The sequence below is a fragment of the Canis lupus genome, chromosome X, assembly GCF_011100685.1.
Source record: "Canis lupus familiaris isolate Mischka breed German Shepherd chromosome X, alternate assembly UU_Cfam_GSD_1.0, whole genome shotgun sequence".
In the NCBI taxonomy this organism is placed as follows: Eukaryota; Metazoa; Chordata; class Mammalia; order Carnivora; family Canidae; genus Canis; species Canis lupus.
This window is the reverse complement of record NC_049260.1, coordinates 26,100,553-26,244,731: the sequence shown is the minus strand read 5'-3', so window position 1 is coordinate 26,244,731 and position 144,179 is coordinate 26,100,553. Positions and strand designations below refer to the sequence as shown.

Genomic DNA, 144,179 nt, shown 5'->3' with positions numbered 1-144,179 from the left:
AATTTAAATTCAATACCCATTCCTACTTGATACATTTTATGTATAAGATTGTTCAGACAATATTTACACGGGCACAAATGGCTTCTAATATACTCTTCCATAACTTTTGGGAATATCTGTTAAGAATAACAAGTTATATGTCAGTTTAATTTAATTGACTACTCCTTAACCATTAACTGTCAGATATGAATGGGAACTCAATAGGGATCTTTGATTATTCGTTCTTAATAGGGCCCCCGCCTCAGCACCACTGTGAGAATTAGGGTCTGTTCAGATGGCCTCCCGATAGCTAAATCAATAATTTTAAGGGATCCCTGGGTGGCGCAGCGGTTTGGCGCCTGCCTTTGGCCCAGGGCGTGATCCTGGAAACCCGGGATCGAGTCCCACATCGGGCTCCCTGCATGGAGCCCGCTTCTCTCTCTGCCTGTGTCTCTGCCTCTCTCTCTCTGTGACTATCATGAATAAATAAATAAAATCTTTAAAAAAATAATAATAATAATAATAATAATAATTTTAAGTGGTGTAATATAGGTGTGCACTGTACAGCTCTTCCCTGGCTTTGTATCTTGACTATTTGTAAAACCCTCTTTTAGATAGCCTAGAATCACACCCTCTCACTTCAGGTCCCATTGTAGAACAGAAAGATTTGTATCTTTCATTACTGACTTGAACTTGTAGCAATATCAACAGACAATTAGTTGTAATCTAATTATGATCGGAAATACCTCTTAAGATAAATTACTATAGAATGCCATTATTTGGGATGAATGATCCCGTATTATGATTAAGATGGACTGCAAGTGATAGCTCAAAAAATATTAGCTTCAATGAAACTGAAGTTAGTTTCTGTCTCACAAACTGAGGTATAGGGTTTGTCTCCACACTCAGCACACGTCTTACGTTGGCTTCCAGCTTACTAACCACTTTCTTCCCCATCCTCCCCAATCAGCATGTCACCCATGCAGTGAATCAATGTGATACTCTGTGGCACTGTCTAGATCTCTTTGGATTATGTGGATAGAGAAAACAGTTTTTTTATTTAACAGAAGATACAGGCAAGTTAACCCGTGGTAAGACAGTAAGTGCATATGGGAAAGACAAGAACACATTTGCCAAACCAAGGGCTGCATATCATATACATGAGATCAGGTTAATCTGTTCTAACGTTGATATCATGTCAGGCGTAGTAACCGTCAATGAGCTTATCATGCAACAGTCCATGATCATTTCTCAGGATCCATCCAGTTTCTTTAGGGACCAGACCACCAAATTAAAGGATTCAGGAGATCTCTCTTTTTTTTTTTTTTTTAAATATTCTTTTTCCCCTTTTCAATCTTTTTCATTTATTCATGATAGTCACAGAGAGAGAGAGAGAGGCAGAGACACAGGCAGAGAGAAGCAGGCTCCATGCACCGGGAGCCCGACGCGGGAACCGATCCCGGGTCTCCAGGACCGCGCCCTAGGCCAAAGGCAGGCGCCAAACCGCTGCGCCACCCAGGGATCCCCAGGAGATCTTTTTATGTCCTTAAGTGTGGCAATAATCACCATCCCCTAAGATACAATATTGTTTTTTTTTTTTTTTTTATTCATGAGAGACACAGAGACAGAGAGGCAGAGAAACAGGGAGAAACAAGCTCCGTGTAGGAAGCCTGACATGGGACTTGATCCCCGGTCTCCAGGATCATGCCCTGGGCTGACCGCTGAGCCACCGGGGCTGCCCTACAATATTGTTTTTGAGTTTCTACCTTGGCTGCTGGGGTAAGGGTGAGGGAGTAAATGAAGGATTGCATTCTATCCATTTGGACTATGATGGCTCTGGTGCCACACACAGGGCAAGCACCAATATGGGGATTAAATCAATTGCCAAGTATGTCCATCTCAATTATGCATTCAAGGACTAGGAAAATTGCTAATGGGTGGGTCCATAAAAAAGTAGAGACATCATAAGATAGACTTTGGCCCTCATGCCTCCACTCTAACAAGAGACCTGATAATGCTCTGAGTCTCTGTATATCAGTGTCCACTTGGAGTCTATGTCCAATTACCCTCAAAATGTCTACATATTTCTCTTTCCTAACTGTAGGTGGGCAATAATAATTTTCCCTCTAGTATACTAGGTTGTTGGCTTATACCCTTCACCTTGCCATAAGCAACAGCTTCACAGGAGAAAAACAGAAGTCTAGTACATGGGAGCACCTGGCTGGCTCAGTCAGCTGAGTGTGTAACTCTTGATTTGGGGGTTGTGAGTTTGAGCCCCATATTGGGTATAGAGATTACTTAAAAATAAAATCTTTAAAAAAAATGTTTAATAACGTGTATACCTCTTGCACATATGGGAGAGACCCAGGAAAACGGAGTGATTCTCTAATATGGCCCAAACCACCCCCTTAAATACCATCTTCAGTCAAAGACAAAAGATGTTGAGTGGAAGGGGAAGGTCAGTTATGGGAGGTGACCAGGAAGGGCACAGTAATCAAGGGTGTGGTTGTTATGCAAATTTCAGTCGTTGCCTTCTCTGGTGATAAAGAGTTTCTAGAAATTTAGAGTCATTCTTTCCTTCCTGGTACAGGGAAGGAGACACCCTTACAAATGGAGATTTCCCCTTATAAGTGGACCAGCTCCTACAAAAAAATGGTAACTTCTACTCAGTTTTCAGAGCTTCTCCTGTGTCTGTAGTTTCTTAAAAATAAACAGCCCCGGGATGCCTGGGTGGCTCCAGTGTGGCTGAGTGTCTACCTTCGGCTCAGGGCGTGATCCTGGAGTCCCACTTTGGGCTCCCCGCAAGGAGTCTTCTCCCTCTGCCTGTGTCTGCCTTTCTCTGTGTGTCTCTCATAAATAAATAAAAATCTTAAAAAAAAGAAAAATAAAAATAACCATCTTCACAGTTCTCTCCTAGTTAAAGCCCATTGGTGGCTACTCCAGCCTGTCTGGTCATGATAATTGCACTCCCATAGCTTCTGGCAGTTAACCACTGCCATCTGGCCTCTATTGCTTTTGAGTCCCATTTTTTTTTAAGATTTTATTTATTTATTCATGAGAGAGAAAGAGAGAGAGAGGCAGAGATGCAGGCAGAGGGAGAAGCAGGCTCCATGCAGGGAGCCTGACGCGGCACTCGATCCCGGGTCTCCAGGATCAGCACCTGGGCCGAAGGTGGCGCTAAACCGCTGAGCCACCCAGGTTGCCCTTGAGTCCTATTTTATCATCTCCTTTACTATCAACAAGCCAAACTTTGTGACAGTCTCTGTCTTAAGCTTACAGTGGAAACCTCTGCTAAATGTCTCAGTAAGGCTGAGAGCTGGCTCCCCAGCACATTTCCGATGGTCTCAGTGAATGGTGTGTCCTCTGGATTTTTCCATAGGGCATAATCTACTGATGAGTCAGCCGACCTCATGTAATATATGCATTCCTGTCTACCCACCTCTCTCTTAATTCCTTGCTCTATTGTTTGTTGTGACAATTTGGGTATTTCAACTTTGCTCAGTTTGGGCTACCACTTTCTCCAGGCATCTAGAAATGTCCCTAACAGACCCATCTCCGGGGTCCTTGCCAGGATGTCCCAAGAGAGTGCCAGTCAGTCAATAAACTCTCCCTTAGCCAGTCCTAGTCTTCAGGCCTATTAATCAATCATCCATCAAAGCCCAGTCCAGTTTCTCCCACAGCTCTTGCTGGCACATGTTGACAGGTCTTGCAGCTCCACTGGGGTATCTTCCTTTTCCTCCTTCACCAGGCCCAGCCCTCCCCCAGCTGAGTTATGTTGTTGCAGGATTCTACTGATCGGTCTGGCAACCAAGAGATAAAGTTGGGCAGATCCTGAGCAGCGTGAGGGTATGGAGAGGGGCACCCTGTTGCCTCACAGCAGGGGGGGGGGGTGGACGACTCTATGATTTCTTTCTTTTTTTTTTTTTAAGATTTATTTATTCATGAGAGACACACAGAGAGAGGCAGAGACATACGCAGGGGGAGAAACAGGCCCCCCACGGGAATCCTGATGCAGGACTTGATACCAGGAACTCAGGATCATGACCTGAGCCAAAGGCAGATGCTCAACCACTGAGCCACCCAGGTGCCCCACTACACTTCCTTCTACACTGGAGGTGGGGAGCATTATAGCTCTTACTAGGGAGGGGTGGGTCACCTTTGAAGGCTTTGGGGTTCAAAGGAGCCTGGTGTTAAAGAACAAAATTCGGGCAGCCCGGGTGACTCAGCGGTTTAGTGCCCCCTTCAGCCCAGGGTGTGATTCTGGGGACCTGGGATCGAGTCCCATGTCGGGCTCCCTGCATGGAGCCTGCTTCTCCCTCTGCCTGTGTCTCTGCCTTTCTCTCTCTCTCTCTGCATCTCTCATGAATAAATAAATAAAATCTTAAAAAAAAATAAAAAGAACAAAATTCAACTGAGTGAATGTTGGAAATCTTACTGGCTTTATTGAGTGATTCAGGAGTTGGGCAGCATCCAATCCAGCCAAGAGAAAAGAGCCCCAAAGAGATGTAAATTTCAGAGGGTTTTATAGACCAATACAAGTGGTCTATATGCAGGGTGTCTGCTGATCAGTTGAAGCAGGGTTCGTCTCCAGATCTGGAGCAAAGGGAGGTCTTGGAGCCTGGTCAGCTAACTTGTGCTGAAGCAGGCAAGGGCTGCCTGGTAGACTTAGGCCTTCCTTTTCTGGGAAAACTGAGTAGAGAAATTTAGTACAGTTTTGGTGTGCAATCACGGGGCTTAGCACAAATGACTTCAACCTGTCCTTAATCTGGTTCCTTTAACACTGTCAAGCCAAAATCTTCAGGGCCATCTGCCCACATGTCCTCATCCCACATAGCAGAGTCCTGGCTTGCCCCAAACAGGGCTCTGACCTTGTCCTAATAGGATGCCTCAGTCAAGCATCCCATCAGCTTTTAGGGCCAATGAATATAACTATGCAATCTTGAGTTTTGGCTTCAGCTTTTTCTGCTCTTCCACTGCAGAAGAGCCTCTTTGTAAACTATAGAAGAGGACTTCAGGCCTTCACACCTGGTTTTCTTTCTTTTATTAATTCATTCATTTATTTATTTTTTAAAGATTTTATTTATTTATTCATGAGAGACACAGAGAGAGAGAGAGAGAGAGAGAGAGACTCGGGCAGAGTGAAAAGCAGGCTCCTTGCAGGGAGCCCGATGTGGGACTCCATCCTGGGACCCCAGGATCATGCCCTGAGCCAAAGGCAGATGCTCAATCACTGAGCCACCCAGGCGTCCCACACACCTGGTTTATTGGCTGGCCTTGGTTTTTCATTACCTCTCTGTAGGGTGTCCTAGAACTTCACAGCACACAATCAATCCCATTGTACTCTTATGCACTCTTCGCCCCCTGCTCTGGCTCCCCCAGCCTCCACCCCCCCTCTACCTCCAGACTTCTCAAATCCTTGCACCAGCCCAAGTGATCCCCCCAACGGGAGCCTTTCCCCACATCACAACCAACATAAGTTTTAGCCATTAGACCACCACGTTCTCCGTGTCCTACGTACTACTCAGGATGGAGTCTTCATTACCCGATAGGTGGTGAGGGACTGTCACTGGTGTCTTCCTTTTCTCCTGCTCCCTTGAGCCACTTCTAGTGTTGGCTGTGTGTCAGTTCAAATTCTCTGGGTGGAGACCCCTGGGTGGCTCAGCAGTTGGGTGCCTGCCTTCAGCCTAGGGCATGATCCTGGAGTCCCAGGATGGAGTCCCACATCGGGCTCCCTGCGTGGAGCCTGCTTCTCCCTCTGCCTGTGTCTCTGCCTCTCTGCCTCTCTCTCTCTCTGTCTCTCATGAATAAATAAAATCTTTAAAAAAAAATCCTCTGGGTGGCCAATGATGCAGCAGAGAGTAAAGAGCGGAAAATGTTCCTTGGATGAGTTTAACGCGTGGGAAAAATGAAGACAGAGGAAGCAGAAGCAGGAGAAAGCCTTCTGACTGCATTGCAGATCTGACACCAGGGAGAAAAAGGGAGAAGAAAAAATGGGGGGGGGGGGGTGCTGAGAGCCTCAGAGGGCAGTGGATCTGCAGGAGGCTGCCAGAGAGCCAGAGAGCTCTGGGCCAGAGGGCAGGCTCCTGGTTCCTGAACTCCGGTGTTCTGCAGGTGTGGCTGGGCCTCTAGAGGCAACCTGCGTCATTGCCCCCTGGAGAGCAAAGCCCCACAGCTCTGTGCAGAGGCACAGCCCAAAGACACAGCAGCCGGTCGCCAGCAGCTCACCGCACTCCCTTGCCACTGAGAGCAAGTTCTTTCTTGAAAGAATGTGCCAGTGGCCCATCTGGTTGGCCAGCGCAGGGAAACACAGCACGTGCCCCTCCTCGTTTCCAGCAGTAATATGAATATTACTGGACTAGATGAGGAAGTCATAGAGACGTTTGTCCTCGTAGTTCCTTTTGGGTTTTATTGTTTAATATTTTATTGATTTATTCATGAGAGACACAGAGAGTCAGAGACACACGCAGAGGGAGAGGCAGGCTCCCCACAGGGAGCCCGATGTGGGACTAGATCCCAGGACCCCGGGATCATGCCCTGAGTCAAAGGCAGGTGCTCAACCATGAAGCCACCCAAGCATCTCTTGTAGCTCCTTATGAAAGAGAACTGCCTCAGCTACCACTTCCACGGACAGAAGAGTCAACAGAAAGGTGAGTCACTACCATTTACTAAGCATCTGCTTCTGTAGACACTAAACGAGGGGTCTGGCACAAATTCCCATTAATCTTTACCCTACTTGTTGTTGAAGAGTAACCCTAATCCCCGGAGATAGGCCATCCCATACTACTGGCAAAACTGAATGGAACAAAAAAAAAAAAAACTGAATGGAACGAAAGGGGCCACCTGCCTTGACACAAGGTCCATACTCATTCTTGGCCCGTTTCTCCCACCGCTTTATTTTTGGAACTCCAAACTTGCGTGTACCTGCCGCTGACACATGTTCCTGGGTCTATCTGTGGGTTTCTTCAACTCTGACTACTTAGATTTGCTGTTCATTTTCACTTGATTTCCCTTCCAGGCTTTGGTCCATTTCCTGACCCATACCCTATTACCCTCTGGTCTCTATTCCAGTCATACTGGGTGTAAAAGACACCCAACTCTGGGGCACCTGGGTCGCTCAGTTGGATTTCAGCTCAGGTCATAATCTCAGGGTCGTGAGATCAAACCCCATGTGAGGCTCTGCGCTGGGCATGGAGCCTGCTTAAAATCATCTTTTTCTGTCTCTCCTTCTGCCCCTCCATCCTCTCTCTGTCTGTCTCCCTTCCTCTCTTAAAAAAAATAAATAAATAAAAGGCACTCAACTTCATCTTCAGCCTTGGGGGGTGGGCAGGGGCAGGGGGCGGGGTGTCATCCTTGCTTGGTCTCCAGTAACTGGGGAGTATGGAAAAAATTGAAATAATCAGGCAAGGTAGATATTATCATCCCAATTTTACAGATGAAGAAACTGAGTCCCAAACTTAATTTGGGTAATTGCTTAAAGCTAGTATATTGTGCAGCTAGGTGTCTCAGCTATTGTTAACACACATTATTTAAAACTTAAGAAACAAGGGATAAATTGACCTGTGTCAGGGACCAAGAGTTTCTGTTCCTTTCAAGGCTCCTTCTAGCTGGACTAAGAATCAAACTGGGGGCACCTGGGTGGCTCAGTTGATTAAGCATCTTACTTTGGCTCAGGTCATGATCCCAGGGTCCTGGGATTGAGCCCCACATCACCCCGAGTCACCCCAACTCGGGGTCCCTGCTCAGCGAGGAGTCTGCTTCTCCCTCTCCCTCTGCTCATGCTCTCTTGTCTCTCAAATAAATAAATGAATAAATCTTTAAAAAATTAAGAAGAATCAAACTGACATAAAACAGATTAACAGAAGAAAATAAAATTCAATAGTGTATGTACAAGGAATCCACACAGAAATGGAAATTCCAAAGACAGTCGGGCAAGATGAGGTCTATATGTCATCCAGAACTAAGGAAGAGTGGGTAGGGGTCTGGGACTTCAGAGGAAAGAAATATAATTCACAGGACAATAGGAAGAGCAGATGTTTGGTAATTAGAGGTTTGTCCTGCCATACTGATGGGCCCCTCAGAGTTTACCTCTGCTAATAATCCTTATTCTGGGAAAGACCCCCAATTTAGATTCTTCTATGTAGTTAAGAGAGAAGCAAAAGTTCCTCTTGAGCCCACAGGGTCTCAAATGCCTTCAACTCAGAATAATCTTCATGCCAAAGTGACCCATTTTGGGGTGGCCTTCCCCTGGCCCCTACAGTTGCATGTCCTTTCAAAGCCATCTTGGATGTTGACAGGATACCCAAGGATTATTTAATTTAGAGGATATATATCTGAGTGTGGCTGCCATTTATCATTAATTAAGGGCTCAGACTCTGAAGTTATATGGTAATTCTGTGCAGTAGAAAATATAGCCCCCAAATTATTTTCATTGCCCTTTGAACATTAATCAGTTTTGTCTCTAACTTTGTAAATTTATTTCAAACTGCCTTTCCTGGTGGACTATAAATATGCCAGTCCTCAAAATGCTCTTTGAACCAGCATTACCATCTTATTGATCCCCTCGCTAATGAGTTGAATAAAATCTCTGACATACATCCATTCCATATTTGTATGAGCACTATGTTTTTAACTTTTGAAAATCACACTTTGACACTATGATGTTCTACTTCAAAGTCCTTGGTCTTTCCCAGTGATACTTAATGACCTTTCAAGATGGGCATGCTGATATATATTGGAACAGGAATAATGTTGTCACCCCCTGAGGTTAATTTTCTCTAGACTTGAAATAAATAGCTTATACTACTTACCTCATGTCACAGATAGGCCTCCACCTTGGCCCAAGTGTTTGAGAAGAGCTTTCCTCTTGCAGAGACTTCTGATAAAGGGAACAGCTTGGGGACAGCCCAGGTGGCTCAGCGGTTTAGTGACCCCTTCAGCCCAGGATGTGATCCAGGAGACCCGGGATCGAGTCCCACATCAGGCTCCCTGCATGGAGCCTGCTTCTCCCTCTGCCTCTCTCTCTCTCTCTGTGTGTGTGTCTCTCATGAATAAATAAATAAAATCTTAAAAAAAAACAAAATAAAAATAAAGATAATAATAAAGGGGACAGCATGGGTACAATGACCATGAGATCTATCTAAAAAATTATTTCTGAAGTTTCTAAGATCTTCAAATACAGCCTATGTCATTGAAGCAGAGGCTTAAATTCCTCTTTGAGGTTTCTTTTGGATTTGGAAGCATCTGGGATACCTAAAAGTAAAGTCAAGATCCTATTCTGGAACGGACTTTGAAGAGTAGGGGGAGGAGCAGAGGGAGAGCGTCTTTAAGCGGACTCTCTGCTGAGTGTGGACCCCAACGCAGCTGGATAGAGCTCATGACCCATGTGACTACGACCTGAGCTGAAACCAAGAGTCAGATGCTAGCTGACTGAGCCACCCGTGTGTCCCTAAATTAAGTAAGGATAATAGCTGAAGAATAGTGGAATGTGCCCCCCCCAAATTTTCCTCTTTGGCAAAAGAACTATTTTGAGGTGGCATATTTTTGAGAAAAAGTAGACACCGGAGAAGCTCTTAAAGTAAAATATGCCCTTTTGTGAGAAAAATTTACATCTAGAAGATTAATCTCCATTTGCAAGCATGTCTCCCTCTCAGTACCAAGAAGGGAAGGATGACTCTTAATTGCAAGAAACTCATGAGAATGGGCAACCCAGGTGGCTCAGAGGTTTAGCGCAGCCTTCAGCCCAGGGCATGATCCTGGAGACCCGGGATAGAGACCCACGTTGGGCTCCCTGCATGGAGCCTGCTTCTCCCAGTGTCTCTATCTCATGAATAAATAAAATCTTAAAAAAAAAAAAAAAAACTCGTGAGAAGGCAAGGACTTAAATCTGTGTAACAATCTGGGTTTTTCTGTTAGTTTTCCATACCAAGCCTCCCCCAGCCACCACATCGTTCTTTTTGTCTTTAGCTGACTTTGCTATTTAAAGTGGTATCTTAGGCCATTTCAGAGAGTTTTACTCAGTTTTCCTGGTCTGTCCCATGTATACAGGAGTATGCATATTATTAAACTTTTGTTTTTCTCCTCTTAATGTCTTTCATTGCAGATGGTCTCGCCAAGAGCTCAGAAGGTAATCTGCCTTACATGGTGATTTGAAGTGGGTAGTTACTGAAAGGATGTATAAGGAGGCTTCTAGGATTCTGGAAATATTCTCTTTTTTGATCTGGATATTACCTACGTGTGCATGTACACTTGGTGAAATTTTGTAGAGCAATGCACTTGCAATTTGTACATTATATCTATGTTGTATTTTATTTTTTTCTATGTTGCATTTTAATTAAAAGTTTGCATTAACATGGAATGGGGATACATGTGATTTGGATTAAGGACTCTGCTTGTCATAATGAGCCCTGGGTGATGTATGGAATTATTAAATCACTATATTGTAAGCATGAAACTAATAGAACACTATGTCAACTACACTGAAATTAAAATTTTTTTAAATGTCTACATTGTGGGACGCCTGGGTGGCTCAGCAGTTTAGCGCCTGCCTTCGGCCCAGGGCATGATCCTGGAGTTCCAGGATCCAGTCCTACATTGGGCGCCCTGCATGGAGCCTGCTTTTCCCTCTGCCTGTGTCTCTGCCTCCCCCTCCCCCCCTCTGTGTATCTCATGAATAAAAAAATAAAATCTTAAAAAAAAAAGTTTACATTGTTATTCCACTTTCCTTTTGCACTAGGGATACTTCTCTTCAGTGAACTCAGGGTTTAGAAAAAATTCCAGGTTGGGAAGTGTCTTGTATATCACTTTTGCCCCGGCTGACCAATTTCTCCCAGTTGGCTTGGGACTTTCCTGGGTGGTTGCTTTTTTTTTTTTTTTTAAAGATTTTATTTATTTATTCATAGAGACAGAGAGAGAGAGGCAGAGGGAGAAGCAGGCATCATACAGAGAGCCTGACGTGGGACTTGATCCAGGGTCTCCAGGATCACCCCCTGGGCTGCAGGCGGTGCTAAACCGCTGCGCCACCTGGGCTGCCCCTCCTGGGTGGTTGTTGTTGTTGTTGTTGTTAAGTAGGTCACACCCAGCATGGAACCCAGTGTGGGGCTTGAACTCCTGACCCTGAGATTAGGATCAAGACCTGAGTGGAGGGATCCCTGGGTGGCGCAGCGGTTTGGCGCCTGCCTTTGGCCCAGGGCGCGATCCTGGAGACCCGGGATCGAATCCCACGTCGGGCTCCCGGTGCATGGAGCCCGCTTCTCCCTCTGCCTGTGTCTCTGCCTCTCTCTCTCTCTCTCTCTCTCTCTCTGTGACTATCATGAATAAATAAATAAAATCTTTAAAAAAAAAAAAAAAAAAAAAAAAAAAAAAAAAAAAAAAAAAAGACCTGAGTGGAGATAAAGAGTTGGACACTTAACTGACTGAGTTTCCCAGGCATCCCCTTTCCTGTTCTTTTTTTTTTTTAAAGATTTTATTTATTTATTCATAAGAGAGGCATTCAGAGAGAGAGAGGCAGAGACATAGGCAGAGAGAGAAACAGGCTCCCTGCGGAGAGCCTGATGTGGGACTTGATCCCAGGACCCTGAGATCACAACCTGAGCCAAAGGCAGATGCTAAACCACTGAGCCACCCAAATGCCCCTCCTGGTTTTTGTACTGAAAGTTCAGTGGGTCACCCTATTTCTGCCTATAAATAGAATATAATTTGGGGAAGGAATTATTAACTAAATTAACTAAAAAGAATTGACTAGGGATCCCTGGGTGGCGCAGCGGTTTGGCGCCTGCCTTTGGCCCAGGGCGCGATCCTGGAGACCCGGGATCGAATCCCACGTCGGGCTCTCGGTGCATGGAGCCTGCTTCTCCCTCTGCCTGTGTCTCTGCCTCTCTCTCTCTCTCTCTGTGTGACTATCATAAATAAATAAAAATTAAAAAAAAATAATAATAATAAAAATAAAAAAAAAAAAAAAAAGAATTGACTAACTTTCTGGATGGATACATTATAATCTTCACATATCATACAATGCTTATCATTTACTCTTCATCACCATCAACGAAAGATATCTGTTTGGAAAATCAAAGACACTATATCACTTTGCAAAGTCAGAAACTACATTAATCTAAAAGCTTGAGTCAGACATGAGCACGCACACAGAACCATCTGAACCTAGATCCAGAGGGAGCCATTCAGTTGGAAAGTTTACTTTTAAAAAGGTCAAGTTATTCTCCCTGAAGTTCCTGTAGACAAGTGATTTTAGAGATAGAGGCCCCTTGAGATCTAAAGGAAATGCTATTATAATATAAATCAACCTCACGCAACCCAGCCTGTGACATTTGATACCAGAGAGAATATGACCAAAAAATACACAGCACCACTCTGGCTTTTCTCAAACAGAAAGGGAACTGTCAGAGACAACTATAACTTGCAAAGACAAAACCCAAATCATGTTGATTTCCATTTATAGGACGAAGGCCGAAGATGCTGGGGGTCCAATGGTAGGGCTTGACTGCAGGATAGCTACCAAACAGAAATATTGAGTTCAATCTTGGCTGGACATTTCCAAAATGGGAAGCCAGAGAAGATCCAATTTAAATGAACTTTTGTCAATAAGTCCCTTAAACAAAATGTTGTTCCTTTAATGTCTTCTATTACATAGTGATTAAATGGGCCCTCATGCAGCTCTGATTAAAAACATTTAAATGTTCCCTCCAAATTGCTTTGGGAGAACAATCTCATGTCAAGGAAACGAATTCAAAAGGACATCCCTATAAGGGCTGAGGGAAATTTGCACATTCCATCCACAATTTGAAAAATATCAGGCTTTGGATTACTTTTGTAAGTTTACAAAATAAATTAAAGAAGCCCAATACTGAGTGAAGTGATATTTAGACAGTCCCCATACACATTTAGTCTTTAAAACTATCCTTTTTTTTAAAGATAATCTCTGCTCCCAATGTGTGGCTCGAACTCATGACCTTGAGATCAAGATTCATGTTCTACTGACTGAGCCAGCCAAGTGGCTCTAAAACTATCCTTTAAACATAGGTGATTACCAATACTCTTCAGTAGAATGTACTTGTTTACCAGAGTAAACTATTTGACTAGTGTGTTTTATAAGTATTAGCTTTTATAAAGTATCTCCTTTTCAAAGGCAGTGCTTTGACCTTTTGCCTTCATGACTCTTGGACACACTGTATTTAAACTCCGCACATGCACAGCTTAGTATTCAGCTACAGCCCTCAAAGGGACCCCTGTGCAGGTTTTCGGATCTCTTCGGATCTCAGGTTTTCAGTGAGTCCCCTCACCCTCGAGTACTTCACCCAGCATACACATCTCCCTTCAGGGGACAATCTTTCTGTACTTCATCAGTGAAAGGGAACAGAATTGGCCATCCCAAAATATGCCTCTTTGGCATATTGATTATTTTAGGCTGATTATTTTTAAGAATCTTCAGACACAAGAAGATCTCTAAAAACAGTTACCCTTTGGTTTTTTGTTTTATTTTTAAAGATTTTATTTTTGGGCACCCTGGGCGGCTCAGCGGTTTAGCGCAGCCTTCAGCCCAGGGCCTAATCCTGGAGACCCGGGATCAAGTCCCACATCAGGCTCCCTGCATGTAGCCTGCTTCTCCCTCTGCCTGTGTCTCTGCCTCTCTCTCTCTCTCTCTCTCTCTCTCATGAATAAATAAATAAAATCTTAAAAAAAAAAAAAGAAAGAAAGAAAAATAAAGATTTTATTTTTAAGGAAATCTCTACACCCAACATGAGGCCATCAAACTCATGACCCCGAGATCAAGAGTCACCCATTCCACCCACTGAGCCAGCCAGAGGCCCCCCCAGAAGTTGCCCTTTTGCAAGAGACATTTACATTTATAAGGGATATCTCTATCTATCAGGGTGTCTCCCTCTCTTGGCCAGGATGAAAAGAATGACTTTAGAAATCTCTAGAAATATATCAGTGGAGAAGACAAGGACTTAAAATCTGTAGAACAACCATAACCTTGTCTATTGTGCTTTCCTGGTAACCTCCTGTAACTAACTACATGCCCCAACATTTTCTCTTTTTTAGGTAAACTCTACCTGCAACGTGGGGCTTGAACTCATGACGCCAAGATCAAGAGTTGTGTGCTTTACTGACTGAGCCAGACAGGAGTCCCATATTCTTTTGTCTTCAGCTGGATATGGTATTTAAGGTGGTAGCCTGAGTCATTTGGGGGAGTTAACCAGTCTTCCTGGGTGCCTCCCATGTGTACAGGAGATATACATGTTACTAAACTTCTGTTTGGTTTTCTCTCATTAATCTGTCTTTTACTATGGGGGAGAGTCTCAGCCAAGAACATAGAATAGAGGTAAAAGTTATTTTTCATCATCTACATAGGCAATGATATGCAGTAGAACAGTTTGCTTGACCTTGTGTCCACTTGGGAAAGGACTCCTCAGCCTTTTCCACATGTGACTCTGAATTCTTTGCTCCAAATGAATTATCTAGCAAAAGCCATAGCTTAACACAATTGTGGGGAGCATACATGATCCAAGGGGAGCCACTCAACTAGAGTTGTGTGATGTCTAGGCCTCATCACTTGCTCTGGTTCTATTTCTGTTCATGTGTAATGAAGATTGGTCACTTGTTCACATTGCCCTTAAAGCCACAGTTTCTATGCTTTTTTTGATTGTTTACCCTATCAGTAATAAGATTTTCTATCACAATCTCCAATATATATACAGACTTTTACATGTATCAACACATGCACGCACACAAGAATTTTATTAAGTTTAAAATATAAATTATATATAGAACTTTTCTCTCTCTGCCCCTCCCCTTCTCTAAAATACATAAATCCTTTTAAAAAATGCATATAGGTTAAAAGTGAAAGCATGAGAAACTATATGCCATGCTAACACTAATCAAAATAAAGCTGGAGTGGTTGTATTAGATTTTGGAGCAAAAAATAATACCAGGGATAAACAGGGTCATTTCCTAATGATAAAGCAGTCAATTCATCAATAGTATGTAAGTCATAAATGTTTATGAACTTATTAACACAACTTTAAAATACCTGAAGCACAGGACACCTGGGTGGCTCAGTGGTTTGGCACCTGCCTTTGGCCCAGGGCATGATCCTGGAGTCCCAGGAACAAGTCCCACATCGGGCTCCCTGCATGGGGCCTGCTTCTCCCTCTGCCTGTGTCTCTGCTTCTCTCTCTGTGTATCTCTCATGAATAAATAAGTAAAATCTTTTAAAAATAAAAAATAGGGGGATCCCTGAGTGGCGCAGCGGTTTGGCACCTGCCTTTGGCCCAGGGCGCGATCCTGGAAGCCAGGGATCGAATCCCACGTCGGGCTCCCGGTGCATGGAGCCTGCTTCTCCCTCTGCCTGTGTCTCTGCCTCTCTCTCTCTCTGTGTGACTATCATAAATAAATAAAAATTTAAAAACAAATAAATAAAATAAAATAAAATGGGCAGCCCGGGTGGCTCAGCGGTTTAGTGCCGCCTTAAGCCCAGGGTGTGATCCTGGAGACCCGGAATTGAGTCCCCCCGTCGGGCTCCCTGTGTGGAGCCTGCTTCTCCCTCTGCCTGTGTCTCTGCCTCTCTCTCTCTCTCTGTCTCTCATGAATAAATAAATAAAATCTTTTAAAAAATAAAATAAAAAATAAAATAAAATAAAATAAAATAAAATAAAATAAAATAAAATAAAATAAAAAATACCTGAAGCAGGGGCACCAGCGTGGCTCAGTTGGTTTAGCGGCTGACTCTTGATTTCTACTCAGGTCATGATTTCAGGGTCCTGGAATGGAACTCTACACAGCTCCATGCTCAGCATGAATCTGATCGGGATTCTCTCTCTCTGCCCTTCCACCCATTCCTACCATCTCTCACTCTAAAATAAATAAATGAATAAATCTTTTTTAAAAATTTAAAAAATAGAATGCCTGAAGCAAAAATTGATAGAACTAAAAAGTCGAGTACTAATAATTACAGTCAGATATTTAAATATCCCCCTCCAATAATTAATCGAACAAATAAACAGAAAATCAGCAAGTATGTATGGAGAAGCACATAATCAATTCACATGCCCCAATTAACATTTATAAAATATTCTGTCCACCAAGAGTAGTATATGCAATCTTTTCAAATATACATGGAATATTTACCAAGATAAATCACAGCATGGGTCATAAAGCAAGTCTCAATAAATTAAAAAGGATTCAAATTATGCAAAATGTGTTATAGGACCACAATGGAATTAAATTAGATAGGAAACAGAGGGACGCCTGGGTGACTCAGCGGTTGGGCATCTGCCTTCAGCTCAGGGCATGATCGCGTGCCTGGATCGAGTCCCGAGTCCAGGCACTGCACCGGGCTCCCTGCATGGAGCCTGCTTCTCCCTCCGCCTGTGTCTCTGCCTCTCTCTGTGTCTCTCATGAAAAATAAATAAATAAATAAATAAATAAATAAATAAATAAATAAATAAATAAATAAATAAATCTTAAAAAAAAAAAAAAAGAAAGAAAGCAAACAGAAAGATCTCTAGAAGATTCTCAAATGGGATCCCTGGGTGGCACAGCGGTTTAGCGCCTGCCTTTGGCCCAGGGCGCGATCCTGGAGATCCGGGATTGAATCCCACGTCAGGCTCCCGGTGCATGGAGCCTGCTTCTCCCTCTGCCTGTGTCTCTGCCTCTCTCTCTCTCACTGTGTGCCTATCATAAATAAATAAAAAATTAAAAAAAAATAAAAATAAAAAATAAAAATAAAAGAAAATTCTCAAATGACACAACTCTAAATAATTCATCGACAAAAATAGAAATCTAGAAAAATTAGAAAGCAATTTTAGGGATGCCTGGGTGGCTCAGTGGTTGAGCATCTGCCTTGGGCTCAGGACATGATCCAGGAGTTCCGGGATCGAGTCCCACATCGGGTTCCTGCATGGAGCCTGCTTCTCCCTCTGCCAATGTCTCTGCCTCTCTCTGTTATCTCTCATCAGTAAATAAATAAAATCTTTAAAAAAAGAAAGTACTTTTAACTCTATGAAAGTGCAATATGACCTAGTAGAATTTGCAAGATGCACCTAAAACAGTACTTAGAGGGAAAGTTACAGCACTAAACACTACATTACAAAAGAAAACCCTGAATTCAATGAGCTGTTTCCAGAATTAGCTGGGAAATTAAAGGACTATAGGAGTCACGTACAGAGATTCTCTGGACATGGATGTTCTTTCCTTTAATTTTATTTTATTTTATTTTATCCTGAAGATTCTTATTCTTGGCCTCTTTTGGTAATTGGCAATGACAAATGGGCCACATCCCTTCTCTTTTTCACTGCTCCTCAGCTAGGAAGAGGCTCCCCATTCCCACTTCCATCACCTTAGAAGACTGAGCAGAAACCAGATTCAGGCTCAGGAAAAAGAACACACGAGAAAGGCCTTTCAGGCCAGTTTCTGATCTAGGCAAAACTAGAGCTCACTCCACACAAGTGATACCATCTGCCTCACCTGGGCCAAGATGTCCACACAGAGGTTTGGGGGCCAAAGTACTACAGAGTGTATATTAGACTGCTTGGGCTGCCATAAAAAAATGATAGGCTGGGTGACTCAAACAGCAGAAATTTATTTTCTCACAATTTTGGTGGGAAGTCTAAGATCAAGATGCTAGCCAATTCAGTTCCTGCTGAGAGCTCTCTTCTCAGATTGCAGATGACCAAATTCTGTCCTCACAGGGCCTTCCCTCAGAGCAAGTGCACAGAGACCAAAAGAGATGGTTCTCTTGCCCTAATAAAGCCACCAAGTCCATCAAGAGGGCCCTACTCCCAGGGCCTCATCTAACTCGGGCTCCTCTCACAAAGGTGCAGGTCTCTGAATACCATCACATGAGGACTTCAACATATAATGGGGGGAGGGCACCAATCGTCAAATAGTAATAGAGTTCCTACTAACTAGCTCTTCCAGACATCTGTAGTGGCTTGTGGAAAATTCTGGGACTTTGGTTCCAGTCATCATTACTTCCTTCAAAGACCCAGGAAATATGTTGTTTTGGACACTAGAAAAGATGCCCTTTATTAACTCAAGGCCCATAATAACATTTCAACATTAGCACAATGTCCTTAACAAGAAGGGGAAAAGGCTGCAAAAGGAGGTGAGGGGCAGAGAAGGAACTGCAGCACAGCTAAATGCTAATGGAACAAAAGCAGGATTTATCCAATGTGACCTTCTTATTCATCAAGGACCTTCAGGCCGGGGCTCTTCCAATCATCAGGTGTGGGACTTTGGACAGGTTAGATCTTGAAAGCTCAATTTCCACATTTGTAAAATGAGAAGAGTAATAGAAACCACTCTCATATTTGTTGTGAGACCGGAAGACTATATGAAGAATGCTTGGAAATATTAATTTCAGTGTTATGTTGCCAATCATGTGGGTCAGTGTCTTCTCAGTCATTATCTCCCAGAGACACACATCTAAAACACTGTTTCACATAATCGGGCTCCCACACTTTGTGCCCCTCCTCCTCTCTCCTGGTATGAATATTTAGAGACATCAAATTGAGGTGAAGTATCTTCTCACCCAGTCTGAATGCTTTCATGAATTTTAATGGTCTGAATTATATAATCCCACCATGCCTTCTCCTTGTAAGGAATCAAAAAGATCCACTCTATTCCAACTACATTGGTTAAGTATTTTCCAGTGTATTTTAGGATGATGAAAAAGAAAAATCCATTAATTTATTAACTCAATAAATATGTATTGAGCATCCACCAAGTGTTGCTCTAGGTACCAGCCATATAGCAGTGAACAAAATACATCAAAGTCCCTTATACGTCACACCAGTAGAAATAGTTATAACGATAGAAACTTCTATCTATGGGATGCCTGGGTGGCTCAGCAGTTGAGCGTCTGCCCTCGGCTCAGGGCGTGATCCCGGGATTCGGGATCGGGTCCCCCATCGGACTCCTTGCAGGGAGCCTGCTTCTCCCTCGGGCTGTGTCTCTGCCACTCTCTGTATCTAATGAATAAATAAATGAAAATCTTTTTTTTTTTAAATGATAGAAACTTCTCAAAGTCTCTTGACTTTGTTCCGGACATTCTATTTAGAATGATCACTGTCTCCATTCTCAAATAAAATTGGTATTTGATTTGTATTTTGACGGTGCAAACTAATGAAGCTTTTTTTTTCAGTGCTAGAGATGAAGGAATCTGGAGTAGATTTATTACATGAAATGAACATCAAGAAAATGACATATAAAGAAAATGAACATGCTGAGAAGAGAAAGAAAAATCTCTGTGACAATCATTCATTTTTCATCCTCTATAAAGGTTTATCTTACACTGTAAGAAGGGAGGAAACATCATGAAGTATTTAGAATATATTACAAGCTACAGATCCACATTCAGTGAATCTAAAAGAGAATAAAATAATTTCAGAAGTAACTTAAGCAACCTGACAATCATATTGAAAAATTCTAACAGTACATGGGTTTTCTCAACTTCAGTTTCTAAAGTCACTGCCTAGCTGTTCTACCAGACTTTCAAAGTCAAATTTTTGAGAGGGCCCAGAAAAATCAGCCTTACTGCTAGTTATAGTATCATCTTTGAGCATTCATATCAATCATACCCAAAACTAGCAAAAGTTTAGCTGCAACTTTGGGGGGGGTGGGGCGGTCTTGGTTTCCTTTTTCATAGTGAGTCCCATGACACTGTACGATATGGCAATCTGAGGAAGCCAGTTTTCTGTTTCGCTGGCCCCATGCCTCCTACAAGTTGCTGACTCACTTTATGGAGTGGAATTAAGAACCTGTCTGAATCAATAGGCATTTGTGGCAGAGAGTGCTAGTCGTACCAACAACCATCTTCTCTTTCTTCTAAGGAAATAGAAAATTCAGCTAGGCACAGCATTAACAAAGGTCAGCAAGATCTTGGAAAGTGCTCATAGGCCTCAGAAGAACAGCATTGGGGTAAATAAGAAATATGTATAATGTTGAACAGTGTCTGCTGCATCTTGCTACTTTTAGCAACACCCTACAGAGGGATGGACCCAGCCAGAGATAGTCTGAGGCGGGGAGGGGGTGGGGGTGCAAATCCTTACCACTAGTTGCACGCATTCCATGGAGCTAGGGCAGCTGCAGGAGGGCACCCAGGGGTGCAGGGCACGACAGAGTCTTGGGCAGTTGCACATCTCGGTCAAGTTCTCGGGGTCTGTGAACCCATTAACCCCCAGGCCCTGCTGCTTCCTGCCTCCTTCGCCCCAGGAGTTCGTGGCCAAGACAGACTCTTGCTGCCCTGAGGCTGACCCCCTGGAACTGGTTCTTCTAAATGAAATTGACAACCAGCAAACAGACCAGAAGCCTATTAAATATTAGAGAGGATCTGAAAGCCAAAGAAGCCAAAAAGCAGGTTTGCAAATGCCTGTGATGATTAGATCTTGCACAGGAAAGGAAAAATTACTTCCCCTTTATCTTTTTAGGTTCTTGGCTGAGACCCTCCCTCCCCCATAATAAAAACACAGATTAAAAGGAGAAAGACAAGTTTAATGACATACATACCTCCTGTAGACATGGCAGAGACCCAGGAAAAGTGAGTAACTCCCCAGAGTGGCTGCAGCCATCCCTTTAAATACCAGCTTCAGCAAAAGCCCAAATATGTTGGCGGGGGGGTGGGGAGTCGGTTACCGGAGGCCGTCAGGCAAAGCACGGTAAACAAGGGTGTAGTTGTCATGCAAATTTAAATCCCTGCCTTCTCTCTGGATGACAGTTTCTAGAGATTTGGAGTCAACCACCTCTTCCTGGTACACAGGAGGGAGCCACCCTTACAAATGCAGATTCCTTTTAGACATGTAAAGTCGCTCCCAAAAGTGTGAACTTCTACTCGGTTTTCAGAGCTTCTCCCAGGTCTGCAGTTTCTTAAAAATAATGGGGCCTCGAATAATCCTTAGGCCGAAGAGGCTGGCTTTGCAGTGGCAAATTCTGCTCCTCTCCACCTTCAAGCAAATGTTAGGGCCCCCAAACTGCTCAGCGCAGAACAGACCAATCCCCAAGAAAGGCCCACTGCGAATGTGGCCATCAATAATCAATGGCAGTGAACCTTCCGGAGGGCCACAGAGGACAATGGACAAGGGTTTTCTTTAAGGGAGCAGAGCTGAGGGCTATCAGATGAGCTAACTAAGGAATCTGATCCAGTGCTAGGACAAGGAGCTTTTGCTCTCCCAGCCAGTCGGACTCAGTAATCGCCAGGAACTGCCGACTGCCAGGCATTGTCACTCCTGTCTTTCCAGTAGCACTGTTTCTGTTGCCACCCTGCTCCTACTCTACCATGATGCCGTGGAGAGAGCACATCACTTGTCTTATTTTTTACAGATTGCAGGACCACAAGAAGATACGTTTGTACCTGACATAGGGGATCACACATCCCCCGGAGATCCTGAACTTTGAAATCTAAGTGGCATAGGGAAGGAAAAATAATTCTCTCTGTACTCTTCTCTCGGTTCTTGGCTGAGGACCCCCCCCCCCAATTATAAAAGAGATTAATAGGAGAAAAACAAACACACTGAATAACATGTGTACCCTCTGTACACAAGGGAGAGACCCAGGAAGACTGAGTAACTGACTGAAATGGCCAGAGCCACCCCCCTTAAATGCCTTCAGATAAAGACAAAAGAAAGACCTTGGGGGAGATGTGATGCCATTCATGGGAGGTGACCAGGAAAAGCACAGCGAACAAGGGTAAGGTTGTTATGCAGATTGAAATCTTTGCCTTCTCCATTGATAACAGTTTCTGGATTTTTTTTAAGATTATTTATTTACTTATTTGAGAGAGAGAGAGAGAGAGAGATCAAGAGAGGAGGGAGAGATGGAGGGAAAGAGAGAGAAGCAGACTCCCCATTGAGCAAGGAGCCAATATAGGGCTGGATCCCAGGAACCTGGGATCATGACCCGAGTCGAAGGCAGATGCTTAACTATCTGAGCCACTCAGGCACCCCTGAGTTTCTGCTTTTAGTCATCATCCTCTTCCTGGGAAAGAGAGACCCATGCTTATCAATAGAGATTTCCCTTATAAAGATAAATATCTCTCACAAAAGGGTAACCTCTACTAGGTTTTAGACCTTCTCCTGTATCTGCAGTTTTGTAAAAATAATTAGCTCTCAAGATGATCAATATGACCAAGAGGCATATTTTAGGGTGGCATAATCTGCTCCCCTTTGGTGGAAATGGGATCCTACGGGGGAGTTCTCTCCCTTAGCAATGGGTATGTTCTGTGTGTTGGAAGAAGCGTACACAGAAATGTTTGTGTCCAGAAAATCAGAACGGCAGAGGCTAATAGCTTGCCCCCCAAATCTGCTTGTCCCTCATATCATTATAGAATTTGGAGCTGAGTGGGATTCCTGGGTGGCTCAGCAGTTTAGCGCCGCCTTCAGCCCGGGGCGTGATCACGTCCCACATCAGGCTCCCTGCATGGAACCTGCTTCTCCCTGTGCCTGTGTCTCTGCCTCTCTCTCTGTGTGTCTCTCATGAATAAGTAAACAAAATCTTAAAAAAAAAAAAAAAAAAGAATTTTGAGCTGAGTATGTAGCACCTTAAAATAAGAACTTCATTTTCCGGTCTTCCTTGTAATCAGATGTGGTCATGAAACTAAGTTCTGGCCAATGGGATGTGAGATGGCATGCTGTGTGCAACTTTGAGGTGATACTCTGAAAGGGAAAGCACCGGACTTGCCCTCTCCTGCTTCCCATTACGTGGAATACGGAGGTGGGAGAGAGCCAACTGAGGTCAGGAGACTGGGATAGCATTCTAGAGATGGCGACCAAAGTACAAGGAGTCTGGTTTCCTGACACTGTAAAGCAACATACTAGCCTAGTCTTTTACAGAAGAGATTTTATTTATCTGTTATACACAAACTTATTAACTTATTAGTAGGCAATTATATATCATAATCTAGTTCTAGAAACCCAGAATGGAGTATTTTCCGGCTTTGTGTCAGAAAGGTAACTTTTGTAGCTTCAAGCAATATGAAATATGAAATGTGACAAAGAATTCATAACTCTACCATGTTAAGAAAGTCATTCAAGTTTATGACATCTCAACCCTGTAGTTAAAAGAATGAACAGTCGGCTAATAGCTGAGGAAATATATATGGTAAAGGAAAATCACTTGGAAAATGTTTACCCTATATAGATAACAAACAAGTGAAAATTAAACTGATCTACAGATTTCAGATTGCACTTCGTAAATTGTATTAGCTAGTATTTATTGAGAACTTCTTTCATGCTAGGCACTATGCTAAGTGTTTTATTTTATTTTTTTAAGATTTTATTTATTTATTAATGAGACACACAGAGAAAGAGAGAGGCAGAGACACAGGCAGAGGGAGAAACAGGCTCCATGCAGGGAGCCTGACGTGGGACTAGATCCCGAGTCTCCAGGATCACACCCTGGGCCAAAGGCAGCGCTAAACTGCTGAGCCACCCAGGCGTCCGGATGTCTGATTTTAGTCAGTACTTCAACTACTAAACAATATTGCCTCCCATGCCAAAAGAACATTTGTGATAATGACAACATACAATGCTAGAAAGACTAGTAAAGTAGTTGACTCATTCACTGCTGCTCAGTTGGCTCTCACTGCCTTCCTCCTGCTCTATTCTGTATCATAGGAAACCCAATTTCCCAGGTTCCTTTGTTCTCTGACTTCTGTGTAGTTTTACCCAGTGGACAGTAAATATTTGCAGAAGATTGGAAAGCAAGAACAAAGAGTTCAAAAAATTTTTTTTTAAATAAGAACAAGAACAAAGAGTTCAAAGTACTTTTCTCCCTCTTTCTGCTTCTTGTAGCATCTCTTTCATGGATCCAGCTTTGCTAGACCAAACCTCCCTAGATGGTTCAAGCTACTACTGGACAGTTCTGACCAGGCCTACCTAGCTGTGGTTCTAGTTCCCTTCAGATGGCTGGTTTCTGACCTTTGGTAATACTACCTCATCCAAAAAAAAAAAAAAAAAAAATACTGCCTCATCCAAATGTCCCTTCATCCCTCGGGGTGGCAGCATGTTTCTGCTATTGCCAATATTTGAGTTAATTCATCATTGACTTTTCAACTTCTCCATTTTTTTGTAAAATCAATTTCCTGTTTTATTTTCCCTCTGTCAAAGGTACTAGAGTGTTTTTTATGGGCTTTTGATGGAACCTGACTTAATTACAGACAATAGACCCCTTTGGGGAATGAGAGCAATCTTGATGATCATACTTGTTGACCCAGTTTTCTACCCTCAAAAATTAGTTTTCTACCCTAAAGAAATAATTTAATAGAAATGATAACAGGGACACCTGGGTGGCTCAGCGATTGAGCATCTGCCTTTGGCTCAGGGTGTGATCCTGGAGACCTGGGATGGAGTACCACATTGGGCTCCCTGCATGGAGCCTGCTTCTCCCTCTGCCTGTGTCTCTGCCTCTCTCTCTCTCTGTCTCTCATGAATAAAAGAATAAAATCTTAAAAAAAAAAAAGAAATGATAACAAAAATGTGCACACAGATGTCCATTTCAGCATTATTTATAATGGCCGAAAGTTGGAAACCCCCTAAATGTTCAATATTAGGATAACAGACTGGGACGCCTGGATGGCTCAGCAGTTGAGTGTCTGCCTTTGGCTCAGGGCGTGATCCTGGAGTCCAGGGATGGAGTGCCGGGTCGGGCTTCTTGCATGGAGCCTGCTTCTCCCTCTGCCTATGTCTCTGCCTCTGTCTCTCTGTGCTTCTCATAAAATCTTAAAAACAAACAAACAAACGGAAACAAACTAAAAAATTGGAATATATAACACAATGGAATAATTTGCAGCCATTATAATCATTGCATCAGTCAGCTTTTGCTAGATTATACCCCAGTAACAGATGATCCCCAAATCTCTGATTTATCACAGGTTTCTCATTCAGTTACCTATCCCTTGCAGGACAGCTGCAGCTCTGTTTCATTCCAGGTCACTAGCCTCATGTTGCTTTCAAGGTATTAGGGGAAAAAAAAGCAAGGACAGAATAATGTAATAGTTCTTAAAGCTTAAGCTCAGATGCGGGATATATCATTTCTGCATAAATTCCACTGGCAAAAGCAAGTCATATGACCAAACTTGGTATCAATGAGGCAGATACTGTTCCTATAGGGAGGCTCACAGGAACTGGCTTTGTAGAAAAAGTACCCTCAGGAAAGGGGCACCCAAATATTTTTGAACAATAATAAAATCTACTGCAATAATAAAGGCTATGAAGAAATATGGAAGGGCAGCCCCAGTGGCTCAGCAGTTTCGTGCCGCCTTCAGCCCAGGGCATGATCCTGGAGACCTGGGATCGAGTCCCACGTTGGGCTCCCTGCACGGAAACTGCTTCTCCCTCTGCCTGTGTCTCTGCCTCTCTCTCTCTCTCTCTGTGTGTGTGTGTGTGTCTCTCATGAATAAATAAATAAATAAATAAAATCTTAAGAAAAAAAAGCTCTAATCAATGACACTATCTACCTGGAAATAGCAGCAGATCCCACAGGTTATGGGCTCAATCAGCAGGACTACTCCTTCCACCCTTGACACACCAATCACAGGTCCAGGTTGTCATCTGTGATTCTCATCAGCCAGCTATAGATCAGAGGTTTCCATGACTCCCCTTCTCAGGTTCAATTAATTTGCTAGAACAGCTCACAGAATTTAGGAAAACAGTTTACTTAACTGGATTATAAAAGGCTATAACTCAGGAACAGTTGATAGAAGATATGTGTAGAGAGTGGTATGGAGGTAGAGCTTCTGTACCCTCTCTGGAATGCAACCCACATGGCACTTCCACATAATCACCAGCCCAGAAGCAATCTAAGCCCTATCCTTTTGTGTTTTTTGGAGAGTTCATTAAATAGACACGATTTTTATAAATAAATAAATAAATAAATAAATAAATAAATAAATAAATAAATAAATAAGTAAGTAAGTAAATAAGTAAATAAATAGACATGATTGATCCAATCATTGGCTTTTGGTGATTAATTCAACCTTTGGCCCCTCCCCTTCCCAGAGGTTTCCGGCTGGGGCTGAAAATTCCAAACCTTTAATTACAAGGTTGGTTCTCTTGGCAACCAACTCCCATCCTTAGGGGTTTTTCCAAAAGTTACCTTGTGGACATAAACTCAAGTGGTGGCTCAGCGGTTTAGCGCCTGCCTTTGGCCCAGGGGGTGATCCTGGAGACCCAGGATCCAGTCCCACGTTGGGTTCCCTGTATGGTGTCTGTTTGTGTCTCTGCCTCTCTCTCTCTGTGTCTATCATGAATAAACAAATAACATCTTAAAAAACAACAAAACAAAACTCAGGTGTGGTTGAGAGGAGCTTGTTATGAATAACAAAAGGCATGTTCACAGTTCTTTTGACCTGGGAATTCCAGGGCTTTTAGGATCTTTATGCCAGGAATGGGGAAAAAGACCAAATACGTATTTCTTATTATAAATTACAATATAAGGGTGCCTGAGTGGCTCAGTAGGTTGAGCATCTGCTTTTGGCTCAGGTCGTGATCTCAGGGTCCTGGGATGAAGCCCTACATCAGGGTCCCTGCTCAGCTTCTCCCTTTCTCTGTGTTCTCTCTCTCCCAAAAATCAATAAATAAAAGCTTTTTAAAAATCACAATATAACGAGGATCTATTCTCATGCACCCTGATTTATCATCTCGCAGCTATTCTCTCCCACATCTCTAGATTCACGACAGTGGGTTCAAAGCTTACAGAATGAGAAGTTTAAAAAGAATTCGTGTGACCTCATTGCTCTCTGATTGGGAGGATGAGATTTGAGAATAAACAAATGACCATTTTCGATACCAAAAAAGATGTTTTTTAAAACTATATATAATTTTTCTCTGGTAAAATTCAAATAATGATAAACTTTTATTTTGAATGTTTATTATTTATTTTTGTAATAACTGAACATATGTTCACTCATTTTCTTTTTTTTTTTTTTACAGTTTTTATTCACCTATTCATGAGAGACACAGAGAGAGAGAGAGGCAGAGACACAGGCAGAGGGAGAAGCAGGCTCCAGGCAGGGAGCCCGATGTGGGACTCGATCCCCGGGGCTCCAGGATCACGCCCTGGGCCAAAAGCAGGTGCCAAACTGCTGAGCCACCCAGGGATCCCATGTCAAGTATTTTTTTGTACTAGTCCATCTATGGTATCAAGGGCAGTTGGCCTCAAAATATGCTACTTTGGCATATTGATTTTTTTAAAAAGATTTTTACTTATTTATTCATGAGAGACACAGAGAGAAAGAGAGGCAGACACACAGGCAGAGGAAGAAGCAGGCTCCATGCAGGGAGCCCGACATGGGATTCGATCCCGGGACTCCAGGATCATGAACTGGGCTGAAGGCAGTGCCAAACTGAAGCACCCAGGGATCTCTGATTATTTTGAATTAACATTACTTAAGGGATGACTGACTGGCTCAGTTATTAGAGCATGTGTCTCTTGATCTCAGTGTCTCATGTTTGAGCCCCATGTTGGGTGTACAGATTACTTAAAAATATATTTTTTTTAATTTATGAATTAAAGTGACTTGAGAAACAGCCAATGCAAAAACACCCGGACCTTTGTTGGCAGAAAACAGAAAGTAAATCTCCCATGTGAAAGGTACCCTCCCTGTACCAGGAGGTAAAGAGATATTCTTATCACCAGAGATAGGGAATTCAGGTCCAAGAAGGCTGTCTGAACAAACTTAATTACTTTCACTAATTTTCTACCCCAGCCCAAAATCTGTTTTGAATTCCTTATTTGAAAAAAAATAAAAAATAAAAAAATAAAGAATTCCTTATTTGAAACTCTGAAACATAAGTTTTCTTTGTCCTGCCAATTTCTCCCAAATTTATTGTCTCTTTGTATAAAACTGGGTATAAAATATAAAAACTGGGCTGTCTAGCTGGCTCAGTTGGAAGAGTGTGTGACTCCTGATCTCAGGGTTGTAAGTTCAAGCCACAAATGGAGTGTAGCAATTACTTAAATAAATAAAACTTTAAAAAGAAAGTATGAAAATGGCCTGCTTTGGTCATTCTTTTAAGGTCTCAATTTTATTATTGGACCTCCATAGACACATAATTAAACTTCATTTTTTTCTCCTGTTATTCTTTGTCATGTCAATTTAATTCTTTTTTTTAAAGATTTTATTTATTTATTCATAGAGGCACACAGAGAGAGAGAGAGAGAGAGAGAGAGAGAGGTAGAGACACAGGCAGAGGGAGAAGTGGGCTCCACGCAAGGAGTCCGACGTGGAATTCGATCCCGGGACTCCAGGATCACGCCCTGAGCCAAAGGCAGGTGCTAAACCACTGAGCCATCTAGGGATCCCCGTATTTTTTATAAAAGATTTTATTTATTTATTCATGAGAGACACAGAAAGAGAGAGGCAGAGACATAGGCCAGAGAAAGAAGCAGGTTCCATGCAGGGAGCCTGATGTGGGACTCGATCCCTGGACCCCAGGATCATGCCCTGGGCCGAAGGCAGGTGCTCAACTGCTGAGCCACCCAGGCATGCCTGTAGAATTACATTTAATTTAACAGATGCTTATGGAGCACTTATGTCTTAAGCAGTTGTATATTGAGACCTGAAAGTACTAGGAAAAGATAGGATTCATTTTATTAACACAGAATATAAATATTTTTGGTTAATTTGCTTCCCCATCTCAATCATGGTCTTGAGTGTTCCAACCATTCATTTCTTATACTCATTCATTCATGGTATATCAGTTTAGAATCTTTTGTTGGCAAGCAACAGAAAATTTACCTTAAACAGGCTTACTCAGGAAAGAAAATGTATTACTTCATGTAATTGAATGGTATAGGACATAGGGCTGGCTTTTTTGTTTTTTTAAGTTCTTAAAAAAATTTAAAGATTTTATTTATTTATTTATTTATTTATTTATTTATTTATTTATTTATTATTTAGAGAGCTGGCATGAACAGGGGGAGGAGCTAAGGGAGAGGGAGAAAGAGAATCTCAAGCCGACTCCACGCTGAGCACAGAGCCCAATGCCACAACCCTAGAATCATGACCTGAGCCAAATCAAGAGTCAGACACTCCTCAGAATGAGCCACCCTGGTGCCCCTGGGCTGGCTTTAAGTATTGTATGAACAGGAGTTCAAATGATATCCTCAGACCTTCTTCCTTTTTTTCTCTCTTCATCTCTCAATTCACTTCCTTTGGGTTGTTACCATTCTTTAGACAGAAGTTCCCTCTGTAGTCATGAAATGGCTACTATAACTCCAGATCTTCCATCCTCTAGAAAAAAATGAGAATGTCTTCCCTGGATGTCTTTCAAAAGTCTTATTGCATCTGAGTTGCTCTGCATAAGTCACTTGCTCACTCCTGAACCAACTACTGTGGCCTAGGGATTATGAGGCTTTGATTAGCCGGACTAAATAATATTGATCACCTTTGGAACTGGAAGTGGAGGAATTTCATTAGAGGCACATAAACTAAAAAAAGGGGAGTAGTCTCCTTTATCCATCACCAAGGGAAATCTGGGACAATTATTAGAAGGGTTAGATACTATAAAAACAAGTCAGTCAAATACACATAGGTTTACTATATAGAGGACTTAGGTTGGCTTGTCTTTTGAAAGAGATTTTGAGACAAATAAGTGAGTGCAGGAGGTTCATTGAGAAATTCTCTTGGGAAACACACCAGTAAGGAAGAAAAACAAAATGGGACAGAGGGAAACAATGATCCATGATGACAATGCAACCAAGACTTCAGCCTATCTCATCTGGAGATCTGAAGCTGGAATGGTCCTTCAGAGTATTCCAAATTAATAAAAGGATGTTGAGTCTTTGTATTTCCACATCAGCCAGTCATTGGCTGTGTATCACCCACTAGGCAAGTGCATAACCTTTTTGAGGCAGATCCCTCAAGCAAAGGCAATTCCTAGTGAGATACATAGATGTCCACTGTCAGGAATCAATAGCTCCAGTAACTAGGAGATAGGTGCATTGGTCTGAACAGGGAATCTCAGTGGATTACCAGAGCATCCACTACAAATGCTCTCTACCATTGCTGTAATCTTTTTTTTTTTTAAGATTCTATTTTATTTTTTTTTTTTTTTAATTTTTTTTGGGGGATCCCTGGGTGGCGCAGCGGTTTGGCGCCTGCCTTTGGCCCAGGGCGCGATCCTGGAGACCCGGGATCAAATCCCACGTCGGGCTCCCTGCATGGAGCCTGCTTCTCCCTCTGCCTGTGTCTCTGCCTCTCTCTCTCTCTCTCTGTGACTATCATAAAAAAAAATAAATAAATAAATAAATAAATTTTTAAAAATTTATTTATGATAGTCACACACACAGACTATCATAAATAAAAATAAATAAATAAATAAATAAATTTTTAAAAATTTATTTATGATAGTCACACACACAGACTATCATAAATAAAAATAAATAAATAAATTTTTAAAAATTTATTTATGATAGTCACACACACAGAGAGAGAGGCAGAGACACAGGCAGAGAGAGAAGCAGGCTCCATGCACCGGGAGCCTGACGTGGGATTCGATCCCGGATCTCCAGGATCGCGCCCTGGGCCAAAGGCAGGCGCCAAACCGCTGCGCCACCCAGGGATCCCAAGATTCTATTTTAAAAAAATATTTTATTTATTTATTCACAAGAGACACAGAGAGAGAGGCAGAGACACAGGCAGAGGGAGGAGAAGTAGGGCTCCATGTAGGGAGCTCGATGTGGGACTCGATCCCAGGACTCCAGGATCACGCCCTGAACCAAAGGCAGACACCCAACCCCTGAGCCACCCAGGTGTCCCCATTGCTGTAATATTAGTGAGGTCACTCCACAAGAACTTTTCCTAATTTACCTACCCATTCATTCTCTTCTACCTGCCTAGCCAAACGTGGTGTTTACCTCTCCTGTTCTCCCCAAGCACTGTTACCTACCCACTGTATGTGTGTAAATCTACCTTACTGGCTCATTAGAGAAGAGATTTTTATTTATTTACTCACTTATTTTATTTTATTTTTAAAGATTTTATTTATTTATTCATGAGAAACACAGAGAGAGACAGGCAGAGACACAGGCAGAGGGAGAAGCAGGCTCCATGCAGGGAGCCCGACATGGGAGTCAATCCCGGGTCCCCAGGATCACGCCCTGGGCTGAAGGCGGCGCTAAACCGCTGAGCCACCTGGGCTGCCCCCTACTCACTTATTATAAAATACTATTTTTTTAGTAATCTCTATGACCAACACAGGGCTCGAACTCACAATCCCTGAGATCAAGAGTTGCATGCTCTGATGACTGAGCCAGCCAAGGCATCTCTAAAGAAGAGATTTTATTTTTTTTTAAGATTTTATTTATTTATTCATGAGAGAGAGAGAGAGAGAGGCAGAGACACAGGCAGAGGGAGAAACAGGCTCCAGGCAGGGAGCCTGATGTGGGACCCGATCCCCGGACTCCAGGATCAAGCCCTGGGCTGAAGGCGGCGCTAAACTAAACCGTTGAGCCACTGGGGCTGCCCAAGAAGAGATTTTAAAAAGAAATCTATTTGCAAGTCTCTCAACTTGAGGGTTGAGGAAGGTGGGCAACTGGCAGCCTGTGCATTAGGATTCCCTCAGAGCACTGTTAAGCTTATCTAGCATTAAAGAAAGATATAAGGAGGGTTGCTGTGAATTTGTTTAGGAGTAGATACTGAACATGTTTTGTATTTGAAATTTACTTTTTTTGAAAAAAAGAATTAAATAATGTTTTTTAAGATTTTATTTATTTATTCATAGAGGCACAGAGAGAGAGAGAGAGAGAGAGAGAGAGAGGTAGAGACACAGGCAGAGGGAGAAGTGGGCTCCATGCAAGGAGTCCGACGTGGAACTCGATCCCGGGACTCCAGGATCACGCCCTGGGCCGAAGGCAGGAGCTAAACCGCTGAGCCACCCAGGGATCCCCAACTTTTCACTTTTAACAAGAAAAATACATTGAACCAATTTTGATTAAGTTGTATTTAAAGAGAGAGGTTTCTATTCCTGGGATGAAAACCTTGGTAGAGATGAACTAGCAGAGAGACTAGATGGGGGCATTGGTGGTTAGGAATGAGGACTAGGGCAGCCCTGGTGGCTCAGCGGTTTAGCACCGCCTTCAGCCGGGGGTGTGATCCTGGAGACCCAGGATCGAGTCCCACGTAAGGCTCCCTGCATGGGGCCTGCTTCTCCCTCTGCCTGTGTCTCTGCCTCTATCTCTCTCTGTGTGTCTCTCGTGAATAAATAAATAAAATCTTTTAAAAAAAAAAAAAAGGAATGAGGACTAGCAAGGAGAGGAAGGATGTGAAAGGGTTGATCCTGGTCACCAGCTGGACTTGCTGAGATTGGTGTACTATATCTATCCAGTTCAGGTGATGGCCTGAGACCAATCTTATTTCTCTGGCTTGTTCTAAAAAGAGTGCTGGTGAGTATAGATGAGTCATGTTCCAGAAAGGGCACTAGCCCATTATCCATCACCAGATCACAACTCCCAAGTCAGAGAATGCTGAAACATGAGACAGTGAGTGTGTCCTGCCCTGGAACCAGGGGTGAAAGGGTGCTGGTGCTGGGCAACTGGTGTCTTTACCTTCTTGGACCTTTGCACTTAATTCATAATTTTATTTTTCTTTTTTAAATGTCTTGGTATAAGAGGGCTAAATCTTATTGTCCCTTGTGGTTATTTTCAGGACAATTAGATTCGGCTGCCTTTACTTTTTCCAGCAAGCTCAGAAAGCACTTTGACACTCTTGTTATTTAAAGTACTGGCCAGCACAGAGACAAGTGTTACATGAAGGCTAGGAGGGAAGCAAAACAGGAGGTAGAATGTAGGGTACAGTTTAGGTTATGAGGAACTCTTTCCCACTGAGAATCACCAAATCACAAGGTAAAAAATCAATCAGGGGGTCTACATAGAACATTAACATAATTTAAAGAGGGTATTTTAGTACAAAGAGTCTGAAAGTCATTCTGAGAAATTATGCTGGTTTGCAGGTCAAAAGCTAACTAGAACCAGAGATCTGCCTTTCTCCCAGACAGATGGGTTGTACTCCAGCTTAGTCTCCCGTGGGACCTCCTCCTCTCACAAGAGGACCATAACATCCCATCAGCTTTAAGATCCTAGAAAATACTTATATTTTAGAGACCAAATCCAAAATTGCCTGGTACCAAGCAGGCCAAGTAGTCCATCACCAGTAAGGTTCATCACGGGCTTGCTCCATAAGAAGGGTTCCTGCCAATGGAAGCCAGGCTCACCCTTCAGGTCCAACAAGAGTTCCCTCTCTAGAAGGCTCAATTAGTGACTACTGACCCAACCCACCACCTGCAGAAACTAACACTGAGCCACAGTATGGCACCATTTCTCAAGGAGACCAGCCAGCCACTTGGGCAAAATGATTACTTTGGATCTCTTCCACATGGGGTGTGTGTGACTGTGGGGCAGCAATTCATTCTTTCCAGGACTGATTCATACTTTAGTTATGAGTTTGCCTTTCCTATCTACAGTTCCCCCAGCAGGACTACCATTCAAGAATTTACAAAATGGTCACCCATTGACAAGGTATCCCATACAGTGTTGGCTAAAATCAACGATTGTGTTACTGCAAAGGAGCTGCACATGACCATTAGAACCAAGGGTCTCATTATATGCTTCATCATTCAGAAGCAGCCAGCTTAATGAAGTGGCCCCATTAAAGGCCCAGCTAACTTTTTGGCACTTGGTATATGTGCTGCCAAAGTGAGTACACTTCTTTTTTTTAAAGATTTATTTATTTATTCATGAGACATACACACACAGAGAGAAAGAAGCAGAGACACAGGCAGAGGGAGAAGCAGGCTCCATGTAGGGAGCCCGACATGGGACTCGATTCTGCGTCTCCAGGATCACGCCCGGGCTGAAGGCGGCACCAAACCGCTGAGCCACCGGGGCTGCCCGAGTATACCTTTTTAGCTCTTAGATGTACCCTGTGGAGCTGGGGTGACTTGGTGAGAGGGGCCCTTGTTTTTTTTTTTGTTTGTTTCGTTTTTAAAGATTTTTATTTATTCATGAGAGACAGAGACAGAGAGGCAGAGACATAGGCAGAGGGAGAAGGAGGCTCCCTGCAGGGAGGCCGATATGGGACTTGATCCTGGGACTCTGGGATCAATGCCCTGAGCCAAAGGCAGACGTTTAACCACTGAGCCACACAGGTGTCCTGAGGGGGCCCTTGTTAGTCCCATGAAGAGCCACTATTCTTGTCACTATGCGTTACCCTGGGTAATATCAGAAGAACAGCAGTCCAGCAGAGACCAATCTAAATTACTGACCTACTGGGGTGCCTGGCTGACTCAGTCGGTGGAGCATGCAACTCCTATAAATTCAAACCCCACAATGGGTGTAGAGATTACCAAACAACAACAACAAAAAATCCTTAAATTGCTGGCTTACTGTAAAATAAGCAAATAAAATGGTTATTAGTCTAGACTATTATGTTTTGGAATGGTTTGTTTTGTGGCAATAGATTATTGATACAAATGAGGCCAAAAATATCTGAAGTGGTACATAGATGGATCGAATGCAGCTGGAGAAAATACATGCTCAGTTCTATCACATTTCAGTGACAGCTTTGGCCCTTCCCTAAAGGCTCACCAAGATGCAGTAAAAACAGGATCTAGAACTATAACCCAAACATTTCTTCCAGCTGAAATAAGAGAAGAGAAGAAGGGAGATTTTGATTAGTTATTATCTCTCAGAGATTACCGTAGATTTTCTCTTCCACTGGAGAAGGCAAAGCCAAAGTGAGGGGACCTCTGAGAGCTGAGCTGAGTTAGGAGTGTCTTAAGGATGTATTACATTCCTGCTGCTCGACTGAACTGTAGCTATCTGAGAATTTTAGGGGAGACCCAGAGAATTTTAGGGAGGGCTGGCCACATATTTTTGGAGTTTCGAGAGCAGAAGCAGCACAGACATTGCTGCCTGCCTTTTGCCAGAAGAATTCTGAAGACAGGAATCTTGCCGGAGCAGTGATGACAGGGCAGCATAACTGTTACTCAGCATGGCAACGGTATATCTGTTTCCTATGGATCGAGTGATGGTCACAGAAAGCAAAAAAGCTTGAGCCTCTTGCTTGTGCCCTGCTCAAAGGCCCTGCTAATGGTTAAGAGGAGCCTGGCAGTAAGAAGCAGTGGGTATTCCACAAGGTGGTCTATATCAAAAAACTACGGCATGAGGAGGGTGTTGAAGAATCACACCTCATAAGAGAGCAAGCTTTTGGATGCCAGTCACACAGAAGGCATGGACAACCAAGAGAGGACTCTCAGCAACATCAGACAATAAGAGTCCAGGGGTTGAGGAGAGAGAGGCCCAACAGAGGAAGCAGCATATGTGTCCTAGGATATGCTATCAGATCTTCCCAGTGGAAGCCTAAGAAGAACCTCCAAAAGCAACCAAGAGAGAAAGAGCCCATTTTAGGCATCTGCTGTGTCCAGAGAGGACAAAACCATCTTTTGACTGTAACCTGTAAAGCAGGACATCATCTACCTCCATTCCCACCCTCTTTATCCTTGGAGGAGAAGAAACTGTGGTTAGAAAAATGGGGACGGAGAAGCCTAAGGAACAGAAAGAGGATTATACTCACTTTGACTTTAAGCCCTTCACTGGTGGCAGAACCCAACTGAGAGAGAGGACCAGAAATAACTTTAAACCAAGTTCTGAGTTTTGATTATTTTATCTGGCTGCTGGCTCCTCCCTGTCCCCCAATCTTTTTTTAAAAGATTTTATTTATTTATTCGTGAGAGACACAGAGAGGCAGAGCAGAGGGAGAAGCTGGCTTCATGGAGGGAGCCCGATGAGGGACTTGATCCCCTGACTCGATCCCGGGACTCCAGGATCATGCCCTGGGTCAAAGGCAGGTGCTAAACCACTGAGCCACCCAGGGATCCCTAAAGTCATGGAATTTTTAGCTAGGTACAAGACTTCAGAGAATAAGAACACATTTCTCAGTCTCTCTCATAAGTAAAATAGATTAATGCGAATATGTTCTAGCCAACATGTTGTGAACATAAATGATGTTAACAACTTCTGGGTTGTACCCTAAAGGAAATGGGTAGATCTTTCCCCTTTCCAATGACTGGAATGTGATGTGGTACTGAGCCATTCGGGGACAGCACTCTAGGGATTGTGGAGCACAGAAAGAGACAAACTACAGCTCACTCTGTGGAACAGAGCTGCTCTTATTAGTCCACTTTTGCCTCGTAATAAGCAAAATCTCAGGGGCATACTACAAGGCACATTTATTTCTCACTCATGGGTTTGGGAGTGGGCTGGCCAGCTCTGTTTGGTATGGAACTCTCAATTCAAAACAGGTTTTTTATTTTTATTATTTTATTTTATTTTATTTATTTTTATTTTTTAAAAATATTTTATTTATTCATGAAAGACACACAGAGAGGCAGAGACATAAGTAGAGGGAGAAGCAGGAGCCCCATGTGGGACTCGATTCCAGGACCTCAGGATGACGCCCTGAGCTGAAGGCAGATGCTCAACCGCTGAGACACCAGGCGGCCCAACAAAACAGGTTATTTACCGGTGCTTTAACACGACTGTGCCAGCTATGTGGGGTGGGTGACAGGTGTGAATGGACCCCTTTCTGATCACATCCAGTTTCTAAAATGAGTGGCTCTCAACACCGGAGCTGCTCTGGTCAAATTCAGCTCCACTGTAGTGTCTCTTTTTAATTCCTAGGTCAGAGGGAGAGTGCAGCTCTCAGGACAGTGCAAAAGTTCCTTCCCATAGCAGCAGTTGGATCCAGGTTGCAGTTTTTTCCAAATTTGCAAACACAGCATCTTGAGCCCTGATCCATCAGAGACACCAGCAGCCGTAGGGGCTGTTCCCTCCTCACAGGTCTGAGTTTCAGCTCCATACAGCTCCTCTAGAGTATCTAATTTTTTTAAAAGATTTTATTTATTTATTCATGAGAGAGAGAGAGAGAGAGAGAGAGAGAGAGGCAGAGACACAGGCAGGGGGAGAAGCAGGCTCCCTGCAGGGAGCCCGACGTGGGACTCAGTCCCAGGACTCCAGAATCACACCCTGGGCCATAGGCAGGCGCTCAACCCCTGAGCCACCCAGGGATCCCGAGTATCTAAATTTTAATAATTCAGGGACACCTGGGTGGCTCAGCGGTTGAGCCGCTGCCTTTGGCTCAGGTCATGATCCTGAGGTCCTGGGATCGAGTCCCACATCGGGCTCCCCGAGGGGAGCCTGCTTCTCCCCCTGCCTATGTCTCTGCCTCTTTCTCTGTGTCTCTGATGAACAAATAAAACCTTAAACAAAGAAATAAAAAAATAAATTTTAATAATCCCAACCTCTTCCCTTGGTCCCCCTAGCTCTGGGCATAGTAGCTACTATGCCAGTATAGCACAGTCGCTACGTCTGCCCCATATTGAGTTGTCTTCTTGCATTTTCGGTTATCTAATTATCACTTCTTTATACTAAATTCTGTTAGAATAATCAGGTGGTTTGTTTCCCGACATTCCCGACTGATTCAATGAACTAAATCCTATGCCTGTGAAGACTACCCTCAAGAATTTTCTCTTTAAAAAAAAAAAAAAAAAAAAAAAGAATTTTCTCTTTGACATATTTCAAGATAGCTGCTCTCAGTACCCGTTCCTCCTCTCTCATTTTTGTTGTAGAATTTACTGTGCTGAACTGTCATCGTTGCTTTTTTTCTCATCCATCGCCATCCCAGGCTAAAAATTACTTGAGGTCAGAGCACATGTCCCTTTCTTCAGCACCTGGTACACAGGAAACTCTGAACAACACACATGTGAATGAATGAATGAATGAATTCATTTTATTTTTCCGGCGAGGAAAAATCAAACAGGAACGGAAGCAGTTAATACTATGCGATCTGGGAGGCTCACATAGCGCCAAAACGAAAGAGAAAGTTAGATGGTGATGTGAGAAACAGGAGGGCTGTGGCTTCCAGCAGCAAGCCCGGCTCCGAGCGCCCGGCGAGCTCTCAATAAAAAACGCGAATCGACAATGGGACGAAAGGGCAGCTGAGACTTTGCAAAGAACGCTCGGGGACCGGGAGAGCCGGGAGAAGGAAAGGGTTAGCGGACTCCCAGGGACGCCAAATTGGCCGTTCGGGCTCCAGTGGGATGACCCAGCCTTGGGGGACGCCCCTTCTTCTCAAGCAGCCCTGCCCAACCCTTTCCCGGGTTTCAGTTCTGGTTTCTCCGCCCACTCCGTCTCCGCCCCGCGACTCTAGAAGGAAACGGGTAAAACACGGAGAACTGGGTCTTACTTCAGGAGCTGTTCTAGGCATGCGTCAAGCCCAGCCTCCGCGCAGGCGCAGTAACTTCCGCGGTAACTGGTACCACCCATTTTCGCTTTGGGGGAGCGTTTTCTCCCAGGCCAGCTCAGGCTGCCCTAATTGACCACTTTTCCTCTGGGCCCCCGCCCCCTAGTTTCTAGAGGGTGGGGTGGGGAAGTCTCGCGACATTGCCTTCGGCGGTCCCCGGCGGCGCCATCTTTGTGCCTGGCGAGCGACGGCGCCCGACAGGAGTCCTGAAGCTGGCGGTTCTCTTGCCGAGCTCTAGCCGAGACCGGATCCAGGAAATACGAGGCGGGCCTCGGTGGGAGGGACGCACTGAGGGAGGAGGGAGGAAAGGAAAGGGGGCGGCGGCGGCAGCGGCGGCAGCGGCAGCAGCGGCGGCGGTAGCGGCGGCGGCTCCGGCTCCGGCTCCGGCTCCGGCTCCTCTCACCGGATCCGGGCCCCGTGCAGGGCGCACCCGAGGGGGGTCGGGCGGGGAAGCGGCGCCAGCCCGGACCCCCCCGCGGGAGCAGGCGGCGGGCGAGAAGGCGAGGCAGCGGCACACAGGGAGCAGCGGCTGCCGGGTGAGTGTCCCCGAGGAGGGCCCGGCACCTGCCCGAGCTTGGGCGTCGGAGGTGGCTCTGGAGTCGTCTTGGTGACCCAGTGTCCAGGCGGTGGGCGTGCACGCAACTGCGGGAGTCCCGGGGGCTCGGCTCAGCCTGGGGTTGCGGTGGACACCGGGAACTGCGGGGCTGCCGAAGGTTTGCGCAGGGCCTGGCGCGCCCGCCCCAGACGCCCCGGGAGGCGGAGGAGAGAGGGAGTGGCCGGGGGCCTCGGTTGGCCTTCGCCCCTCGAACGCGGGGGATGATGTCTTTTCTCGCCGCACCCTGGACATTACGGAGAGTGAACCTCTGTGGACGGGCTTCAAGCCCCCCAGCAAGGCGTTGGGGATGAGGACTAATGAGCATCAAGGTTGGGTCTGTTGAGGGTGTTGAGAGATGTAGAGGAAGATTACTAGTAATAGTAATTGTTTTATACGGGTTTTGTAAATTGGTGGCAGGTGTGGAGTAAGGCGAAAATATTTTCTTTCTTTGAAGATCACCCAAGGAGCCCTCTGAGGTCCAAAGACAGAGTTATTCCCAGTTGGAGTTGTGTAGTTTAGTCCTGTGTGCCAGCTCATTAAAGTGCATAAAAACGATTTGGGGGGATAGGATGGGGGCAAGATGCGTTATAAAGTAGGGTGCATACAAAGCCAAAACCTCATAGTGTTGATGAAAAGCGTTTTTGTCCTTACTGTAACGTAATTTATTTAAATTGTTTATGGACACTTGTCACCTTTGGTCCAGACAGGACTTGTCAATTCCATGTGTTCTTCAGTGACGTTTGTCAATCCGACAGTAATTTTGCTATCTGATGTATTCTGGTTTGTAAAAGAACAAGAATGAATGGAAAAGAACAATTTAACAAACGTAGCTTCCTTTTGCTCACTTTTTCATTTTGGAAGAATGAAAGAATTTTTTTTTCTTTGCTTTGTAAATGTTTTGCAGTCATGTATCAGAACATTTGTAAGAAGAAATATTTCGATCAGGAAAAGATTTTTGAGATGAGAGTTTGGTTTTTCAGTGTTTTAAAGGGCATCATCGCCCACGGTAAATTTTGTGAGGGTGTCAAGAGTGCAAACAAATACACATACATATTTTTCTTAAAGATTATTTATTTGACACAGCACAAGCGGGTAGGTGGGGGTGGGGAGCGGCAGGCAGAGGGAGCCGCAGAAGCCGGCTCTCCTTTGAGCAGGGAGCCCCATGCTGGGCTTGATTCGGACCCCGGGGATCATGACCTGGGCTGAAGGCAGATGCTTAACCGACTGAACCACTCAGGCGCCCCCACATATATTTTTTAAAGCAGTGTCATACGAAGTTTTTCAGTTTTAGCCCCCTCTCCCCCCGTTTGCCTGTAACTGGCTTAATCAAAGGAAAGACTTTAGTGAAGATGAATATTAAATATATGACTTTGATCTTTACATTGGTCAAAACATAATCTTTGTTCTGTCACTGAGTTTTCTTCCATGTGTTGATTTGAGTCTTTTCAATTATCTAGATTTTTCATTACCAAATTCTGTACAATTTGTGTTTGAGCTAAGGGAGCTAATGTTGAGCATGTTCAGGCACTGGGTTTGTTAGGTTATGTACGTTTGCATTTAATCCTCATAGCCACCCTGTGCAGGTAATTTTGTTTCTGCTGTACAGATAACCGCACTAACCCCCAGGATTCTTAAGTAATTTTTCTGAGGAGATTAAGCTGGAAAATTGCAGAGCTAGGACCCAAACTCATGTGTGTCTGATTTTACAATATGTGCGTTTTCTACTATACTTTGCATAATTGTGTGTGTTGATAAAAAAATTTCACGAAAAGAAATTTTTTATACAAAGAAACCTTTCAATTCTGTTGGTAATTTTGAAAGATTTCAGTGTTCTTCGTTGAAGATAATCTTAAGATTTTTTTCTCTTTTCTTTTTTTTCTTTTCTTTTCTTTTTTTCTTTCTTCTTTTCTGATGTGTTCATTTTCTAGCCAGAGGTAACATTTTAACAGAAGTCTGCTGATGAGTAAGAATTCCTAGTAGCTGATAGTGACCTATGTGAAATTCAGATGTTTTCAGTAACTTTGCCTCCAGTTTCAGCATGCTCAGGATAATTCAAAGATCAAATATTTTGTTTATTTTGGTCCTGAATAGTTTTTCAAATTATGTTATTAAAATAATATACCAGCTATTTCTAGGCATCTGAATTTGCTTTATCATAGCTTGGAGGTATACACACACACCCCCACCCACCTACTCACCCACCCACCTACTTTCTCCAACAAGTGGAGTACTTGATAACAGACGTTGTTTTTTTCTCTTTAATTTAGTACAGAGGTTTTGGATCCACTTTGTCGTTTGCAGAAAATACAGCAGCTATTCTGGGATCCAGCATAATCTTCTATGGGGCTAGGGAGTGAAAGATCTTCCAGGTTCCCAGGCAGTATCGGATATGTCAGTGAAACAGCAGGAACGTCTTGCCAGTGTGTGGCTGATAGTCACTTTTGTCCCCTAATGGTCTCTGCTCTTGCATCTTTGATGTGCTGCTGAGCTTGCCTCCTGGCCATTATCTCTGTTCAGGAGAGCATTCACCTGGAAGAGTAGCAGCTAAAATAATAGGGAAGAAAAACGAGTGCTAAGTGTCTGGCACTCATCATCCAGCTGGTCATTTGGTTAGGTTTACCTGTTGAATCATCCCTGGCTGAGAGTTCTGGAAATATAATTATGGAATTTGCAATTTACTGCGCCGTCCATTAAGAAGTAAATTGTTGGGGGCAGCCCGGGTGGCTCAGCGGTTTAGCGCCGCTTTCAGCTCAGGATGTGATCCTTGAGACCCAGGATCCAGTCCCACGTTAGGCTCCCTGCATGGAACCTGCTTCTCCCTCTTGCCTATGTATCTGCTGCTCTCTCTCTCTGTGTGTCTCTCATGAATTAATAAATAAAGTCTTTAAAAAAAAAAAGTAAATTGTTTGGGGGGGGGGGGCTCAGTTAAGTAGCCACGTCTTAGTAAACATGGGCTTTAGGGGCTGTATGTAAAAGAAGTCCTGTGCTCCTCTGGGTGCATTTGTGTGTGTGTATGTGTGTGGTTTGAATGAGCAAGTTTTTCATTATACCCCCAAGAAAGAGTTAAATATCCTTCCTTATTTGTGAAGGTGATTACTCATGATATTTGGGCTATTGGGGTGAAAACATTGACAAGGGCAGCCCGGGTGGCTCAGCGGTTTAGCGCCGCCTTCAGCCCAGGGCCTGATCCTGGAGACCCGGGATTGAGTCCCACGTTGGGCTCCCTGCGTGGAACCTGCTTCTCCCTCTGCCTGTGTCTCTGCCTCTCTTTCTGTCTGTCTCTCTCATGAATAAATAAATAAAATCTAAAAAAAAGAAACCAACAAAACAAAACAAAAAAGAAAACATTGACAATAATGTAAAGGAGTGCTCACTATAAATAAAAAAGCCTTTCTGAAATGATTTCTATTGCCACTGTATAAAGAAAAGGCACCAGGAAATTATCTCACATGTATTTAGATGTATATTTTCCTATCTTCCACATAATAAACCTCAATATATTACCATGGCCATAAGTACTCGTTTGTTTAAAAGTGAAATGGACCTGCTGAAATAACTGGAAACTGTCAAAATGAATCAATCCTAAGTATTTAAGAACAGTTATGGTTTAATTCGTTGGCAGTTCTATTAACTTATTTATCTGATCCTCTGCTATCCCACTTCCTGCTTCAAATTTCCTTAGGTTCCTCCCTCTCTTTCTACTACTAGTTGTTCCTGCAAGTACCTGGAGCCCTTACTTTCCTTAGTTCTATTGACACGGAAGTCTTTGGCAGGGTGGATGCTGGTGAGGAGGGCAACAAAACTCCGCTGAAGTCCATTCCCCTTCTCTTGAGTCTCTGTGCTCTAGGAGATCAAGAAGGATCCAGACCAGACCTCTTAACCCACTCCTTTCTTTGTTGAAAAGGAGAATGAGAGTGGCCAGAGTGAGAGAGGCAGCATCAAGATCCTTGCCGTGGTTTCTTTTTCCTCCCCTCTCCTAAGCATTCAGGAGGAAAGTTTGTAAAAGACCATCTGCTCCAGGAGCAGGTCCTGCTCCCTTGTCCTCTTCTGCAGTCCACTCTGACCCCCACACTTTCCCCTGCTCCTTTCAGGTGCCATCCTGCTCTTCATCCTTCTCTCCCAAGTAGGTCTTGCCTTCCTTATCCCAGGATCTCCTCCCACTGCAGCTCTGCCTTTTGTCCTTCTAACTCTGAAGCCTCATGCAGTGCCAATTGCTGTCTTTCCTGCCTTTTCTCCTGCTCTGCCTCCATCATGGAAGCCTAGGCCTATGGTCCTAGGGGAGGGAATAATTCTACTCAAGGGCTGAGTGGGGCAGGGGTGGTTTTATTCTAAGTTGATTGCTAAATGAGTTTTCCCATAGAAACATTGCCCATGCAGGTTTAGCATTTTATTGTACTTCTGTACTCTTATGGGTGTTTTAGCTTTTGTGGACTCGTTTGGAATCCTGCCACATAGACCTTTGTTTGCTGGGAAGGCAAGTTCTGAGATTCAAATAGATGATTTAAAAAAAATCAGTGTGTGCTCCAGAAGTTGTTGGGGGTTGCATGCTTTTTGTTAATTACTCAGTGGGATGGTATGGAGCACACCTTTCAGCTGTCCAAAATTAGGTATGTTATGTGGATCAGGTGGCTCTTCTGGGAGACAAACTGATAGCCTTTTTAGATTGTCAGTGAAGAATTTTTGAATTTAGGCACATGTTTTGAAATGTAGTTGTTCAGTCCATCCCAAGTTAATATTTGTCCTTAAAGCAGTTGTTACAGTGTTGTGGAAAGAACAGAGTTTTGCTTTGTCATAAAAAGAATATCGTGTTCCCACTGTTTCTTGTTGCTGTTTTGAAACTTTTCAAGGGTATTTGAACTCTAGCAGTTATTTTATCCTAGTTTACTTAGTGGTAAACAGAGACGATGTGTTTGTTTTACCTTGATGATTTTAAAATAAAGCTTTATTAGTCTGTTGTTGAAGCTACATGACTTTTTACCACTGTTTGTAGTGTTCACACAAATTAAATGAGAGATTTCAAGCAAAATACATTTTAGATTTGTTCTAAGTGTGTTCAGTCTTAGCTTGGTCAAGAGACATACTCCTAATAAAAGGCAAGATAGGTTCTTTTTTTCTTTTTCTTCTCTTCTCTTCTCTTCTCTTCTCTTCTCTTCTCTTCTCTTCTCTTCTCTTCTCTTCTCTTCTCTTCTCTTCTCTTCTCTTCTCTTCTCTTCTTTCTTTTTTTCTTTTGTCTCCAAGCCACTCTTGTTTTAAAAATGGAGTAAGCACCCTTTGCTTAAGAGTTTGCCAGGTTGATTTAATAACACCCAGAGTGCAGTGGTTAAAAACATTTGTAGGGGTAAAATGCTTACATGTTCAAATCTTACTTTTGACACAAGTTCTGTGATTGTGGGCAAGTTGCTTAATCACTGACCTGTTTCCTCATTTTTGAAATTGGGGTAGTGTAATACTTACCTCACAGGATTTTTGTGAGGATTAAATGAGCCAGAGGATGTATAGTATATATTTAGAACATAACTAGCAATGATAAATACGCAGGAAGAGTTAGTTTTTCTTATTATGTTGTCATCATCATTGTTACTGCTGCTATTACTACATTCTGAGATGACACCCCTTCTGTTCTGGGTGTATGTATGTGTGTATGAAAGACACTAAGTAAAAGCATTTATTTATTCGGTAGTAATTTTTCATGCAAAGCTTATGGGGGGCCAGGGAGAGCAGTATAACTGCTGGATACATCAAAAATTTGCTGTAGGGATCCCTGGGTGGCACAGCGGTTTGGCGCCTGCCTTTGGCCCAGGGTACAATCCTGGAGACCCGGGATCGAATCCCACGTCAGGCTCCCTATATGGAGCCTGCTTCTCCCTCTGCCTTTGTCTCTGCCTCTCTCTCTCTGTGACTATCATGAATAAATAAATAAAATCTTAAAAAAAAACAAACAAAAATTTGCTGTAGTGCAGGAAATACATAAAGTATTAAGCTAATTTTTTTCAGTAGCACCATTCCTATTATGTTAAGAAATTGTGCCACTTTGATATATGAGCAAAACTGGATTATGTGAGTAACTGCAGTGTCTTTTATTAAAATTTGCTTAATTATCTTGGCATCTATAAGGCCAAATTCTGTGTAGAGGGAGCCTCAATTTTTAAATGGTCCATTTGTAAGATTTTCTTTTTGGAATTCACCACGATTTTCCCATAGAAATAATGTCACATATGGCCTTCAGATTCCCAGGCCAGTCCCACATATTTGAATTTGAAGACTGATAGTGCTACAAAAGCTAACTTGCATGTGTCACAGTATCTCAAGAAGAATATGCACTGAGTGCATCAGGTACTGCAAGGTTATGAGCACAATCTTGGAGAAGGGATGGGGGAGTCACATTCCTTCACAGTCCTCAGAAGAACTCCCAAGTCTTGGGCAGAGGGCTTGCTTCTCTAGTGGATGCTGAGGACAGGGTGAGTAGTGGGACCTGATCTCTAGAAGGCACAAGTATTTTTCCCCGGTGTGGCTCCTCAAAAGGCTTTTTTATAGTATGGTGGTTGCCCTCAAACCTCTATTCCATCACTTACAGAACTTCTCATCTGTAAAATGTAGGTATTAGTACTGTGCTTCTTACTTTTTTTTTTTTTAATATTTTATTTATTTATTCATGAAAGAGAGAGAGAAGCAGGCTCCATGCAGGAAGCCCGATGCAGGACTTGATTCCGGGACCTAGGATCACGCCCTGAACCAAAGGCAAACACAACCACTGAGCTACTGAGGCGTCCCTGTACTGCTAATCGTATTGGTTCTTGGGAAGGTTCAGTGTCTTAATATATATATAAAGCAATTAAAACAGCTAACTCAGAGGCAAGTGCATAAATAACATACATATATTTATTATTAAGTGTTACTGTTTTAGGACCTTTAGAATACCCCTCTCTCTGAGGTGCCTAGGTGGCTTAGTCGGTTAAATGTTTGCCTTCAGCTCAGGTCATGATCCTGGGATTGAGCCCGCTTCAGGCTCGCTGCTCAGCTGGGAGCCTGCTTCTCCCTCTCCCTCTGCTGCTTCCCCTGCTTGTGTGCGCTCATTCTCTCGGTCTCTCCCCTCTCAAATACATAAAATCTTAAAAAAAAAAAACAACTAGAATACTCCTCTCTACTAGGCTGTCCACTCTCTGTGTCTCTTGTTCTTAAACAGTATTGTTCTCCTTTTCTTTTTTTTTGTTTTTTTGTTCTCCTTTTCTAATGAGAAATGGCTTCATAGCTTTTCATTCTCATTCCTACCTAAAGTTAGCATTTTCGAAGCTTTTTTGAGGTTTATTTTATTTAGTAATATTGGAGAAATGGCATTTAAAGAATCCTTTTTGTGAACCTGCCCCCATCACCTATTTAAGTCATGTGAAGATACAGAATGAAGACATTTTGATTGTGTTAGAATTAAGCTACCAACTTTTGATAGTTCTTGGTGTCATTTCTTTTTCAATAAGCTTTTTATTTTGGAATAACTTTTGATTTACAGAAGAGTTTTGAAGAAAGTACACATTGCTCATATACCCTTCACTTGGATATTCATAACCATAGTATATTTTTCAAAACTAAGACATTAACATTGGTACATTTCTACCAGCTAAACTCCAATTTTATTTGATTTCACTGGTTTTCCAGATAATGTCCTTTTTCTATGCCAGGATCCAATCCAGGATACCATGTTGCATTTAGTTGTTAAGTAATTTTTAATTGTTTGTATTTATATCATTGAGGCCTCCCATTTCATTAAGGAATAAGTATCTGTGGCCATAAAACTGTTTTCCGTTTTTTTTTTTTTCTTAAGATTTTATTTATTCATGAGAGACAGAGAGAGAGAGAGAGGCAGAGACACAGGCAGAAGGAGAAGCAGGCTGCATGCAGGGAGCCAGATGTGGGACTGATCCTGGGATTCCAGGATCATCATGCCCTGAGCCAAAGGGAGACACTCAACCGCTGAGCCACCCAAGAGTCCCTAAAACCATTCTCTGATTTGAATTTTCTGCAGATCCTTAGAAGGCCAGGTGTTTCCCCTGGAGATGGCAAGTCCAAGGATTCCTCTTGGCGTTGAACTTTATAGTTTGAAATAAAAGGACACCTGGGTGGCTCAGTCAGTTAAGTGACTGCCTTCTGCTCAGGTCATAATACCAAGGTTCTGGGATCAAGCCCTGCATCAGGCTCCGTGCTCAGTGGGAAGTCTGCTTATTCTTCTCCCTCTGCTCTCTCTTTCAAAAAAAAAAAAAAAAAAAGTCCTATGACATGGAAAGAATGCTATGGGGATGGAGTGGAGAGTAAAGCATTTTTATAATTTAAAAATATGTTTCACAGGACTAAAAATGGGTTGTTTTATGTACTGTACACTTTTGATGGAGTTAGCTTCAGAATGACAAGTCATTCTTTCTTTTAAAAATGTTAAAGTTATGGGAGCCTCAGTGTCTTAGTGGTTGAGAGTCTGCCTTTGGTTCAGCTTGTGATCCCAGAGTCCCACGTCAGTTTGGGGAACCTGCCTCTCCCTCTTCCTTTCTCGTGTCTCTCATGAATAAATAAATCTTTAAAAAAAAAAAAAAAACCCAACACAAAGGACCCTGGTTTCTTCATTTATAAGATTAGGAGATTTGGGGTGCGTGGGGGGCTCAGTCAGTTAAGTGTCTGCCTTTGGCTCAGGTCATGGTCCTGGGATTGGCCCATGTTGGGCTCCCAGTGGGCTCTCTGCTTGGCGAGGAGTCTGCTTCTCCCTCTTCTTCTGCCCTTCCCCCTACTTGTGCATGTGCGCACGCTCTTGCTCTCTCTCAAATAAGTAAAATCTTTAAAAAATTTGGAGATTTGATTAGATGTGTGAATCTATTAGTTCATTTCTTAGATTTGAAAGACCCTCTTTAATAAAACCCTAAGATTACGTGGCTTGTGTTGGAGCTTTATGAATTGTTATGTCACTAAATCTGGATATAAATCAGTTTATCTTTTTGGGTTTGAATAGTTTCAAACCAATTTTACTGTGAGTTTCTAGTTAGTTTGACACCCCATGAGTATTTTTTTGGTAGTTAGCATGTTATCTAATACCTACTTTTTAAGTTCTGTTTTTTTAAAAGATTTTATTTATTTATTCGTGAGAGATGCAGAGACAGAGAGATGCGGAGAGAGATACAGGCAAAGGGAGAAGCAGGCTCCCCTAACGGAGCCCGATGAGGGACTTGATCCGGACCCCGGGATCACGTCTTGAGCTGAAGGCACTCAACCACTGAGCCACCCAGGCGTCCCATAAGTTTTGATAAGTTATTTGATTTGTGTGATTTGACCTAAAGCAATAGATTTCAAACTTTTTTGCTCTCCTATCCCCTAACAAATTTTGGAAAATAAATATTCCTTCATACTATGAAATAATTTATTAAAAGTTTATTAAATATGCAGAAAGCATACATCAGTAGTAAACAGCTCAGTTAATTTTCACCAACTGAGCACACTTTTGTACCAGCACCCAGATCAAGAAAGTGAACATTGCCAGCCACTTAGAAGCCACTTTTCTGATTGTTTACTACCCTACCCACCCACCGCCCCCCATTTCCCTGACTTTTTTTTTTTAACTGGAAGTTTGTACCTCTTCATCTCCTTCACCATTTCCCTGACATTTAACATAACATAGTTTTGCCTATTTATGTGCTTTATGTAAATGGAATCCTACTGTACTCTTGGGCAACGTTATGAATGTGAGATTCATTTATATTCTTGTGTATGGTTGTAGATGTTTCTTCTCATTAGGGTATATTCCATTGTGTGGCTGTATCACTATTATTCAGTTGTTGATGGAATATGTAGGTAGGTTTCAGTTTTTGGGGAATGTCTTTGTGAACTTGGAGTAAGCAAAGATTTCTTTTTTTTTTTTTTAAGCCAAGATTTCTTAAACAAGATTTTTTTCAGGGACACCTGGGTGGCTCAGTGGTTGAGCGTCTGCCTTCGGCTCAGGGCGTGATCCTGGAGTACCTGGATCAAGTCCCACATCAGGCTCCCTGCATGGAGCCTTCTTCTCCCTCGCCTTGTGTCTCTGCCTCTCTCTCTATCTTTCATGAATAAATAAATAAAATATTAAAAAAAAAAGATTTGGGCAGCCCCCGTGGCTCAGCGGTTTAGCGCCGCCTTCAGCCCAGGGCGAGATCCTGGAGACCCGGGATGGATACCCACGTCGGGCTCCCTGCATGGGGCCTGCTTCTTCCTCTCCCTGTGTCTCTCTCTGTCTTTGTCTCTAAGAAATAAATAAAAAATCTAAAAATAAATAAATAAATAAATAAGTAAAAATTTTAAAAAAGATTTTTTCAATGATAAGTATTTCTTTTGGAGTTCACTGGAGAAGAGAGAACTGGTTTATTTTAATATGGACACCTGAAACATTTTTTAAAATGTTAATATATAGTAAAATCTTTTGCTTTAAATCTCTGGTAAAGTTTCAGTATTTACAACTAAATTTTCTAGGTGACTGAGGTTTGTACTTTTATAACTATTTTGGGCTGAATTCCTTCAAGAATGTGTCATGTACTTTGTTGACTATTTTGATTTGCTGATTTGTAGAAGTTCTTTATTATAGGCTAGAAATGAGCCCTTGCTGGTTGCATGAGCTTGTTTTTTCCATTTCTGATGTCTTTTGATAAACCAAAATCCTTTTTTTAAAGGTTTTGTTTATTTATTCATGGGAGACATACAGAGAGAAGCAGTCTCCAATGCGGGGAACCTGATGTGGGACTTGATCCTGAGACCCAGGGATCATGACCTGAGCCAAAGGGAGGTGCAACCACTGAGCCACCCAGGCGTCCGTAACCAAAATTCTTTGTTTTTTTAATTTTATTTTATTATTATTTTTTAAAAGATTTTATTTATTCACAAGAGACACAGAGAGAGAGAGACAGATAGACAGACAGACAGACATAAGGAGAGGGAGGAGAAGCAGGCTCCATGCAGGGAGCCTGATGCAGGACTGGATCCTGGGACCCCAGGATCACGCCCTGGGCGGAAGGCGGCGGTGGTGGTAAACTGCTGAGCCATCCAGGCTGCCCTCCAAAATTCTTTATTTTAGTGTCATCTCATTCATTCATTCATTCATTCATTCAAGATTTTATTTATTTATTCATGAGAGACACAGAGAGAGAGAGGCAGAGACACAGGTGGAGGGAGAAGCAGGCTCCATGCAGGGAGCCTGAGGTAGGACTCGATCCCAGGTCTCCAGGATCAGGCCCTGGGCTAAAAGGGAGCACTAAACCGCTGAGCCACCTGGGCTGCCCTTAATGTCATCTTACTTAGAAATATTTTCCTTTGTATTTAACTTAGATATCAGATTCAGTTTATTTTTTTAATTTTTTAAAAAGATTATTATGTATTTATTCATGAGTGACACAGAGAAAGATACAGAGACACAGGCAGAGGGAGAAGCAGGCTCCATGCAGGGAGCCCCGAATCTCCAGGATCAGGCCGTGGGCTGAAGGCGGCGCTAAACTGCTGAGCCACGCGGGCTGCCCTCAGATTCAGTTTAAAATATCCTTCCCTGGGTAGCTCGGGTGGCTCAGCGGTTTAGCGCCGCCTTCAGCCCAGGGTGTGGTCCTGGAGTCCTGGGATCGAGTCCCATGTCAGGCTCCCTGCATGGAGCTTCCTTCTTCCTCTGCTCGTGTCTCAGCCTCTCTGTGTCTCTCATGAATAAATAAACTAAAAAATCTTAAAAAAAAAGATACTCTGTTTTCTCTTCGGATCGTATAAATCTTTCGCCTTTCATTAAAAGAATAAATAAAAATAAATATTCTTCCCTGGGCAGTCCGAGTAGCTCAGCGGTTTAGCGCCGCCTTCCGCCCAGGGTGTGGTCCCGGAGATGCGGTATCGGGTCAGGCTCCCTGCATGGAATGGAGCCTGCTTCTCCCTCTGCCTGTGTGTGTGTGTGTGTGTGTGTGTGTGTGTGTGTGTGTCTGTCTCATGAATAAATAAATAAAATCTAAAAAAAAAAATATCCTTCCCTATCTAAAGGTCTTGAAGATACTCTCATCTTCCAAGAAGCTTTATTATTTTGGCTTTCACATATAGGTCTAGCTTGTACTTGAAATTGATTTTTGTGCATTGTGTGAGAAAGGGAATGTTATCATTGTTTTCTACATGGCTAATTGTCCCAGCAGTATTCTCTCTACTTTTGTCGGGAATCAAATATTCCTATGTTTGTGGTTCTGTTTCACAGCTGCCTGTTCTTTTCCATTGCTTCCTGCATTGATTCCACACTGTCTTCTTCACTGAAACTTTATCATAAATCTTGATGTTCAGTAGAACAGAATCTTCCACTTGCTTGTCCTTTTAGAGCACCTTGGATATTCTTGGCCCTTTGCACATTTATAATGTATTTTATTTATTTATTTTAAGAATGTTAAAAAAAGATTTTATTTATTCGAGAGAGAGAGAGAGAGAGGCAGAGACACATGCAGAGGAAGAAGCAGGCTCCACACACGGAGCTCGACGCGGGACTTGATCCCGGGTCTCCAGGATCACACCCCGGGCTGCAAGTGGCGCTAAACTGCTGCCCAGTTCTACACATTTTAGTATTGTTTGTTCAGAATACTAAACTGCCTTTGGTATTTTGATAGGGATTGCATTGACTCTATGGATTGCTTTGAGTGGTTATGGACATTTTAGCAATATTAGTTCTTCCGATCCATGAGCACATAATATCTTGCCATTTATTTGTGTCTTCAGTTTCTTTCATCAGTATCTTAACAATTTTCAGTGTACAGACAGATCTTTGACCTCTTTGGTTAAAATTTTTACCTATTTTATTCTTTTTTATATAATTGTAAATAGGATTGTTTCCTTAATTTCTTTGTCTTTTTAAAAAGAGTTTTTTTGAGAGGGAAGAGAGCACAAGCAGGGGGAGCAGCAGAGGAAGAAAGAGAAGTAGGCTCCCCGCTGAGCAGGGATTCCCAGGCTTAATCCCAGGACCCCAGGATCGTGACCTATGCTGAAGGCAGATGCTTAACCAGCTGAGCCACCCAGGCGCCCCTAATTTCTCTGATAATTTGTTATTAGTTAATCGAAGTGCAACACATTTCCGTGTTTTGATTTTGTTTCCTGCAACTACTGCATCTTTTAGTTCTAACAGTTTTTTGGTGGAGTCTTTAGCATTTTCTCTACATATATCAGGTCATCTACAAGTATTAAGTTTTTCTTTTCTGTTATCAGTTTGAATGCTTTTTATTTCTTTTTCTTGCCCAATTGATCTGCTAAGATTTCCAATACTATGTTGAATCAAAATGGTGAGAGTGGTCATCCTTGTGTTGTTCCTGATCTTAGAGGAAAAGCTTTCAGCTTTTTACTGTAGGAGTATGATGTTAACGGAGAGGCTGTTATATATAGCCTTTATTATTTTGAGGTATGTTTCCTCTATTCCCACTTTGTTCAGACTTTCTACCATAAAAAGATGTTGAATTTTTTGCATCTATTGAGATGATCATATGATTTTTATCCTTTATTTGGTTAATGTGGTGTGCAACATTGATTGATTTGTGTGTTTGTATCCCTGGAATAAATCTCACTTGATTCTAGCGTGTGATACTTTTAATGTATTGTTAAACTTGGTTTGTTAATTTTTTTTTAAAGGTTTTATTTATTCATGAGAGAGAGGGGGGGGGGGGCAGAGACATAGGCAGAGAGAGAAGCAGCCTCCATGCAGGGAGCCCGATGTGGGACTCAATCCTAGGACTCTAGGGTCATGCTCTGGGCCAAAGGCAGGCACTCAACCACTGCGCCACCCAGGCGTCCCAGTTTGTTAATATTTTTTTTAATGTTATTTATTTATTTATTCATGAGTGACAGAGGGATAGAGAGAGGCAGAGACACAGGCTGAGGGAGAAGCAGGCTCCACGCAGGGAGCCTGACATGGTACTCGATCCCGGGTCCCCAGGATCACGCCCTGGGCCGAAGGCATCACTAAACCGCTGAGCCACCCGGGCTGCCTTGTTAATATTTTGTTGAGGATTTTGCATCTGTGTTCATCAGTGATACTGGCCTTTAATTTTCTTGTGGTACCCTTGTTTAGTTTTGGTATCAGAGTAATGCTGGCCTTATAAAACAAGTTGGGAAGTGTTCCCTTCTCTTCCGTTTTTTGGAAGAGTTTGAGAATAATTAGTATTCTTTGAATGTTTGGTAGAATTCATTAGTGTCATTGTCCTGGTGTTTTGCTCTTTGGGAGGTATTTGATTATTGACAGTCTCCTTACTAGTAATTGTTCTATTCACATATTCTCTTCCTTCATGATTCAGTCTTGGAAGGTTGTATGTTTCTAGGAATTTATACATTTCTTCCAGGTTTTTCAGTTTGCATATAATTGTTTATTGTAGTTTCTTATGATTTTTTAAAATTTATGTGGTATCTGTTTTCTTTTTGATTTCTGTTTTCTATGTATTTGAGCCCTCTTTTTGTGTTGAGTCTAGCTAAAGGTTCACAATTTTGTTATCTTTTCGAAGAACCAGATCTTAGTTTTATTGATCTTCTTGACCTTTTAATTTCTATTGTACTTCTTTCTTTCTTTTTTTTTTAAGGTTTTATTTTTTTTATTTTTATTTTTATTTTTTTTAAAATTTTTATTTATTTATGATAGTCACACAGAGAGAGAGAGAGAGAGGCAGAGACATAGGCAGAGGGAGAAGCAGGCTCCATGCACCTGGAGCACGATGTGGGATTCAATCCCGGGTCTCCAGGATTGCGCCCTGGGCCAAAGGCAGGCGCTAAACCACTGCGCCACCCAGGTTTCCCCGGTTTTATTTTTTTTATTCATGAAAGACAGAGAGACACACAGGCAGAGGGAGAAGCAGGCTCCATGCAGGAAGCCCGATGTGGGACTCGATCCCAGGTCTCCAGGATCAGGCCCTGGGCTGAAGGCGGCGCTAAACCACTGAGCCACCCGGGCTGCCCATGTACACTTTTTATAAGAAAAAACATATAAATGAAAATGAAAAAAAAAAAGGGAAAAAAAAGAAAATGAAATTACAGGACAACAGTATGTACATCAGCAGGTGGTTAAATGGAACTAAGGAATTTTAATGTTCTTGCTTTCAACCAAGAGGAAAGTAAAAGTATCGCTTAACACTAGACTGTGATAAGTGAAATATACATGCTGTAAGTGCTGGGATAATCACAAAAAGAATTAAAGTGAGTATGTGGTATTTGAACCAATAATGGAAAAACTGATACAAAAAATAAACTAAAGGAAGAAACAAATACGTAACAAGCGAAACAGAAATATGGTGCTGTAAGTTATCCCAAAATACCAGTAATCAGGGATCCCTGGGTGGCGCAGCGGTTTAGCGCCTGCCTTTGGCCCGGGGCGCGATCCTGGAGACCCGGGATCAAATCCCACGTCGGGCTCCCGGTGCATGGAGCCTGCTCCTCCCTCTGCCTGTGTCTCTGCCTCTCTCTCTCTCTCTCTCTGTGTGACTATCATAAATAAATAAAAATTAAAAAAAAATACCAGTAATCATATTAAATGTGAATCAATCAAATGTCCCCACAAAAATGAAAGATTATCAGACTGGATTTTATTTTATTTATTTATTTTTTTAATTTTTATTTATGGTAGTCACACACAGAGAGAGAGAGAGGCAGAGACATAGGCAGAGGGAGAAGCAGGCTCCATGCACCGGGAGCCTGATGTGGGATTCGATCCCGGGTCTCCAGGATCGCGCCCTGGGCCAAAGGCAGGCGCTAAACCACTGTGCCACCCAGGGATCCCCAGACTGGATTTTAAAAAAACCTACAGATATTCCTTTCAAAAGACCCATATAAAACCTAATACAAAAAGATTAAAATTAAAAGGACAGAAAAATACATCACGCAAACATTAGCCAAAATAAAGATGGAAGAGCTAGTTTCAGACAAAATAGGCATCAAAGAAAAATCGTCACTACAGTTAAAAGAGTCACTTCAAATACAATAAAATGTTTAATGCACCAGAACAATATAATTAAATTTGCATGCACTTGATAACATGGCCTCAAATTATATATATAGGTAAAGTGGATAGAATTACTAGGAGAAACAGACAAGTCAATATCACAGTGGCAGATTTAAAGATCTGTTTCAGTAGTTAAAAGAATAAGATGATAAGAAATCTGTAATGATACAGATACAACACAGTTAACAAACTTCACCAATGGGCACACATAGAACACTGAATCCAAGAGCTATAGAATATATACTTGTTAAGCACTTAAGTATTTACAAAAAATGACCACAGGTTGACCATAAAGTGAATCTGAAGAGATTTTATTTTATTTTATTTTTTTTTTTTTTTTTTTTAAGATTTATTTATTTATTCATGATAGACAGAGAGAGAGAGAAAGAGGCAGAGACACAGGAGGAGGGAGAAGCAGGCTCCATGCACCGGGAGCCTGACGTGGGATTCGATCCCGGGTCTCCAGGATCGCGCCCTGGGCCAAAGGCAGGCGCCAAACCGCTGCGCCACCCAGGGATCCCTGAAGAGATTTTAGACTAAAATCACTCAAAGGAAGTTCTCTAAGAAAAATGTGATAAAGCCAGAAGCCAATTACAAAATTTGCACACTTAGAAAATTCTCATATTACTAGAACTTATATACTATTTTAAATAACCCACTGATCAAAGAAGACATAACAATAGAAATTAGAAAATGATTCAAAATAATGAAAATATTACCTCCCAAAAATTACAGGATTCAGGTAAAGCAATACTTGAAAGTGAAATGATAGTTTTAAATCCATGTGTTAGGAAGGAAATAAGGTTGTGAACTCATACCTAACTATCCCTGTTAAGAGGTCAGAATAAGAAAAGCAAAATAAACCCTAAATAGCTAAAAGGAAAAAATGAACATAAAAGCAGATATTAACAAAATAGAGAAATATCCAAAATGGCTTTTTGGAAAAAGTACTGTAATTGCTAAACCTCCACGGAAATTATTTTTAAACAGAGGGGGGAAAAAGATCCATATACCCAGTAAAGAATGAAAAAGACCTAAGAGAAATAAAAAAATATATTTGCATGAAAACTTGTACATGAATGTTTATGGTAGTATTCGTGATAGCCAGAAAGTAAAAATCACACAAATGTCCATCAACTGATAAATGAATAAATAAAATGATACATCAATATAATACTTTCTGGCAATAAAAATATAATGTAAAACTGATACATGTTACAATATAGGTAAACCTTAACATCATGCAAAGTGAAAGAAGTCAGTCAGAAAAGACCAAATATCCCGACTCCATTGATGTGAAAATTTCAGAATAAATGAATCTATAAGGAGAAAAAAGACTTGTGATTACCTAGGGCTGATGAAGAGGGAAAGGGCTGGGGGATAATGAGGAGTGACTGCTAATGAAAGCAGGATTTCTTTTTGGGGGATGAAACTGTTCTAAAATTGATTATGATGATGGTGGACAACTCTGTGAATGTATTAAAAACCACTAAATTGGGGACGCCTGGGTGGCTCAGCAGTTGAACACCTGCCTTGGCTCAGCGCGTGCTCCCGGATTCCGGGGTTGAATCCCACATCAGGCTCCTTGCATGCAAGTCTGCTTCTCCCTCTGCCTGTGTCTCTGCCTCCCTCTCTCAGTCTCTCTCTCTCTCTCATAAATAAAATCTTAAAAAAAACCCCACTAAATTGTACACTCAAAGCTATTTTTTAATAAAAAAAAATCGAAGAATAAAAGGGAGGCCTATCACTAAGGAACCTGAACACATTAAACAAAAGTGTAATTGTAATGCCAATGCATTTGAAGCTTCAGACAAAATAGACAAATTTCTATAAATATATGATTTACCAAATGGTTCTAAGAAGAAATAAAGCCATTTTAAGCATCTTTTCCCAACTACAATAGTATGGAACTAAAATCAATTACAAGAAGAAAAATAGAAAATTCACAAATATGTGGAGATTAAACATGCTACTGAACACTAATGGGTCAAAGAGAAATTAAAAAATACACAGAAACAGGGGATCCCTGGGTGGCTCAGCGGTTTAGCACCTGCTTTCAGCCAGGGCGTGATCCTGGAGACCCGGGATCAAGTCCCACATCAGGCGCCCTGCATGGAGCCTGCTTCTCCCTCTGTGTGTCTGCCCCTCTGTCTCTGTGTCTCTATGAATAAATAAACAAAATCTTTATTTATGAGAGAGGCAGAGACACAGGCAGAGGGAGAAGCAGGCTCCATACAGGGAGCCCGACGTGGGACTCGACGTGGGACTCGATCCAGGGTCTCCAGGATCACGCCCTGGGCAGAAGGCGGCGCCAAACCGCTAAGCCACCGGGGCTGCCCTAATAAACAAAATCTTTAAAAAAAAAATGAAAGTCATCCCCCTAACCCCATGCTGTTCAGTTTTTCTTTGTTGATTGTGAGCTTAGAATTCACGGAGCATTTGTTTTTAAGATTTTATTTATTTGAGATAGACTGCTCTAGCAGGGGGAGGTACAGAGGGAGAGGGAAAAGCAGACTCCCTGCCTAAGGGATCTTGACATGGGCTGGATCCCAGGACCCTGGGATCATGACCTTAGCTGATGACAGATGCTTAACCGACTGAACCACCCAGGCACCCCCATTGAGAATCCTAAGTTTGTGGTTTGACATCATATATCATTTTTGGAAAATTTCAGCTACTCAGATACTGGTTCTGCCCAATACTGTTTTCTCTTCTACGATTCCAATTAACTGTGTTGTATGGTATATCTTCTACTGCATTCCAAGCTTTTTTTCCCTCCTGATCTGTATTAGTTTACAGTCTCAACTGTTGGTCTGATTTCTGATTTACTATCCCACTGGCTGTTAAATTTGTTTGTTGAATTCTTAATTTCAGTTTTTGTATTTCTCAGTGAACAGAATTACTTTTTGTTTCTTGTAAAAATGTGCTATTTCACTTTTTATGGCTTTTTTTTTCATTGCAGAGATCAAGTTGTAATTTAAAAATCTCTGGTTATAATTCCAATATTTGGAGTCCCTATGAGTCACTTTTTGTTTTGTTTATTATTTCTGTGGGTTTTGATCTTGTTCTCTTGTCTCCTCAAGTGCCCAGTTGTCTTTAATTGTATGCTGGGCATTGGATTTCAAAAATTACTTGACAAATTATTTGAGGCCAAGGATATCTTCCAGAAGGGATTTATTTTTGTGGCATCTGCTTGCTTGCTTGCTTATTTATTTATTTATTTATTTATTTATTTATTTATTTATTTATTTATTTATTTATTTATTTATGAATGAGAGAGGGCAGAGGGAGAGGGAGAAAATCTTAAGGCAGGTTCTACGTCCAGTGTAGATCCTGACAGAGTGCTCATTCTCACAACCCTGAGATCATGAACTGAGCTAAAATCAAGAGTTGGACACTTAACCGCTTGAGCTATCCAGGTATTCCATATTTTTGTGTATCTGCTTGAGAGAATCCAGAATTGCTTAGTCTCATTTCAACTTTTAAGATTTTTCTGGGCCAACCAGATGACTCAAGGCCAAATTGCATTCAGTGTATGGACCGATTCATTTCTATTTCAGCCTTACTAATAAGGTGCTGCTCTTCAGGTTCCTAACCTGAATGTGGGAGAAGAGGATTTTCCTTTTGTCTCTCAGCCTGTCAGGCTGTCAGATATAGTTTAACTTCTAGTTTCTTCTGGATTGTCCTCTAATCAATCCAAAAGCACTATCCTGTTGGTTCTTCAATCCATTAACAAAGTTATTTTTTGGATGCCTCGGTGGCTCAGTGGTTGAATGTCTGCCTTGGGCTCAGGGCGTGATCCCAGGGTCCTGAGATCAAGTCCCACATCAGGCTCCCTGTGGGAAGCCTGCTTCTCCCTCTGCCTGTCTCTCTCCTTCTCTCTCTGTGTCTCTCACGAATAAATAAATAAAATCTTTAAAAAAAAGTCATTTCTTAAATTCTGTGCAGCTCTATTTACTTCCGCAGGAAGATTGGTTCAAATCACCTAAAGTGACATACCCAAGAGAAGTCCTGTTGGCTCTTTATGGCAGAATTTGATTTTTGTCATGTTTCTTTAAGACTTCAGACTTAGCCCCTAGTTCTCTTTAAGTTTTGTCTTATGTAATTGTGCATGCTTGGATAATTTTGTACGTTTGTATCAAAAGGTTATGTGTGTGTGTGTGTGTATGTAGATCAAAATAAAATTTTACCAGGATACTCAGCATTTTAAGTCTCTTCAACTTTAGGCAGTTTCTAGACCTTGACAATGGACAGATTTGTTGTATTTAAGTTTCAGCTAAAAATAGTGTCTGGAATGACTCTCAGAACATGAAATCCCTCTTAATTGCTATTGAAATTGGGATGTACAATATCAGGTAAATTTTTTTTTCCTGTCATAGAAAAGAGTGCTTTTCTAGCTACACTTTTACCATAATTACATTGGTATTAGGTTTATCTGTTTGTAGATAAAATATATATCTGTCCTTTTGAAATAGAAAAATGGATGCCGTTCTGCAGAGATTCCTTTTTGCTGTTCTGTGAGAGCTCTCAAACAGCCTCATGAATTAATAAGGTTCTTTACAAGTGAGAACCATTTTCCTTCTTTGTGTAATTTCCACAACAGCCTTGTGAGGTGGTGCGATAGTTATATGGTATTACATAAAGGATGAGGAAACAGGGCCTGAGAGAAGTTAAGTGACTTGTCTGTGGCCCTACACCTGGTTAAAGGCATATGTCCTTTGTGCCCATTAGAGTGTTTTTTCATCTTTTATGACCTGTTAATGCTTGCCTATGGATACTGATTGCTTAGTTTTGTCATGTTATGCTTTTTTGTCTATAAAGTAAATGATATAATGACTTCATGTTTCATGTCCTAAGGAATGAGATAGTTGGGAGATGACTCCTTCATATCCCATGCTCATTGCCACCCCTCCACCCCCTGCCATTTCTAGAACATGGGTCCAGTAGCTCTGGAATTTGCCAACTCCTCTGTGCTGTTGGAAAGCTTGTTTTGTTACCAGTCCTTTCTCATCTGCACATGTATAGTCAGTCCCTTTCCCTGTCTTTAGACATGCTTCAGTTTTTCCAGTTTTGAAAGATAACTCTTTTCTTTCTAACACATTTGCCATCCTTGTCATTCTTATGATTAAAATCAAACTCTTGGGGCACCTGGGTGGCTCATTTGGTTAAGTGTCTGCCTTTGGCTCAGGTCATGATCCCCCATATTGGGTTCCCTGCTCAGTGGGGAGCTTGCTTCTTTTTCTCTCATTGCCATTCCCCTTGCTTGTGCTCTCTTGGTGTTGTCTGTCAAATAAATAAAGTCTTAAAAAAAAAAAAAAGTCTGGGCAGCCCCCATGGCTCAGCGGTTTAGTGCCACCTTTAGCCCAGGGTATGATCCTGGAGTCCCAGGATAGAGTCCCACTTTGGGCTCCCTGCATGGAGCCTGTTTCTCCTCTGCCTGTGTCTCTGCCTCCCTCTCTCTCTCTCTCTCTCTATCTCTCATGAATAAATAAATAAAATCTTTTTTTTTAATTTTTAAAAAAATTTTTATTTATTTACGATAGTCACACACAGAGAGAGAGAGGCAGAGACACAGGCAGAGGGAGAAGCAGGCTCCATGCACCGGGAGCCCGATGTGGGATTCGATCCCGGGTCTCCAGGATCGTGCCCTGGGCCAAAGGCAGGCGCTAAACCGCTGCGCCACCCAGGGATCCCAAATAAAATCTTTTTAAAAAATAAAATAAATTTTAAAAAGTCAAATTCTCTCCCTTACTGGATATCTTCTGTAAGGCTTTTTTTTCTTGCTACTTCGGTCACTCTTAATTAAGATCCTAGCCAAAATCTTGTTTGCTCTGATCATCTGGATCTTAAGGAGAACAAACTTTTCTGCCTTGGACCCTTTTTGCAGCAGTAGAGTTGGTGTTTCACCAGAAGTATGGTGGTGCTTCTGCTTCTAAATGGTGCTCACATCTCATTTTCAACGCTCTTGTTTTGGTAACCTTGATCTCATAGGTCTGTAAATGTCAGATGGCCTTTTTACTTGGAAGTATATTCAGTCACATAGCATTTAGTTACTATGCATTTAAGGGTATAAGAATGTGCCCTCAAATTCAGTATTACTCCATTTTTTTTCAAGAACTATATTTTTTTGATCCCTAAGGATTCTTTTCTTGGAAGTTCATTTATTAGTTTTACCTCCTGTCCCACTGACAGATCTATCATACTTTGAAATGTTGATAGAGGGACGTCTGGGTGGCTCAGTTGGTTAGGCATCTGACTCTTGATTTCAACAGTTCATGGTCTCAGAGTCCTGAGATCAAGCCTTGTGTGGGGCTCTGCACTCTATGGGGAGTTTCCTCCTCTCCCTTACCCTCTCCCATTCTGTCCCTGTTTGTGCATATGTGTGCATGTGCACACATCTCTCTCTAGTAAAATTTTTTAAGGTTTTATTTATTTATTTGGCAGAGCGTGCGTGCACACGCGTCGGAGCAGTAAGTAGAGGGAGAGGGAGAAGCAGGCTCCCCACTGAGCAGGGAGCCCACTGTCGGGCTCGATCCCAGGACACCGGGGTCAGGGCCATAGCCGAAGGCAGATGCTCAACCTACTGAGCCACCCAAGTGCCCCTCTCAAGTAAATCTTTTTTAGAAAAACAAATGTTGGGATGCCTGGGTGGCTCAGTGGTTGAGCATCTGCCTTCGGCTCAGGACATGATCCCAGGACCCGGGATCGAGTCCCATGTTGGGCTCCCTACAAAGAGCCTGCTTCTTCCTCTGCATATGTCTTTGCCTCTCTCTCTCTCTCTCTGTGTTTGTGTGTCTCTCATGAATAAATATATTATTTATTCATGAGAGATACAGAGAGAGGCAGAGACAGATTTATTTATTTATTCATGAGAGAGACACAGAGAGAGAGAGGCAGAGACACAGGCAGAGGAAGAAGCAGCCTCCACGCAGGGAGTCCGATGCGGGACTTGATCCCGGGACTCCAGGATCATGCCCTGGGCCAAAGGCGGCAATAAACCGCTGAGCCACCTGGGCTGCCCCCCCTTTTTTTTAATCCTCTATCTTTTCTATTGTTTATTTTGATTATTTTTCTTCAGTAAACTTGCTTACCTGAACCCATCTCTCCCTTCTGTGAACTGTTTGTTGTTTGTTACTAGGGTATGGAGTATGTTTTTTTTTTACCAGCTCAGGTGGAAGCTTTAAAACAGGGCATGGGATTCACAATCTTTCTGTATCACTTATTGCAGAACCTTGCATATGGTAACTTTTCAATAAATACTTAATATATGTAATTTTATCATTTGTAAATGATACTGTGATAATTATAATTAATAGGGTTGGTAATTTTAATGCTAATATTAAATTGATAGTTAAATAGAATAGTGTTGGCTTTTTAAGGATTTTATCTCTGGACTGTCTCCTTAAGAACCTTTGCATTAGTTTTATATCCCCAGCTTCTTTTTCTGCAGTCTCTGTACAAAATAATGAAAACGGTCAACTTTTATTTATTTATTTAAAAATTTTTTTTGATATATTTTTTTTACTGGAGTTCGATTTGCCAACATATAACACCCAGTGCTCATCCTGTCAAGTGCCCTCTTCAGTGCCTGTCACCCAGTCACCCCATCCCCTCGCCCATGTCCCCTTTCCCTACCCCTTATTCGTTTCTCAGAGTTAGGAGTCTCTCATGCTTTGTCTCCCTCTCTGATATTTCCTACTCATTTTCTTTCCCCTATAATCCTTTTCACTCTTTTATATTCCCCGTATGAATGAAACCATATAATGTTTGTCCTTTTCCGATTGATTTACTTCACTCAGCATAATACCCTCTAGTTGTATCCGCATTGAAGCAAATGGTGGGTATTCATTGTTTCTAATGGCTAAGTAATACTCCATTGTATATATAGACCACAGCTTCTTTATCCATTCATCTGAATTCATTGATGGGGATGCCTGCCTGGGTGGCTCAGCGGTTGAGCATCTGCCTTTGGCTCAGGTTGTGATCCCAGTCCTGGGATTGAGTTCTGCATCGGGCTCCCTGCGGGGAGTCTGCCTTTCCCTCTGTCTGTGTCTCTGCCCCTCTCTCACTGTCTCTCATGAATAAATAAATAAAATATTTTAAAAATGAATTCATTGATGTTTTCTTCTTAAAGGATTCAGTAGTGACTCCTAGTTGATTACTTTTATTTTTACCTTTTTTATTTGTGAATATTTTGAGATGTACACAAAGTGAACCTCTGTGCTGTAGTCATCGACATTTCACCATTCTTGTTTCCTCTTCCTCCACCCTACTATTTTGCTGAGAGTTTATAGCATACCCAAGACATTATTTTATTTCTAAATATGTCTCTAAAACACATTTTCTTATATTACTGTAATGCATTATCATATACAACACACCTGATAATTTCTTTTTTTTTTTAAAGATTTTTAAAATTTATTCATGAGAGACAGAGAGAGAGAGGCAGAGACAAAGGCAGAGGGAGAGGAAGAAGCAGGCTCCATGCAGAGAGGCCCACGTGGGACTCGATCTGGGGTCTCCAGGATCACATCCTGGGCTGAAGGCGGCGCTAAACTGCTGGGCCACTGGGGCTGCCCTGATAATGATTTCTTAATAGCTTATATGATATTTAGTCCATGTTGAAGTTTTCCTGGTTCTCTAGAAAAATTTTTCATATAGTTTGATTTGTCAGAGGGCTCAGGTGATAATGTCTTGATCCCTTCATGAAACCCCACTTTATACCTGATTCTTTTACCATCCATTGATTACCAATGCATGAATTGGTTATTTTAATTAAAAAATATAAAATTGAGGGGGCTGACTGGCTGAATTGATAGAGCATGCAATTCTTGATCTTGGGGGTTTGAGTTTAAGCCCCACATTGGGGGTAGAGTTTACTTAAAAATATATACATACATGCATGCATGCTACAGTGTAGTTATTGTTCTAATTTGGTCACTTCTGCCATTATTAGCTGTAATCTTTCTTTGCAAAAGAATTTTTCCTCATTCAGTGGGGCTACTTGGTTGACCTGAAATATCTAGTCAGTTCTTGTATTGTTAACATAGCCTCTTAGGGAACTGAAGACTGCATTCTTTTTCTTTTTTAAATTTTAAATTGTGTATGCTATATAAGTAGCATATAATGTTACATTGGTATTTATTTTTTTTAAAGATTTTATTTATTTATTCGTGACAGACACAGAGAGAGGCATAGACAGAGGGAGAGGGAGAGAAGCAGGCTCCATGCAGGGAGCCCTACGCGGAACTCGATCCCGGGTCTCCAGGATCACACCCCAGGCAACAGGCGGCGCCAAACTGCTGGGCCACTGGGGCTGCCCTCAATGACTTATTTTATAACTAGAAGTTTGCAGGTCTTAGGATGCCTGGGTGGCTCAGCGGTTAAGTGTCTGCCTTTGGCTCAGGGCGTGATCCTGGAATCCCAGGATCGAGTCCCACATCGGGCTCTCTGCATGGAGCCTGCTTCTCCCTCTGCCTGTGTCTCTGTCTCTCTCACGAATAAATAAATAAAAATCATTAAAAAAAAAAGTTTGCAGGTTTTACTCTTTGTTTCACCCAGTCCCGCACCTGTCTCCCTTATGGCAACCATCAGTTTGTTCTCTGCATTTTTAAGAGTCTGTTTGTTTTGCTTTTTAGATTCTACATTAAATTAAATCATAGTAGTATTTGTCTTTCTCTGACTTCACTTAGCATAATACCTTCCTTTTTTTTTTTAAAGATTTTATTTATTTACTCATGAGAGACACAGAAGCAGAGACATAGGCAGAGGGAGGAGAAGCAGGCTCCCTGCAGGAACCTGATGCGGATTCGATCCCAGAACTCTGGGATCACTTCCTGAGCCGAAGGCAGATGCTCAACCGCTGAGCCACCCAGGTGTCCCAGCATAATATCTTCTTGGTCCCCATCTATATTGTCTCAAATGGCAAGATAGCTTTTTTTATGGGTAATACTCCATTATATATGCACATGCACACATATACATACCTGCCATATCTTCATTCATCCATTCATCTATGGTCGGACATGTGGATTGCTTCCTTATCTTGGCTATTGTAAATAATGCTTCAGTAAACATAAGGGCACATATATTTTTTTGAATTAATGTTTTCATTTGCTTTGGGTGAGTACCCAGTAGTGAATTATTGTGTAATATCTCTTTTTTAAATTTTTTGGGAAACTTCCATACTGTTTCCCACAATGGCTATACCCATTACATTACAAGCAGATCCTTTTTCTCCATGTCCTTGCCAACACTTGTTATTGCTTGTCTTTTGGATAATAGCCATTCTGATAAGTTTAAGGTGGTATCTCATTGTTTTTTTTTTTTTTTTTTTTTTTTAAAGATTTTATTTATTTATTCATGATAGTCACAGAGAGAGAGAGAGAGAGAGAGGCAGAGACACAGGCAGAGGGAGAAGCGGGCTCCATGCACCGGGAGCCCGACGTGGGATTTGATCCCGGGTCTCCAGGATCGCGCCCTGGGCCAAAGGCAGGCGCCAAACCGCTGCGCCACCCAGGGATCCCTGGTATCTCATTGTTATTTTGATTTGCATTTTCCTGATGACTAAGCATCTTTTTATGTGTCTCTTGGCCATTTTTATGTCTTTGGAAAAGTGCCCATTCAAGTCTTCTCATTCTTTAGTCAGATTATTTGTGTATTTTGCCATTGAGTTTTTAGAAGTTTTTCTAATATTTTGAATATTGGTTCCATATTATTATTTAGTATCATTTGCAAATATCTTTTCTATTCAGTGGGTTGCCTTTTCATTTTGTTGATGCTTTTCTTTGTTGCCTAAAAGCTTTTTTTTTGGTGTAGTTCTAATAGTTTAATTTTGCTTTTGTTTCCCTTGCCTGCAAGGTGGATATCTAGAAAAATGTTGCTAAAGCTCATGTCAAACAAATTACTAGCTATGTTTTCTTCTAGGAGTTTTATATTTTCAGGTTTTACATTTAGGTCTTCAATCCATTTTTAGTTTTTTTTTTTTGTGTGTGTATGGTGTAATAAAGTGGTCCATTCAGCATGCAGCTGTCCAGTTTTCTAGCATCATTTATTAAAGAGACTCTAACCCTAACCCTATTGTGTACTCTTGCCTCCTTTGTCATAGATTAATTGACTAAGTTTAGGTTTATTTCTGTGCTCTTTTGTTTCTTTGATCTTTGTGTCTGTTTTTGTGCTAGTACCATAGGGTTGATTATTACAACTTTATAGTATGTCCTGATACCTAGGATTGTAATACCTCCAGCTTTATTCTTTTTTAAGATTGCTCTGGCTATTCCAGATCTTTTGTGGTTCCATGTAGATTGTAGTATTATTTGTTCTAGTTCTGTGAAAAACGTTCTTGGTATTTTAATAGGGATTATATTGAATGTATAGATTTCTTTGGGTAGTATGGATATTTAAAAAATATTATCCTAATCCATGAGCATGAAGTATCCTTCCATTTTTTTTTTTTTCAGTTTCTTTCATTGATTTTCTTTTTAAGATTTTATTTATTCATGAGAGACGCGGGGATATAGGCAGAGGGAGAAGCACGCTCCCCAGAGGGAGCCCGATGTGGGACTCGATCCCATGACCCTGGAATCATGCCCTGAGCCTAAGGCAGATGCTCAACCACTGAGCCACCCAGGTGTCCCATCTTTCATTGATGTTTTATCGTTTTCAGAGTATAGGTCTCTCACCTTCTTGGTTAAATATATTACTAGGTTTTTTTTTTTTAAGATTTTATTTATTTATTCATGAGAAACACAGAGATGTGTGTGAGAGAGGCAGAGACACCGGCAGAGGGAGAAGCAGGCTCCCCTCAGGGAGCCCGATGCAGGACTTGATCCCAGATCCCAGGATCATGACTGGAGCTGAAGGCAGATGCCCAACCGCTGAGCTACCCAGGCATCCTGATTACTGATTCAATTTTATTGCACCTATATTAATAATTCTGTTCAAATATTCTATTTCTTCCTGATTCAGTTTTGGAAGATGATCTGTTTCTAGGAATTTAACCATATCTTCTGGGTTGTCCATTTTCATGCTGTATAATTTTTTAAAAAATATTTTATTTATTTATTCATGAGACACACAGAGAGGTAGAGACATAGGCAGAGGGAGAAGCAGGCTCCATACAGGGAGCCTGATGTGGGACTCTATCCCGGGACTCCAGGATCTCGCCTTGAGCTGAAGGAAGGCACTTAACTGCTGAGCCACCCAGGCGTCCCTCATGCTGTAAAATTTTTGGTAATAGTCTTTTAAAATCCTTTGTGTTTTTGTGGTGTCAGTTGTTACTTCTCTTTCATTTCCACTTTTACTTATTTGAGTTCTCTTTTTTTTTTTCCCTGATGAATCGGGCTAAATATTTATCAATTTTATCTTTTTGAAGAACCAGCTGCTGGTTTATTTGATCTTTTTGTTATTGTATTTTTTTAGTCTTTGTGTCATTGATTTTTACAGTAATCTTTATAATTTCCTTCTTCCTACTAGTTTTGGGCCTTGTTTTTTTTTTAAATTTTTTTATTTATTTATGATAGTCACACAGGGAGAGAGAGAGGCAGAGACATAGGCAGAGGGAGAAGCAGGCTCCATGCACCAGGAGCCCGATGTGGGATTCAATCCCGGGTCTCCAGGATTGCGCCCTGGGCCAAAGGCAGGCGCTAAACCGCTGCGCCACCCAGGGTTCCCTGGGCCTTGTTTTTTCTTGCTTCCTTAAAAGTAAGGTTAGGTTGTTTATTTGATATTTTTCTTGTTTCTTGAGGTAGGCCTGTATTACTATACACTTCCCTCTTAGAAGTGCTTTTGCTGCATTCCAAAGATTTTGGACCAGCATATTTTCATTTTCATATGTCTCCATGTTTTTGATTTCCCGGTTCCATTGTTTAGTAGCATGTTTGTTTGTTTGTTTTTTAAGATTTTATTTGTTTATTCATGAGAGACACACAGAGAGGCAGAGACACAGGGAGAGGGAGAAGCAGGCTCCCTGATGTGGGACTCGATCCCCGGGTCTCCAGGGTCAGGCCCTGGGCTGAAGGTGGCGCTAAACCTCTGAGCCACCCTGGCTGCCCCTGTTTAGTAGCATGTTGTTTAGCCTTCATGTATTTGTGTTTTTTCCAAATTTTTTATAATTTGTAGTTTCATACTGTTTCAGTTGGAAAGGATGGTTGATGTATTTTCAGTCTTCTTGAAATTATTGAGACTTGTTTTGTGGCCTTACGTGATGTATTCTGGAGAATGTTCCGTGTGCACTTGAAAAGAACGTGTTTTCTGTTGTTTTTGGATGGAATGTTCTGTGTATATTTGTTAGGTCCATCTGGTCTAATGTGCCATTTAAAGCCATTCTTTCGGGATCCCTGGGTGGATCAGTGGTTTAGCGCCTGCCTTCGGCCCAGGATGTGATCCTGGAGTCCCGGGATCAAGTCCCACATCAGGCTCTCTGCACAGAGCCTGCTTCTCTCTCTACCTCTCTCTCTGTCTCTCATGAATAAATAAATAAAATCTTTAAAAAAATAAAGCCATTCTTTCCTTTTCATTTTCTGTCTGAATGATCTATCCATTGTTGTAAATGGGATGTTAAAGTTCACTACTGTTACTGTATTACTGTTTCTCCCTTTCTGTCTTTAATAATTGGTTTATGCATTTTGGTGTTCCTATGTTGGGTGCATAGATGTGTATAATTGTTATATCCTCTTAGTGTGTTGTTCTCTTTATCTTTGTGTAGTGCTTTTCTTTGTCTCTTGCTCAGTCTTTGTTTTAAAGTCTATTTTGTCTGATACAAGTAATGCTACCCGGGCTTTTGTACACAATAAGCTTTTTAAATTAATTATTTTTAAAAAATAGGCTCCACACTCAATGTGGAGCCCAACATGGGGTGGAATCCATTGTCCCTGAGATCAAGACCTGAGCTGAGGTCAAGAACTCAGATGCTTAACTGACTGAGCCACCCAGGTGCCCCACTACCCTGGCTTTTTTTCCCCCCACTTGATTTGTAGGATAAATGATCTTCCATCCCTTCACTTTCAGTCTGCAAGTGTCTTTAGTTCTAAAGTCAGTCTCTTGTAAGCTGCATATAGATGAATATTGTTTTCTTATTCATTGAGTCACTCTGTATCTTTTCTTTTCTTTTCTTTTTTTTTAAATTAAGTAGGGCCCACACCCAGCATGGGGCTTGAACTCATGGCCCTGAGTTGTATGCTCCACTGACTGAGCCAGCCAGTCAGGCAACCCTTTCCCTGTATCTTTTTATTGGACCTTTAGTCCATTTACATTTAAATTAATTATTGATAGATATATACTTATTTCTGCTTTCCTCTGTATGTAAGACTGTTATTTCACTGAGTCTTATGAACAAGTATTTTTCTTTTTTCATATTTTTGAGTGATGAGTGATTTTGTGAGTTGGGTTATGGGGAGGACCTCCCAGTCTTTAGTGAACAATTGTAATTCTGCTGAGAGGGTATAGTAGGTGACAAAGAACTATATATCCTCTTTGTTGTTGGGTTTTGCAATGAGGGTGTAGTGCTCATTTGAAGTGTGGAAATTTAAAAATTCCTTTACTAGAGAATAACTTAGCCTGTGTATGGAGTTATTTAAATTTTAAGACCTTTGGCTCTTAAAGAGCCTGAAACCCATTATGCTTAATGACTAGAATAAATGGGGAGCTGCAGGAATCACTGGTGGTGTGCCAGGGATGCAACTAAAGGTCCTCCAACTAGCCTCAGTGAAGATGAAACCTCAGAACAACTTGGCCCTAACCCTCACCCTCTGCTGTTGCTAGCTCTCCCTTAGCTACTAGCAGTGACTTAGTGGCAAGAGAAGCAGGGCGGCTGATAAAGTCAGGTGACCTTTCCATTATATTGATCGAGCATAAACTTTATTCACTGAAATTTCAGGTAGTGAAAGGTATACAAGCAGCTGCTTTCTGTTTCATGAGCTTGTATTTATATACTGTATAACTTGCTCACGCAGTTTTCTTTAAACCTTTCGTAATTGAAATCTTACCTGTTTGGTCTCTCATTTTTTTTAGGATAGCGCTTGCAACCTTTGCTCAAGTTCTTCACCGTGAATTTGTTGTGTGTCAGACTGGACAAGGTATCTTAGTTGAGGCTTCATTTTTTGAAAAATTCAAGGTAAGGAGTGTGTATCTATGTATATGTCTTTATTTCTGTAGTTTTTGCAGCAAAAAAACCTTTTTGAAATCTTATCTGTATTACTGTTAACATGTTTGTTTATGCCATCCCCTTACTCCCATACCTTTTGTGCATTGAAGAGCAAGGATGAAAAAAAAGATGTCCAGGTAGCTTCATGTGTTTATTTATTTATTTAAAGACTTTATTTATTCATGAGAGACACATAGAGAGGCAGAGACACAGGCAGAGGGAGAAGCAGGCTCCCTGTGGGTAGCCCGACATGGGACTTGATCCTGGAGATCCAGGATCACGCCCTGGGCTGAAGGCGGTGCTAAACTGCTGAGCCACCAGGGCTGCCCACTTCATGTTTAGATTTAAGCCCTATATCAGGACCCTAAGAAGGTCTTTGTACATTTCACTTGTTATTAGAAACCTCCCCAAATGGGCAGCCCGGGTAGCTCAGTGGTTTAGCGCCACCTTCGGCCCAGGGTGTGGTCCTGGAAACCTGGGATCGAGTCCCATGTGGGGCTCCCTGTATGGAATGGAGCCTGCTTCTCCCTCGGCCTATGTCTCTGCCTCTCTCTCTCTCTCTGTGTGTTTCTCTCATGAATAAATAAATAAAATCTTTAAAAAACAAAAAGAAAGAAACCTCACCAACCAACAGAAGGGTAACTTAGCATTTGGTTTTGAATTAAAGGGGCAAATCCCATCCAGGCTCCCGGTGCCCAATGGTTGTGGCTGGAGCTGGTGGTAGAGCTTCAAAGATCTGCCCTAAGGAGTAACTGAGTATGGTGTGTGCATATGCTGGTCTTCCAACTTCCTATTTTTTAAAAAAATATTTTATTTATTCATGAAAGAGACAGAGAGAGAGGGAGAGACATAGGCAGAGGAAGAGACAGGCTTCCCGCAGGGAGCCTGATGCAGGATTTGATCCCAGGACCCCGGGATTGCAACCTGAGCCAAAGGCAGATGCTCAACCACTGAGTTACCCAGATGCCCCCAACTTCCTAGTTTTTATTGTAATTTTTCTTTCTTTTTTAAAAAAACATACATTCATTCATTCATTCATTCATTCATCAGAGAGAGAGAGGCAGAGACATATGCAGGGGGAGAAGCAGGCTCCCTGCAAGGAGCCCGATGTGGGACTCGATCCCGGAACTCCGGGATCACACCCTGAGCTGGAGGCAGAAGCTCAACCTCTAAGCTACCCAGGCATCCCTATTGTAATTTTTCTTACAGGTCCATGTTAAATAACCAAGTTGTAAAGATGGTAAATCTAGTATTATAAACATAATACTATATGTTATTTGTAATCTAAATATATTAGATTTACCATCTAGTATTATAAACAAATATGGGTATAATTTTTAAAATGTAGCATAATTCTTGCTCTGAGCCATTGGTAGATCTGTTTCAAGAAAGATTATATAATACTATCATCTTTGATTTTTATCTAGATAGTTTGTTTTTCCACTTTATACAAATGTTCCGACTCTTTTAAAACATCTGTTTCCGAGTACAATAACATGTGTGGGTGTGTGTTGTGAATTAAACACTGGACAAGGTGTTATGAGGCCTGTTTTATGAACTTACTAGCTTTTTAGCAAGTTTTAAAAATCCCTGTAACCTTCAGTTACCTCCTGTGTAAAATAAGAGGATTGTACTGAGGTTGTATTCAGGGTTTCTCTGCGTTGGCACTATTGACATTTGGGGCCAGATAATTCTTTGTTGTCTGGGGCCGTCCTGTGCCCTGTACAATGTTAAGCAGTGTCGTTGGCCTCTGCCTACCAATGCCAGTAGCATCCCTCTTCAGTATGACAACTAAAATTGTCTCTAGACACTTCAAGTGTGCCTTTTTGGGCAATGTCATCCCCACTTGGGAGCTACTTGGTTACATGATGTGTAGAATTCCTACCAACTTTATATTTCTTTTGTTTTTGTTTTCCTTTTTTTCTTTGGTTTTAATTCAAAAAATCCTATTCTTTGCAACCTAGCTTAAATGTCATCTCTTCTGTGAAGCTTTCCTTTGTATTTTTTCCTTGTCTTACTTTATTTCTGTATCTGACAGCTTATTATAGGACTTAATGCATTCTACTACAATTGTCAGTGTGTTTCTTTGAGGGCATGGGTCTTCTGTACCTCTTAGCTGTGTGCTCAGATTTTGTTAAATAGTCAACAGTGGATGTGGGAGGATTGTCAGGTTTGACATTGTTAAATAAATAATTATAAATGATATTTTTGTTCATCTTTCATACCTTTCCAGTAGGAAATTTCCATGGTTTGTGATCTTGAATTTCTGGGTTTAGGAAACTGATTACTTTAAAAAAATCGTTTTAGAAGGCAGGAACCTCTGGTAGTTCGTGAGGAAGCCACAGAAAACAGACGACATTTGAGAAAGATAAAATCACACAGAAATTCATAACATAAAAGGTTGTTTTAGTTTTTAATCCAGATGTTTCTCAAATCCACTTGGTTAATTATTTTTTTAAAGATTTTATTTATTTATTCATGAGAGACAGAGAGAGGCAGAGACATGGGCAGAGGGCAAAGCAGGCCCCCCGCCGGGAGCCGGATGTGGGACTTGATCCTGGCATCACACCCTGAGCTGAAGGCAGACACTCAACTACTGAGCCACCCAGGTGTCCCCACTTGGTTAATTGGAAACCTGCCATCTATTCAGATACAAGTAAAATGGGACGGTGGTAAATATTTTTTCTTACATTACCTATAATACCTCACCATATTCTTTTTTTTTTTTTTAAGATTTTTATTTATTTATTCATGAGAGACAGAGAGGCAGAGACCTAGGCAGAGGGAGAAGTAGGCTCCATGCAGGGAGCCTGATGTGAGACCGGATCCCAGGACCGCGCCCTGAACCAAAGGCAGATGTCCAACCACTGAGCCACCCCAGGCATCCCAACCTCACTATATTCTAAGTCACTATTTCTCATAGCAACCCGCAGTAAAAAACAAAAAACAAAAAACAAAAAACAAAACAAACAAAAAACAGAAGAAACCAAACACATTTTAGTCTTGATCTAATACATATCCACACCTCAAACAAGTTATTTGAACTACTGTTTATCATTACTATGTATAAAGCACTCTTATGTTTTCTGTGACATTTCTTTTTTTTCTTAAATACTTGTCATTACCCAATAAATTTATTACACACTCCACTAATAAGCGACAACTTACCATTTGAAAAACACTGTTCTAAGTAATCTCTTTAATAAAATGTAGAGGGTAGCCCTGGTGGCCCAGCAGTTTAGCACTGCCTTCAGCCCAGGTTGTGATCCTGGAGACCCAGGATCAAGTCCCAGGTCGGGCTCCCTGCATGGAGCCTGCTTCTCCCTCTGCCTGTGTCTCTGCCTCTCTCTCTCTCTCTCTGTCTCTCTGTCTCTCTGTCTCTATGTCTCTCATGCATAAATAAATAAAATCTTTAAAAAAATAAAATAAAATGTAGAGATGATCTGCCTCTAGCATATGTGTTACCAGTCAGTTGTCCTGTCTTTCTTTTTAAATGATACCATTTAAGAATTGACCTAATTAAGACCTTGTGGGGAGGGACAGCCAGCCAAGAGAGTGGTACCTGGGTCCTTCGCCGAGCCTGAGACCGCTGGACAGGAGGCGGCCCAGCCACAGCCTCAACTTTGGCTCCACCACCATGGCCGGCTGGACCATGTGGACTGAGACCCAGAGCTGGGGTAACGATGACATCAAGAAAGTGATGACAACCATCGAGAAGGTCTGGAGGTGGGGGAAGTGTGGGCGACACTTCTTCGTATCTTCAAGTGGGTGCCTGTGGTGGACTCCTAGGAGGAAGAATGACAGGACGCACGCAGAGAGATTCTCAGGCCCAGAGTGGCAGGACAAGGGTGCCAGTCCTTGAGGGTGGGGGATGGCTCTCTTGCTGGATCACGATGAGAACAATAATCAGTTTCCATTTGGAAGGCTCTCTGCAGAAGGGCACTGAGCCCAGCCCTGGGGGCACCTGCTAGCCCAGCTGCCCTGTGTCACCTGCCAGACACCAGAAGGGGTCTCAGTAAAGAGAGAGATTCTGGGGGTATAACTGATGAACCCCCAATGCTGACCAAAGACGATCCTGTTCCAGAATTGCTGGAGGCTGAGACCCTCAAAGTTTATGGTCTTTGAGCTAGTGCCACCCATCCCGAAGGCAGCCCAGGGTGACACAAAGTACTCAGAGAGTACCCTCTCTGTCTATTCAAGCACATCTGCCCACATGCCTGTGACTCCTGAGAAGCTGGCCTGCCTGCCTGTCCTGTTGCCCCAGGAGCCCTTTTGGATTTTTACAAATAAATGCCCTTGGGACACCTGGGTGGCTCAGCGGTTGAGTGTCTGCCTTTGGCTCAGGGCGTGATCCTGGGGTCCTGGGATTGAGTCCCATATCGAGCTCCCTGCATGGAGCCTGCTTCTCCCCCTGCCTCTCTCTATGTGTCTTTCGTGAATAAATAAAAATAAAATCTTAAAAAAAAAAAACAACCCACTCTTTTGTTAAAAAAAAAAAAAAAAAACAAAAAAAGACCTTGGAACACCTCAACCAGATTAATTAATTGGAAATCAATTAATTTAAAATCCCATATTTTGTCATTTATAGTAAGTATCTATGTACAAGACACTGTTGGTTTTTGTACTCAACATTTACAATGATAAAACCTAGGGGAGAACAAAAGATTAGTAAACTATTTCAGGGGCTCATAGTGGTGACAAATGCATGACTTTTTGGGCATTTGGGGGAGAGAGGAAAGCTGTGGTGATTTAGGTCACTGGGAGAAAGCATGAATGTGGGGTGGATTTTGCATTGACATCAGAGATTTCTACATGGTAGAAAACAGCATTTGTGTAGGTGCCCAGGACTTTTGCTCATTTTTTGGGTAATGTTTAAGATAAAGTAATTGAGAAATTTTTAAAATTTGGTAAAGTGCTGAAAATATACAGTATAAACAGGATATGTTAACTTCCATGTGGTTATAAAATGAGGTTCAGTCAGGAGATTAGAGACTTCTATCCATGATATAAGCCATTATTTGCCCCCAAAGTTAACATTGGATTATTAGGTTCACTGGGATAACATTGGATTATTAGGTTCACTGGTTCATTGGATTATTAGGTTCATTATTAGGTTCACTGGGATAAAGATACAGTATTCCCCCCCTTTATCCACAGGGAATACATTCCAAGACACCCAGTGGATCCTCCAAACTGCAGGTAATACCAATCCCTATATACACTACGTTTTTTTCTGTATAGAGATATTTATGATAACGTTTATAAAGTAGGGACAGGAAGAGGTTAATAATAAAATAGAACATTTATGACGATATACTGTAATGAAAGTTAGGTGAATGTGGTATCTCTCTTGAAATAGCTTATTTTACTGTACTCATCCTTATGATGATGCGAGATGACAAAATGCTTACATGATCTACAGTGACATGAATGACGTAGACATTGTGACATAGTGTTAGGCTACTATTGACCTTCTGATGATATGTTGGAAGGTGGATCATCTGCTTCAGGACTGCAGTTGACCACAGGTAACTGAAACTGCAGGAGGCAAAACCATGTTAAGAGGGAACCATGTACTTTCTGAAGGAAGGGGAGAGAGAATGCTCATCTGTCAAAATAAGCCAGTAAGGTTACTGTTCTTTATATAAATTGCTCTTCATGGAACAGAAATGGGTTATATTTATAGTCAACATTTTTTAAAAAGTTATTATTTTGGCCATACAATTTATTTATTTTTTATTTTTTTAAAAGATTTTATTTATTCATGAGAGAGACACACAGAGGTAGAGGCAGAGGCAGAGGGAGAAGCAGGCTCCATGCAGGGAGCCCGACGTGGGACTCGATCCCAGGTCTCCAGGATCATGCCCTGGGTTGAAGGCAGGTGTTTAACCGCTGAGCCACCCAGGCGTCCCTAGGTTGAAGGCAGGTGTTCAACCGTTGAGCCACCCAGGCGTCCCTTGGCCATACAATTTAAAGTTTCCTACATGCTTTCGGGACCCGGGCTTCATCCTTTCTTCTGTAAATGGATGGAGAGGTTCAGGATGGTACGTCACAACCAGGTGTGCTACAAAAGCGTTAAGAAAATAAATGGTGGATTATTTTTTAGTTTTTCTGAACTACTGCTCTTTTCTTGGGATAATGTAGAATTTAATTAATGTAGAAAATATGTGTGACCTAAAAAAAAAAAAAATGTGTGACCTAAAAGAAAAGAATATAATTCAGCTTGTGATGAAACTTGGGAAAGAACCACCTGTCCTAAAAGTGTGGTCTAACATTCTGTGTGCTGTTACTAAAAGCATCAGAAGTCAGAGTTTTTGTCATGTTTACATACTGAGTTAGGAAGTTAAGCAAAAGGATAACTCCTCATTTTGTCACATTTCCAGACTACTGAAAAGAAGGTGCTTTTAGAGCTGGAGATGTGAATACGACTCCTGTGCCAGAGATCATTAATCATCTTGAGGTAAATTTTTTTTAATTAAATAGATGGTTTTGTATAGTTTTAATTTTACAGAAAAATTGAGAGGATAATACAGAGAGTTCCCATATACCTGGCACCCGGTTTCTTCTATTATTGATAGATGACCTTAGCTTGGTACATTTGTTACAGTTAATTAAGCAATAGTGAAACATTGTTATTAACTAAAGGTCCATAGTTCACTCACATTTCCTTAGTTTTTACTTAATGTATTTTTTGTTTCAGGATTCCGCCAGGATACCACATTATATTTAGGCATCATGTCTCCTTAGGCTCCTCTTGCGGTGACAGTTTCTCAGACTCATTGTTTTGATGACCTTGTCAGTTTTGAGGAGAACTGATCAGGTATTTTGTAGAATGTCGCTCAATTAGGATTTGTCTGGTGTTTTTCTTGTTGTTAGACTGATCTGGGTTTTGGGGAGGAAGACCACAGAGGTAAAGTGCCATTCCCATATTCTTGTCATATCACATCAAGAATATGTAGTATCAACATAATTTATCACGGTTAGTGTTGGCTTTGGTCACCTGGCTGAGAAGGTTTATGTCTGCTTTCTTCATTCTCCACTCTAATGTTACTTTTTTTTTTTTTTAAACACTGTCGTGGTATTAGATTGAAGGCACTGTGTAGTCATCACTTAAGGAGTGAGATGTTGCACTCCATCTCCTGGAGTGTGTTCTACATAAATTATTGGGAGGTTTTTATTTTATTTTATTTTATTTATTATTTTTTTTTAATAAACTAATTTTTTATTGGTGTTCAATTTACCAACATACAGAATAACACCCAGTGCTCATCCCGTCAAGTGTCCCCCTCAGTGCCCGTCACCCACTCACCCTCACCCCCACCCCCCACCCCCCTCCCCTTCCACCACCCCTAGTTCGTTTCCCAGAGTTAAGAGTCTCTATGTTCTGTCTGTATTGGGAGTTTTGAATGGAAGATTATCTTTCCTCCTCTATTTGCTTATTTACTTAGTCATTTCTTTGTATCATTATGAATTCATGGATACTTATTTTATACTTTGAGTCATAATCTATTACTACTTTATTTATTTTGTTGCTTAAATTTTTCTAGCCTTGACCATTGATGATCTCTTTTGGTTGGCCCCTATGTTACTTTATTTTATTTTATTATTTTTTAAAGATTTTATTTATTTATTCATGAGAGACACAGAGAGAGAGAGAGAGGCAGAGACACAGGCAGAGGGAGAAGCAGGCTCCATGCAGGGAGCCCGATGTGGGATTCGATACCCGGTCTCCAGGATCACACCCTGGGCCGAAGGTGGCGCTAAACCACTGAGCCACCAGGGTTGCCCCCCCATGTTACTTTAACATGCCCCCATCGTCATAAGGGGGGTTCCTTTTGAGCACTTCCTTCCTAGTATTATAAGATACTCCAGACTTACCCTGTGTATCCTCTGTTTTAGTTCTATAATCAGCCATTTCTCCCCAAAGCCCTAATTCCTTTTATTAGAGAATTACATTAGAAATCAAGATCTGAGTACAAGTAGGCTCACTGTTCCTTTGAGGGAGTATTGCTTCTAGGCTCTGTTAGCTGAAATCCCATGTATGTGCTATCTATATGTTTATGCATCTGTATGAATGTTTCTCTGTATCTGTTTTTATGTATCTGTATCAGTATTAAACTAAACGTGAGTTTTAACTGATGACTCCAACCTAATCCATTACCACACAGATCATTCTAGCCTTCTCCCCTTGCTTGTCTGTAACCTCTGACTCCCAACAGTGAGACACCTGGCTTTCACCATTCACTGTCCATGTACTTAATTGTTCACTCCAGTGTATGGATAGATGTATAACAGTTTTGTTGACTTCTACACTCATGGGAAACAACTTTACCAACTAGAGTACAGTGCTTATATACATTTCTTTTTGCTTTTACTTTAGTCTTACAGATGCTACTCATTTCCAGAGTTAATTTAGGTCAGCACCATCCGTCTGTGGCCCCGCCCCCCCCGTTATATTGTTTCATATGTTTGTAATAGTTAGATTATATCATAAATGGTGTCTGTTCCCTCCTGGGATCCTCTGACCTGAATGATGTTTTTATTTTTTTTATTTTAAAAAAATTTTTTAATTTATTTATTTATGATAGTCACAGAGAGAGAGAGAGAGAGAGGCAGAGACACAGGCAGAGGGAGAAGCAGGCTCCATGCACTGGGAGCCCGATGTGGGATTCGATCCCGGGTCTCCAGGATCGCGCCCTGGGCCAAAGGCAGGCACTAAACCACTGCCCCACCCAGGGATCCCCTGTTTTTATTTTTTTTTTAAGATTTTATTTATTTATGAGAGAGAGAGACAGACTGACAGACACAGGGGCAGAGACATAGGCAGAGGGAGGAGAAGCAGGCTCCATGCAGGGAGCCCAATGTAGGACCCAATCCCGGGACTCTGGGATCACGCCCTGAGCCGAAGGCAGATGCTCAACCACTGAGCCATCTAGGTGTCTCTAAATGATGTTTTTAAATTTGCATACTTGAAGGTTCACTCTTGGGGCGCCTGGGTGGCTCAGTTGGTTAAGTGTCAGACTCTTGATTTTAGCCCAGATCATGATCTCAGGGTGGTGAGTTTGAGCCCTGTGTCAGATGCCAGGCTGGGCAGGGAACCTTCTTAAGATTCTCTCCCTCCTTCTCCCCTCTTCCCCTCAAAAACAAAAGGTTCACTCTTTGTGTTATAAAGTTCTGTCGGTTTTGACAGGTGCATGATGTCATGTATCTACTATTAGAATATTGTACAGAACAATTTCACCACCCTTAAAATTGCCTGTGCTTCACCTATAAACCCTCCCTACAAACCCCTGGAAACAACTGATCTTTTTACTCATTCTCTAGTTTTGCCTTTTTCAGATTGTTATTGAAATATTTAAGGTCACTTTATAAAGGAAATCTTTGGTTCTTCTAACCTAGATACCATTTTTCCTTACCACCAACTCAGTATTCTTAAATAAACAAAATATTTCTTTTCTTTTTTTTTTAATTTCTTTTTAAAATTTATTTATTCATGATAGTCACACGGAGAGAGAGAGAAAGGCAGAGACACAGGCAGAGGGAGAAGCAGGCTCCATGCACCGGGAGCCCGACGTGGGATTCGATCCCGGGTCTCCAGGATCGCGCCCTGGGCCAAAGGCAGGCGCCAAACCGCTGCGCCACCCAGGGATCCCAACAAAATAGTTCTAATAAGAGTCAAGGCTTTCCCATTTCTTTCTTCATATTCCGCTGTATAAGGTCATTTTGCTTTATTTTTTTATTTTTTATTTTTTTTGCTTTATTTTTTAATATTCTACTTCTTTGGGGGCACTTGGGTGGCTCAGTCGATGGAGGATGCAGCTCCTGATCTTGGGGTCATGAGTTAGAGCCCCACATAGGGCATAGAGCTTACCTAAAAAACTAATAATTGGGGCATCTGGGTGGCTCAGTCATTTGGGGGTCTGGCTCCTGGTTTCGGCTCAGGTCATGATCTCATGGGTCATGAGATTGAGCCCCAAGTCAGGCTCCTGGCTTGGCTGGGAGTCTGCTTCAGGATTCTCTCCCTCTGCCCCTACCCTCACTGGCTCAAGCTCCTTCCCTCCCTCTCTCTTTCTCTCAAATAAAGACATTTTTTTTAAAAGATTTTAGTTATTCATGATGAGAGAGAGAGAGAGAGAGAGGCAGAGACACAGGCAGAGGGAGAAGCAAGCTCCATGCCGGGAGCCTGACATGGGACCCGATCCCGGGACTCCAGGATCATACCCTGGGCCAAAGGCAGGTGCTAAACCACTGAGCCACCCAGGGATCCCCTAAAGAAATTTTTTAAAAAAAAAATTCATTTATTTATTTGAGAGAGAGAGTGTGCGTGCATGCATAAGCAGGGAAGGGGCAGAGGGAGAAGCAGACTCTCCCTTGAGCAGGGAGCCAGACATGGCACTAGATCCCAGAACTCCAGGATCATGACCTGAGCCAAAGGCAGACACTTAACCAAATGAGCCACCTAGGTGCCCTATAAAGAAATATTTTTTAAAAAATAAAAAGCTAATAATAACAATACCCTACTTTCTTGGTATCATACTCAGAATTGGGAGAAGATTCCAAGTACCTTCATTTTTATTTTCATTGGGGAGGTTAATGGGGAGAGGCAGGAGTGGCGTGTCTTTTTTTTTTTTTTCCCAGGATTTTATTTATTTATTTGAGAAAGAGACAGAGTGCGAGAATGAGTCAGGAGGAAGGGCAGAGGGAGAGGATGAAGCAGGCTCCCCGCTCAGTGCAGGAAGCCCGTTGTGGGGTTCTCTCCTAGGACCACTTGATCTCAGAACCCTGGGATCATGACCCGAGCTGAAGGCAGATGCCCAACTGACTGAACCACCCAGGCACCCCAGAGTGGTGTGTCTGATAGTTTCTGTATAGGTGGCATCTGGCTAGCAGATACTTACTTGGGAGGAGGAGTGCTAATTTTATTTTTATTTTTATTTACTTTACTTACTTACTTACTTATTTATTTATTTATGTATTTATTTATTTATTTTATTTATTTATTTATGATAGTCACACAGAGAGAGAGAGAGAGGCAGAGACATAGGCAGAGGGAGAAGCAGGCTCCCTGCAAGGAGCCTGATGTGGGACTTGACCCCAGGACACCAGGATCATGCCCTGGACTGAAGGCAGCGCTAAACTGCTGAGCCACCCAGGGATCCTCAGGAACCCAAGCTCTTGACACCTGCAGCATCTTTGGTTTTGTTTACCTTGTTGCCTTTTCTTCTTTCTCATAAAAAGGCAACTGTATTATCCTTATATTTTAAAGACTTGAAACTAGGGTTCAGAAGTGAATAAAACTTCTTTAGAACCAGTAGGGAAGCTTGAGTAAGCTTTTGGGTCCTTTAGAAGCTCTTTGTTGACAACAATTAAATAGCCATCGAGTGTTCTGAATTTGGTTAGCCTCTCAAGTATGGAAGTATCATTTCTTGGTGGGAAAGTTGTCTTCATTTCTGTAAATACAAGATTTGATGACTAAGGTCATTCTTACCATTAAATTCAGTGAATTCCATTTTTCTTTTCTTATTTCATCCAGCAAATATTCATTGAATACCTAGTCTGTGCCAGGCCCTGTGCCTAATCAGTTGTATACCCTCACAGGAGAAATTGAATTACAGAATCTAAGAGTTGTAGGTCTTAGCCTTTTATTTTTTTATTTTTTAAAGACTTTATTTATTCATGAGACACAGAGAGAGAGAGAGAGAGAGGCAGAGACACAAGCAGAGGGAGAAGCAGGCTCCATGCAGGGAGCCTGACATTGTTCTCAATCCTGGGTCCCCAGGATCACATCCTGGGCGGTGCTAAACCGCTGAGCCACTCGGGCTGCCTGGTCTTATCCTTTTAATTAAATGAAAATACCAAAGCATTAGAGCTGTGCTGTCCAGTAAGGTAGCCATTGCTAACTGCAGATAGCTGCTGACCGCTTGAAATGTGGCCTGTCTGAATTGTGATGTGCTGTTAGTATAAAATACACACTGGATTTTGAGGAGTTAATTTGAGAGAAATAGGTAAAATAGCTCATCATTGATTTTTTTTTTTATTGATCATATATTAAAATAATACTGTTTTTGAAATACCAAATTAAATAAAATATATATATATATATATTTTTTAAATTTATGATAGTCACAGAGAGAGAGAGAGAGAGAGAGAGAGAGAGGCAGAGACACAGGCAGAGGGAGAAGCAGGCTCCATGCACCGGGAGCCCGATGTGGGACTCGATCCCGGGTCTCCAGGATCGCGCCCTGGGCCAAAGGCAGGCGCCAAACCGCTGCGCCACCCAGGGATCCCTAAATAAAATATATTAAAATTGTCATCTGTTGCTTTTTTCTTCACGTGGCTACTAGAACATTTAAAAGGACTTGGGTTATATTTTTATTAAACAGTGCTGTCTTAGACCTTCAGTGACTTGGCAGGGTTATTCATCTAGTTGGGACTCCTGTGGCTTTTGCAAATTATAGGTCACCTTACTGTGAAAATGGCAGATAATGTTTGTTTTGATGAAAATCGTGAGTAATTCAAACAGGTTTAAATATTTTATTTATTATTATTATTTTTTAAATATTTTATTTGACAGAACGAGAGCACAAGCAGGAGAGTAGCAGGCCCCCCGCAGAGCAGGGAGCCCGATGTGGAGTTCCATCTCAGGACCCTGTGGTCATGAACTGAGCTGAAGGCAAATGCTTAATCTGCTGAGCCACCCAGATGCCCCTAAAAGATTTTATTTTACTTGAGAGAGAGCACGCAAGCTGGAGGGGGAGAGAGAGAGAGAGAGAGAGGGAGAGAATCTGAAGTGGACTCCTCAACTGAGTGTAGAGCCTGATGTGGGGCCCTGATCTCATGACCAGGAGGTCATGACCTGAGCCAAAAACAAGAGTTGGCTGCTTGACCGGCTGAACCACCCAGGCACCCCTACACAGCTTTGAATTGACTCTAAGGACTAAAGTTAACACTAAGGACTTTGAAATAATATACATTTTTTTTTTTTTTTTTTTAAAGATTTTATTTATTTATGATAGTCACAGAGAGAGAGAGAGAGAGGCAGAGACATAGGCAGAGGGAGAAGCAGGCTCCATGCACCGGGAGCCTGACGTGGGATTCGATCCCGCGTCTCCAGGATCGCGCCCTGGGCCAAAGGCAGGCGCCAAACCGCTGCGCCACCCAGGGATCCCTGAAATAATATACATTTTAAATTAAGCCTTGAATGTTAATCTGGTAGAATATTTTAGTTTTTCAGATTGAGAGATTTTAAAAGTGGAAAACTGGAAAAATATACAAACTGAGTAGCTTAAACCTGTTTTTCCTTTTTCCTAAGCATTCATCACTTGCTCTACATAGGTGATCCCTGATCCCCCAAAATTTTATTGGAGGTGTGTGCAAGAGGTGGGGGGCAAAATTCATCTCTGTTTTTTTTTTTTTATCTTATTAGGTAGATTTTTTTTTAATTTATCTACGATAGTCAGAGAGAGAGAGAGAGGCAGAGACACAGGCAGAGGGAGAAGCAGACTCCATGCACCGGGAGCCCGACGTGGGACTTGATCCCGGGTCTCCAGGATCGCGCCCCGGGCCAAAGGCAGGCGCCAAACCGCTGCACCACCCAGGGATCCCGGTAGATTATTTTTTTTAAAAGACTTACTTATTTACTCATGAGAGACAGAGAGAGAGAGAGGCAGAGACATAGACAGAAGGAGAAGTGGGCTCCCCGCAGGGAGCCCAATGTGGGACTTGATCCTGGACCTTGGATCCTGAGCCAAAGGCACACGCCCAACCACTGTGTCCTGGTAGGTTGGTCTAGTAGTAAAAGTGACTCTTCATTATGGAACAGACATTTGAGCAAGTATAAGATCAGGCTCTGGCAATGCAAAGGTGAACAAAGCATAGCCCCTGAATAGAACTACAGGCTTTTTGTTTCATTTTGTTTTGACTTTTTATTTGGAAATAATTCCGCAAGTACAGAAGTTGCAAGGTAAAAATTACATACAAGAGCACCTTAGGGCAGCCCCTGTGGCGCAGTGGTTTGGCGCCGCCTGCAGCCCGGGGCATGATCCTGGAGACCCGGGATGGAGTCCCGCATCGGGCTCCCTGCATGGAGCCTGCTTCTCCCTCTGCCTGTGTCTCTGCCTCTCTCTCTCTCTCTCTCTCTCTCTCTCTCTCTGTGTGTCGCTCATAAATAAATAAAATCTTAAAAAAAAAGAGCACCTTATATGCTTTATCCATATTCCTCTCTTGTTAACGTTTGCCGTTTTTGCTTTATTCCTCTCCCTCCGTGTGTTTGCGCGTGCACTGTGTGTGTGCATGCACATGTACACGTACACATGTCATATATGTTCTTTCCTGAATCATTTGAGAGTAAGTTGTCATGCCCTTTACTCCTAAATATTTCATTGCCTAACTTCCTAAAACTAATGTAGTCTCATATATAGCCATAGTACAGTTATCAATTCAGTATACTTAGTAAATTCAATAAATTAAACATAATGGAGTACTTTTTATAATCTAGCATCTGTGTTTCTATTTTGTCAGTTGATCCATTCTTTTATAACATTTTCCCCCACTTAGTAGGGGACCCAGTCTAGGATCAGTTATTAGCTTTAGTTTCATGTACTCTGTCTCCCTTAATCTGTGATATTTTTTTTTTGCCTTTTTCTTGTATGACTTTAGCGTTTTTAAAATGACAGTTTTACCCTGTCCTCACCCCCCTCCTTTTTTCAGTAGAATTTTTGTCGTTTTTGCTTTGTCTCTTATTAGACATTTCAGATTCTGCGTTCCTGACTGGAATACTATAAAGTAATATGTTTTCTCAGGGTGTCACATCTGGAGGTGTACGTTCTCCATCTTTCCCACATTGATGTTAATTTTGATTAGCCAATCACAATATTGCTTGATTTATCTACTGTGTAATTTTGCCCCGTTGCAACTGATAAGCAGTTCTTTGGAGAGATACTTGAAGACCATTCATACATACTACTCTTTATCCAAATCTACTCCTAGATTTAGCATCACTTGATTTTTGCTTGAAGCAATCTGTACTGTGATATCTGCACAGTGATGATTTTTTAGGTTTCAGCACTCCTTGCATGTTTACCAATTGGATTCTACTGTAAATAAAAGCCCACCCTTCTCCATTTATGTATGTATGTATTTATTTCATACTAATGGCAACTCATGGGTTCCTCTTTTCTACAGGCCTGTAATTCATTAGTGTCCTTAATTATTTTGGTACTCAAATTATCACAGATTTGGCCATTGGAAGCTTCTTCAAGCTGGCTCCCAGGTCCTTATGACAAGCTCCCATCATTTTTGAGTACTTCCCCACTTCGTGGTGTAACAACTTGTTCCAGGTAAAGCTACAGTTTTATCTGAAAGACCTTTATTTTTTATTTTTTTTAAGATTTTATTTATTTATTAGAGAGAGAGTGTGCACAAGCCAGGGTAGGGGTAGAGAAGCAGACTCCCCACTGAGCAGGGAGCCCAATGAGGGGCTCGATCCCAGGACCCTGGGATCATGACTTAAGCTGAAGGCAGTTGCCTAACCCACTGAGCCATGCAGGTGCCCCTCTGAGAGACCTTTAGATACACAAGTGGCTAAGCGTAGTGTGCTTGGTGTACTTATGAGGATAAGCACAACTTGCTGTGACAGCATAGTGGAGGGTCCTCTAGCATGGTGTGGGTGGAGGAGAAGCATGGCAGTAGGACTCAAGGAATGGGGTTGTCAGTGGAAGCTTCCTTTGAGGAAGCGCCATCAGTACCAACATGTGTAGGATCAGTGTGGCTTAGAGAAGCAGTGGTGAGGGAGGAAAAAAAGCATCTCAGACAGATGGATGATCATGGTCTAATGCCCTAAGAGGAGGCAGCACAGGATCACACCTGGCTCTGTTCTGTTGGGATGCATTGAGTGGAGGGGACTGATCAGATCTGCATCTTAGAACACAAACACTCTGGCACTGATGTGGAAGAAGGCAAGACCAGAGGTGAGAGAGCAGCAGGAAGTTGGAGCTGTAATGTTGATGACAATATTCAGAAATGCCCTAAATAATAGTAACAAATGCTTTCTGACTTATTAATGTTTGCCATTTAAATTTTGCTACAACTCAGGATGCCTGGGTGGCTTAGCGCTTGGGTGGCTCAGCAGTTGGGCGTCTGCCTTCAGTTAAGGGCGTGATCCTGCGGTTCCGGGATCGAGTCCCTCATCGGGCTCCCTACATGGAACCTGCTTCTCCCTCTTCCTATGTCTCTGTCTTTGTCTCTCATGTCTCTCTCTCTCTCTCTGTCTCTCATGAATAAATATATAAAATCTTTTTAAAAAATTTTACTACAACCCTACTATTATTTCCATTTTATAGATGAAATTTCAAAGGCATAAGGATTGAATATATTTCTCAGACACTCACAAATGGCAGAACTGGGGTGGAAACCACGAGCACTTCATTTCACTCTCTAGTTGGTTGTGCAAGAGTCGAAGTCCAGGATTACACCTTGGTTTCTAGTATCGTTGAGTAAATAGTGGTAACATTCATGGAGAGAACAGAGCATTTGGGGAAGGGTTGTGGTGAGGATTTCCTTTTTGAATATATTGACAATTATCTTTGGGCATATCCAGATGGTGCTCTGTAGTAGGCAGGTGGTTATGTGTCTGGAGCCTTAGAGCATGATGTTTAAGATACCAGTTTGGGAATCATCAGCCTTTAAATGTTATTGAATGCTTACTAGTGGATAGGATGGCTGGTTACAAGGTTGTAGAATGAAAAGAGGAAGCAGCTTAGGGCAAAAACCAGACAAATGTTAATGGGACAAAAGTGGGAAAGGGCAGCCCAGGTGGCTCAGCGGTTTAGCGCCGCCTTCAGCCCAGGGCCTGATCCTGGAGACCCAGGATCAAGTCCCACGTGGGGCTCCCTGCATGGAGCCTGCTTCTCCCTCTGCCTGTGTCTCTGCCTCTCCTCTCTCTGTGTCTCTCATGAATGGATAAGTAAAATCTTAAAAAAAAAAAAAAAAGAGGTGGGAAGAAACCAGACTAGTATATTGTTAAAGAGGCTAAAAAAAGAAGTAGCAATGAGTATTGTCAAATGCTGCAGAGGTTAAGGGGGCATAGGGACCAGAAAATATATCCTCTGGATTTAGCATCAGAGAGATGGTTAAGTATGTCAGTGGAACAGTGATAAGAGCCAGATTAAAGCAAACTAAGGAATGAATTGCAGGGAGCAGAAGAGTATAGGGTAGATAGAAAGTCTGCATATATGCCAGTCATATTCCCCCACATTTTAATTTTTCTTTTAAAAAATATTTAAATTCAATTTGCCAACATATAGTATAACCCCCAGCGCTCTTTCCAGTAGGTGCCCTCCTTGGTGCCCATCACCCAGTTACCCCATTAATTTTTCTTCATGTTTATTAGACGGCTTTTGTGTGGTGATTGGAAGTCATTAAAAACAGTTGCTAATAGCTCTTTTTACCTGTGGTTAGCTAATCTCATAGCTATGGGCTTTGTGGCCACTTTGTTAGAGTGTGCATAATTCTTGACAGTCTTGGCTTGGAAGGAAGAAGAGAACAAGCCAGATGCCCAGTAGAAGCCAACAGTTTGCATGCAAAACGACATGACCTGCCCATAATCAGTAGCAAGTTTGAGATTCCATGAGGATTGTTTTTTAAGTATCTCCTTAATTATAAACCAACAAAAGTAATTCATTATTTTCCTTAAACATTTTTAGTTCATTTTTTCCAAAGATTCATTTAGTTTTTTTAAAAAAATCTTTTTTATTGAAGGATAGTAGTCTTACAGGGTCATATTAGTTAGAGGTATACAACAGACAACAGAGTAATTCAATAATTCTAGACATTACGAGTGCTCACTACAATAAATGTAGCTACCATTTGTCATGACACAACATTATTACAATATTATTGACTGTATTTCCTATGCTGTACTTTTTATCCCCATGACCTATTTTATAACTGGATGATGGTACCTGTACCTCTTCATCCCCTTTATGTATTTTGCCCATCCCTCCTCCCCTCTGGCAACCACCAGTTTGTGCTCTGTGTTTTTGAGTCTGTTTCTGTTTTCTTGTTTATCTGTTTTGTTTTTTTTAGATTCTACATGTAAGAGAAATCTAATAGTATAAGTCTTTCTATGATTGGTTTATTTCACTTAGCATAATACCCTGTAGATTAATGTTGTGAATGACAAGATGTAATTTGTGGTTGAGTAATACTCCATTGTGTATATATACTAAATGTTCTTTACCATTTAGCTACCAGTGGACGCTTTGGTTGTTTCTTTCTTTTTTTTTTTTAAGATTTTATTTATTTATGTATTCATGAGAGACAGAGAGAGAGAGAGAGGCAGAGACACAGGCAGGGGGAGAAGCAGACTCCATGCAGGAGCCCGATATGGGACTCGATCCGGGAACCCCCAGATCATGTCCTGAGCTGAAGGCAGATACTCAACCACTGAGTCACTCAGGGGTCCCTCTTTTTTTTATTTTTTAAGATCTTATTTATTCATGAGAGACACAGAGAGAGAGAGAAGCAGAGACACAGGCAGAGGGAGAAGCAGGCTGCATGCAGGGAGCCCGACATGGGACTTGATCCCAGGTCTCCAGGATCACACCCCAGGTTGAAGGCGGCGCTAAACCACTGGGCCACTGGGGCTGCCCACTTTGGTTGTATCTATAACTTGGCTATTGTAAATAATGCTGCGTTAGAAATGGGGGTGCATGTAGCTTTTCAAATTAGGGTTTTCATTTTCTTCAGGTAAATACCTAGCAGTTGAATCACTGGATCATATGGTATTTCTATTTTTAATTTTTTGAGGAACTGCCATACTGTTTTCCATAGTAGCTGCACCAGTTTACATTCTCATCATGAGTGCATGAGGGTTCATTTTCTCCACAGTTTTGCCAACACTTACTTTGGTCTTTTTGGATATTAGACATTTTGACCAGAGTGAAGTGCTAATTCATTGTGATTTTGATTTACACTTGCCTGATGATGAGTAATGTTGGGTGACTTCTCATGTGTCTCTTGGCCATCTGGATGTCTTCTTTGGAAAAATGCCTATTCAAGTCTTCTGGCAATGTTTTAATCAGAATGTTTGGTGTTTCATTGTTTCTTTTCTTTTCTTCTTTTTTTTTTTTTTAGTGTTATACGCATTCTTTATATACTTTGCATATTAGCCCTTTATGGGATATATCATTATCATTTGCAGATATCTTCTCCCCCTTCAATACGTTGTCTTTTTGTTCTTTTTGATGGTTTCTTTCACTGTATTAAAGCTTTTTTGTTTGATACAGTCCCCATAGTTTATATTTTCTTCTGTTTCACTATCTAAGGAGACATACCAAAAAAAAAAAAAATGTTGCTAAGGCTGATGTCCAAGACATTACTGCCTGTTTTCTTTTAGTTTTATTTTTGCAGGTCTCACATTTAGGTCTTGAATCCATTTTGAGTTTCTTTTTATGTATGTTTTAAGAAAGTGGTACAGTTTGATTCTTTGGCATGTAGCTCTCCAGGTTTTTTATTAGCACCGTCCATTGAAGAGACTATTTTTCCCCATTGTATATGTTTGCTTCCTTTATTGTAGATTAATTGACCTTGTGAGCCTGGGTTTCTTTCTGGGCTGTATGTTCTGTTTTATTGAGCTATGTGTCTATTTTTGTACCAGTACCATACTGTTTTGATTACTATACCTTTTTAGTATAGCTTGAAATCTGGGATCATGATACTTTGAGTTTTGTTCTTTCTCAAGTGTGCTTTGGCTATTTGGGATCTTTTGTGGTTCCATACAAATTTTGGCAGTATTTTGTTAATTTATTTATTCATGAGAGACACAGAGAAAGAGAGGCAGAGACACAGGCAGAGGGAGAAGCAGGCTCTATGCAGGGAGCCCAATGTGGGACTTGATCCCAGGACCCCAGAATCACACCCTAAGCTGAAGGCAGACGCTCAACTGCTGAGCCACCCAGGCATCCCAGGATTATTTGTTCTAGCTCTGAAAATGCTGTGGGTATTTTGATAGGGATTGCATTGAGTCTGTAGATCGTTTTGGGTGGTATGACATTTTAATGATAATTATACCATTCCATGAACCTGATGTATCTTTCCATTTGTGTCATCTTCAGTTTCTTTCATTAGTGTCTTATAGTTTTCCAAGTACAGGCCTTTCATCTTGGTTAAGTTTATTTCTACGTATCTTATTTTGTTTTGATGCACTTGTAAATGGGATTATCTCACTTTTTCTTTCTCCTTTGTTATTAGTGTATAGAAATACAACGGATTTTTGTGTATTTTGTATTATGTAACTTTACTGAATTTATTTATTGGTTCTAATAGGCTTTTGGTGGCATCTTTGGGTTTTTTTCTATATAGAGTCATGTCATTTGTGAATACTGAAAGTTCTATTTCTTCCTCACCACTTTTGATGTCACCACTTTTGATGCCTTTTATTTCTATTGTTTGATTGCTGTGACTAGGACTTCCAGTAGTACGTTGAATAAAACAGATGAGAGTGGACATCCTTGTCTTGTTCCTGATTTTAGAGGAAAAACTCTCACTTGTTCTCTGTTGAGTGTACTGTTAGCTGTGGGATTTTCATCTGTAGCCTATATTACGTTACCCTCCCGCTGAACCCACTTTGTTGAGAGTTTTTATCATGAATGCATGTTCAATTTTGTCAGATCTTTTTTCTCCATTTATTGAGATGATCATATACTTTTTATCCTTTCTTTTGTTAATGTGGAATATCACATTCATTGATTCTTGGATATTGAACCATCCTCACAGTCTTGGAATAAACCCCACTTGATTGTGGTGAATGACTTTCAGTGTACACCATTTAGCTCATATTTTGTTGAGGATTTTTGAATCTGTATTCAGGGATATTACTCTGTAATTTTTAAAGATCATTATTTTTTTAAGAGAGAGTGTGTGAGCTGAGGTGGGAGGGGTAGAGGAAGAGGAGAGAATCTTAAAGAGACTTCCGTGTGGAGCCTGATGTGGGGCTTGATATCACCAACTTGAGATCATGAGCTGATCTGAAACCAAGAGTCAGATGATGCTTAACTGAGGCAGCCCAGGCACCTTTGTAATTTCCTTTTATTGTAGTGTCTTCATCTAGTTTTGATATCAGGGTAATACTTGTCTCATAGAATGTGGCAACTTTCCTTCTATTTTTTTTTTTTTTTGAATACTTTGAAAAGGTTAAGTAATTTGGTAGAATTTACCTGTGTAGCCATCTGGTCCTGGACTTTTGTTTTTTGATTATTGATTCAGTTTTGTTACTAGAACTAATCACTCTGTTCAAGTGTCATATTCTTTCTGATCCAGTCTTGGGAGATTGTATATTTCTAGGAATTTAGCCACATCTCTTCTATGATGTCCAGTGTTTCGGCATAGAATTTACGGTAGAAGTCTCTTATAATCCTTTGTATTTTTTTTAATTTTTATTTATTTATGATAGTCACACAGAGAGAGAGAGAGAGGCAGAGACACAGGCAGAGGGAGAAGCAGGCTCCATGCACCGGGAGCCCGACGTGGGATTCGATCCCGGGTCTCCAGGATCACGCCCTGGGCCAAAGGCAGGCGCTAAACCGCTGCGCCACCTAGGGATCCCTCCTTTGTATTTTTGTGACATCAGTTGTTATTTTGCCTCTTTCATTTCTTTTTTTTTTTTTTTTTAAGATTTTATTTATTCAAGAGAGACACACACAGAGAGAGAGAGAGAGAGAGAGAGAGAGAGAGAGAGAGGCGCGGAGACACAGGCAGAGGAAGAAGCAGGCTCCATGCAGGGAGCCCGACGTGGAACTTGATCCCGGGTCTCCAGGATCATACCCCGGGCTGAAGGCAGCGCTAAACCACTGAGCCACCTGGGCTGCCTTTCTTTCTTTCTTTTCTTTTTTTTCCTTCCTTCCTTCCCATCCTTCCCTTTCTTCCTTCCCTTTTCTTCCCTTCTAGAGCACGCAGGGAAGTGGCGTGGAGGGGCAGAGGGAGAGGGAGAGAGAATCTTAAGTAGGCTCCATTTCCAGTGTCAGCTCTATCCCATAACCATGAGATCATGATTTTTTTTTAAAGATTTTATTTATTTATTCATGAGAATACACAGAGAGGAGAGAGAGAGGTGGGGGGCAGAGACACAGGCAGAGGGAGAAGCAGGCTCCATGCAGGGAGCCTGACGTGGGACTCGATCCAGGGTCTCCAGGATCAGGCCCTGGGCTGAAGGCGGCGCTAAACCGCTGAGCCACCAGGGCTGCCCATGAGATCATGATCTAAGCCGAAATCAAGATTTGGATGTTTAACTGACTGAGCCATCTGGGCACTCCTCTCCTCTTTCATTTCTGATTTTATTTATTTGAGTCTTCTTTTTTTCATGATGAGTCTGGCTAAAAGTCTGTCAGGTTTTTTGTTTTGTTTTGTTTTGTTTTTAATATTTTCAAAGGACTAGTTCCTGGTTCACTGATCTTTTCAGCCTCTATTTCATTTATTTTCATTCTGATTCTTACTTTTTTTCTTTCTTCTAGTAACTCTGGGCTTTGTTTGTCCTTGCTTTTTCTAGTTCTTTTGAGTGTAGAGATCTTTCCTTTTCTTTTTTTTTTTTTTTTTTTTTTTTGAGATCGGCCTGTATCCCTATAAACTTCCCTCTTAGAACACTTCTGGGGATCCCTGGGTGGCGCAGCAGTTTGGCGCCTGCCTTTGGCCCAGGGCGCGATCCCGGAGACCCGGGATCGAATCCCACGTCGGGCTCCCGGTGCATGGAGCCTGCTTCTCCCTCTGCCTGTGTCTCTGCCTCTGTCTCTCTCTCTCTCTCTCTGTGACTATCATAAATAAATTAAAAAAAAATTTAAAAAAATTAAAAAAAAAAAAGAACACTTCTGCTGGGACACCTGGGTGGCTCAGTGGTTGAGTGTCTGCCTTCAGCTCAGGGCATGATCCTGGTCCGGGGATCGAGTCCCCCCATCAGTTTCCCTGCGAGTAGCCTGCTTCTCCCTCTGCCTGTGTGTCTCTCTGCCCGCCCCCCCCCCCCATAAATAAGTAAAATCATTAAAAAAAAAAAAAAGCGCTTCTGCTGTGCTGCAAAGATTTTGAACTGTTGTGTTTTCATTTTTATTAGTCTCCAGGTATTTTTAAATTTCCTCTTTCCTGTCCTTGTTGACATATTGGTTGGTTAGTAGCACATTTTTTTAGTTTCTGCATGGTTGTGTTTTTCCAGTTTTTGTTGTTGCTGTGGTTACTGATGTCTAGTTCCATATCATTGTCATTAGAAAACATGTTTGATATGATTTCAATCTTCTTAAATTTATTGCGACTTGATTTATGACATAACATGTGGTTTATCTTGGAGAATGTTGCATGTCCACTTGAAATGAATTATGTATTCTTCTGTTTTGGGATAGAATGTTCTGTATATATTTGGTTCTTTGGTCTAATGTGCCATTCAAAGCCAGTGTATCTTGATTGATTTTCTGTGTCATTGATCTATCCATTGATATAAGTGGAATGTTAAAGTGTCTTATAATGATTGTATTACTCTGTTTCTCCCCCACTTTTTAAAAAGATTTTATTTATTCATGAGAGACACAGAGGCAAAGACACAGGCAGAGGGAGAAGCAGGCTCCGTGCAGGGAGCCTGACATAGGACTCGATCCCGGGTCTCCAGGATCACACCCTGGGCTGCAGGCAGTGCTAAACCACTGAGCCGCCTGGGCTGCCCTCCCCTTTTGTTTATTAACATTTGTTTTATGTATTTAGATGCCCTAATGTTGGGTGTGTGTTTACAATTGTAATATTTATTCTCTTGTTGGATTGATCCCTTTATCATTATGTAATGCCCTTCTTTGTCTTTTGTTGCAGTCTTTTAGAGTATGTTTTGTCTGATAGAAGTATTGCTACCCAGCCTTTTTTGTTTTTATTTCATTTGCATGGAATAGTTTTCCATCTCTCACTTTCAGTCTGTCTTTTTGTCTGAAGTTAAGTCTCTTGTAGGCAGCATGTAGATGTGTCTTTTTTTTTTTAATGCATTCGGTCACCCTGTGGCTTTTGATCATAATGTTTAGACCATTCACATTTAATTATTAATAGGTATGTACCTTTTGTAATTTTGTTAATTTTTTCTGATAGCTTTTGGAGTTAGGGATCTTTCTTTGTTCTCTTCTTTTCCCCATGATTGGGGACATTTAGGTTTTTTTTTTTTTTTTTTAATTTTTATTTATTTATGATAGTCACACACACAGAGAGAGAGAGGCAGAGACATAGGCAGAAGGAGAAGCAGGCTCCATGCACCGGGAGCCCGATGTGGGATTCGATCCCAGGTCTCCAGGATCGCGCCCTGGGCCAAAGGCAGGCGCCAAACCGCTGCGCCACCCAGGGATCCCGGGGACATTTAGTTTTATGCTTGAATTCCTTTTTATTTTTTTGTGGTCTATTACAGGTTTTTGTGTTGCAGTTACCATGAGGTTCATATATAACATTCTAAGTATATAGCAGTCTGTATTAAGTTGATGGTTGCTTAAGTTCTAACACACTTTCAAAGACTGGATTTTGGGATGCCTGGGTGGTTCAGCAGTTTAGCGCCGCCTTCAGCCCAGAGTGTGATCCTGGAGACCCGGGATCGAGTCCCACATTGGACTCCCTGCATGGAGCCTGCTTCTCCCTCTGCCTGTATCTCTGCCTCTCTTTCTGTGTCTCGTGAATAAATAAATAAAATCTTTAAAAAAACAACAACAAAGGACTGGATTTTTACTTTCCCCATCCATCTTTTATATGTTTTACATATTTTTATTTTGTGAATCCCTTAATTTTTTAGGTACAAATGATTATTACTACTGTTGCCTTTTTCCAACCCCCTTACTGTTGCCTTTTTACCTTCTTATAGCAGTGTAAATGATTGATGTACTGTGTGTTTGCCCTTACCCTTGAAGTTTTTTTCCTGTCATAGTTTTCTTACCTTTTGTCATGGCTTTTTCTTTTCCACTTAAAGAAGTCCCTTTAGCATTTCTTGTAAGACTGGTTCAGCGATGATGAACTCCTTTAACTTGTTTGTCTGGGAAACTGTCTCCTTTGATTTTGAGTGATAACCTTGTAGTGCAGAGTATTCTTGGTTCTAAGTTTTTTCCTTTCAGCACTTTGAATATGTCTTACCACTCTCTCTTGGCCTGCAAAGTTTCTGCTGAAAAATCAGGTAATACCCTCATGGGTTTTTTTGTTGTTGTTGTACATAACTGTTTGGTTTCCTCTTGCTGCTTGTAAGATTTTCTCATCTTTAATCTTTGACATTTTAATTATTACTTGTTTTGGTATGGGCCTTTTTTGGTTCATCTTATCTGGGGTTCTCTGCTTCCTGGATCTGGATGTCTCTTTTCTTCCCTAGATTAGGGAAGTTTTCAGCTATTATTTCTTCATATGAGTTTTCTGCCCCTTTCTCTCTTAGCTCCTTCTAACAGCTGCATGATGTGAATGTTGACTTGCTTGATGTTGTCACAGGCCCCTTAACAATCTTCATTTTTAAAAATTTCTTTTTGGTGTTCAGCTTAAATGTTTTTTGTCACCCTGTTTTCTGGATTGCTCATCTGTTCTTCTGCATCCTCTAATTTCCTGTTAATTACCTCTGGTGTATTTTTTATTTTAGCTATTACCTCAGATTAAAAAAAATAGTTTCCTTTTGTTGAAGTTCTTATTCTTAGTTCATTCACTCTCAAGTCTGGTGAGCAACTTTATGATCGTTACTTTGAAATCTTTGTCAGGTTGATGGCTTATCTCATTTTGGTTTAGTTATTTTCTTGAAATTTTGTCTTTGTCTATTCCTCTGCCCCCTTTTTAAATTTGATTTTGTGTTTGTTTCTATGAATTAGGTGAAAGAACTACCTCTCCCAGTCTTAGAGGAGTGGCCTTACATAGGCACATTGCCCGTGTGGACTGTGTTCCTCTTGGGTTTGGGTAGCTGGCTGGCTCGAGTTGTAATGGGTGTGGGCTCTGGGTCCCGGGAGCAGAACCTGGTGCGGATGGAGGTGTCTCAGGGTGGTTTGCACTGTGCCCCCTTGGTGAGATTACTGGAGCCATAGTGTGTGTGGAGCGATAGGCCTGGTGTGTGCCCCCACTGGGGCTTCCCTGCTTGGAAGACTGGAGCTGGTGTGTGCTTGGGGCCCAGGACTAGCTGAAGTGGCGGGGTGTCTAGAACACCTGGTCCTTGTTCTGTGTGAACTTTCAAGGTGGGAGAGGGAAGGTAAACATTGGCACTCACCAGCACCTCTGACTCCACTGTTTGGCGGATGTTCTGGGGTTAATAAATGGTTTTCCTTCACTCATCGTCTAGTTACCCTTTAAACTGCAGTTTATTTTCTTTGCCCCGGGCAGGTGAATCTGTACACGCGTCTGTGAGTGATACCTTCCACTGTTGGAGTTTGTGGTGTCAAGGTGGCGTTGCCCTTACTACTGGGCTTCTCTTTCTCTTGCCGTACTGATTGAGGTCCCTCTAGCCTTGTACTGTGCACAAGGTGTTCTGTCAACCCTCTGTTCTTCAGGAGGAAGTGATTTATACGTAGGCATAAATGTGGTGAGTCCCTGGCAGGAGAGGAGTTTAGGGTCTTCCTCTCCTGCCTTCTTGTACCCATCCAAACACTTTTTATTTTTAAAATACTGATTATGGAGGCACCTGGGTGATTGATTCAGTGGTTGAGTGTCGACCTTTGGCCCAGGTTGTGATCCTGGGGTCCTGGGATGGAGTCCTGCCTCGGGCTCCCTACTCCCTACTCCCTTGGGGAGCCTGCCCTTCCTCTGCCTTCCTCTCTGTCTCTCATGAATAAATAAATAAAATCTTTTTTTTAAAATAAAATCTTTTTTAAAAATTAAAAAATGGGAAATATATGCAGTTGAACCCTTGAACAACATAGGTTGGAACTGTATGGGTCTACTTATATGCAGATTTTTAAAAATAAATACAGTGCCCTAAATGTGTTTTTTCTTTCTTACGATTTTCTTAATATTTTTTCTTTAGTTTACTCTATTGTAAGAGCACAGTATATAATCATTTAACATGACAAAATACATATTGATCTACTGTTTATGTTATTGGTAAGGTCAACAGTAGGCTGTTAGTAGTTAAGTTTTGGGGGAGTCAAAAGTTAAATATGGATTTTCGACTACACTGGGGTTGGTGCCCCAAACCCCCGTGTCTTTCAAAGGTCGTATGTGTTAAAATGTTTATCAATTTATTGATCCTTGATGCTGCCAGTTAATTTATGATTTCATCATTATTTCACTAGTTGCCTTATTTATATAGGCGTGGTTAACTTGAGTAGTGCCAGTGAGATTGGATGTTAATGTTCTCTACTCAAACCATAACCTCAAATCCTGCTATCTTAGCACCTCTGCCAGTGGCATCAGAAATACATGAAAGCCTAGCTATTTAGGTCTGGCTGATGATGGACCACGAGCATCATCTTTTTAATTAGTTAATTTATTTTTCTTCTAAGATTTTATTTAAATTCAAGTCAGTTAACATATTGTGTACTCTTGGTTTCAGGAGTAAAATCTAGTGATCCATCACTTACTTACAACACCCAGTACTCATCACAAGTTCACTCAGCAAAATGCCTGTTACTCATTTAGCCCATCCCCCACTCACCTCACCTCCAGCAATGCATCATCCTTAAAAACAAAGGATTCTACATTTCCATTTTTATTTGCTAGTTACTTCCTTCAGACATTGGGTTTACTTCAAATTCAAACGTTTTGGCCTCAAAGTCCAAGTAGAATGTAAGACCGAAAGGACAAGTAATGCTTTGTGGTGTGATCATTAAGTCCTTGTTGTTGTTGTTGTTTTTCAGACATCAAAATGATTACTCTGCTTTAGAATGATATGATAGCCCTTGGGAGAACATGAATGATTATACTTAAGTAGCATTTCTCAAGGCTAGCAAAATACAGTTGCCAAATAGTAATATTCTGTAGTTCTAATCTAGCTGCTGCTTTATTTTTTTAAGCATTAAAATGAAATTGAGGTTTTAGGAATTTTTTGGCTTGTTTCTAAACCAGCGATTGTCTATATTACATCAGAAAAGTCTGGCTAAGTTGAATTTGTCAATTTTACAACTTTGGAATTAAGTATACTTATTTTAGGTTTCTCCATTTTAACATAGTGATCATTTGTATTTGAATAAAGTGAAATATGTAATTAACCTATACTTTATTGAAGTATTGTCATACAATGTTACATGAGTTTTAGGTGTACAACACAATGATTAACTTTGATTTCTTTTAATAGAAAATGAATGTGGTGTTAGAAGATCACTACTATTGGAAGGCTGGTTAGCATCGATTTCCTAACAGATACTTGACCACCATTTGTTCTGGCATGGCGCAAAGCAGTCCGCAGCTTGATATGCAGGTTCTCCATGACCTCCGACAACGTTTCCCGGAGATTCCAGAGGGTGTTGTGTCTCAATGCATGTTACAGGTAGATTACCCAGCAATGATAGTGATATTAAGCTACGGTTTTCCTTCTTAGATCTGGCTTTGCTTTGTAGTGACTAGAAGTCAGTTAAGTTTCCTTGTCTTTGTGGAGGGCAGTGGGAGATATCTAGAGCAGGATTTCTCAGCCTTGGGCTGGGTTATCTTTGTTGTGGGGCCCTGCCTTGTACTTTGTAGACTGTTTAGCAGCATTCCTGATCTCTACCACTAGATGCCAATAGCACTCTTGCAGTTGTGACAACCAAAACTGTCTCCACACTTTGTTAGATATCTTATGGGAGGTAAATCTACCCCATTGAGAACCAGTGATTTAAAGAAAAAAGTAAAGGCATGTAGCAAAAGAAAAAAACTGGTTTTGTTTACATTTTAGTTTTTACATATTTGGAGTTGTGTGATCAGTCCCAAATCCTTAGATTTGAATTTTTTTTTTTTAAAGATTTTATTTATTTATTCATGAGAAACCGAGAGAGAGGTAAAGACACAGGCAGAGGGAGAAGCAGGCTTCATGTAGGGAGCCCGACATAGGACTCGATCCCAGGTCTCCGGGATCATGCCCTGGGCTGAAGGCAGCGCTAAACCTCTGAGCCACCCAGGCCACCCTAGATTTGAAAATTTTTTTTAAAGATTTTATTTATTTTATTCATGAGAGACACATGGGGTGGGGGGAGGGCAGGCAGAAACACAGTCAGAGGGAGAAGCAAGATCCATGCAGGGAGCCTGACGTGGGACTCGATCCCGGGTCTCCAGGATCACGCCATGGGCTGAAGGCGGCGCTAAACCGCTGAGCCACCAGAGCTGCTCTAGATTTGAATTTTGAATCTCAAAATTATCATTATAAGTTTGTAGGCTATATACTTATGAGCCAATTTTTTAAAGTCTAGAGAGTCCAGTTTGTTTCTTACTGGTTTTCTAGTTGATAAATGCTTACTAATCTGTAATTTTAAGTGTAAGGCCACTTTCTCTAGTTTAATCATATTCCTTTGGTTTTGTTGTCTTGTAGTGAAATAAATCTTTAACATTCAGTATAATGTGTTTTTTCCCATTCAAGGGACAACAGAGAAACCGGCCTAATGTTCCTTTTTTTTTTTAATTTTTATTTATTTATGATAGTCACACACAGAGAGAGAGAGAGGCAGAGACATAGGCAGAGGGAGAAGCAGGCTCCATGCACCGGGAGCCTGATGTGGGATTTGATCCCGGGTCTCCAGGATCGCGCCCTGGGCCAAAGGCAGGCGCCAAACCGCTGCGCCACCCAGGGATCCCCTAATGTTCCTTTCGTTGAATTTTGCATCATCCTCCGCAGGATCTCATGTTTTGGGTTATAGCATTTTCCTGTTTGGTTCACTTTTGGGTACAGTATTTTTGTCCACTGGACTTCCTCACACAGTTCAGATTATACCATACTGCATAATATGCAAACTCTACCTTACTGCAGTGTCAGTAGCTCAGGTTATCACCTAAGCCTATATACAGTTGAGGTTAATTGCAAATAGAGACTCACAGAACAATTGTGGTAAAAGGTGCTTCCTGGCCCTTCTACTAGGTCTAGACCATAATGCTTTTCTTACTCAGTCTTTTCAAGAGTATGTGTCTATGTGTATATTATATATATATATATATATATATATATATATATATATATATTTTTTTTTTTTTTTTTTTTTTAATCTGACCTCTTGGGGTACCTGGCTGGCTCAGTCAGCAGAACAATTTTTGATCTCAGGGTCATGAGTTCAAGCCCCACATTGGGTGTGGAGCCTACTTAAAAAAAAATTCTGACCTCTTTATCCAACTAAATTTTTATTTCTTCATTCATATTTACTGTTTGATAAATTCTGCATTTTTTTTCTTTTGAAGCCTTTGTGTACGCTAAAGATGATACTAGAATTTATTTTGGTGATACTCTTTTAAAAATGCTTTCATAAAGGGCAGCCCTGGTGGCTCAGCGGTTTAGCACCACCTTCAGCCCAGGGTGTGATCCTGGAGTCCCGGGATCGAGTCCCATGTCTGGCTCCTTGCATGGAGCCTGCTTCTCCCTCTGCCTGTGTCTCTGCCTCTCTCCCTCTCTGTCTCTCATGAATAAATAAATAAAATCTTTTTAAAAAATAAAAATGCTTTCATAAAGATAATACTTAAATATCTTATATTACTGGTTTAAATTTTTTCTTCAAAGGAAAATTTACTTACCTTATCACTGTAGACATGCATTTGAATAGGCTTACCAGTCAACTTTGTAACATTGTGAATTTGGGTCCTCTTGTGAGAATACTATTTAGGCTATCTAATGCACTGTAGAAAACATGAAATTTCAGCAGTGTTAATACAAATGTCAAAAAGTGAAGTTTCCATGAGTGCTTTAGGTTTCATGTAAAACTGGCTAATTTTTGTTCTCCTTTTAGTCTAATTCCAGAGATACTTTATTTTCATTTTTCAGTTCTTTTCTTTCAGATATCTGTCAGTGACATTTTCTAGTTGGTGATCAGTTTGAATCCTTTGGATCCAAATTTGCTTAATATCTAGCTTCTCTTCCTTGATCAGAATGATTTTTTTTTTAAGATTTTATTTATCTATTCATGAGAGAGAGAGGCAGAGACACAGGCAGAGGGAGCAGGCTCCATGCAGAGAGCCCGATGTGGGACTCGATCCCAGGACTCCAGGATCATGCCCTGCCCCGAAGGCAGGCGCTAAACCGCTGTGCCACCCAGGGATCCCCCGATCAGAATGATTTTGAAGCAGGATTTTTAAAAAGGCCAAACTTTGAGTTCTAATAATTTTCTTCTTAAATTTCAACAAATACTGGTCTCCATGGCTCAGAATTTTAGTGTCAAAGCTTTATATAAGGAAAGAGAATACAAGTTATGTATGCAATTTTGATAAAGCCAATTCTTTAAGTTTCTGGGAATTCATTTTGCAAAGATTTGCCTAACTGAATCTTTGTTTACTTCCTAAAGCTTTCGTATAGTAATTTACTCTTGGCCTAACGTCCTCTCCCTTGAAATTACTGTGTTATAGTTGAAACAGCAGTGAGAGTTGGGAGACCGAGAATCTAGAATTGGCTCTCCTGTTAACTAGTTAAATGCTTATTGTCAAGCCATGTAACTCTGCGGGCACCTCTTTCTTCATCTGTAGATGAGTTTGAGTTCAAATAGATGAACCCTAAAAGTTATTCCTGCTCTAAAATTACAGCAGTTTATGTTCTCTTTTAGGTTTCACCTTATTTGTCTCTTAGCAGAAGTGAAAGTGTTTCATTTTTATATAAAATGTGCTTTTTCCTAAAATCAGTATGTAGTAGTAGGTATGTATGTGCATATCTGTGTATTTATGAACTACAGAGAAAGTCACAGTAATTGAGAAATTTATTTTTATTTTTTTATAGATTTATTTTTTATTGGTGTTCAATTTGCCAGCATATAGAATAACACCCAGTGCTCATCCCATCAAGTGCCCCCCCTCAGTGCCTGTCACCCAGTCACCCCCACCCCCCCTCCCACCTCCCTTTCTACCACCCCTAGTTCGTTTCCCAGAGTTAGGAGTCTCTTATGTTCTGTCTCCTTTTCTGATATTTCCTACTCATTTTTTCTCCTTTCCCCTTTATTCCCTTTCACTATTTTTTATATTCCCCAAATGAATGAGACCATATAATGTTTGTCCTTCTCTGATGGACTTACTTTACTCAGCATAATACCCTCCAGTTCCATCCACGTCGAAGCAAATGGTGGGTATTTGTCGTTTCTAATGGCTGAGGAATATTCCATTGTATATATAGACCATATCTTCTTTATCCATTCATCTTTCAATGGACACCGAGGCTCCTTCCACATTTTGGCTATTGTGGACATTGCTGCTATAAACATCGGGGTGCAGGTGTCCTGGTGTTTCACTGCATCTGTATCTTTGGGGTAAATCCCCAGCAGTGCAGTTGCTGGGTGAGAAATTTTATTATTTCAAAGGCAGTGGATAATAGTGCTTTAGGTTAATAAGGTACTTCAGGATTTTGTATTTTAATGGAAAACTATCTTAAAATATTTTCAAATTTAAAAAGAACCTCCTTTATTTGATTATTGTTGGAGTGTCTAAAATGTCACTTTGGTGTTACCATCTTTGTGTGTAAACTCAAAAAATTTAAATCCTACGTTGACCAAATTACCTTTCAGTGGGTAAAAAAAAATTTTGACTGTGAGAGTGTGAATGAATTTCATTAAGGCAGTCAAGACCTGTTTTTCTGTTAAATAACCTTAACTTTACCAAAGTTGTGGAACCATTGTTCAAAAAGTATACTTGTTTTTACTGATTTCTTTGTTTAGCTTAATCTCTCTTAATGATAGCTGAAGTTATATAGGGATAAATTTGGTTAAAAGAAAGGGCTGCTTTAGAATTTTTATTGTTTTGACTCTAGGAATTAAAATTTTTCTCCTTTTGTGGTTTCAGTACCTTTTGAAAATTAAAGCATGGTTATTTTCATGTTTTTCAATTTAAATATTAATAATGAATATTGCCTTAACTTGTATGTTGGAGCAGTTGTGGTGAATCCAAGATTGGCTCAACATTTTAATTTGTTGACATTCAGCAGACCTAAAATGAATCCTGGATTTGGACTGAGAAAACTTGGAGTTGAGTCACAGTGTTTGTTAATGGGTTCTTTCCATTTCTGTAGCAGTAGTGGTAGTACTAGTCATAGGAACTAAATGTCTGTGAAACAGTATGAATTGTTGGGGATCTCCTTATCAGGGTAGATGACTATGAAGCTGTTCGTGCTTAAAATACCATCCTCTACTTTTGACAGTCGTATTTGTGTAACCTGCAACACCTGACCTACTATTAGGATTTGTTCATCTTGTCAATGTTGCTTTTACCATTTTTCTCCCCTAGAACAACAACAATCTTGAAGCCTGTTGCCGAGCCCTTTCCCAGGAGAGTAGCAAATACTTATATATGGAATACCATAGTCCAGATGACAACAGGATGAACAGAAATCGCCTTTTGCATATTAATCTGGGTATCCATTCTCCTAGTAGCTACCACCCAGGAGATGGAGCACAACTTAATGGTGGTCGAACACTGGTACATAGCTCAAGTGATGGACATATTGATCCACAGCATGCAGCAAGTAAACAGCTGATATGTTTAGTTCAGGAACCACACTCAGCTCCAGCTGTTGTGGCTGCTACTCCGAACTACAATCCATTTTTTATGAATGAACAGAATAGAAGTGCAGCTACTCCTCCTTCACAGCCACCTCAACAACCATCTTCCCTGCAAACAGGAATGACTCCATCTGCTATGCAAGGGCCTTCACCGCCGCCGCCACCACCTCCTTCATACATGCACATACCTCGGTATAGTACAAATCCGATTACTGTTACAGTATCCCAAAACCTCCCTTCTGGACAGACTGTACCAAGAGCTTTACAAATTCTTCCACAAATTCCAAGCAATCTCTATGGGTCTCCTGGTTCTATTTATATTAGACAGACATCTCAGAGTTCATCAGGAAGACAAACTCCTCAGAGTACACCTTGGCAGTCCTCACCACAGGGCCCAGTGCCTCATTATAGCCAACGTCCTTTACCTGTTTATCCACATCAACAGAACTATCAACCTTCTCAGTATTCTCCTAAACAGCAGCAGATTCCTCAACCTGCTTACCATTCACCACCCCCTTCTCAGTGTCCTTCACCCTTCAGCTCTCCACAGCATCAAGTGCAACCTTCCCAGTTGGGCCACCCAAGTTCCCACGTCTTTATGCCACCCAGTCCTTCAACTACTCCACCCCATCCATATCAACAAGGACCTCCTAGCTATCAGAAACAGGGAAGCCATTCAGTAGCCTATCTCCCATATACAACATCTAGCTTACCCAAAGGATCCATGAAGAAGATAGAAATTACAGTTGAACCCTCTCAAAGACCTGGGACAGCAATTAATAGGAGTCCTTCACCTATCAGTAATCAGCCGTCTCCACGAAATCAGCACTCACTGTACACAGCCACCACACCACCTTCAAGTTCTCCTTCAAGAGGAATATCCAGTCAACCAAAACCTCCATTTAGTGTTAATCCTGTGTATATTACATATACACAGCCAACTGGACCTTCATGTGCTCCATCACCATCTCCTCGAGTGATACCAAACCCAACTACCGTTTTTAAAATCACTGTAGGTCGAGCAACGACTGAAAATCTTTTAAATTTAGTGGACCAAGAAGAACGTTCTGCAGCCCCAGAACCTATTCAGCCTATTTCAGTGGTACCAGGCTCTGGGGGAGAAAAGGGAAGCCATAAATACCAGAGGAGTTCTAGTTCTGGATCAGATGACTATGCCTATACGCAAGGTAATTTTAGCCTTTTTATGAAATTTAATCTTTGTGGTGAGGTGGCAGTCTGTTTAAAATAAATTTATATTAGCTGCTTGGTTTAGTTAAATGATTAGTATTTATTAAATATTGGGCAAGTAGCATTGCTATCAAGGATAGGGTTAGGAAAATAAGGTTAGTGCTTCAGAGTTCTCCATAGGCTTTGTTTTAAAATATGAAAATATAGGCAGGATAATAGTGACCCTAATAGGGGTCATTCATTAGGGGGAACATTGATTAGGATAAAAACATAGGTGAAATTGATATTGTAAAAAAAAAAAAAAAACTACAGAGTGGGAAAAGGACATTCATTCACAGAGGGTAGGCCGAAGTTCATCAAGGTTAAAGAATTGGAATCTTTTCTAAAGAGATTGGCCTGGAGGGTGTAATATTTATAAGTGGTATATAGTTATAAGTGGGATTGGTGATTAAGACTAATGTTGGATTAGTTAATGATGGACCTAACTAAAAGGAGGACAGAATTTTTTAAAAGTCTATTCAGATTTCAAAGTATTTGAGATTTTAATATTCTTTCAGTATATAAGAAGAATAGTAATTATGATTGTAATTTGGTATGCCTAGTATTGAGCCTGTTTAAAACCCACGCAGGTATAGTTAAAAAGACCATCTTAGGGGAAATGAAGGATGTACAGATGGTATTATTTTGGCAGCAGTTACAAGAGCCAAATTAAAAACAGCCTTAGCAAGACACAAGAGTAAATGCCAACTCAAATTGGAGGACAGGGTTTCTTTTGAGTATTTTGTGCATTAGCAATGCATATAGAAATTTCCCAGTCACTTCACTGTTACCTTCTGCAATGACTTTGTCTGTAACACTATAGCCTTGCTGTTACATCAGCGAGCAAGGATGGAGAGGTTAGCAAAGCAGTTGAAACTTGAGAAAGAGGAGCTAGAGCGGTTGAAGGCTGAAGTTAACGGTATGGAGCATGACCTGATGCAGAGAAGGCTCAGAAGGGTCAGCTGCACCACTGCAATCCCCACGGTAAGTCCTCTGTTGGCCTGTGTGGACAGGAGGGTGGAGATGATGGCTGTCCAGGTCATGTGTTTTCCTTTTAGGTTCTGTTTCTGGCAGGGTGATTTCGTTTTTTAAACAATGGATGAGAGACTTTGATCTTCAGTAGTTCTCATAAGAATAATTCGATGCTTCTATTTCTTCTCACATGTACGAATTCCATAGGTTTACCAATATTTTCAAATAACTGGTAGTTATAATGAAGTTATGGCATCTCATTTACTATGAATTGCTTTCTGTGAGAATAGAAAAGTGCACCCTGCCCAAACATCTTTTATAATTTTCTCTCATGTTTTTTCTTTTAAGCATATAATACACATATAAATTCCAAAGATTTAAAAGTTATTTTCTTAAGTATATTGATTCATATTGATCTTGTTCTAACTCATTTGAATCTGGGAAAGTGTGCACTATAAAGTATTTTAAGGCACAGCAATTTTGTTAAGTATAAATAATTGTAGAAACTAAGGTAACAGTATTGATAGTGGTCCTTATAGAAACTGCCCTAATGAAAAGATGTGGATGATATATTCTTAAAACGTTAAGTACTACTAATGTGTGCTAAAAAAGTTTAACAATTCAGAATGTTTTGAGACCATTCTCCTAAAACCTTGTGACAGTACAAGCTTCCTGTGATCTGACCTATCGCTTCACCTTTCAACATTCATTGGTGCAACAGGCATTGTTTAGTTTATGAATGTGGTCCTGTGCTAGGTACTTAGTGCATACCTGCTAGTGAGAGAAATAGACTTATCAACAGAGAATTATAATTCAGGGTGCTAAGTGCTATTAATGCTCATGAGTAATGAGAGAACTCATACGTCAGCTAGTCTTTGTATGTACTCAGTGCACTTCTGCTGGGATGCCCTTCTGCAGCTCTACATGGGTAAGTCCTGTGTATTCTTCAGGGCTTCACCTTAATCTTTACTTTGTCCATGGAGCTATTCCTTATTTTCCTGACCTCTCTAAACTGAGGGTGATTTCTCAGCGTTTATAGATTTAGAGAAGTGACCATGTATGTCAGGCCCCTTTAAGGCAGCCTGTCTGCAGCTCTGCCTTCATAGATAATTTCTTAAAGGAGGGTTGTGGCTTCAAAGGAAATCTGTGAACTCCTGAAATTATGTGCAGTTTCATGTGTTTTTATATGGAAGCAGATCTATAGTTTTTTTTTTTTTTAAAAGACTTATTTATTTATTTATTCAGAGAGAGCGAAAGAGAGGCAGAGACACAGCCAGAGAGAGAAGCAGGCTCCATGCAGGGAGCCCGACGTGGGACTCGATCCCGGGTCTCCAGGATCACACCCCAGGCTGCAGGCGGCACTAAACCACTGCGCCACCGGGGCTGCCCCAGATCTATAGTTTTCATCTGATTTTCATCAGGTTGACAGAGTGAAGGGGAAGAATGTGAAGACCCACTGCTCTAAACAGTATAGTGTTGCTGTATAGGCAGAGGGGAAAGGGGAAGACATTTTAGAAGGGCAAAGGGGAAAGAACATTGAGGGAACAAAGGCATGAAGTTAGGATGGAGACAGACTCTCAGGAGGCAGCAAATACAGGTTTCACATTTCAGCTGAGATTTCTGGTGTCTTAACAGGTTAATGTGCATCTGTCAATTGGAGCTTAGACCTTAAGGGTGAAGTATTTGAACTTTACTCTGCTGATAGTGGGGAACCAGTGGAATTTTTCTAAAGGAAATTATTGATAAACAGACATATAATAATTTAATGAAATTTTTTTCTAATATTGACTAAATTCCTAAGTATAGCCTATATTAGAAGTAAGAAGGGAGGGTTTTACTTAAAACACTTAGAAATGTATTGCCTTTCAGTAAAAGATAGCTTTATAATTTTCTCTTTGTTTTCTCCAGTTGAAATCTTATTAATTCTCTGATGGGGGAAGTATTGAAGAACATAACCCACATAGGAATCTACCCTGGTGGTTGGGCAGTTTGGAGTCTTTTAGGTACTTATGGAGCAGAAACAGATTTTCTTAGCATAAAAGTCATTTCCCCTAACCTAAACATCTAAGTTTTGTTTAGTAACCTCTTGCTGTGTGATAATTCCTGCTAAAATAGGCCCTTTTGATTTTTGTTGTGTTGGAAAGTAGAGAACTGTTAAATGTAACATAAGTTAGTGCTTCAAAAACATCTAGATTTTAAAGGAGTGCTTTTATTGATGAGAGTTACTTTTAAAAAGAAACAAAATAAGCAGAAGAGTATAAGGAACCTGCTATGTAGCCATCTGCCAGCTTCAGAAATTGGTAGAGCATATGGGTGACAATATTTGAGAGATGAGAAATATAAGTGTTTGATTCCTTTGTGTTTCTGCCTAGAGTAAAATGAAGAACTATTAGCAATGTGTGGCTGAGGGACAATTATACATGGAGAATCAGTGCCTCTCTATTCGGGCGTGAATTTGAATCGTCCTTTTGCTACTTACCTGTTACTCATATATTCTTGGAGAAGTAACTTTCTCTGCTTGTTTTCTTACCTGTAAAATTTGTGAGTACTCATCTTGTGGGATTAAATAAGATAATATCCATAATCAACTTATGCCATCCCCACCAAATAGTAAATAGTAATGTTGGTTGGACAACACTGGTAAAACCTGCTCGATACAAACACCCCTGAACCATCTTGCAAAATTTCGATTTAACTTGAGGAACATGTATAACATATGGGTATATTATGTAGGAAATTAATCAAGAAGTAAAACATTTTGTCAGAATTCCCTTTTGTTGATAAAGGCTCATTCGAGGCACCATGACATCTTTTTAAAGAACGCCTACATAGGGGTTACCTGGGTGGTTCAGTCCATTAAGTAGCCAACTCTTGATTTCAGCTCAGATCATATCAGGGTCATAGGATCAAGCCCCACATTGGGATCCATGCTCAGTGGGGAGTCTGCTGGAGATTATTGTTCTCCATCTCCTTCTGTCCCTCTCCCTCACTTGCTCTGTCTCTAAAATAAATAAATATTTTTAAAAAAAAGTGCTCGCATAGGCTCTGGAGGCAGAATATTGTGGCAATCACTGGCTGTGCCTAATTTATCTGCATTTGATTTTCTCTATAAAAGGGAATTATAATAAGTATATTTTAATACTGTTGTCAAGATAAAGACAGTGTAAGTCAAGTGCCTGGCGTGAAGTTAGGTGCTCAGTAAAATGGCTGTCTTTATCTTTGTCCCAATCACATGTAGGATTACACGATAGAGAATGGGTTTTTTTTTTCCTTGCTATTAAGCACATATTTCTACCTTCAAGTTTTCAAATTTCTTATCAGGCAGTGTATTAAAAAATGTGTGCACCTCGTGAGATTGAAATGTGCATTTGTTAGCAACTGTATAAGCTTAGAGCAACAGCTAATCTAGGGAGGGCAGAAGTGCAAGATGGCCATAATCTGCTGTTCACAAAGCACTGTGTTAAGTGCTGTCGAAGAGGTCATCTTATAAAGAGATCTGTATGTGAAAGGATAGGTGTGTGTGTCTATGAACCTATCTGTATTTGTGAGAGAAAAAAAAATCAGGTAAATTGATATTCAATTAGAAGTGTTGGTCAGCTAAATGGTAAGGATATTAAGTACTTTCAGAGTTTTGAGATAGAAATGTTAGCTTTTTGCTTATAGGGTTCAAAGATGAGACAGTTTCATACTGGAGGGGAAATTTACGTTATACCTTAAAAGATAAATACGGTTGGATGAAGCCATGGATTACCCCCTCAGCCAAGTTTTTCCTGTCATTTGTCTTGTTCTAATTGGGTTTTTGGACTACCCTGCATTTTTTTAGTCTCAGGTGCATAATTAGGGCCAAGCCACCAAACAGCAATAGTGGTATTCGACCTGGGTCTCTGTGATACAACTTCTTTAAGTTCTCAATTGCGGTAGGTTGTTGTTTTGCCACCTTTTGGAAAAAAGCTAGAATTTTTCACTTTGAAATGTCAGATCTTTTACAAACAACTCTAAATTATACACAGCCAATCTTGAAAACCCTCTTCTCTGAAAATACAGTGTACTTTTTGGCAAATGGTACTGACTTTTCAGATTTTTTTTTTTACCGTGGTAAAATTAAATTACCAGAAACTCTGAAAAAGGACATATTGATCTTACAGGTAAACTAATCCTTTGGTGAATTCCAGTGGTTCTACTGTCTTTGGAAATGATCCTGTTGCCTAGATCTGTTATAAGCAAATGTGCTGTAGTTTCTAGACTATAAAGTGTATTATAGTACTTCCATACTTCTAGAGAACATCATTATTTAGGACCATTGTGGCTAAACTCCACGCCCCCTCCCCCAAACATAGGAAGAATCAACTCCTTTAGGGACTTTCCCATTATGATTCTACAAAGAATGGGTTCTTTTACATATTCCTTGGAAGGCAACACTGATCTTTGAAACCCCTGGACAAGTGCTTTATTTTTAATATAAATGCTCAGATATATTTTAAACCTTTTTAATAGTGCCTGATAGGCAGGGTGTAAGCATTTTACATGGCAGTGTCCCATATTTTTGCAAATAGGAAAAAGGAGAGCAATCCCTAATAAATATTTCTAAATGACTTTTGTGTTCCCATAGCATTCTAAAGGATTGTAGCTCTTACTATAATTTTGTTTTATATTTGCTTAACGTAAGGGGCAGTCTCAGTTATTCTAATAACATGTCCTAACAGTGTAAGAGTTTGCATTATTATGAATTAAGAACCTTTTGGCTCCTTTTTCTTTGCTCTTAAAATTAACATAATTTGTAGAAAAATACAGATTTTTTAACAGAATTGTATTTTGTCATAGCAGATATTTATCTTTATATGGTTGCAAGCACGTTAGTAACTGAATTAATATCAGGGCTGTGCTGAAAGCTTTAGTACCCATGCCTTTGGAATTCAACTCTAACTTTTTGAGTGTGTGTGTGTGTGTGTATAAAAATAATAAATCTAGAAGGTCCGGGGAAGTCAAGGCTTCCAAAAAACTTTAACTGAAGAATTAGGGCATTCTTTATGTTTCAGTGTCTCCTGTATTCGCCTAAAAGGCCTAAGGGATAGGTAGGCTGGGCTCAAAGTCAAGAAAGAAGGAAACAAAGTTGGAGGAAGAATGGAATTGTTGTGTAATAGATTGTTTCCTTTGCTCTAAATTCTGGTTCTGCTAATTACTGTTTACTAACCTTGGGAAAGTTATATGAATTCTGGGTACATCAGCTTCCTCATATATACATTGGCAATGATATTAGTACTTGCTTTGAAAGATGGTTTAGAGGAAAGAGTAAGAGACCTCTGGTGAATACAGTGCTTGACACTTAGTACGGTTGTAATTTTTTTCAAGCCTGGACAACACTAAAATCATGGACATTGCCTGTTTTATAGATTGATTTTCATAGTTTCCCTTACCATGAAAATATTTTTAGTACTGATTAAAATGGTATTTTGTATGATAGAACAGTCTAGCACTGTAGTTTGCCACGTTTTATGCAGATTTTGTCTTCATGTGGCCATATTGATGTCCCCATTTTACCTGACTGTTCCTTTAAATGTTTAAGATTTCTTAAACATACCCTCTTATGGACTAAGGCCATATTGTTGGTAATAACCAATCAGAACGATTAACATGAATAGCAGTTCTTAAATGTTGGGCTTGATAATGACTTTCCCACAATTGCTATTTTGGGTCCTTTCTTACTAGCCTGAGGAAATGACAAGATTGAGAAGCATGAACAGACAACTCCAGATAAATGTTGACTGTACACTGAAAGAAGTTGACCTCCTTCAATCTAGAGGTATAGACTCGATTATTTGGTAAACCATAAGTAATAGTGTGGTGTTTTAAGCTGCTTAAGTAGCAATCATTTTGCTTTTATAGATTTAAGAGATAGTTTTTTATCCATTATAATCCTACTTAAAGAGATCCCTCCACCCCATGGTCATAGATTTGGGGGATCAAAAATTAAGTTCTTACCATTTAGACTGCTCTGTGTTGTTACTCTGCATTTATCCTGTTCTATTTACTGTGAATATTTTATATTGATGGGTCTTAATTATAAAACTTACATTGATGTTGTGATAATCATCAAAAGTATCTGTAAAAACAGGGAATCACATATCAGAATACCAGATTTCTCACTTTTAAAATAAATTCCATGTCATTTTTATGTATCTATTATATGAAAACATCCACCTACATCTTAGTCTTTACAGATTATGGGGTTTTTTCGTTTTTGTTTTTGGGTTTTGGCTTTCTTATATAATTGTATTATGGTAGAAGCTCTCTTAACTTTCATTTTACCCAGCTCATCAGTTGTTCTTTATTTCCCCTGTAAAATATTGTGACCCTGTCCGCAACTGCTGCACACTTGTGACTAGGAGGGGGCCCACATGCTGGCATGTTTATGTACTATTGCTCCTAGCAATTGCATTGTCTGCTCAGAGAGAGTTAATTGTACCTGTTCCCTAACCTGTATGCCAGTTACTCTCCTGTAATTTGATGTTTTTTAAGCTGACAAGAATGCAGGAAGGAGCTGTTCTTCCTACCAAAACAAAAAACAAAACAAAAAAACCAAAGGCAAATCACTTAAAAAAAAAAAAAAAAAAAGGTGGTGGGGTTCAGGGATGGTCTGTGATTTAGATACGGGTGAAAACTGTAAAAATTTAAAAGGATTCTTTCCACCTAGTTTTTTTCAAATAGTCCCGCCCATTTGTTTACATATTGTCTGGGGCCACTTTTATGCTTCACTGGCACAATTGAGGGCTTGCAACAGACTATTTCAGGCCCACAAAGTGTAAACTGTTTATTTTCTGGACCTTTACATAAGAAAAAGTTTGGGTGGAGGGGACTTTGCCCTCTCCCCCTGTAGGTCATCACAGGTGTAGTTTATGTAAGAAAGACAGTATAAAACTTCAGTGAACACACATTAAAAAAAAAAAAGTCTTGGTCCAACATTGAAGTTGACAAGTAATTTTTCCCAAAGGTCTTTCAGTCAGCCTCTCCCATTACTTAACACTGTTCTTGATGATGGCAGCTAAGAGAGCTTCTCCTCTATTTTCAGAGTATATAATAAATCTTGACTAAAAATGGCAATGGGGTAACTTTAACAGTAGAAGCGGGGGAACCTAAAGGATCTGCAACAATCTGAATAGAAGCAAATTTGAATGTGAAAGTTGAGCAGTCTGGTCACGTACCCTTCACTTTTTCAGAATGGAGTCCCTCTAGAGTCTGCTAGATTTAAGCCATGGAACACCTGCTCTACATAGTATGGAGGTCATAACAAATTATTGTTCATATATTAGAAGACTGCATCAGGTTTTGCCAGGGTGTTCTTTAAAGCAAAAGACACACTTAAAACATTTGGTTAGGGTATTTATAGTAATCCTTCAGAGATCTAGAAATTAAAACATCAGCCGTAACTTCAGTAATTGAAGAAATACATATGCAGCATCTTATAGCATTGTGGCTTTGATTATCTTCCAAATGGATAAAAGCATTTGTAATAGGACCTGCAAGGGAAACCACTATTAAGGTTCTATAAGCAAAGAGCTGTGTTTTTGGTCTCCATTGGGCAACAAAGAGCTCTTTTTGGTGCTTAAGGATTTCTAAATCTTTCATAAGGGGTCCAGATATATCCATTTTATACTGAATTCCAATGTAAACTCGGATCTCGCTGCAGATCATCATTTGATTTGTTGAAAAGCACAGCTGTATTGTTGGTTTTGAAGAGGAAAACTGGGCGGGGGGTGGGCGTGGGGGAATAATATGTAGAAATCAAGACATCCAGTATTTTTGAACTATTAGTACCCGAGATAGCATTCTCTGTAAGCATGAGTAGTCCCAATGTTTAATTGGAATTAATGCAGAAGAAGCAGCTTACAGTGATAGGGTCACAGAAGTTAAGGTAGATAGTGAGGCTGACACTGTATCAGAACCCACCTTGTAGGAGTCATGGCAGCAGTTGGGACAAATTGACACTAAGCCAGGGAGTGAACTTTTTAAGAGATGAAAATTTTGTGGCAAGACAAAATTCTCAGAGATCATTGTATTTATTATTCTGAAATTGGCACCTTATCTTTGTTAAATCTGTAGGCAACATTCCATATTCTCCTTTTCATGAAGATAGGAATCTGAGTTGCTATTATAACCTGATTCATCCTTGTAAATTTATACGTTTTACTTGCACCGTTGGATTTATAGTGGCTAACTTTTTAAGGTCAATTATGCAGGACATGAAAGAAATCTTAGCAAATAGTCAAGCCATCCTTTAATTTCTCTTCTTCATTTATCTCCCTAAGTGTACCACGTACATAATCCTGCTGAAAGAGACTAGCTTTGCAGTTAGAAAACTATTCCTTCAAGTGATATAAACTAACACTAATGTGGTAGTTTGCGTCTTTTCTCATGGTGATAAAACATTTTCAGTGGGAAGGTGGTAGAATAGGAGTTTTGAAACCCTGCAGACCGTTTCCTTTCTTACATATTTTATTTCTATATATTCTTTAACAAAAAAAGTCAAGTAGGAGAAAGAGCCTTAAATGCATGGTGATTTTTTCTTTATAGGAAACTTTGATCCAAAAGCCATGAATAATTTTTATGACAACATAGAACCTGGCCCAGTTGTACCACCCAAGCCATCTAAAAAAGGTGAGTAGGGAAATGACATAAACATCATAGAAATAATTGGAGAGGTCACCTCTTTAGCTGGAGAAATTTCCATGAGATTAACTTGTTCAGCATAAAAACATTTAACCATATTGATATTACTGTGCCACATGTCCCCCATACTTTAAAAAGCACTAAAATTAGTAACTTCTGGAATTATTATGAAAGTCAATTAAATGAGAGATAAAATTTAATTTTTAATTTATTTATTCATGAGAGACACAGGTAGAGGGAGAAGCAGGCTCCACGCAGGGAGCCCGACGTGGGACTCGATCCAGGGTCTCCAGGATCAGACCCTGGGCCGGAGGCGGCGCTAAACCACTGAGCCACCTGGGCTGCCCACAATTTAATTTTTTGAATAAGAACTTAAATTTATAATGTTGGCTATGCAACATATTCTTTAAGGTCTTTAAAATGTTTGATCTGCAGTAGATCTGAGACTGTTAAATCAGGTCATGGAAGAATCCTTGTGTGCCCAACAGGTGAACATCATAATTAGTTAGGGACTACATTTTTTTTCATGAAAGTCAAAATAAATCCTTTGTAACCAAGATTTGGAGGAATCATTTTTGTATCTCTTCTCTTTGTTTTATGTACTAGTGTTTAATTGGCATTTCAGTGTCTTAAAAAATTAATTTGAATTATTGAAGGCTCTTGTTCTTTTCAGAACTGAGCTGAAGTATGTTCATATCTTAATCTATTTTGCTTTAAGCAGCTTAAGGGTGAAACATACTAAAATCTTGTCAGAGTTACTATTCATCAGGTAATGTGTAAATTTTAGCACCTGAATTTTAGTTGAATAGTTTCCTACCTATTTTAAGGTCAGCACAGTATTTTATTTTATTTTTTAAAGATTTTATTTATTCATGAGAGACAGAGAGAGAGGGGCAGAGACACGGACAGAGGGAGAGGCAGGCTCCATGCAGGGAGCCCGACGTGGGACTCGATCCGGGGTCTCTAGGATCACACCCTGGGCCTAAGGCAGGTGCTCAACCACTGAGCCACCCCGGCTGCCCCAGTACAGTGTTTTAAAGTATTTGAGTGACAGGTTGCAGTGCAGTATTACTACTACCATAGATGTTTCATCTGATTTGGCACTATGGCAACATTATATGCGGTTTCAAGCTGAAAATCACTGAATTACATATATTACTGATCACTTTAACCATTTGGGTTAACAACAACACGAATCTTCTTTTTTTTTTAAGATTTTATTTATTCATTCATGAGAGAGGCAGAGACAGGCTCCATGCAGGGAGCCCAATGCGAGACTCGATCCTGGGTCCCCAGGATCATGCCCTGGGCCAAAGGTGGCGCTAAACCGCTGAGCCACCCAGGCTGCCCCAACACATGAGTCTTTGAACTTGATGTTGCCTGAGTGTCTTCCAAAGAAACATTATCTATTAATAATCCAACAGATAATTGATTCAAGGGCTGTTATAAAAGAATCAACCCTATTTAAGACCATATGTTGAAGAATTGTTAACCTGGAAATAGAGGATAAAGTTGATGAGCTGAGCCATCTTATTAGCATAAAACTCTGAGGTACGGTCATGGACTCACCGGAAATAACAAAGACACTCCTATCACTTGGGAAATTTAAAGATTTTAGTGGTTATCTCCCAGGAACTAGGGATTAAAGCTAGACCTGTCTTTTAGACAAGGTTAAATTATTTACTTCCACATAGTTTACACATAGCAGTGGTTATGAAGAAATTTGCAAAACACAAGACCTAAAGATTAATAATCAGTGACCTAAAATTCTACCTTAAGCTAGGAAAGAACAAAGTCAAGGAGATTAAAAGATAAGTAAAGCTTAATAGTTTGGTTTTATCTAGAAAGAACACAGATTATCAAAATCAGAAATGAAAGATGGGTTATCCATTAAAATAATAAGAGAATGTGATGAACATTATGAACTCAGCACTGTGTTTGAAATGGACACATCTGCTCAAACTGAAACGACAGGATATAGGACCTAATAATAGCTATGTATCTTTTAAAGACATTGAATCCATTATATTAACATTTTTCCCCACAAAGCGAACTCCTGTTTTTGTTTTTTTTTTTTGTCTTATGGAGTCAGCAGAACCCCAAAAAGAAAATTACAGAGCAGATCAATACAACTCCTGCACTTAAAGCAAAAAAATCCTTAATATGTGAGTATTATCATGACTGGGTTTATTTTAGCTTAGGAAAAGGAGAAAAAGCTCATGATCATTTTACTAGATGTAGGGAAAGCATCTGACAAAAGTCTGTGGCCATTCCAACATTATTTGCAAAGAAACCCTTAACGATACTAAAAAACAACTATTAGAACTAATAAGTGAATTTAACAAGATCTTGGGATGGAAGGTCAGTATATAAGAACCATATTTTTATAAAAAAAACAGTTTTGATCCTTACCTCTTACTGTACACAAAATCTGAGCTAGGTCATACGCATTTAAATATCCTTGCAACTTGGGTTTAGCTTAGAATTTTTAGGACACAGAACACTTGGTACATTAGCCTTCATTAAAATTCAACACTTTAAGAAAGTGAAAAGGCAAGCCAGGGGCTGGGAGAAAATATTTAAAAACCTATCTGGTTAAAAAAAAAATTCTGCTATCTAAAATATATAAGGACCTTCTATAACAGTGATGATAAAATGACAATCCAATTTAAAAAAGGTCAAAACATTTGAGTTGACACTTCACAAAGAAATACATATAAATGGCCAATAAGCACACATGGAAGTGTGTTCAACTTGAGTAGACATTAAGAAAATGCAAATTAAAATCCTGAGATTCCTGAGGAGCAATGATAACGAAACATTAATGAGGATGTAGAGCACTCAGATTCTTAAAAGTTTAAGATGGTGTGACCATTTCTTATATAACCAAACATTCATTCACCTGCCGTGTAGCCCATCAAATCTTAAGATTTAGCCAACAGAATTTAAAGCCTATGTCCACAAAATGGTTTGTATTGGAACACACCAAGAAGCCATCAACAGATGAACTGATATTTTCAAATCATGGAATGTTACTCCGCAACACAAATCAACTATTAAACACAACATAGATGAACCTCAATGCTAAAAGAAATAAAATACAAAAGAATGCATACTGTATGTTTATATGCATTTCAAAACTACATTTCTTAAAAAACAGAACAGTTGTTATGTCTTGGATTAGAGGTTGGGGGGATTAACTTGGGAAAGGGCATGGGAGGATTTTATGAGCTAATGATAATGTCTGGATAGGGATTTGGATTATTCAGGTGTATAACTCCTCAAATGGCACACATATGGTTTGTGTATTTCATTGTATAAGTTTTACCTTGAAAACTCACAAATAAAAGCCAGGAGCCCGTAGACAAAGTGTTTTAGCAGTGGTGATATTGACATGATTGACAGGTCATTCTGCCTGCTGTCTTTGAGACCAATACCTATGTGTATTTGGCTCAGCTAGGAATGGTGTGTTACTAGGATGCTGTTAAAGCTTCATCGGGCTCTCTACAAGTACCTTTATACTAAAAAAGCTCTATTCTGTGGGACTTTGAATTTAAACAAATTTTGCTAAAGCTGATAATTGGATAGTCCCTCAGAGTTAGCTATAATTAAATTCCGGTTGCAATCGACTTCTAAATTATGTATCAATTGCTCAGTATGTAGATGCTTGATGCTACAAAGGTAAGACATGACTCCTACCCCAAGCAGCTCATCTTCTACCTATACAGTTTTAATACAGAGACTAGAGAACTAACATCTTCACTGTAAATGAATTTCTACTATACAAATCCAATTGAGCTTTCATTACATATCTTGTTGGTGAAGAGTATAAATTATGTACTCCTTTAGAATTTTTAAACCTTTCACCTCTTAAAATTTGTGAATAGAACTTAATTCTATAATTTCTTGGGAAGCCCTTTCATTACATTTCTAAAAGCTATTTGATTTTCTCTATGAAGTCAAATTTGTTCTAAGAATTTACTGAGTTTTTAACTAAATTGGCCTCTTCTAAAAAAGTTTATGTAGTTTAACTGATACTGCAAGAAAATCTACATTAGAGTTATTACAGACATATAAGAAAAAGGAAAAATAGGGAGACCCAAGAAACTCTTGGATTAAACTCTGCATGCCATGTGCATGTAAGTGCTTCAGCTGAGTTGGCAAGTCCTTCCTCAGCTGTCATTGGTAACAAAGCAGGGAGAGCATCGACCTTGGTATCCCACTACTGGAGTGTGGGTCTCGGTTGTTTTGGCCACCTGACCTTGTTCAGCACATCTAGTCTGTGCACCAGGAAGGTGATAAGTCCAAATACTTGATTGTTTCTGTTCAACAGGGCTGTTGTAAGGATCTGTGAGAGTAAGTATGTGACACTATAAAAGTGCTTTACAAATTTAAGAAATAGAACTTTTACACTGTTCTTTGGAGCCTAAGGAGACCATTTACTCTGCTTTTGTTTACTCTGATACTGGAGTGTTTAAGTACCTAGGCACCACACTTAGAATTCTGGAGCAGTGATTTCCAAAGGTGGATTGTACTAGGGGGTTGCATATATGGGCTCAGAACTAATCAGAAAATACAAGATTTTTTTTGGGGGGGGGGAAGTGTTCTTAATGGCAGATGTACCAAATCTTTTTTTTTTTTTAATTTTTATTTATTTATGATAGTCACACAGAGAGAGAGAGAGAGACAGAGACATAGGCAGAAAGAGAAGCAGGCTCCATGCACCAGGAGCCCGATGTGGGATTCGATCCCGGGTCTCCAGGATCGTGCCCTGGGCCAAAGGCAGGCGCCAAACCACTGCGCCACCCAGGGATCCCTGTACCAAATCTTAATACAAAGAAAGAACTAATACAAAGAAAGAACTACCTAATAACATAAATTAATAGAAATAAAATTCTAGCAAGAAATTGGGATGCCTGTGGTCCCTACTATTTTTTAGTTCTGATTTTTCAATTACTGCTACTCTTACTCTTTAAGTACTACAGTTTATTTTATTTTTTTTAAAGACTTTGTTTATTCATTCATGAGAGACACAGAGAGGCAGGCAGAGACATAGGCAGAGGGAGAAGTAGGCTCCATGCAGGGAGCCCGATGTGGGACTCGATCCCGGGACTGTGGGATCACGCCCTAAGCCGAAGGCAGATGCTCAACTGCTGAGCCACCCAGGTGTCCCAGTACTACAGTTTAATGTTATTATTATAATGCATTCTTTGGCTAGCCTTACGGATCACATATTTTCAACCCATGATTTTCTAATAACTGTTGCTTAATAAGGCAATTGCTCAAATATAATCTTCCAATTTTGCCTTTACATTGATATTTAATTACTGTGAGTTTGCACTAGGAAGGTGGGCTGGTGAAATTAGGCATTGATTCCAAGTAATTGTAGAGGATGGAAAAAGTCATAAGAGCAATGTTCTATATAGGTTGTAAAGGCAATATTAAATACGGCACTTACCCTCACAGGAGAACTAAAGGTAACATGAAGTAATAGAAAGGGTAAACACGCAACCATGCATGTCCCATGAGAGATCCTTGGGAGCCTGTCCACTCTTCTCATGGATGGCTTTAATCCCTTTTCTCCTGGCTTTGCTTCTTTTCATGCAGATTCGTCAGACCCTTGCACAATTGAGAGGAAAGCCCGAAGAATTAGCGTGACCTCCAAAGTACAGGCAGACGTCCATGACACCCAGGCAGCAGCTGCTGAGGGTTTGTACTTGTGTGTCCGGATTTTGTGCACAAAGTCCAAAGACACGTGTTTGCCCATGTGGCGTTACCACAAGTAAAGGCCGACTCCTTCCCCCGCCACCCCCCCTTAAAAGATTACTTTCTCCAAGTGCCTGGCTGGCTCAGTCAGTGGAACATGTGACTCTGAGTTTGAGCCCCACGTGGGAGGTAGAGATTACTTTTCTATTGGTTATTTTTAACGCAATAGAAATATAATACAAGCCAGATACATAAAATATTTAATCTAGTATATATGCAAAGTATTATTTCGATATGAAGTCATTATAAACTAGTGAGATATTTTACATTAGTTCATACTACATCTTTGAAATCTGGTGTACATTTTACACTTAAGAGCACATTTCAGTTCACACTAGTTCCATTTCAAGTGGCAGTAGTCACCATATTGGGTAGATGGCTCTAACAATAGCATCTAGAAAGTAAGGCTAAGTGATTAAATAACTTGAAAGTTCTGGACTTTATAACTTTTCACTGCAGTTTTCTAGTGTTTCTTGAATTTTACCTTGGGATTCAGTTGAAGTAAAGGTTCTAAAGATACCGTGTATGTTTGAGTTTATGTAATATAAACAATATTGGTGAAATTATTGATGTCTGATATTTATGAGGATGGTTAGTTTTAGGGAAATCTGGCCTACTAACCCATTTAAAAGTAGTCCTTTTTTAAGGTTTTCTTTTGTTTTTAATGAATCTCTACACCCAAGGTGGGGCTCAAACTCATGACCCCAAGATCAAAAGTCGCATGTTCTTCTGACCGAGCCACCCAAGCTCCTTAAAAATAGGTTTTATTCATCAGAGAGAGGCAGAGACATAGGCAGAGGGAGAAGTAGACTACATGTGAGGAGCCTGATACGCAGGACTCTGGGATCATGACCTTAACTGAGCCACCCAGGTGTCCCAAAAATAGTCCATTTTTTCTTTTCTTTTCTTTTTTTAGTCCATTTTTTCTAAAAAAGATTTTGTTTATCCATTCATGAGAGAGACAGAGTGAGAAAGAGAGAGGCAGAGACACAGGCAGAGGGAGAAGCAGGTTCCGCGCAGGGAGCCTGATGTGGGACTTGATGCCAGTGCCGGGTCTCCAGGATCACACCCTGGGCGGAAGGTGGCACTAAACCGCTGAGCCACTCAGGCTGCCCCCAAAAATAGTCTTAAAGGAAAACCATACTGACTTCAGTTTTCATTTGTGTATAAATATGCATATTTTAAGGTTCTTTTTTTCTGTGAGGCCTGAAATACTGCTTTTAAATCAGTCCATAAAAAGACAAGATTTTACAACTGTAAATCAAATGAAAATGGACATCTAAAATGTCTTTCGAGTTTTAGATGCTTCTATTTAAACAGTACTTCTCTGTGATGAAATGAGCAGGGTCTTAAGCAACAATTCTATTAGGTGCTTTCAAAATTTTTTTGATAAGTTACTTCAATGATTTTATTCCAGATGAAATCATTACGGTGCTGAAGGAGCAAATAAATATGCCTCTTTGGCATAAGGAATATTCTGAGAAACTGCAAAGGCAGGAGAAGCTCTGATAACAGAGTAGAAATTACCCTTTGTAAGGAACATCTACAATTATAAAAGGCAATCTCCACCTAGCTGAGAGCCTTGTGACTAAAATGGATAAGGGAAGGGACTCAAATCTAAGTAACAAACCTTACTCGTATTTACTGTGCTGTCAGGTAACCTCCCCTAAGTTGTTTCCCCTGCCCCCCAGCCAACATCCTTCTTTTGTCTGTAGCTGTAGAGGGTATTTTAGGTTGCGGTTTGGCCCCCTTTGGGGAGTTAATTTTCCTAGGCCTCTGCCCTATGTGAGATACATATGTTAGTGAACTTTGTTTCTTCTCTTGTTTATACTTTTATTACAGGGGGGTCTCAGGTAAGAACTATGAAGGATAGAGGGAAAATTTTTACTTTGCCTACAGTATTAGACAATGAAGAGGAGCCCCAAGTTTTCTGTATTAAGTTATAAGAGGTTGTGCAGTTACTTACGGAGTTTAAGAAATAAAGTAAAAACTCGCCTGCTCTAGGAAAGTATAAAAGTGAGTTTTTAGCACCTATTTAGGAGAACCTAAAGAGTATCGTATGAGAGAGAACCTTTTCCACCTTTTCCAGAAATGGCATGCAGAATGTTTTTCCTCTAAGAAAAGGCTGTATCAGTTAAATGTGCTTTTTATTCTTCCATACCGTACAAAAAACTATCAAGTCTCTGTATTTTGGAGTCATGAGCTAAAAGATACAGGGTAGGTGATAATTGTCACTCAGATCACCATTGAAGGCCAGAGAAACAAGCCCATTCCCCCCTTTTTATAGTTGGAGGAACAGGTTGACAAACCCAGTGGGGTTTTCTGTTGTGTTGTTAGCTTTACATCTCCTTCCTGTTTCAGCCTGAGCCTTACTGTCTGTATGCTGTCCTAAGTTTCGAGGTCTCAAACTCAGCGCTCTCTGCTTTTTGGGGAGTGTTCACATCAGCCATCTGTCATAAAAGATGAATTGCTAACCCCAAGTCAGCTCATTAATTTCCAATGGAAGATAGACTTAACCCCAAATGGTAACTGCTTAAAGCCTTCCATCTTAGTTTTTGTCGTTACCTGCTGAGGTAGGCTGCTTACTTTCTATCTTAATCTCATTTCCAGTTCACAGTGATGATTTCCAGTTTTACACACAGATTTTCCCAGCCTCCTGGCCACGCTCCGGATTCCAGGGACAATTCCATCTAACCATCTTGAGCCTCCAAATCACTGCTGCCAATTTCAGTAGGGACTGTTCCTAGAAAGCAGGATTTACAAATTAACTCCCTTAAGCAGAGTCTTTTTGAGCTCAAGGTGAGAGGGACGAGGATCTAGGAGGAATCTAAATTTTAAAGATTTTTAAAGAAAATCCTAAGGATTGACCTAAGGATGCCAGCATTTCGTATTGCCAGATACAGACATTTTAAAAATCTGGAGGATCTCATAACCCCAAAAAGGTGGTAAAGAATCTGAGAATAAAAAAATCTTTCATACTGAATGAGTTTAGCTTTTATGAAAAACCATAGAGTGTCTCTCTTTTTACCGTTCTGGGAACAGCTGTGTTAGGAACAGTCGCTGTCATTTTGAACCATTATTATTAAAATAACACATGCATATTGTGAAGCTGCAGGGCTCCTGAAAGGAGGCAGACGTTCCAGCAGGTGTTGAATACAGTACAGCTCATACTACAAGGGGGTGTGTTGGGGAGGGGGCTGAAGTTGTCAGGGAAAACACAGGAAGGAGGCAGAACTTCACTTGCAGTGTGACATTTCTCCTGTTCATTTGTCTAGAATATAGCATAACCACTACCTGTGGATAATGAATAAGGTAATCTTTCCTGAACTTCTATTTATCTTAAAGTAGAATTTTTATCAAACTTGCTGTTGTAGTAGCTATGGACATTCATTGGACGTTAAGTCAAGTAGGAAGCTTTTTTTTTTTTTAATGTAATTTTCCAGTTTGGATTATAGTTGGAAGAATCCAATCTTTTTTTTCTCTCTTGATCCTGACTTCCCCCAGAGCATCTAACTGGCTCCAAACAGAGTCCCCGGACACAACCCCGCGATGAAGACTATGAGGGGGCCCCATGGAATTGTGATAGCTGCACCTTCCTGAACCACCCCGCACTGAACCGTTGCGAGCAGTGCGAGATGCCACGGTACACTTGAACTTCGAAGAGTCTGCATCGACTTGAGAGCGAAACTGGGAGCACCCACAAGAAGAAAAGGAAGCCTTGGGAGTCTGTGCATCTGCCCAGCCTTTTCATTTCCAATTCCACCTGGGGAGGAGCAGTGCCCCTGGAGGGCTTGTGCTCATTCAAGAAGAATGGGGAGTTCTCTGTGTTTAGTGTTTTTGTTTTTTCCTTTCTTAACTCATTGCAGAGTGAGATAGAAAGGGATACTTGAAGCTGGGAAAGGATTCACTCCTGAAAGAATGTACACATAGAAGTCAAAAGCTCTTCTGTGGAATCCCAGTTGTTAAAGTTACTGCTGAGTGGCCCTTACTTTATAAACTAGAACTTTAAATCATGGTGTGACATGTGACAGCTTATACAGACAAACTGTGAATTCCTAGAGCAGACTTACCTGGTCATAGCTCTCTGGAAAACCAAGGTTCCCCATGCTTCTTCCCGTTGTTCCCTACTGAAGGACGACAGGAAAAAGCACCCAGAATAGGACCTTAATTTTTTTTGAGGGGGGGGGGTGCAAAATAATAAGGGTCTTTGTAATTGCTGCTTTTTTCAGAGGTAATTTCAAACACACAATGGCTTAAAATGTGATTTGTAGCAGTCAGGAATTAGGCATATCATGCCCTTCATTCAAAAGTACAATCAGAGGTGATAAAATCATTTTACTTGTACAGTAATTCATCGAGCTAAATCAACACTGGTAACTAAGACCTAATTATGCCACATTAATAGATATAATTTTTAAGTTACTGCATGCTTTTATTAGGCCATTGGCTTTAAAAATAACAAGTCCTTACCAAGTATGATTTTATGAATGACCTTCTCGTAAACTGCGCTTTGCCAATAGCACAGTGAATGTATGCCAAATGTAAATCCATTCCAAAATCCATTCAGAAATCTTGAGCTCAGCTGTGGTTCTGTAAGAAATGTTTGCAGTCCATAGGGCCTTTTTTTCACCTCCTTCCAGTTTTGTGATGAGTTCACGATGTTTACAGCACAGTGTTTTGTGCCAGAATCCTAACTTAGCTGAAAAAACAAACAAACAAAAAAAACAACAAAAAAAACATTAGCTGTTCAATACAGATTGATTTGCACACGTTAATAAACCACTAGAAGGGAAATTACAGTTGGCCAATATCAAAATAGTACACTGCGTTGTTACTTGGGAAGAAGAGAAGGCTAGTCAAGGGATAGGATTAAGACAAAGGTGAATACAAAGGACTTTAAAACTAAGAACTGTTTAAATTTAACATACTGTATTCAGAGATAATTACTGAGTTTGTTCAGGTGATACTAAAGCACTCCCTGTTTATGAAACCCCAACTTTAGGGTATGAATAATGAAGAGATAGAAAGTCCTGTGACTCCTAAAGGTGTACCACTAGAAAATTATTAATAGGACATTTATTTAAGGTCTCTATCACTGTTGAATTTCCGTCCTAGTTCAGAATTGGATTTTGGAATCTTCCCATTACTTGGGTGAATATAAACAGCAGTAGAACCAAGGTTTCTGATCCTAACGGATTTTACCAGAGGTTTTAATTTGAGGAATATCCACTCTCACATACCGTGTTCTCCCCCCACCTCCCCCCGCCCACACACACACACACACACTCTTGAAGCTGTCATTGTATTATTCTACTTTAGAAGTGATATCTGGCAGACCTGGAAAAACAAGCTGCACTTAATAGTATAATGAAACCAAAGGCATAATAACTCATCATCATTTTCCATCAAAAGCATCTACTTTCACACTCGACCTACAGCTTTGAAAATGTTTTTTCCAATGTGGAAAATCCACGCCACACCCCACCCCCCCCATCCACTTGTTTCACAAAAGTATGCGTGGCTATGTGATGACACTGATAAAACATCTCATGTAACTGTGAAAATAATGGTGAGAAAACAGATGGGCTTAAAAGCATTGACCTGAAAACAGCCTTCTTTAAGGTTTCTGTGACACTGGTATGTCTCTCCAGTAGCCGTCTCTCAGTCCTGCTGTTGTGTAATACGCCAATGCCTTCGCCTTTGTATGGTTTCGTATCTCTTTCGTGATGATCAACCCCACTTGGTATTAAATAACAATTTAGGGGAAAAAAATATATATACTGCTTGGTGTTCTAGCTAAAGGTTTACCAGTATTCTTAGATATGCTGAAGTGGCAGCAGTTAACTTGGCACTTGTCAGTTGAGAATGAAAGTAGCATGTATGGAAACAGTTGGATGCTTTATTAAAACCATGTAGATGACTTTACAACTATTGCATGAACATACATCCAGGTTAATAAGCTGTTAACATACAGTAGATGCATGGTTCCAGTCCATTGGTGATCTATCTAGTAAATCATTATTTTCACCTGCCAGGAAAAAGAAGAAACCAGTCTCTTTGATAGGTGTAGAGGGTGGAGTAGGAGACATCAGAGCTGGGTTTTAAAGAAGTTTCCTAGGTGTTCATTTCTGGTTGTACACGAGTTTCATATGCCAACATAGGCTGTATTCAGTTTTTAAAATAAGAAAAATTGTTTTACACTGACAAATTTGGTATGTTTAACTGTGTCCCCAATATAGACTTCTTGCCCATAACCACTTTGAATAAGAATACAGTCAACTTTCAAGGTGCCTTTTCAAAAGGATCTCCTGGTCAGATTGATGTGTGCGCACAGTTGGCATAGAAGTGGGAGGATAGAAATCGGGTGGTGCCTGTCTGCTGAGGTACTTATGCTCTTTGGGTCAGTTGGTGCACTTGGTGTTTTTAGTAAAAAGATTTTTTTCTTAAAACATGACTAGTTTGATGTATCTGGTAACACATAGGCCTGACTATACATGTTACACTATTTCATGGTTTTGTAAACTGGGTTTTTAGAAAGCACATTTGTCGTTTTGTTAAAAGTACATTACCCCTTAACTTTTGGAGTGGGTCAGAAGAGTTTAAAGTGGGAATAGAGGAGCCAGCAGCTTTCTAAGCATTGTAAAATGTTTGGAATTGACAATGACCTTGTATGGGAGAGCAAAGAGGCAGGGGGTTTTAAAGAAACTAAAGAACTGCATTGTAGGAAAGGTAGTTTTAGAGAAAGGATGGTGGGGAAAGTGTTGCTAATTTGTTTATTTCCCTGAACGAAATGGAAAGTGTGATGAGCAGTTTAATTTTTAAGGAGCTGGTCTCAATTTTAGTACTTTTTAATTATTAAAAGAAATTATCGTTTCCGTAAATTTTGTCATTGTTTTGTCCCAGTTATCTAGGGTTCATATCCAACTTTGTGGCAACTCAATTTTATATAGTATTTTAAAAGGTAATTGTAATGTCTTTGACAGTATAAGCAAAAAGCAAAGGTATAAGGCATAGAAAAATTGTCCTTTGAAAATATCAGTGACATATCCTAGAATGTGAAGATGTTCCTTCATAGTTAAAATTGATTTATTTTAATATTGTAACCACTGTTCAGACTTTGAATGAATCCATGTTACAGTTGTGTGTCTGTATATTGGTCGAGTAAGAAAAATGACCATTGAAATGTTACTATAAAAAAATCAGAATAAATTGGGCACTGTCTGTTGCACCACTACTGTATCTTTTTGAAAGAATTAACAGTATTTTCGTATTGTAAAAGTTAAATCTGATCACATTTTCACATTCACTAGACCTGCATTTTTTTTCTTTACTATTTGCATCCCCAAGTATTTAATACAAGTAGATTTTGCATGGCTTGGGCATTCAGAGATTAATAGGATGACGATTCAATCTTAGTTTCTAAAGCCATGAAAAGTTGCTTTGAGACTGAACAATTCTGAGTTATTATTTATAATGACACCCAATGTCCATGTTTCCCTACTGTAAAAGAATTGATCAGTTTCTTCATTAAAACAGCAAGAACCTATTAAATCTTGTAAATACCATGTTTCTTTTAGATTTCTGTGTATGCTGTGAATCATTATTTTGAGGTGAAATTGTACAAAGGCATTTTAAAAGGCTTTGCATGCATCGTACTTCCAAACAGTACATATTCGGAAAGTCAAAGATTCCTGCAAAATAAATTAATAAACTAAAAGCAAACACTACATTCTGCATCTTTTCTGTGTAGTTAGAAATAATTTATAGTATCAAACTAGTCCCAGTTCCAACAGATAGATTTCTAGACTGAAATACGCTGCCTCAGAAACCTAGTCTTTCATTCATAGTATTTTTGTGCCCCTTGTAGAACATGTCATAATATGAAATTTGGGGTATTAAGGGTACATTAATTCTACAAATTGGGTAGAAGTATATATAAGGAAATTTTATGAAAATGGTGGAATGTGTTAAGAACTTAGATAATGAGTGGTTTTCTTCATCTTTTTGTTGTTTATAGCTTGAACAGTATGGGCTTGAACTGCATAGGTCCACTTATGTGTGGATTTTTGCAATACAGTACAGTACTACAAATATGTTTTGTCCTCAGGATTTTCTTCGTATTTCCTTTTCTCTAGCCTGCTTTATGGTAATAATATAGTATGTAATCCATAGAACATACAAAATACACGATAAATGACTATGTTATCTGTAGCGTTTCCAGTCAACGTTAGACAAGTTTTGGGAACCCAAAAGTTACACGTGAATTTACACCTATGCAGGGCATCAGTGCCCCCCTAACCCATGTTGTTTGAGGGTCACCTATCCTTCCAAGGCAAATTATCAAAGGACTTGACCCTCATCTTGCTAGAGTCTGTAGTCAGCGTTCCAAATTTGCACAGCAATCAGAACAGATTGACTTTTCAGCAAGTGAGTATATTTGAAGTCAAAAGAATTTCTACTTTTTAATACATGAGAATTTATAAACCTACCTAAATACAGAAGAATTGTAGAATGATCCTTTGCTCATTACCAAACTTCCAAAATTATCCTTATAGAAGCAATTGTATTTCATGTACATTCTCATTCCCCCCACCCGGTTATTTTGAAACAAGACAGATCCTAGGCATCATAGCAATAAGCTTTTTACCATAAGCACCATATATTCCTATCACAGCTTGTGAAATATTAGCAAATATCCAGGGTTACATTTTCCACGTAACCTTTTTTTTTTAACAAGCATGTCTCAATTCGAGTCTGAGTAGAATACTTGAAAATTGTTCTTACATCTTAAATCTTTTTTTTTTTTAAAGATTTATTTATTTATTTATTCAGAGAGAGCGAAGAGAGAGGCAGAGACACAGGCAGAGGGAGAAGCAGGCTCCCCGCAGGAAGCCCGATGTGGGACTCGATCCCGGGTCTCCAGGATCACACCCCGGGCTGCAGGCGGCGCTAAACCGCTGCACCACCAAGGGTGCCCCTTACATCTTAAATCTACATGTATTTTCTCTCCATATCTGAAACCATAAACCTTTCCCTTATTAATATCTGGCTACCTCCCCACTATATCTTACAGTAAGTAACGCACTGCAAGAAAATCCAAGACAACTTTAAAAATAGTAGGTGGACTATTTTTCTTATTCCCCTGTTTCTCTTCTTCTCACATCCTAAGTTGTCCCTTTTCATTAATGGATTTTTAAATAGAAATGACTTCAGGGATCCCTGGGTGGCTCAGCGGTTTATCGCCTGCCTTTGGCCCACGGCATGATCCTGGAGTCCGGGGATCGAGTCCCACATCGGGCTCCCTGCATGGAGCCTGCTTCTCCCTCCTCCTGTGTCTCTCCTTCTCTATGTCTATCATTCATTCATAAAGAAAGAAAAGAAAGAAAAAAAAAATGACTTCAAATCTGTTAACACAATACTGATCATGGTGCTCATTTTTGTAATCAAGAGAGGCATCTGTGGGAACTACATATCTGCCTATAATCCTGCAATCTTGATCATAATTTCTCCCTAGGTATTGAGTAGCTCAGTTTTCCACAGAGAAGTCTGGAGCACTGCTGGGGGCAGGGCATCTGGTGTTTGTCTCCTACCTGCATTCTTCAAAGACTCCCTACTTAACTTTGGTCTGCTGGCCTTTGCTTAGGACACTGCCCAGGCCGTGTTTTGTGATAGCGGTTTCAAAGGTTTTAATGGGATATATAGTATGTGGGTGATATTATGGTTCGCGAGTTCCAGATTCTCATATCAGGCTAACCACCTCACTCTTCTTGTCTCGTGAAATGTGATGGGTATGCTTCTGACCACCCTTTCTTGACTTTCTGGTGGTTAAGAAATACAGGGTGCCAAAAAAATCAGGTGCTTTTTACACAGCCTGGTTTCAAGTTTTGTGTTGTGATTTGGGAGCAAAGTGATCATTGTATGTTACTTCGCTTGGTTTTTGACTTATTTGTGCATTTGCTCTCTTGGGGACCCAGGTGCTTTTCAGAGAGTAGTGTTGCATTAGTCAAGAAGCACTAACATTTGTAGCCTTTTTAAAATCCCATCCTCCAAAAAAAAAATAAATAAATAAAATAAATAAATACATACGTAAAATCCCATCCTCCAATTTTGATTTCTCTTAAATCACTAATAGTCTGCCTTGGTTGGGTAGGTTTAATTAAAAAAAAAAATCTTTATTTGAATGGCATTTGGGGTTAGGGAGCCAGGGAAAGAGACAATTGGGTTTTAAAGCATCCTGAAATTGCTTGCATTCCCTGTATACTTCAGCAAGGAATCAAATGGTCACACGTGGCAGGGGAACTCCTATTTTAAGATTATGATTTGACTTTCTTTTTCCAAGTTCTAAAATAACGAAAACATCTTTAATGGTTGGAGAACAGGAAACTGTGCTGGGGGTCAGAAATGACAAGGTGCAGATGGGGACATACTGAAGGCAGTAGCAACCAGGATCAGTCAGCCCACAGTTCCAGTCATCCATGAAGGCCATCAAGGAAAACCTGCAAAGCATGCCTATGGGACTCCCCAACTCTGAGCAGCAAACAAATGCAAGGGTAAGTGTGCTAGATAGATAGATAGTCACTGCGACTGTGACTTTTGTCTTTGTCTCAATGTGCACTATGGTTTCATTAAATAAGCAAAGCCCTGTAGGGAGTGGTTTGTCCACGGAGATAAAGGGGCACGATGCCCCGAGTAACTTCAAGCTACCACAACAAACAGAGGAAAAACTTTGCTTGGCCTAGTTGAAGATTCCAGGGAACAATCTTCAACTCCCTAGGAAATATATAAAGCAGTACCCACCGGTGCTTGCTTAGCAGAACGTGAAACATCCCTGACTTTCCTATGCTCTGTAATCAGGCATTTTCTAAGAAACATGCACAGAAAAAAAGTAGAAGGCTTCATTCAGCTTTCCTTTTCCTTAAGGATTAAAATATTTGAGCATTGTCACCCACATAATCTTTTTTGTAAAATTCCTTAAAAATCAGTAAATATATGGAAAGGTTTCACACTCTAAAAAGAAGGACCTCATCCTACAGAATCAGAGCAGAAAACTTTAATTTCTAATCTTAATCCCAAAATTTACAGCAACTTGGTATCTCTCAGAAAGCATTAGATCAGAAATGGTTTCCTTCAAATGAAAACTAAGTTTTACAAAATCCTCAACTACAAATACAAGTAGTGATACTCAAGAAACCTGAGTTTCTGATACAACAAATGGGAAATCTAGATCTAGGAGGAACAAAAATTAGGAATACAAGAAGGAATGAACATAAATAGGGGAGAAGCAACAAATAGAGACATGGGGAGATGTTCAAAAAAATACTACCCACAAAGGTAAGAGTGACATCAGATTTCTGCATTTCTGTCAAACTTGAACAGAACTCTGTGAAATGCAAAACAGACAAAATAAATAGTATTAGAATCAGCTTAGCGGAGTCTCCACGTAATAACATTAGATATCTCAAAAAAAAAAAAAAATAACATTAGATATCTCACGTGAACTAAATGTTCTTTGAAATGTTTACCAAACATTTACAAAAATATATATATCAAGAAAATCATTATTATACAGGCCACATTTTTCTGAGAGACATTAAATCTAAAAAATCAAGCCCCCAGAAACTAAAAACTCTTCTAAATAACCTCTGATTCAAAATTGGAATTAAGACTAAAATCAGATTTAGTTCGGGCAAATCCTTAACAAGGGGTGTTAGCAAAGATGTTATCTGATACTAAAAAGGCAGCTTTCAACTCCCAGAAAATGGCAGAATAAAACAGTACAGTATCTGTGTTTTAGAGAATGCATCTGTTGAAAAATCTCCACATGCAAATAAATTGTCTACACCTGTAAAAGAACAAGTTGTACAAAAAAATGTTAAGTCAGAACTCAAAGAAATACATTTCTAGTACAAGATGTCTTTGTGCCAACTCCAACAATGAAAGAGAAATGTGGAAAATCGCAGCTCGACTATACTCTGAAAGAACCTGCTGTATGGAATATGGCCAGTGTCAGGAATCCTGATGACATGGTGAGCTCCAGGGAAAAGCTAGACCAGAGACACAGGTTTCCCAGCTATCCAGAAGTAAAGCATTCCCATAAAAAGTTCTGTAAGCAGAAATGGCATAAAGAAGCAGTTACCATTAATTTATATAAAACATTTGAACACTCATAGATTCCCCTCCCCGCAAAAAAACCCTCTTTAATGGTTTTCCTGTTACCTTAGGACACATCTTGCTAATAAATGCACACACACACACAAATCAGGATCAAGCACGGATGCTCACAGAGTGAGTTTAAAGCAATGGCAGCTTAATGCTGAGATGCTCAGTGTAGTTCCCAGGGAGGGAGCTTGGTGGGGCCACTCTCCCCACTTGGGTTGCATGCTGCTCAACACCTTTCACTCCCTGCCTTTTTTGGTAAAAGTGAAAGTCCTCTTCTGATTTCTTTCGGTTAGCAAAAACACGTATGAATGTAGGTCTTTCATAAAAGTGAAGTGTTCTATCCCAAACTTTAGAAAGGCCAGAGATACCCATATTCCAAGGCCAGGCTGATGTGTAATATATATGGAAAAGTGTTTATCAAACCAAGAGCTTGAGAAGGTTTGTCAGACTCTATGGCGGCCACATAAGTGGAAAGATATTCACCCTTGTAACCAGCTGAGAAGTTATGTAATGAGTCATACAGGTGAGAAGCCATACAAAAGTGAATTGTGTGATCAAGTCTTTGTTCAAAATTGCATAATCACCCATAATCACAAGTATTCTGGGGAGAAAAACACTATCAATGTGATGTAGGTGATTTAGCATTTACAACTTCTGGTAATCTCCAAATTCATGCAGGGACATGGAGCAGAAAGTCAGCATACTGACCTATCCTGGTCATAGGAACACTGGAGCAAAGTCTAAAATGTGTCATACCTGTGAACAAGCATTTGCTGTGTCTTGTTTTCCTATCAAACACAATTAAGGAAACATACAGGAGAAAACCATAAATTGGTGGTTATCTGTGGAAGACAAAATCAGAGAAGAACTAGATGAAATGGAGATAAACAATATGCTCAAAAAAATTCAGATTAATGGTCATAAAGATAATCAAGGTCCTGAGATCGAACCCCACATCGGGCTTCCTGCTCAGTGGGGAGTCTGCTTCTCCCTCTTCCTCTGCTACTCTTCCTGCTTGCGCTCTGTTAAATAAATAAATAAAATCTTAAAAAAAAACCTTCAGAGATGAAGAATTCAATAAATGAAATAAATACACTGAAAGGAATTAATAGCAAATTAGAGGATGCAGAAAAACAGATCAACAATCTCGAAGACAGCATAATGGAAAACAACCAAGCTAAAGAGTACAGGGGAAAAAATTTAAAAAATGGGAACAGGCTGAATGAACTCAGCAACATCATCAAGTATATAACATTTGCAATACAGAAGTCAAAGAAAGAAAGAGAAGAGGGCAGAAAACTTATTTGGGAAAAAAAATATCTGTAAACTTTCCTAACCACTGAGGAAGGAAAAAAGCACAACCAGATCCAAGAGGCAGGGAGAGCCCTCAACAACATCAATCCAAGGTGGTTCACGCCAAGACACATAATACTTAAACTGGCAAAAAGAAATGATAAAGAGAGAACTTTACAAGTAGCAAGAGAAAAGGAAAACTCAGTTACATCTAAGGGAAATCCCATAAGGCTATATAAGCTGATTTTTCAGCAGAAACTTTGCAGGCCAGAAGGGAGTCACGGGATATATTCAGAGTGCTGCAAGGAAAATCCCTATAACCAAGAATATTCTTCCCAGCAAGGTGGTCATTCCCAATTGAAGGAGAGATAAAGGGCACCTGAGTGGCTCAGTCAGTTAAGCATCTGCCTTTGGCTCAGACCACAATCCCAGGGGCCTGGGATGAAGCCTTGCATTGGGCTCCCTGCTGGGGGTGGGGGTGGGGGAATCTGCTTCTCCTGCCCCTCCCCCCAGCTCCTGCTCCCAGTCCGCCCCCCTCTCAAATAAAAATCTTAAAAAAAAAAAAAGTTTCCCCAAACAAAAGTTGAAGTAGTTTATCACCACTAAGCCAGCCTTACAAGAAATAGGAAAGGAAATTCTTTAAGTGAAGTCTGTAAAAAGAAGAAAATAGCAAAAGGAAAAAAAAATTTCACAGGTAAAAGCAAATATACAGTAAACGTAGTAGATTAATAACGTATAAAGCTAATATGGAGGATAAAACACAAAGGTAGCAAAATCAGTTGTATCTAGAAAATGTAGTCAAGGAATACACAAAAGAAAAAGATATAAAATATGACATCATCTACATAAAATGTGGAGAGGAGAGTAAAAAACGTAGTGTTTTTATTTATTGTTTGTTAAGATTTATATATTGGAGAGTGAGCAAGAGAGAGAGCACGAACAGGGGCAGAGAGATGGAGAGGGAGAAGCAGGCTCCCCGCTGAGCAGGGAGACTGATGCAGGGCTCCATCCCAGAAACCCAGGATCATGATTTTTTTTTTAAGATTTTATTTATTTATTTATTTATTTATTTATTTATTTATTTATTTATTTATGAGAGACACAGAGAGAGAGAGAGAGAGAGAGGCAGAGACACAGGCAGAGGGAGAAGCAGGCTCCATGCAGGGAGCCCGACGTGGGACTTGATCCCAGGTCTCAAGGATTAGGCCCTGGGCTGAAGGGAGGCGCTAAACCTCTGAGCCCCCCCCCCGGGGCATCTCCAGGATCCTGATCTGAGTGGAAGACAGGTGCTCCCAAAATGTAGTGTTTTCAGAACATGTTCAAACGTAAGCAACCATCAACTTAGTACAGGTTGCTATACATTTAAGATGTTATATGTGAACCTAATGGCAACCACAATCAAAAACCTTTAATACATACAAAAAAAGAGAAAGGAATCAAAATGTAAGACTAATAAAAGCCATCAAACTACAAGGGAAGAGACCAAGAGAGGAAAAAAGAAACAGAAAAGAACTACAAAAACAACCAGAAAGATGCACCTGGCGGGCTCAGTTTGTAGAGTATATGACTCTGGATCTAGGGGGCCATGAGTTCAAAGCCCCACACTGGGTGTAGAATTCATTCACATGCACCAGAAAAAATTTATGAAACAGCAGCAAATGAAACCTATTAATAATTACTTTTTGGGTAATTAAAAAAAAAAAAAAAGTAATGCCTTTGGCTCAAGGTGTGATCCCAGGGACTTGCAATGGGGTCCCCGCACTGGGCTCCCTGCAGGGAGCCTGTTTCTCCCTCTGCCTATGTCTCTGCCTCTGTGTCTCTCATGAATAAATAAAATCTTTAAAAAAAAATGATTACCTTTTAGGGACGCCTGGGTGGGTCAGCAGTTGAGCACCTGCCTTTGGCTCAGGACGTGATCCCCGAGTCCTGGGATCAAGTCCCACATCAGGCTTCCAACATGGAGGCTGCTTCTCCCTCTGCCTCTCTCTGTGTCTCCCATGAATAAATAAATATTTTTTAAAATAAAAATATATTTTAACAAGTCTACTATCTATTTATTGAGACACACAGAGAAAGCAAGCAAGCCAGAGGGAGGAGAGGCACAGAGGGAGACAGACATTTTTTGTTTTGTTTTTTAAAGATTTTATTTATTCATGAGAGACACAGAGAGAGAGGCAGAGACACAGGCAGAGAGAGAAGCAGGTTCCATGCAGGGAGCCCGACGTGGAACTTGATCCCAGGAACCAATCTCAGGACTCCAGGATCACGACATGACCTGAAGGCAGATGCTCAACCACTGAGCCAGCCAGGTGCCCTGTAGAGAAACACTCTTAAGCTGACTCCACTCCTGATGCAGGGCTCAATGTCACAACCCTGAGATCATAATCTGAGTCGAAATCAAGATTCAGAGGCTTAACTTGACTGAACCACCCAACTACCGCAATAATTACTTTAAATGTAAAGGGACTAAATACTCCAATCAAAAAACTGAATAGGTAATAAACAACAAAACCCATGTATATGCTGGCTACAAGAGACTCACTACATACCTAAAGACACACAGACTGGTAGTACAAGGTTGGAAAAACATATACCACAGAAATGGAAATGAAAAAAAAAAGTAGGGGTAACAATGCTTAGTTGGGGAAAAAAAAGGCTTTAAAACAAAACAAGTCAAGGTGGTTCAGTCAGTTAAGCAGCAGACTCTTGATTTCAGTTCAGGTCATGATCTCAGGGTCATGATACTGAGCCCCACGATGGGCTCTATGCTCAGCAGGGAGTCCGCTTCAGAATTCTTTCTCTCCTGCCCCTCCCACCACTCACACATTCTCTCTCAAATAATCTTTTTTCTTTTTTTTTTTTTTTAAGATACTATTCATCAATTCATGAGAGACACAGAGAGAGGCAGAGACACAGGCAGAGGGAGAAGCAGGCTCCATGCAGGGAGCCTGATGCAGGACTCGATCCCTGGATTCCAAGATCACGCCCTGGGCTGAAGGCAGAAGCTTAAACTACTGAGCCCCCCAGGTGTCCCTCAAATAAATAATCTTTTGAAAAAAATAAAAGGCTAGTAAAAAAAAAAAGGCGGCCATTATGTAATGACAGAAATATTAATCCATATACCCAACAAAGAGCATCTAAATACATAAAGCAACTTTTAACAGACATAAAAGGAGAGAGTGAAAGTAGTAGAAGAACAGCAGGAGACTAATACCCCACTTACATCAAGGAGTAGATCATCCCAACAGAACATCAAGGAAACAGTGGCGTTGAATGACACATTAGACCAGATGAATTTAACAGATGTATATTCCATCAAAAACAGCAGAAAACACATTCAAATGCACAAAGAACATTCTCCAGGACAGATCGTATGTTAGGACACAAAACAAGGCTCAATAAATTTAAGAAGCCTGCAATTATATCAGGCATCTTTTGCAACCACAACAGTCTTTTTTTTTTTTTTTTTTAAGATTTTATTTATTTATTCATGAGAGACAGAGACAGAGAGAGGCAGAGACAGAGGAAGGAGCAGGCTCCCCACAAGGAGCCCGATGCGGGACTGGATCCCAGATCCTGGAATCAGGACCTGAGCCCAAGGCAGACACTCAACTGCTGAGCCACCCAGGCGACCCAGCAACCACAACAGTCTTAAACTAGAAATCAACTATGGGGGGAAAAATCAATTTCTACAGCATGAAACTAGAAACCAAATCTGGGGAAAACACAAATACATGCAGGTTGAACAACAGGCACTAAACAACAAATGGGCCAAACGTAAATCAAAAAGGAAATTTAAAAAATACATGAAGACAAATGATAATAAAAACACAACTGTCCAGAGACTCCTGGGTGGCTCAGCGGTTGAGTGTCTGCCTTTGGCCCAGGGCGTGATCCTGGAGTCTGGGGATCGAGTCCCACATCGGGCTCCCTGCATGGAATCTGCCTCTCCCTCTGCCTGTGTCTCTGCCTCTCTGTGTGTCTCTTATGAATAAATAAAATCTTAAAAACAAACAAACAACCCACAACTGTCCAAAATCTGTGGGATGTAGCAAAAGCTGTTCTAAGATGGAACTTTAGAGCAATACAGGTCTACCTTAAGTAACAAGAAAAATCTCCAATAACCGAACCTTACACCTAAAGGACCTAGAAAAAGAACTTATAAAGCCCAGAACTATTCTAAGGAAGGAAATAAAAATGACTGAGTGGAAGTAAATGCAACACAGACTAAAACAATAGAAAAGACCAATGAAGCCAAGGGCTGCATCTCTGAATGGATCAACAATTGATAAACCTTTAGCTAGGCTCATCAAGAAAAAAAGAGAGAGAGAGGCCTGGAAAAAGAAATAAAGGTGAAAAAATAACAATGGACATCAAGAAATACAAAGGATTGTAAGAGAATGCAATGAAAATTATGTGCCAACAAAATAGACAACCTAGAAGAAATGCATAAATTCCCAGATTATACAACCTTTCAAAAGTGAATTAGGTGCAAATGGCAAGACTTCATATTTTTATGTCTAATACTCCATTATGTATATGCCATGTCTTTATCCATTCATCTGTCAATGGACACTTGATTTGCTTCCATACTTTGGCTATTGTAAATAATGCTACATAACTTGGCATTTTTAAGAAAAATTTGCTTTTGGGATGCCTGGGTGCCTCTGTGGTTGAGCACCTGCCTTCAGCTCAGGGTGTGATCCTGGAGTCCCAGGATCGAGTCCCACGTTGGGCTCCCTGCATGGAGCCTGCTTCTCCCTCTGCCTGTGTCTCTGCCTCTTTCTCTGTGTCTCTTATGAATAAATAAAATCTTTTAAAAAAATATGCCTTGGGATCCCCGGATGGCTTAGTGGTTTAGTGTCTGCCTTCAGCCCAGGGCCTGATCCTGGAGTCCAAGGATCGAGTCCCACATTGGGCTCCCTGCAGGGAGCCTGCTTCTCCCTCTGCCTGTGTCTCTGCCTCTCTCTCTCTCTCCGTATCTCTCATGAATAAACAAAATCTTAAAAAATATTAAAAAAAATAAAATAAAGATAGAAAAATATGCCTTTATACCAGCAGGAAAAAAATGACAGAATTATGTACAGTGAAAGGGAAACTGCCAAAATAAATGATGACTTCTGGATTTTTAATTGTAATCTTACATATTTTACTTCAAAATACTATGTGTAGGGGGAATCCCTGAGTGGCTCAGGGGCAGTTTAGCGCCTGCCTTCAGCCCAGGGTGTGACCCTGGAGACCTGGGATCGAGTCCCACATGGGGTTCCCTGCATGGAGCCTGCTTCTCCCTCCTCCTGTGTCTCTGCCTCTCTCTCTCTCTCTGTGTCTCTCATGAATAAATAAATAAAATCTTAAAAAAAAATACTATGTGTAGATTTCAAATTTGGATAACACTTTAAATTATTAGCAGGTGAAGGGCGCCTGGGTGGCTCAGTCGGTGAAGCATCTGCCTTCAGCTCAGATCATGATCTCGGGGTCCTGGTATTGAGCCCCATGTTGGACCCCCTGCTTCTCCCTCTCCCCCCTGTTCATGCTCTCTCTCATACTCACAAACAAAATCTTTACAAACAAAACAAAACCCAATAGTGAATCAGGGAGAAATAGAAAAACTAAACAGACCAATTACTAGTAATGAAATTGAATCAGTAATCCAACAACTCCCAACAAACAAAAGCTTAGGACCAGATGGCTTCACAGGTGAAGTCTAGAAAACACGTAAACAACAACAACAAAAACCTATTCTTCTCAAACTATTCCAAAAAATAAAAGAGGAAGGGAAACTTCCAAATTCATTCTACAAGGCCATCATTACTCTGATACTAAAACCAGAAATGTGACAAAAAGGAAAACTGCAGACCAGTTAGATGGAAAAATCCTCAATGAAGTATTAGCAAACTTAATTCAACAGTACATTACAAAATCATCACCGAGATCAGGTCGGGTTGATTCCAGGGATATGAAAGTGGTTCAAAATTCATCAACCAATGAATGTGATAGATCACATTAACAAGAGGAAGGCTAGATACCATATAATCATTTCAATAGATGCAGAAAAAGCATTTGATGAAATACATGTATTCATGACAAAAACTCTAAAGAAAATGGGTTTAGAGAGAATATGCCTTAAATATGATGAAGTCCATATTGGAACTGTAATTTATAATGGGCATGTAATAATTTCATAATCTACAACCATCAAGAAGTCTAAGGAAGAATAAAGAGGTGATGTGGGATGGGAATATCTTGACTTCAAATGTGTGAGACACAATCTACACAGAGAATCAAGAAAATTGTACCTTTCAAAAAAAAAAATAAATAAAAAAAATAAAAAAAAATAAAGAAAATTGTACCTTTCTTACTTACCAAGTTTTGTCAATTTTATTCATTTTTTAAAAACATGATAAAGAAGTTATGTGGGGACCAGAGAGTTAGAATCTCTGATGTTGTATCAAGGAACATTTCCATTTTAGAAGGAGAATTTGCACTAAGCCGTAAAAACATTTTTTTAAGGAGTAAGCATTTAATAAATGAACAAATCTGTCTTCCTATCCCATCAATATGCTAGTTTCCAAGAGAAAGTAGGAATTAGTCTTAGGATTAATGTTTAAGTACAAAGAATACAAGTTCAACTTCTGAAGACCCACAATGATTAAAGCACTACATTAACTCCTCCATTTGTGTTCATTCTCTAAAATAATCATATTCTTCTAATTATAAGCACACACACTGTGTGTGTGCACACATGTATGTATAGTGCCACACAAATTGTTATGACAGTGTTCTGTGTTTTAGTAGGAAGAAGTGCCTGGAGTATTAATGGTTAAGGATTCTGTCTGTGGAGGTGGACTATTTGCTGTGTGATCTTCTACAAACTGCTTTATTTCACTCAAACTCAATCACCTCATTTGTGAAATGTGAACAACAATAGCACTCCACCTCATTGGGTTGTTGTGAAGATTAAATGATTTATTATATTTGAGGCGCAGAGAATGGTTCTTAGTATACTCTAAATACTCAAAAACTGTTAGCTATTTTTTTAAAAAAATTAATATTACAAAACAAAGGAAGCAAACTTCCAGAACTGAAGGGAGAAATAGTTCTGCAAACAGTTAAAGACTTCAATAGAACACGTTAAGTTATGGATAAAACATCTAGACAGAAAATCAATAAAGAAACAGAGAACTGGAACAACACTGTAAACCATCTATACTTAGCAGACACAAAGAAGACTCCATCCAACAACGCCAGAAAACAGTCTTTACAAGTACACATGGAACCTTCTTCTCCAGGAAAGATCATGTTAGGCCAAACAAGAAGTCTCAGTAAGTTTTATTTTTTATTTTTAAAGATTTTATTTATTTATTCATGAGAGACACAGAGAGGGAGGCAGAGACACAGGCAGAGAGAGAAGCAGGCTCCATGCAGGGAGCCCGACGTGGGACTCGATCCCAGGTCTCCAGGATCACGCCCTGGGCTGAAGGCAGCACTAAACCACTGAGCCACCAGGGCTGCCTGCGAGTAAGTTTTAAAGGACTGAAACTGTACAAACTACCTTCTCCTACCATAAGGGAATAAAGTTACAAATCACTTCATAAAAAATGGAAAACTGAAAATTTTACAAGTATGTGGAAATGAAACGACACATTCATAAACAACCAGTCCATTAAAGAAGAAATTGCAAAGGAAAATAGAAAATACTTAGAATGAGTCAAAAAAGAAAATACAACTACCAAGGCTTTTGGGACATATTGAGGGCAGTGCTTAGGGGCAAAGTTATAGCTATAAATTCCTGTGTTAAAAAAAAAAAACCACAAAAGATCTCCAATCAATAACCTAAACTTACAACTTTGAGGAACTAGAAAAAGAAGAGCAGGGGATCCCTGGGTGGCTCAGCGAATTAGCGCCTGCCTTCGGCCCAGGGCGTGATCCCGAGTCCCAAGATCAAGTCCCATGCTGGGCTCCCTGCATGGAGCCTGCTTCACCCTCTCCCTGTATCTCTGCCTCTCTCTCTTTCTGTGTGTCTCTCATGAATAAATGAATAAAATCTTAAAAAAAAAAAAGAGCAAACTAAAGACTAGAGCAGAGAGAAATAAAATGGAGAATAAAAAAAGTAAGAGAATGGATGAAATCAAAATTTGGCTCTTTCAAAAGAAAAGACCTTTAGGTATAACGACAAAGAAAAAAAGAGAGGTCAAAGTACCTAGAGGAAGAAATCAAAGATGACCCAAATGAAAAGATATTCCGTGCTCATGGACTGTAAGAATTAATATCATTAAAATGTCCATACTAGGGGTGCCTGAGTGGCTCGGTTAAGTGTCTGCCTTTGGCTCAGGTCATGGTCCCAGGGCCCTGGGTTCGAGCCCCAAGTCAGGCTCCCTGCTCAGTGGGGAGCCTGCTTCTCTCTCTCCCTCTGCCCTTCCCTCCTGCTTGTGCTCACTCTCTCTTAAATAAATAAATAAAATCTTTTTTAAAAATGTCCATACTACACATTCGATGCAATCCCTATCAAAATACCAACATTTTTTCAAAGAACTAGAAGAAATAATCCTAAAATTTGTCTGGGACCACACAGGATCCTGAGTAGTCAAAGCAATCTTGAGAAAGAACAAAGCTGGAAGCCTTACAATCCGATTTCATAATATACTACAAAGCTGCAGTCATCAGAACAGTATGTCGTACTGGCACAAAAAGACATATAGATCAATGGAGTAGAATAGAAAGGCCAGAAATAAATCCATGCTTATATGATCAATTATTCATCAGCAAGGGAGGCAAGAATATACAATGGGGAAAGGAGACTTTTTAATAAATGATATTGGGAAAAGCAGACAGCTACACACAAAACAATGGAAACGGACCACTTTCTTACACATACACAATAATTAATCCGTTCTGAGTTTAAGACCTAAACGTGACACTTGAAACCATAAAGCTCTGAGAAGAAACCCTAGGCAGTAATTTCTTTGACACTGAAGAAACATTTTTCTAGATATATCTCCTCAGGAAAGGGAAACAAAAACAAAAACTATTGGGTCTACACCAAAATAAAAATCTTTTGCACCATCAACAAAATGAAAAGGCAACTTACTGAAGGAGAGAAGACATTTCTGATAAGGGGTTAATATACAAAATATATAAAGAACTCATACAACTCAACAACAAAAAAAAGCAAATAATCAGATAAAAAATGGTCAGAGAAAGTGAACAGATATTTTTCCAAGGAAGATATGCAGATGGCCAACAGACACATGAAAAGATGGTCAACATCACTCATCATCAGGGAAAAGCAAATCAAAATCACAATGAGGTATCACCTCACACCTGTCAGAATGGCTAAAATCCACAATACAAAAAATAACACGTGTTGGTTAGCAATTAAAAAAAAAAAACCGGGATCCCTGGGTGGCGCAGAGGTTTAGCGCCTGCCTTTGGCCCAGGGCGCAATCCTGGAGACCCAGGATCGAATCCCACGTCGGGCTCCTGGTGCATGGAGCCTGCTTCTCCCTCTGCCTGTGTCTCTGCCTCTCTCTCTCTCTCTCTGTGTGACTATCATAAATAAATAAAAATTAAAAAAAAAATTTAAAAAAAAAAAACCTTCATTCACTGTTGGTGGGAATGTTTATGTGTCCAGGGACTATAGAAAACAGTATGGATATTCCTCAAAAAAATTAAAAGTGGTATTAGCAAATGATCCAGTTATTCCACTATTAGTATTTGTTGAAGAAAATGAAACCACTAATTTGAAAAGATACATGCATCCCTATGTTTAGTTCATTGTTATTTACTGTAGTCAAGGTATGGAAGTACCCAAATGTCCATTGACAGATGAATGGATAAAGATGTGGTGTGTGTATACACACACACATACACACAATACATACCTACACACACACACTCTAGAACATCACTTAGGCATAAGAAAGAGAGCTTGACATCTGCTACAACATGGATGGACCTAGAGTGTACAATGCTGAGAGATGTCAGAGAAAGGCAAGTACCTTATGATTTCACTCTTATGTAGAATTAAAGAAACAAAAAAAGGAGACAGAAAAAAAAAAAAAAAACAGACTCTAAAATACAGAGAAGAAACTGCTGGTTGCCAGAGGGGAGGTGGTTGAGAAGATGAAGGAAATAAAGCAGATTAAGAGTATACTTACAGGGATCCCTGAGTGGCTCAGCGGTTTAGCGCCGCCTTCAGCCCAGGGCGTGATCCTAGAGACCCAGGATCGAGTCCCACATCAGGCTCCCTGAATGGAGCCTGCTTCTCCCTCTGCCTATATCTCTGCCCCCCCTCCTCTGTTTCTTGTGAATAAATAAAATCTTTAAAAAAAAAAAAAAGGATACACTTACAGTGATGAGCACTGAGTAGAGAATTGTACACCTGATACTAATATAACACTGTATGTTAGATTTCAATTAAAAAAACTTAGTATCACATAGTGAAAATAATATTTTGTAAAGATGGAAGGCAGTATATAGTAAAAGGAACCATCCAAAGAACCCCCCCA

General features: G+C 40.6%; 1 protein-coding gene and 1 pseudogene across 12 annotated transcripts; both read left to right on the top strand.

Annotated features, from left to right (window-relative positions):
* The first annotated feature begins 38,630 nt into the window (after window positions 1–38,630).
* On the top strand, window positions 38,631–127,946 carry TAB3 (TGF-beta activated kinase 1 (MAP3K7) binding protein 3). Of its 12 annotated transcripts, XM_038587143.1 has the most exons (13): window positions 38,633–38,820; window positions 69,862–69,964; window positions 75,152–75,193; window positions 76,378–76,454; window positions 76,695–76,814; window positions 85,229–85,332; window positions 98,241–98,432; window positions 103,316–104,777; window positions 105,641–105,801; window positions 111,496–111,589; window positions 114,358–114,441; window positions 120,061–120,162; window positions 123,724–127,946. In XM_038587143.1, exons 7-13 carry the CDS (start codon window positions 98,331–98,333, stop codon window positions 123,870–123,872), a joined length of 2,154 nt encoding a protein of 717 aa, XP_038443071.1. In that variant the 5' UTR covers window positions 38,633–38,820; window positions 69,862–69,964; window positions 75,152–75,193; window positions 76,378–76,454; window positions 76,695–76,814; window positions 85,229–85,332; window positions 98,241–98,330; the 3' UTR covers window positions 123,873–127,946. The 12 variants fall into 12 exon arrangements, with proteins under 12 accessions (XP_038443082.1, XP_038443071.1, XP_038443073.1 ...); XM_038587145.1 differs by lacking the exon at window positions 75,152–75,193; XM_038587146.1 differs by lacking the exon at window positions 76,695–76,814.
* LOC100686133 lies at window positions 73,386–74,354 on the top strand (annotated as a pseudogene).
* Window positions 127,947–144,179: the final 16,233 nt, after the last annotated feature.

Excerpts from the sequence above, each read along its gene's own strand:
- TAB3 (XM_038587150.1), top strand. The coding sequence starts at position 98,331 with ATGGCGCAAAGCAGTCCGCAGCTTGATATGCAGGTTCTCCATGACCTC. Across the intron at positions 104,778-105,640 it reads TGACTATGCCTATACGCAAG|CCTTGCTGTTACATCAGCGA; the intron begins GTAATTTTAGCC and ends GTAACACTATAG. Across the intron at positions 111,590-114,357 it reads TGACCTCCTTCAATCTAGAG|GAAACTTTGATCCAAAAGCC; the intron begins GTATAGACTCGA and ends TTTTCTTTATAG.